Raw genomic sequence first — 127,409 nt, forward strand, 5'->3', positions numbered from 1 at the left:
CCAGGTCAAAGGAATTGAAGAAAAGTCCCTAGTACTGAAAATTTCCAACAAACAAGAGAAAGCACATCACTGAATTCAATCCATAAACATGTATTGAGTTCCTACACAATGCTAAGTGCTGTTTTAGGGGCTGGGGGTACACCAATACAAAAGACAGACATAAATCATTGAACTCATAGAACTGTCATGCTAGTGAGGGGTGGGGACACAGATAATAAACATAAAAATAAAAGTCAGAACAAGGGGATCAGGAACACCAGGGTAGATGAGGTAGGCATCACTGAGAAGGTAACAATCTGAGCAAAGATGTGAAGGAGGTAATGAAGTAAGTCACAGACATATGAGCAGAGACAGGACATTCCAAGTAGAGACAATAGTGCAAAGACCCCAGAGGTGGAAATGTTCCTAGCATGTTTAAGGAATTAAAAAAAGGTCAATGTGGCTATTGCCAAGTTAGTAAAGAAAATTAATCAGAAATGAAATCAAAGAGGTAATGGGAGACCAGATTATGTTGGGCCTTATAGGCCAGTGTAACAGCCTTAGCTTTCACTGCAAGTAAAACAGAGAGCCATTGCAGAGTTTAACTAGGATCACCTGACTGGCTGCTCAAGAAAACTAACAAGGCAAAGCCAGAGGCAAGGACACCAGCAGGGGGCAAAAATCCAGGGGAGAAAAGATGTTGGCTTGGACTCTGTAGCAATAGATTCTAATGGAGTAATTCTGACTGTACATTGAAAGTAGCACCAATGGGATTTTCTGACACATCAGGATTATGAAAAGAAGAAAGAATCAAAAATGACAGCACAGATTTTGTCTTTCACAATTGGAAGTATGATTTCCTGAGATGGGGTAAGCTGCAAATGGAAAACGGTTTGGGGGGGAGAAAAATGTAATTCAGATTGGACATCTTAAATTTAAGATGAGTATTAGAAATCCAAATGGACATGCTGAACAAGCAGTTTGGAAACGTAACTCTTGAGATTAAGGGAGAAATCCAAGCCAGTCATACAAATTTAGGATTCGTTATTGTAAATGTGATTTCACACAAGGTACCAACTTGCTTATGCCCTTAACACCACTTCCTACCCCTTCCATTGTTGTGTAAAAGATCAAAAAAGTGAGTGGAATAAAGGAGCAAAACCTGACCGCACCTCCATTCCTGAAGTCTACTAGGCTTTAGGGGCATGGGCAGGTGAGGGTGGAGTCTTACCTTTGAATGAAGATTGAAATTCTTCATTAATATCTTAGACTGGACCATCTAATCTCTAAATTAAAGCTACATTTACAACTTCAAGGAGTCATAAATCTATTCATTATGAATGTAAGGAGTAAAGACATAGGAAATGTGCAAGTTTCAATCCAAGGTCATAGAAATATTTCCCCTAGTGAATATAGCTGGGAAGGACATTCAGAGACAAAAACAAAGTTACTAAACACCCTTAGAGCACAGTAATCACATTAACAAATAATTTATGCGTTATAATATTTTTCATGTATCCATTTAAGGTAATCCTTCTTTCCACAACCACATGAAGAGAGAACCTATTGGTGTTTTGGGGAAAAAGGCTTCCACTTATGAAGGAGCTTGCTAAAGGACAGAGCTTTTATGACTGTGTGAACAAATGAAGCTTAAGATTTCTGCAAGGTTTCCTGCTCAACACTGAGCAAATTCTAATAACCAATTGCTCTCCATTGATATTTCCATTTTTACTGCAAGCACAGGAATAAATGTGCTTGATTAGGTGCTTGGACAAGTAGACTGTGATAAGGCAAGCAGCTTAGAAAGGTATTTGACTAGCCTGAACCCTTACTTTCATGCAGACACAGCTCATCAGCTCAATTGATAAGCTTTAGCACCGAGTTATGGGTTGAAATGTCATGATGGTATACAACATCGTCCCTGATGGCTCGAAAAGCTCCCTGACTTAATTTACTTCAATTTTCCCTTTTTATCATAGCGTTCTCTTCTGAAAAGACGCATCAGACTTTTATATAACTGTATCAGAGGTGGAAATTATAAACGCTGCTTTTACAAAGCACTCAGAAAAAGCATCAGGTGTCGAGATCTAAAAAGGGCTGTCAGGATGATCTTGCATTAACTGGTGTTCTGGCTGCTTTGAAGGAGCCTAAAAATATTCACCAGCACGCAAGCCCTACTGCCCAGACAAACGTAAGAGGAAGAAGCAGACCCAGTGGCCAGCTATTTGTTATTTAAATAGAACATTAATGTAATAGAGGGTATTTGCTTGTTTCAGCAAGACTACTATCATAAACTTTGCGGAGTAATACCTTGCCTCTAATAGCACAGCTCGGGAATCATTACAGACAGCAGCTATGATATGTCTAGTATAGTAATGGATGGCAGTTCAAGCTAGAATTTCCCACCCCACATCAGGAGATATTTTGCAAAGGTAACTTGGAATAGCAAAAGCCTCAAATACCTACCGTGGCACTTTGAGTTCAGACACAGGTTGAGAGCAGCACAAGTAATGCACTCACTCAGGATATTGTCAGATTGCTAAACCAGCCAAAGTTCCTGGTGCCTGGCCAGGACCTGGCTGTTTGGTCCCACCTCTCCTTGGTCTCTGATTACAGAAGATGAGGCAAAGCCATTCCTTTAAGGAGACTCTAAGTTTCTCCTTATCCTCAAAGGTAACTGTGTGCAAAGTGTAGAAGACTTAGACAAGAAATCAATCTAGATAAAACTATATTCCAAAGGGTACACTGAATACCTGTTATGCCCATGTGGACTATGAGAGTTGCTCCTGCTCCCTCTCTCTCTTTTCCAAAGAATGTTTCCTTTTTAATATTTTAAGTTAGCACTTTTTTTTTTTATAGAAAACATAAGCATTTACAAAGGAAAAACAGAAGTTTCCCAGAATGCCTCCAACCCAAGAAAACTGCTTTTACTATTTTGGCATATTTTCCAGTATTTAATATTTAATATACAGACAGAGCCAAAAGCTGAAAATTTGGATACCCCTAAGATAGCACCTGTAGATATTTCCAGAGTTGGTTATTCAAATATGAATATGGAAAGAGAAATAGGGAGGAAGCAAAAGATTTTTAAAAGAAAAAAAAATGAAGCACTAAATCTATTTGGTTTTTCATACAGTAAAACCTGAGTTAAAGGAAGAAAAATGAAAGAAAAGTGAAATATTTCAAACACCTACTAAGTGCTAAGCGCTGTATATTACCTACCTGACAATAAGCTAGTGAGGAAAATAAGGATAGCTTCAAACTTTTAAGCCAGGCCCTGTGCTGAGTACATTGCAAATGCTTGCACGTAATCTATATAGCAACCCTAGTTATATTCCTATTACATATTAGGGTGCCCATTTACAAATGAGTTAACTTAGATTTATAAGTTCCCAGGATCAGATTGCTAAATGGTTGACCTAAGATTATATACACAGATCTGTCTGAGTCTAAGATACATGCTCTTAGTTACTTCACTTTACTAACTCCTTGTGAGGTATGTTTAATCCTCAGTTTTAGAGTTCAGAAATTGAGGGTCAGATCTGTCAAGTAACACAGCCAAGGACATTCATACCCAGATCTGTTTTGCTCCAAAGCTCTAAATTACCCAGTCTCAAGGGAAACAAACATTCAATTGTTAAAAAACAAATTTTTGGGGTCTGAAAATATGGTTTTAAAAAAGCTATCAAGCAATGTTAATTAAATGAATAGAAAAGAAGCCTCTGATTACTCTTCCAGGGAAGAAAAGCAAAAGTCCTCACTAATTTTCGATTATAAATAATATAAATAATATATTTTTTTCCATTCTGAAAAGACCAGTCTTGAAAAATCACCTAATCTACTCCTTAAGTCAGGATGTTAAATGTAATTGATTATCTCTGCTTCACTGTGAATAATTAGGACACACACTCATCAACAGGGAGCGTCACTTGAAACAAATTGTTTTGAAATTTCAGTGAAACAATGAGGAAATTCTGCTTTGAGCAAACTCCCCTGAAACGTCAGTGCAATGTCATGCAGCTGCTGAATTTAAACAACGCTAGAACTTTACTACCTTTAGGCCAGGATTAGTCAATCTCATCACTGTGGATATTTTGAGCTGGATCATTTTTTGTTGTGGGGGACTCATCTGTGCATTGTAGGATTATAGGATGGCTAGCAACATCCCTGGCCTCTACTCACTAGATGAAATGAGCATATTTCCCCCAATGGTAAAAAGCGAAAATGTCTCCAGACATTTGCTAAATGTTCACTGGTATCAACACTGTTATCTAAACTGCCCCTTGTTGTGAACCACTGCTCTAGGTTTATGGAGATAATAGATTTTCTTTATTGTTTTAGGCATTTTCATTGGATATGCAGCCAGAAGCATCCTAATCCAGAACCTCATGGCATCCATCATACCTTTCATCCACTTTAACCTCTCTATTTTTGTTTTGGTACTTTCGTTTACAAAAGTTTTTAAAAAATTATCTCATTTTCCTCTTTTCTTTTCTTCTTTCTTGCTTTAGTCTGTCCTCTTTGCCCTTTCTTCTTTTCCTTTTTCTCTTCTCCTTCTCATTTCTCTTCATTTCTTTTCTCTCTCTCTCTGTCTCCCTCCCTCCCTTCCTTTCTTTCAAATCAGAAAAATCATGAGTCTGAATAAACAACCGTAAGAGTTAGCTTTGGTAAAGCTGACACCATTATGATGTGTGCATTAAATCAAAGAAGTTGGAGTGACAAGGTCACTTATCAACTGACTGTTGAATAGAATGGCAACAAATGAATTACGGTGCCTGCTCATCTTTCTCAGAGGTGATGAATCATGTATGCTGATTCTGAACCTCCTGGTGAAGTATAACAAAATATTCTGCTCAAAAACTGGCTTGGGTCACTCCAGGCAAAGCCAGAGCAGACTGAGTACATCAGAGGAAGAAACCACACACAATGACATTGCTCAGGGGTCATTTGTGAAAGATTTACTCTTCCCTACTCCCTCTGACATCATAATGTCATAATCCCCTCATGACGACAATCTGACACCCATCACTTATACTTTCTATGTGTTTCTGAAAAAGAATTCCTTTTACGAAATTGTGATGAAATTTAGCATTACCTTGAAATGAGCTCAAAGTGAGTTTAAGACATGCACTAAATGGCTGTGTTACAAATTACAGAATACTCACTTTCCTAGAAGTCTTTTACGGCAGATATAATGTAGATGTAATTACAGATTGTCAGGATCAAGTTTTGCTTCAATTTAACATAATTAAAAGTAGTTCTACCAAATTCAGTGTTCTTTTTTGTAGCAAGGATAACTTAATGTCATTTTCCTGTAGTTACAGAACTATAAGCCTAATGGAGCATTTCTGCTTCAGAATTAAAGTGCCATGTTTGTCAAAGATGCATCTAAATCCAGTGCCAAGGCTTTCATTAACTATGTTATGACAATTAAATAACAGCTTTGCAATTTAGGAGGCAAGTAAATACCACATTTTGAATGGAATTTCTAAATAATTGAAATCTTGAAAGACATATATAGCTTTTCAAACACTGTGTATGATTTTACCACTTGGCAGATTTTATCACCCAAAGAAATTTCAGTTCAGCTCTACAACAGCTCCAGTAAATGGTTATTGAACCAGGATTGCAAAACTCTGTTGCAAAGTACTTCAATTCCATTTTGGGATAACTATGATGTAACTTCTTCCTTTCTGCCTCCTTCTCTTCTTTTTCTTTCCTTCTTCTTTCCACAATATTTATCAAGTTCTAATATATGACCAGTTCTGTGTTAGGTCTATGGATACAATAATGAAACAAGATAAAGACCTTAATTTCAAGTAGCTTACAGTATATATTGAGGCACAGTAAAGTTAAAAGGCAAGATACGACGAAAGCACCAAGACAGAGCTAAGCTCAGGTATACAGAAGCAAAAATCAGCAAATGTTATTGGATACCTATTGTTTCCTAAGCATTGTGCTTAGAGCCAGGGAGCTCACAAGACAGTTCTTACTTACAGTAAGGCAAGATCTGCCTCTTTAATTCACTAGGACTAGGTCTGCCTTCTAAAAACTTGCAGAATAGTTCTAATTCTTTTGCCATGTTTAACAGTCTTGTCAAAGCATATTGTTTCCTTCTTTTATTTTCCTTGGCAGGCACTAAAGAGCAAACTCAGTCTATGATTATTCCCTAAATGTTTCTTTAATAAAATTTTCCTACAATGGGAATATATGGAGAAAAGTTTGTTTGGAATTTCCCACCTTTGTTAATTTCAGTTGTGAAGACAAAACATTAAAGGCTTTTGTGATCCTTCACAATTTCACTTTCCCAGAACACGTTCTACAGACAATGATACTGGTGAGTCACCCTCATCATCAACACAAAAGTCTGTGCTCAGATTAGTATTCCAGGCTACACCTGCATTTCAGGTGGTAAAAAATGCCAGGTCCTTAGAGGACTTGGGTCACCAAAGCTGAATTTTCTAGATAGTGTACAACAGAGGCTTTAACTTCCCATCCTTTCCTTTCCTTTGGCAAAAAAAAATTTTTTAAAGCACGACAGGGAATTTAGGATTTGGCTTATACATTATTAAGAAATGTGAGTTAACTGAAGAGGCCATGGCTTGTGACTCAGGAGCCTTGGATTCTATTCCCAGTTCTGCCACTAATTAGCTCTGTGATCTTCAGAAAGTCACTTAGTTATTCCAAGTCTGACACCATCAACTGACTATTAATAAGATGAGCCAAATATCCCCTAACATCACTTTCTATGATTTTGAAAGGACTTTAACAAAGAAGCAGTTAAGAAGTATTTAAGTTGTATGAAAATGTATCTATAACTCTTCCCACTCTTTACTGGTTGCCTTCCACTCAGGAAATCTAAAGTATTCTGTTTTTCCTCCATATAATAATATGCTAATTAAATGTGTAGGCCAAAGGATGAGGGTGGCTCAGTCAGAGCTGAAAGTAACTGTCTTCTAAATACAAAGCAACATGCTAGGTTCTTGACATACATTTTCTCATTTAATCTTACAATAACTCATTTTGTATTCCTTTGTCACATCTTTTCCACACCATTATCATTGGTTATTTTTTAAATTTTGACATAGTCTCAGATTAATGTGATACAATAATAACAAACAGTTGTGGAGTTCTTACTATGTGCCAGGACACATTCAAAATGTTTCATATGCATTAGCACAATACTTGGCACATTGCAAAGGTTTCGTAAATGTGTATCAAATAAGTAAATTCATGAGTAAATTTAAAATAAATTCTCAATAATTGTTCCACCCTATGACAAGTCTATGACCTCCTGTCTTTGTGATCTGCTAATTTTTTTCCTTGAATCAGTCTACTTTTTATTCTCTCTCTCATTTCCTTATCTAGAAAAAGGGGGAAATACCTCATGAAGTATTTGTTAGGATCAAATGAGATTAAAAAATACAAGGTTTGTTTTGATAAATATATGTAAAGTTAGTATGGATTTAAATGGCTATTGCCTATTCTCATACTTGAGACATCTGAAAATATGGATCAGCATTATAAATCCCAGACATGGTAGCAGGAGAGAAGGAAGGATCTAAAGATGGAGGTTGAGACATTCCTCTTACAAAGCATTCATATTTTATCATCAGCAGCCAAAAGTCCTAAAGCAGGGGTCATAAAATCAAATGCTCATATGGTCTAAACAAGTATGAAAAGTGTGGCAGATGGAAGATAAGATAAAGTTCAGAGCACATTAACTCTTTTTAAGTGGGTTGTCATTACTCAGCAATAATACTGGCCCTGTAGAAATTCAGGACCAGCATTTTCAGACCTTCCAAATCTTGCAAAGTAGCTGGAAATTCATTGTTTACCCAAAATCTCCCATTTTTAATAGTGACATGCAAACTGAACATAATAGACTGCAAATCACTTCTGTTTAGACATGCATTTTCTGACATCAGGCATTTTGACTTTTTTTTTAATCCCTTCTACTGAATAGGTAATCATGTCGTCTATGTTAAATTTATCCTTTTCTTTCCATGTCAGCACCCTGACTGTCCAGGCCCTTGTCATTTCATGCCTACATTACTGCTGTGATCTTCTAATTTGTTCCATTATTTTATTTTATTTTTTTGCCAGAATAGTCTTTCTGAAACAGCATTTTAAGCAATATAATCCCATATTTAATAATCTATAATGGCTCCCTACTATCCATCACATTCATTTCACATTCTGCCTATGTTGAAGATTCCCTTTAGTTAGATCCCATCTTATCTATCTAATCTTTCTTCTTTTTTTCTTTAAAGACAAAAATGGCATTTCAGGAGGCTAGTCTCCTCCTGTCCTTGTAACCACCAAGTTTGTTTTCCCTATGCCTTTGCTCATGCTAGTCCCCCAACCTGGGCTACACTCTGACCTCTCCATACGTATCAGATATCTATTCTCTCCAAGAAGGCTTCCTTGACACCCTTGCCTATACTAAAGAGACACTACTTTCTCTGAATTTCTCTTACATACATTCAGCAACAGATAGCTTAACAATATCCACTTATCCTCTAATTGTATTATATGTTAGTCTTATATGCCCAATTGGGTTACAATCCATTAAAGAACAACGGTTATATCTTTTTCTTCTTTAGGACTTCCACTGTATCTAGGATTGTGCTAAATACCTTAGGAGGTCTTCCAAATGTTAAAAAAAAAAAAAAGAAGCGCAATATGGTCAAAAGAATATGGAAGCCTGAATAGGAAAAGATGAGTTTGGATAGGAGCTTTATTGTTACACAGACCTGGATCCAAGTCCAGGATCTACCATGTAAGTGTTGTAGATCCCTGGCTCTGAGAATCAATCTTCTTATCTAAAATAGTAATAATAGCTAACATTTATTGAACACTTACTATTCCAGGCCCTCTTCTAACTACTTCACATCTGTTAACTCACTAGTCATCACAACAACCCCCAAGATGGATAATTTTCTCATCCCCATTTAATGACATGAGAAAAGCTGAGAAAACTGAAGCATAGAGAGTAAGATTAAGTAACTCCCAAGATCACAGCTAATATGGGTTAGAGTCAGAATTTGAAACCCAGCGATCTTTGTCCCAAGTCTACACTTGTAACCTCGTTGCTATGGGAATAACATAGTACCTTCCAGAGAGGGCTGGTACCAAGTTGTAGTGGTAGTAGTCAGAGAAGCAGTATCTGCTTCACCTTTGGAAAATGACTTCAGTTTTCTTGGTGTTCAGTGTTCATTCTACTGTACCCACTTAATTGGAGCTGTTGGAATGCACAAATGAGATAATTCATAAAACTTTAAGTGCACCATATAAATCCTTGTTGTTTTATTAACATTATTGTACTGTGAAGAACTTTTCAGCCTTTCCATCTCTAGTAAATCCTTGAATTTTTTATTTCTTTAATCAACTGTTGTAATCAATGCCAACAAGAGCCAATCAGGGCTTTCAAACTGCCATAGATAACAGATACCCTAAATAACTCAGCATGCAGACTCCCAGGACAAAACAAAAAGAAACTTAAGTTTTTTGTTTTTAACCTGTGTGTGTATCAGTATGGAAAAACATTTTTTATTAGCAATTTTTAACTAGGTTTTAAAAAAAATATTTGGAGGAAAGTAGGTAATACCCACATTGTTGACATATGGATCTCATGGGTTGAGGTATTACATGGGTTGGTAGAGAGGCTGAGCAGAGACTCCCTTATCTCTCATCTTTCCTCCCCACAGACTCAAAAATGGCCTTCAACTCACCCAGGAAAGGTTTCATTTACTGCTTTCTGATTTATTTACAATCAATACTTACATTTGTTTTTTCAATCAGTTCTATGATGACTGCTTTCTCCTCTGACTCAGTAGTTAAAAAATCTTGCTGTGAATCTGTTCTGACTGATGACCCAAGAGAAATGAGTGATAATTCTTCAAGTGAGGAGTTTGAGGACAGCAGGCACAAATAGTCCAAGGGAGAGTAAATGAGATAGAGCCTGCTTCCTGAATGAAAATACACTGACACCATAGAGGGAGTGATTTAGGGGCCACTGCGAGAGATTTGGTTGAGTAAAATTTGAAACAGAGTGCAGAAAACTGTTCAGGAGTTTCTTTGTACAACAGTGAGGACCTATTACCCTGGACCCTGTGAGCTCTGGATTCCTGGAGGTATTCTAAAGACTGGCACCCACCATTTGCTTGGGAAAATATTGGAAATTACATTCATTTTACCGCATTCCCCACCCTTATGGGGTTGGCAGTAACTTCTTGGGTCCAACCTAACTCAGACTGTAAGCATTCTTAAAGATCTTATAATTTTTAAAGTTGAAACAATGTTGAAGTCCCTTCTAGCTAATATAACCCCTTCTCAACACCACAGCATATTCACAGATGTATTTGGGGAGAGGAGTGAAAGAGCTAAGGCATAATGAAGGAAAACCAGTTATGATAACGTTATCCTTGTCCTAAGAGGCTTTATCTCATCCTTTTGAGTTCAAACTAAGCTGTAACCAGAATTCTTGGCAACTTGTGCGAAATACTAAAAATCCAAAATTCTACATTTTTGTTTCCCAAATTGAAGAAAACAGAGGTCCTTCACCTTTCTACTTCTAATTTTATTTATAGAAGGTTGTGGCTAGGACCAAAGCACGAAAGCATATTTGCTTAATAGGTGTAATCTAACTTGATTAGTTACGAAGGAGAGGAACAAAGGACAGCCACTGTGCAACAATGTGCCATTTAGTGCTGTTTCTCATAAAGATGAAAATGTTCATTCTCCTCTCAGCTCACTAATAATTCTATCCTTAGACTTCAATATGTTTGATTATAATTCAATATTATCCTATTCCAAAATAGTAGTAGCGACTAAAAAAAAAAAACTAGTATGAATATGAAGGCTGATGGCATAAAGAGGGTATTCATTAGGCTTTCATTTAGAAATACTAGTAATGTCAACAGTTGCCTTTTTCTCTTTTTTCCGTTTGCTGATCTCTCTCTTCCTCCACAACAATAGTGCAACCAAAAGTGAGTGAGCCCAACAAGGATAAAACAGCTCTTGCAGCAGGATGAACACATACTAGGGAAGGGACTTCACCTTTTCCAGAGATAAGATACATCATTCTTAGAACTTTGGAAAAGAGGAAAACATTTCTGGAAAACCAAATCTTTAATTTTATCCTCTGTTCTCTAAGTGGGGGAAAAAAAGTGACAAATGATTTAATTTAATTTTGACAAATGCTAATGGGAAATAACTAAATCAACATTAGGAAAAAGTGAAAAGGAAAAGGAAACCATACCCAAAGTTGGCTCTATTTTTATCTCCTTTCTCTTTGCCCCTCTATAGCAGAGGCCCACAAACCAGTGTTTCATAGCACTCTGCCCTGTTCTGTAGCAGTGCCACCAGTGGACTGACAGTCTGCCCAGATACTCATCCCCACAGGCTTCTTCATGGCCAGATGTGGCCTGGGGAAGCAGAGCTGTTCATCTTTTATACAACTATACCTGTTAAGTCTCCCCAATGTGCCTACGAATGTTATCATGTTTTACATATGCCATTACAAAATAAAAGTTAAAAAATACTTGCTTACAATAATCCTACATAAGCCTTCTCTGCAGGACAAACCATACTTACCTAGCCATTTCTTGCTCTGTGTGTGTGTGTGTGTGTGAGCTTTTGGAATTAGCCTAAACATTCCTAACATTCTTGTAGGGCAGTGAATCAATAGTATAAAATTTGCAACACCATGCTGCATAATACGTTGCTCTACAGATAGCAAGATTTTGATAATAAAACACTGGTTGATATCATTTTGTGTCAGAATGAATATGGCAGGACACATCACCCACCCACTCAACTGAGGCGGCACTCAGACAAATCCAGATGATGGAATGACTCTTACTTTCACCGTTCGAGCCACGTCTCCTGTGCTGACTGAAGTTCCAGAAAAGACTTTGCATTCAATGTTTCCAATTACATAAACGATGATTGGCATAGCAATATTTCATTAGACACATGAACACAAGGGTTAGGTATGTAAGATACAACTCAAATTGGTGACCAGACAGCTGGAAGCTGGTTGCTGGTCCTCAAAATTGCTTTGAAAGTTGTTCTACGTATAAATTAAAAAAAAAAAAAAACTATTACTTTAGTTTTAAGTCACACAGTCTGTGGGTTCCCCCTGCTGGCTCTTTTAACTGTTAGAATCAGAAGCTAAAAACACTTACGATACCTGTACACTGAAAACCAACACCAGAAAGGCATCTAAAAGGTGCCTGCTACTGGAAGGTTCTAGTTCCGAAGGGCAGCGAAATGTGGCAATAGGAGTGAGTCTACTGAAGTCAAGAACCAGTGACAGTCAGCCCATTCTGTTGGACATGTTCATCCATTTGTTTTTATGAAATGGTGGCCAATATTTAAAATCTAGATATATAGTTTCCCTTGAAAGGCCACCACCATTGAGTCAGTATTCTCCCATGGCTACAGGAAACAGTATTTGACCTTAGCTAGAGCATGCCCGCTATAGTTTGCCAGGATTCCCTGTGATCTTATCCTCACTGACCTAATGTCAGTTGCTTATTACCATCAGGAATGAGCATTTAGTTTTTGGACAGTTGGCCAGTTTCACTCATTATCACCTTTTTGCTCAAATTCTACCAGGTATTTGAGTCTTCGAATTCTACTTTGACACAATTCAAGAACCACTTTCTCTAAAAACTACCATTTATTGTTCGACATCCTCACACCTCACCCACTTTCAAGCTAAGTGTTTTTGTTGTTTTGACATAAAAAGAGCTAACAGGCCTGGGGGAAAGTATGCTAGGAAAACTGTAATTCAGGACTTAACTGCTTATAAGGAGACAGCTCCTATCACTTGGAGTCTCAAACATGAGAACGGCACATAATGAAGAAAAACTATCAAAAGAACACAGTTTACTGTCTCATTTCTGAGTCATTTCTACAGCTGCAGCAGGGGGAAGGGAGAGAACAGTATGCAGAAAACTTTATCAATCAGATAGCAGAGGAAAAAATATACTGTGCCTGGAAAGGCATGAAAGGAATAATTGAGGTCTTTCAGGAAAAGACCACATAATCTTATCAAGACCTGCCCAAGAAGGCTGGAATTTAGGAAACCCAAGCCTCCTTTAAACTGCATTTGGATGAGAAAACAAAACAAAACAAAACAAAAAAAAACAAAAAAAGCAAAAGCAAAGCCTTATTTGGTCTGTTATTATGTGCTCCCAAGAAACCTGAACCTGCTTTCTGGGCTCACAGCTCTTTCCCACCAGAGACTTGAAGGCGTTGACCAAAGGTTCACCAAAGCAGTTGTTAAGTTTCCTCTACTTCTATGTTTGGCATAAAAGGAGACTTTGGCTTGTTTCTTTTGTTTTTTTGTTTTTTTGTTTTTTTTAAAGCACTGGAACCAGTTCACTAATGGTTTTCTGAGAACTATCTGTTATAGGACCTTCCCGTTCAAGCTCAATTTCTTTCCTTCACGCACCTCTCACTGCACATTGCAATGACTTCATTTCCCATATCACAGTATTCTTTTATCAAGAGATAACAAGCAGCATTTTGTGGTCCAAATCACATGTTTGCCACTGAACACCTTCTGGGCTGATTTATTCCATTGGCCAAATACAGAGTTTGAAACACAGGAAAATGCCTTTTTGTTTTCCTTTGGTGCCTACAACATAATTAGACATCTAAGCACATGTGTTTACCTAGTTTAATATTTTCAGTTGAAAACAGAGGTTAGTCAGATGGTCCACAATGGGTGTATAACCCAAACACAAGTAAAGTGCATTTCGAGTCCATATCAAAGTCTATTTCCCTTCTGGCAGGAATCTTTCATAAGGATCTCTGTTGTCCTGAGATGAAATGTTAGTAAAATAAAACATGAATAGCTCGAACTGCATAATGAGTTACTATCAGCATCAAAAAGAATGACTTACTGATTCATGTCAGATAGCCTGATACCTAGGCAGTTAGTCTCAAAGAGAAACAGACGGTAAGGTCCCAATGGCTCAAAAGATCATGAGTGGTAATCATGTTTAAAACAAAAACCCTAGAAGTCCCCAGGGTCAAGTGGGCCATATCTCGCTCATGGAGTGAATAGTGGGTGTGTGGTGTTAGGTGACTATCAGGATCTCTTTCCATTCTAATAGTTTCCCTCCAAGTCCCTTCTTGCTAAAGCAGGATTTTTCAAAAGGCATTTCACGGGATTTCAACTGGTGTTCTAAGAAAAACAAAAGTCAGGGGCGTGGTTGGGAAGGTGGGAAGTGGAGGGGGAAAGTGGGGAAGTTCTATATTTATTTCAGATATACTGAATTGAATTAAAATATGTTTAAAAGGAATGCTTCTCAGAGTCTAATATACCAATATGCAGTATGCTCTGTGAATTTGCATAAGGTGATAGTTACATTTGTTCTCCATGAGATTTGGTACCATCCATCAAGGGTCATTTAGAAAGGTATTAGGGCAATTTTGGTTATCATAATGGCTGAGGACCTCCACTTGATTTAAAGGCCAGATAGCATGAATGTTGAATGTCCTGCAACACTTGAGACAATCCCATACAACAAAGGAGTGTCTGGACCTAAATCTTAGTAGCCGCTCATTGGCACTGGCAGAGAATGCAACGTTCCCCAAAGGAACTTAACCACAGAGCCTTTAATTTAGAAGCTTGTGAGACTCGTATCCCCTGGGATCCATGTCGGAAAAGTTAACCTAAGGTTTATACTTAAAGGCTTAGATTGTAGCGCTAATCAGCACTCCCACCTTACACCCTGGCCCTGACCTATGAATTTCTCTCTCTTTTTTTAAATTGAGGTATAACTGACATTTAACATTATACTAGTTTCAGGTGTACAACATAATGATTTGATATTTATATATATTGCAAAATGATCACCACAATATCTAGTTAACATCCATCACCATATGTAATTACAATTTTTTATCTTGCAATGAGAGTTTTAAGATTTACTCTCTTACCAACTTTCAAATATGTAATACTGAATTTCTCTTTTTAACTAGGACTTGGTGAAGACAAACATTATTTCAATCCCTTTAGTCAAGGTGAAGTAGAGGCAGTGGAAGGGAGATGGGTATTTCTGAGTAAAAATTTCCCTTGAATCCAGACTCAGAAAGCCAACTTTGTCTCTTTAGAACATTTACAACTCACTCCTCTTTCCTCAAGCGTTAGGATGACTTTATAATCAAAGCCCTTCCACACTGTAGGACAAATTGCTGAAGTGGAAGAGAACCATTGTCTATTTACTGGGACTGGTATCAGGACATTGACCAAGGACGAGAAAATGCAGAATTAGAAATGTAATTAGAAATGTACCGGAAAAAAAAAATCTGAGTCTTTTATGTGCCTACACAGGCAGCCATGGCACTTCCCCACCCCTACATCAAGAAGTCTGTTCCTTTCTGCTTTCACAGAAACCTTCTCAAACCCTTACACTTTTTAGGCTTTTCCCACCTTAAGCTCTGCTTGCATACAGTTCATCTCGGATTTCATTTCCAAATGAAGTGAAAAAAGGAGACTGGGGATGGGGGAAAAACTAGGGATATGATGGTCATTTCCTTTACGCTTCCTCCCAAAGGGATAATCGTTAACATCTTTACCTATTATAAAAACACTTACCTGGATCATCTTGGGTAAATCATTAATGCTTTTGGAGTCTCAGCTTCCCTGTCTCTAAAATAGAGTGACTAAAAATACCTGCTTCACAGGGTTGCTGTACAAATGAAATGAGATCATGTTGGCCATGTCCTTGGCCCTGGTACATAGTTAAGTGCTGAATACATGGTAAAACTGTTATTTTTATTATTAATAACAGTGAAGCAAGTCTTCTGAATTTTAGTCCACAGGTATTTGGCTACCTGCCATGCTCAAAAGGACCACCCCACACCCCCCGCCCGCATGTAGCTAAGAAGGTAGCTCAGACAGTACTGGTGCCAGCAGACAGCAGCTGCAGCCCACCAGCCTGGCTCCTCCTCCACCTCCCCAGGCTTGCTTCTCCACCACTTAAAACCTCAGTCAAGAGGGTGCAGCAGCAGAGGCCACCAAATTAACAACTCCAACGTTCGGTTCTGTGGGATTAACTACTCCTTTTTCAATCTGAACTGATCCCCAGGGTAACTGCTAAACACCATTATATTTTTTTAGTCTTTATTAGTCAGCCCACAGCTTGTGGGTGATATATGCATAACCGACTCTGTATGGGAGAATAAAGGGATCCACAATCATCAGAGCTGACTGGAGCTGTATCCAGCAATCAGCCCACCCTCCACATTTTCACAAAGGGGAAATCTGAGGCCTCGAGGGGACAGTCACTTGTCTAAGCCTCACAGAACTGGAACTGGAATCAATTCTCTTGGTTCCTTCAGAACACAGAGAATACTATTTCAGTTCAGTGCTTCCTGCACAGAAACCAAAAAAAAAAAAAAAAAAAAAAAAAAGGCAGGAAAATGCAGCTTAAAAATGTTAACAAACTAGGAATGTATTTAGCTTAAATTCAGCATGTTGATATGTTATGTCAGGGATCCTTAAGAGTATTGGACTAAATAATACTACCTAAACAAAACAAAACATAACATGGACACACCAATATGGGTCATCAGAAGAAACATCCAGAAGGGGGTGTTGCCCAAGAGGTCCTGAGGCTGACCTTCCCCTTGGGGTGGGATGGAACAGCGAGCTCTCTCTCTCGCTCTCCTTTTTTCTTAATTGGAGTATAGTTGATTTACAACGTTGTGTTAGTTTCTGGCGCACATCATAGTGATTCATATACATACATGCATATTCTTTTTCACATAGGTTATTAGCAGATATCGAATGCAGTAGGCCCTTGAGATTGTCTCCTACTCTGATTCTCACAGGCATCCTGTATGACGCTCTGCCTCTTAACATCACCTCCTGTTGAACACTTTGGCCTAAAAATGGCAAAAGCTATCCATTGCTAGACTTGACACAATGGAGACACAGGGATAACTGTTTACAGTCTTTGCCTACTTAGTTAGGAGAAGCAAAAGAACAGTGAATCTCCCCTCCCTACGCCCACCACGCAGCCCTTCTCAGAGCCTTGCAGCCTCTCCAGGGTGCTGCTGGGAGTCAGGGAGTGGAAGCCGCCGCCCCAGGACCCACTCACCTCCCTCCCTCTCCCTGAGCCTTGAACCGAGGGAGGCCTCTCTCCACCTTCCGACACTCCCATCCTCTCAGCCTCCTGTCAAACCCTAGGCTTCCTTTTCATTTTTCTCAATTGACTTTAGCGGCTCATTAAACTCAGATCCTAAATTATTCCCCTTTCTTTGAGAGAAGAGAGGACGTCATCCGCAAATACCCACAGGGTGAGTAGAAACACATTCAGTCCTCGAAGGTTAGCAAAGAAAGGCCAGAAAAGCAAACCAATTCAGTTGCCATCTTAACATCATCTGAATAGTTATACTTTATCCCACTGGAAACGTGAGGAAGGTGGAGGGAGGCACAGAACTCTAATCCAAATTCCTCACTCTCCTTCCCTCAACTAACGAGCTCTCTGCTCTCAGCTTCTCGTCTCCTCAGGAGGGTTTCTGCCTGCTAGAACCTCTCACCTTGTTTAATCTTAGCCTCTTCCTTCTTAGACTCCTGCTTACAGTTATCAAGTCCAACTCTTGGGAGCTTACAGTAAAACGGTCTGTGAGCACAGCCTAGGACAAGACAATAACCAGAGCGACCGTCCCCGGCAAAGTTCATGAACAATTCCCAGGACATACAACTGGAATCTGAGTAATAAGGGTCTAACCTTATTTTTCCTTTGGGCTTCGACACTTGCTCACAAGGGTCTGCGTGCAGAGGCCTCATACATGCCCCTTCAGGGCGGAGTTTCTAGTGTGAAATGGCTGCGACACACTTCAGCTCGGAGACCGAGGCAGCAGCTCCAGGCACAGCACCGCAATCCAAGATGGCGGGGGCAGGCTGCGTGCGGAGACGCTGCGTCAGCCCAGTGCCACGCTGCGTGCGACAGGGCGGGAAAGCGTAGCGCCTGTCTCGCGAGAGCTCCGCCCCTCCCCTCCCCCACAGAACCCTATAAAACAGCCCTGCTGGCGGCCTTGAGAGAATGTGGACTCCAAGCATAAGCTTCTTCCTCTTTGTTCTTTGATCAAAAATAGAGCTTTCCTTTGCTTCTGAACCAAACTCAATTTCTTTCTATCGGCTCGAAGGACACCAAGCAGGAGGACACTTGTTGGGGCCCAATTCAAGAGTCAGTAACACAACCTTTTCTGTAAAATGATGATAATGACAGGGTCTAATGTTTATTGTCATTATTAAGATTAAAAGGTGACGCTTCATATGAAGTGTTTAGCCTGACCCTTGGCACGTAAATCTGTCCAAGAACTGTTTACTATTATATCTGTGTAAGTTTTCCTCGGAGGGTAGCCACGAGGCTTCCCCCTCCCAATGAAGACTCTAACCTCCCTGGTACACCCGTCTCCTGGTGACGCTGTGCACTCGGCATCCTTAGAAGGAAAACACAGCAGTTAATTCTTCCGCTTTGGTTCTATCAGCTGTGAATTTAAAACGCAATTTAAAGAGAGAATCTTTTGCATTCACTTAATAGGGGCCTGTTGTTAACCAAGCATTTTCTAGGCCCTGGGGCAGAAAAAAGGAAAAGCTAAGCAAAATTTTTGAGGTCAAAATTTCACAACGTCACTAGAACACTAATATTGCGTAAGTTCTCTTGGGGGTGAACTGAAGTCCACTTTTCCCTCTCCTTACAGGTCATACTTGTACTCAGCAAAACTCTTGCAAAAGTGTTCTTTATAAGACTTGCTTTCCTAGTGCCTCTTGCCAAGAATGTGTAACTTCCTGACCTGTGGCTGACTGACTAAATAATCACCAAGTACTGATTTATACGCTTCCTGTTTCTTAAGTGATCTGATCCGAATAGAATTACTTTGAACTATGAGGTTCCTGCCCCATCGGACATTTCCAAAAAACACATTTTTACTAAAAACTGGAATCAGACAACTGCCCCCAAAATATATTAGTATACAGAGAAGGCCATTCAAACAAAACTTCTTGAATTTCATAGAGCATAACCTTCAGGAAATTTATATGTGTAAGTAATATATGAAGTGCCATGCAAAACATGATGTAAAATTTATTTTATAAATGATCGTTGCTGATATAACTAAGAATAGTGATGAACTATATCTCCAAACACTCAGCTACAGTCACGGTGCCATAGCAGGAAGCTGCAAAAGAAGAAATAAACAAATTTCAAAGGGTCATTTCTAGAAATAAAATCCTTACCATATAATTAAATATGGTGAGGAAGAAACAAGGGAGGTGTCCAGAGAACCCAACTGGGGTCTTCACAGAGCATTCGGATGAGTTCTGATGTGGAAAACAAGTACAGGCGAGAGAGGTGTTCAAGGGAAATCACAAAGATGATTTTATTCCAGTACCACTACCAGCAATAAAACAGAAGGTGATTTACCAGGCCCTCATACTTACTTACAGGGATAGGCAGTACTTCATATTTCGAAACTACTTTCCTAACTATTCATTCATTTCCTCCTCACAAAAATCCTATAAAGAATCATTATCCCAATTTTATGAAGGAGATCAGTTTACGGTTTTGCTTTGGTGGTTTCTGTAATTACAACTTCAACTCCGTGTCTTTACGATACATAGTGTATATCTGCATTATTAAAAGGCCTTCTGAAGGCACAGCTGTCTGTCAAAGGGAAAATTCAATGCTCAAGTTCCCCTCGTGTGAAATTAAGAGGCTGTATGAGAATATAAGATATTTTCCAGTTCTATAATTCTACATAATGTTTTGCAGAACTACTTTTTGTTGAATTTCATAGTTTTTATTTTAGAAACTGGTCTTTTTTTGGGGGGGGTTGTTTTTCTCTTCTCTTCCTACTGTAAAAATGCTTACTAATATTTGTGTACACTTTCCCATACATTCACAAGAAAAATCTCTTTGCATCCCCTAAGCTTACACGCACAAATAACTTCAGGGGCTCAGAAGCAGCCAATCTAAGCTCACCAGTGAGCAGTGAATTGGAGAGCTGCCTTTATTGGACTGACTGATTTAAATGTGGCTGATTCAAGAATATTAAAGTGTTCCTTTCCCAACCTCAAGTGACATTTCATTCATCTCGCTGAAAATTTATTTTCTAACCAAGGACTCAAACAAAACCACATTTAAGTGGTTATGCTCTCTGAGCCCATACCTGTACCACATGTACTGTGAACAACTTGGCAACGTTTGCAGACCCTTCTGCACTGAGAAGGCGATTGATGGTGGTGGCATCATAAAACCAGTGTGATTGCTCAGAACCCACACCCTTCCCTTATTTAAATGATGTAGCTACCCACTTCCAAATATAAAAATAACACTTATACTACACAGCTAAAGGAGCGAGCCAAAAAAGGAGAGAAAAAACTATGACTCAGCTGAATTTGTATCCTCCTGATCAGGATCCTTGGGTGTGAGACCCCGGAACAGAGGAGAACGCCAAGTTTCACTCCCTCCTTCCATGACAAGGGGAGAATCACATCTGCTCTCTGGGCCCTCAGTTTTTCATCTGTAAAATGAGGAGGTTGGGTTAGCTCAGTTGTTCCAGAACCCAGTGGAACGCGGGAATGGGGAGGAGGGAGACTGAGACCTATACGCACGCCCGCGAGTTCCCATAACTTACCTTGGATCACTGGACACTGGGCCAGCTGCAGGCCAAGGGGTTAGGCAGAAAGCTTTATTTATAACCAGCTGTGGAAGAAGCACTGATGCTTTACAAAGGCCTCCTCCCTCCTATAGTCCTACCCCCAACCCCATGCTGTCCACTGCCCTCCAGCTTCTGCCCAGCTGTCAAGAAACAGCACTTCCTCAACTTACACTTTACTCACCCTTCTCCTTAAAATTTAGCAGATGGTGTCACCTTTAGGAAAAAGTACAAGAATTATGTATATGTACAGGCACGCGCGCACACACACACACACACACACACACACACACACACACACAATGCTTGCTTCACTTGCCACCAAACTTGCCATATATACCAAACTAAGCTAACAGTGCCTCTCCTTGAAGTAGACATGCGCCCCTTTGCCTATCTGAGGGCAGTGCCTCCCTCTATGCTTTGCATCTCATCATCTTCACCTTGTCTGGGAAATAGCATTATTATCCCCTGATTCCTTTTCTTTCTCATATACTGCAACATCTCTCTGGATTCTTGCACTGGTGTTTAAACATCCTCAAGTCTCTCCCATTTAAAAATAGAACTCTTTGCCTCAGTGCTACATCCTGCACCAGTTAGCAGCCTCTCTCTCTTCTCACCTTTAAGGCCAAACGTCTATAAAGAAATGTTTTAACTCACCTCCAACTCACTCCTCTAAGTAGTATGGAGTTTTTCCTCTATCATCCTGCTAAAACAGGTCTCATGATGCACATTCAAGACCTTCTGTTGCTAAATCCAGTGGGCATTTATGGGCCTTGTCTTACTTCTTAGCATTTTTGGATTCTGCTGTCTCCTTCTTTCCTCCTGAAATACTTTCTTCCCCAGCAACCCAGGACATAATATTTTCTTGATTTGGTCATAGCTGCTGCTGCTCACGTTAAACTCCTTTGCCTTCTTTACTTAGCCATATAATGTTGACACTCCTAGAAGCTCTATCAGAGGGCCTAGCAACCATCATTTGTGCTCATGTCTCCATTGCTCCCTAAACACAAATGACTCCCAAATCTTATCTCCAGCACAGATAGGTTCTTTGTATTTCAAGTATGAATTTCCAATACTCAACTTTAAGACTTGTCTCAAAAGCTCTTCAAACACAACATTCCAAACCATGGTCACAACTCCCCTTCCTCCACCAAAAGTTTTACCCTTGTGGTGGTCCATGTCTCATCCACTCAATTGAATAAGACAGAAATCTAGGGGTTATCCTTGATACCCTCCTCTCCCATACACTCTATACCCAATCTATCACCAAGCTGAGCCAATTTTTTGCCTTAAGAATTTATTAAATATATCGACTTCTTCTATCTCCACAGACACATTCCATCCAGGCCAAGGCACCATAACAACACATTCACCATGCTATAGCCAGAGTGATCTAACGATACTAACTCTGCTTAAAACACTATAGTAGCTTTCCATTTCTCTTAAGAGGTAGGTCAAAATCCTTGAAGAGTTTACGAGGCACTGTTTGTCTGATTCCTACTCATCTCATTCCTCTCCTGCCCCTCGCTTTCTTTGTTTTAGCCAGGTTGGCCATCTTCAGCTAACTGAAGTGCCACACTCCTTTCCCTGTGTTCTGCATGAAACACTCCTACTTCTTTGCTTTACCCAGATAACTCCTAACTTACCTTTAGATCCCACTTCACTCATCTCCCCTAGAAAGCCTTCCTGATACTCCTGTCTAGATCAAATCTCCCCTATCGTGTGTTCTCATGGTAACATTTACCTCTCCTTCATTAAATGTATCACCTTGATAATGTTGTTTATGTATGTTATCATTTCATTAATCTTTATCTCTCCTATAGGACTATATGCTTATGAGGAGAGGGAACATATCAATTTATTCTACCCCCAGAACCTACCATAATGTCTAGTTATCATTAAGTATTTGTTAAGTACATAGATAAATGAAAGAAATATGACTAGTTTCTGAAATACAAAATCAATTATGGAGAGCAGATTTTCTGTATCTGAGGGTAAGACTTAACCATGTATGGGGAGGAGGCAGTGTGTAAATTTCCCTTTTGTTGCCCTCCTTGGTCAAAATCTGTTCCTCAAGAACTCAGGAAGCCTCAGAGGTGACCCAGAGGTCAACTGAAGGGTAAAGGAGAGGGAAAGTTAAATAGCAGGAAACCAAACACTTCCCAAGCGCCCCGCTCCACTTGAGCCAGATGAGCTTTGCTTTGCCTCGTGTTTTACATTAGATTTCCATGGAATATTCTGTTTGAAAAAGTGCCTGCTCTTCCTCTTCCTCCTCAAAACGTTTTGAAAATTACTGAACTAGGTAAATTTTATGTACAGATAAGAAACCCAAAGCCCACATTAAACAAATAAAAATAACCCAGGGCTGCAGAGGTGGTGAGTGTAAAATCTTCATATTAAATGGAAAAATGAAGAATCCTCAAGAGGAGGAGAATTCCCTGAAAGAATATGGTAGTTCTCTAACATAGAAAGACGCATTGCTCTTTTCCCTCTCCTTCCTTCCCCTTGGCTGTACCGTTTCCCTCCTGCTGCTTTTATTCTCACAATATTTCCTGCATGATCAAGAAGTGGATTTCACAGGCTGAATGTGAGTATTTTGTTTTCTGATTTTCAACCACTCTGGTTAACTAAGTTTCCTAGGCAAAATCCCAGATTTTTTAAAATGCTAGACTCTCCCAAAAACTAATTGACTGCCGCTCATTTTTATTTCTGAAGTAAATTTGAAAATATTCAAGCATTAGCTCAATCTGTAGTGATACAATTTATTCATGCCAAGGAGTCCCAATAAGCAGAGAACAAATTGGAAGTAAGATATATTGCGGTCCCTTCTTTGCAAACACCAGAGGGCACTAAATACTGAAAAAGAAGTCAGAAATCTTACAAAGTGTACATGAACAGATTTTCTCACTAGAGGGAGCAAGAAAATGTTAAATTAAAACAATATACTATAAACACTCTTGAAAGAGTCTCTCTCTATAGAACACATATACTACTTAAAGATAAGGGGACAAATGTTTATCTTGATCTAGAGAAACGTATTACTATCAGAAGAATTGTAGTAAAAATCAACCAGGAAAGGTGATTGCTTCCTTAGGAATTTTGAAGTGATGGAAAATCTGTATCTATAGATCATGTATTTCATTGCTATCCTCTCTCTGTGTGTCTCTCTCCTTCCCTTCCTCCTTCCCTCCCTCTATACTTATGCCTCTATTTCTGTCTCCATCCCCAGCTATAGGTCTAGCTTTATACCTTCAGATACAGAATATCAATATCTCTCTATACATAGATAGACAGACAGACAGATATCGTGTAAAGCAAATAATGAAAAACTCTAACATATCAATAAAAAAGGGAGGAAAGCATAAAAACAGAATTCACAGAAGCAGCATGGCCAAAAATTATAAAGAAAAAGAGTTTATCTATAATAGTAAAAAAGCAATTTAATATAAAACAAAAACAAAATTAAAATGTTAAATGCTAGTAAGTGTATAGCAAAACAGACACCCTCATTCACCATTGGCAGAAGTATTAAATTGGTAAAACAAACAAACAGAAAACAAAAACAAACTCCAATGTGAAGATGCATGTGTTCAGATAGATAAATAGATTTTTTTTTTAACCTGAAAATTCACTTCTTTAAATCTACCTTAAGGAAATGAGATATAGGTAAAGCATGAATATACAGACATTTTCTAGAGCAATATAATAGTAACAAAGTAGAAATAAACTTGATACCCTACAGTAAAGAAAATGGTATAATAAATTGCTATTATAGCCATAGACAGAATATTATACTTCCTTTAAAATTTAGGTATTCAAAATTATTGAATATTTGATAACATTATGATATAATGTTAAATTTTAAAAAATGATAAATAAATTTATAAACACACTACATTCCCAATATATTTTTAAGTGTTCTTTTATTAATGGTGGTTAGATTTATGTAGTAGGGTTACAGATACCTTTTATTTTCTTTAAAAATTTTTCATACTTTCTAAATTTTCTGTAATGGGCCACATACCAATCTTACAATTGGAGAAAAGAAATATTTGTAAGTTGTATTTTGAAAAAAAAAGTCTCCCCCAAATTGCAAGAATAGTAAAAACAGCTCTTATTAGGATATGTTTAAAGAATTGAAAATAATTCAGGTTGAAAGATAAACTGCTATCTATTTACCTACCTATGTATCCATTCCTCCATCTATCCAACCATCCAGCAAGACACACACTTGTGAGTGATATATCAGAGTACCTGTTTTGCTATGTACTTACCAGCATTAAATAATATAATTTGTTTTCATTTTATAGGCATTGCTTAGTTACTATTGAAGCTGAATATATATCGTCTTATGATTTTTTTGGCCACTAGCAATTCTACTGCTGCATTGAATTTTCTGCTATTATATAATATACAGTTTATATTCCAACTTCACCTATACATCAGAAATTTCCATTTTAGAATTTTTTTCTTCAAACAAGAAACTAATCAGGGTTACATAGTACATTTAGTTGCAATATTTCCTTGGTCTCCTTCAATCTGGATCAGTTCTTTAGGATTTCTTTGTTTCTGGCAACACTGATCTTTTTGAAGACTACAAGCCAGTTATTAAATATAGTGGTTTGCAACAATTTGTGTTTTTTTCCCCTTTTAATTCAATTCAGGGATTTTTGTTTTTGTTTTTGTTTTTTTTTGGTCTGAGATGCTAGTGAAGTAAGTAAGCATTTTCTCCTCAGTGAATCACATCAGCTGTCCCATTTTTGGTGATTAATAAGTCATTTATGGGAAAGTACTTTGCAATAATGTACGTATCCTATTTCTCAAAATTTCCATTATACTTTTCTCATCCTTTGATGATTCATGACTGAATCAATTATTGCTATGATAATCACAAGACAGCCACTTTCCATCATTCCCTCTACTTTCAGTAGCTGGCATTCTTCTACCGTAAAAAGCTTTCCATTCTCCCCCATTTACTTACTAGCAGGATAGGCACATGGCTTCTTCTTTTAATCAATGGTTTATAATCCATTACTACAATTTTTTATTTTGATATACTAATTGTGCTGGATTTAGCTACTGGAAGCCTATTCAGGCTAGCACTTTGTCCTTCACATGCCCCCTCTTTTTTTTTTTTTTTTTTTTTTTGCCTTGAGTACTTCCTTACTTTCTGGCACCACAAAATGTTCCAAGTTCATGTAGTACTTTTCCTGTTTCAACCATGGAAAACTCTAATCTAACATTATGGAGTTCTTTCTAGCCTTTCTCTATTCCATATTTGTATCTCTCTTTTCTAAGAGTGACAGCCCTGGCTCTAAACATTATCAATGTCTTTACTCATTAGCTCAGTCCTGTAATACACAGAAAGTGGTTTCCAAATTGCTGAACTAATACTACTGTAAAATATAAACCTATCAAGTAGAGTTCAAGATTAGTTTATAGTTCTTTTTGTCTTCAGAATAATGGTGTAGCTCAAAAGTTATCTGGTTCATGCAAATCAAAACTACAATGAGATATCAACTTACACCAGCTGGAATGGCTATCATTCAATAGCCCTCAAATGATAAATGCTGGAAAGGATGTGGAGAAACGGGAACCCTCCTACACTGTTGATGGGAATGTCATTTGGTGCAGCCATTATGGAAAACAGTATGGAGATTCCTTAAAAAAATTGAAAATAGACTTACCCTATGATCCAGCAATCCCACTCCTGGGCATATAGCTGGAGGAAACTCTAATTCAAAAAGATACAAGTACCCCAATATTCATAGCAGCACTATAGATAATAGCCAAGACATGGAAGCAAACTAAATGTCCATTGACAGCCATAAAAAACAATAAAATAATTCCATTTGCAGTGACATGGATGGAACTGGAGATTGTCATACTAAGTGAAGTAAGCCAGAAAGAGAAAGAAAAATATCGTATATCACTTACATGTGGAATCTTAAAAAAAAAAAAAAGGACACAAGTTAATGTATATAAAACAGAGACAGACTTACACACATAGAAAACAAACTTATGGTTACCAGGGAGAAAAGAGGGTAGGGAGAGATAAATTGGGAATTGGGGATTTGTAGATATTAACTTCTATATATAAAATAGATAAACAACAAGGTCCTACTGTATAGCACAAAGAACTATATTCAATACCTTGTAATGACCTATAATAAAAAGAATATGAAAAGGAATATATATATACATATGTATAAATGAGTCACTATGCTGTACACCAGAAATTAATACTACATTGTAAATAGACTATACTTCAATTTAAAAAAAAAAAACCCTCAAAAGTTATTTGGTCTTAAAATATTTTTAAAAGCTATTTGGTTAATAATTTTATCTGCTTTAGTTATGTTATTTGAAAGAATTATTTTTTACAAAGCTAAGTATATTTGGTTAAGTTTAGTGTATGTAAAAAGTCAATATGAAGGTTCTTCTGGACTTATTAATACATTTAAATTTGATGTCAAGTTGGAAATACCTTTATTTACTTTGTTTTTTACAATATTATACAGTGTAAAATAATTATAAATGAGTTGATACTCATATAAGTAAATGACTAAGTAAATAAATGGGGGGCAGAGCCAAAGCTCCTATGCAGAAGAATTCCAAATAATTTATGCAATTATTTTGTCCTCAAGGAGGTAGAGCATAACTTATTACTCCTTAAGGGTGGGCTGTACATTGTGACTTCCTGCCAAAAAGGACAGTATGAAAATTAGGTAAAAAGTAACTTCAAAGTAAAGAAAGCTACCAAACACTATCTAATCCAGGTAATCAAGGTTAACATCAACAGTGATAAGTCACTTTGGTAGTACTTACCCTCGATATAATGGGATGAAAACGGCACTTTAACTCTGTGGTCTTCCTCCCATGCTGCTTGATCCGAATCGGGTCATGAGAAAAACATCAAACAAATCCCAACTGAGTGACAGTCTAGAATGCACTTTGATCAGTTCTCCTCAACACTGTCCAGGTCATCAGAAATAAGAAAGGAATGAAAAAATATCTCAGTTAAAAGGATCTTATGGAGACATGACCTACTAAATGTAATGCAGTATTCTGAGTGGGATCTGGGAACAGAAACAGGACATTAGGTTAAAAAGTAGGGAAATGTGAACAAATACAAAATTTACTTCATGATACTATGTCAACTTTGGCTCATTAAAGTCACAAGTGTACTACACGAATGTGAGACATTGATAATAAGTGAACCTGGTTGTGGGGTATGTAGGAAATCTCCCTACTATCTTTGCAATCTTTCTACAAGTCTGAAGCTATTATAAAATCAAAAATTTATTTCAAAAATTAGTGTAAAATATTTGGAAACTACACAGTGTATGAAGAAGAAAAGTTAAGTCATCTTTCCCACCACTGCTACATAAATACCTTTAATATTTTTGGCATATTTCTCTCTCTGTCCCCTTTCCTCCTTCCCTTCTTTCCTCCCTCCCTATTTATCCTTCTCTCTCTATCTCCATCTCTTTCAATATTTTTCATATTTCATATTTCTCTTTTGCTCTCTCACATTCATTGACTCTCTTTGGGTAAGTATATATACATATGGCCTGACCAGGATCCCAAAATAAAATAAATGAAAAATTTTAACTGACTCTTGAACGCCACAACCAAATCATGAATGTAGAAGGATTGGAGAGTAGACAGAAGAATCAGTGAAAAGATTTCCTTGGAGAAAACTGTTTCTACACTGTGAGTAGAAACTCACAGTAGAGTACACTCCACCTCACCTGAGGCCTTGGACAGGCTTGAAGCTTATCAAGGCAGCAGAGTACTCATAGGACCACTCGTGAGACTTAAAATTTGTTTATGGAATTGAGAAGACTTGACAAACAGTGAGTGATTTGTGTCTGAGAATGCCAACACAGTCGATGGCAGCAGAGTAGAGAGAGTTACAGTGGGGATAGGCCTGAACTCTCAGACTTTACTGAAGTAAGGGAGATGAGACAGTTTTCCCGTTAACCATGCAAACCATGTGGGAGCAAGGGGCATACTGGGTTATCCTAGGTCCTGACCAACAAAGCTGTCTAGACGGGCAGAGGAGCCCTAGCTGCAAGAAGCTGGATATAGCCAATAGAATCTTGGGGGCTAAGGAAACATGCTACAAGCAAGCATTTGGAATAAGGGAGCCACCACCTAGGACAAGGGAACTGCTGGAGAGAGGTGCTCAGCAATGGTAGTCACTAAGGATCCAGGGACATTTGCCAGCAACCAAGATCATAAAGCCATCCAGCCTACTGAGGAAGGCTTTCTGCCCACTGTGGGCTGAGTGTGTCCCCACAGATTCATCTGTTGAAGCCCTAACTCCCAATGTGACTGTACTTTGAGGTAGGGCTTTGGCAAGGTACTTAGACTTAGATTTGGTCATGAGGGTGGAACCCTCACGGTGGGATTAGTGCCCTTATAAGAAGAGGAGGAGCGATCTCTCTTCCTCTCTCCACCCATATACATTGAGGAAAGGCCATGCTAGGACAGTGAGATGGTGGCTGCCTACAAGCCAGGAAGAAACCCCTCATGAGGAATTGAACTGGCCAGCAGCTTAATTCCGGACTCCCCAGTCTCCAGAACTATCAGAAATAGACGTCTGTGATTTAAAACACCCAGTCTGGTATTTGCCACAGCAGCCCAAGCTAACTAAGGCAGTGCCTTTCCTCATTCCTCCTTCCTTTCTACTCAGCTTTACCTCTAGAAACCAGAAACATCAGCTAACAGGTGGTTCAGGAGGAGGGCAGCGAGATGAAGGGGCCAACCACACAACCTCTTACCTGAGGCAGGCAGCTGGCATCGACAGACTTTAGCATAGAGGGAGGTATGAAGGCTTATCTCTCAATAAAGAGTCAATCTCTCAACTAATACCTGAAAATGCAGACATCCTAATTACTGAAGTGAAATAATATTTTGTAAATGTAAGTGATATTTTAACACTTTGAAAGCTGAAAAGTACAGATCTCTTTCCAAAAATTATCCAGAGTCAGGAAACATTTACCTCCATCAAACAAATATTTAAGGGACAGTAGAAGACTAACATGAATTAGTGTTTCAATCGTGGAAAAAATCATGTTTGTTCATTACCATGAATATATATTGTTACGGGCAACAATATATACTGTTCAGTTATGAACAGAAACTGCTAACACCTTGATCTTAGGTTTCTAGCCTCCAGAACTGTAAGAAAATAAGTTTCTGTTAAGCCACCCAGTCAGTGGCAGCCCTAGCAAACTAATACAACATCACTGTGCATATATGACGTATCACATTTATGTCCCTGACACTGCCAGTTCTCTGTTTCTAACCCTGAACTCATCCGTCAAACTAATTCACTCTCCCTTCCTTCTGTTATTGTCCTTGGCTTCCATCCTAAGCTGCAATTAGAATCCCTTCTCTTGCATTAGGTCTTCTTTTAGCCCCGCCGGGTACAAAACGAACAGATCTAAATGGATGCTGGCTCTCTTCCTGAGGCCTCTCTTACAGGGTTAATGCAACCGCCAGATGCTATTCTTTCCATTACCCATCCAAGTCCTGTGGCTAAATTGAGCCAAAGTCTGCCAACTATACCTTATAAACATCTCATCCACTAATATCCCACCAAGACTTGGAGAAGCGAACTTCCCCTAGGCATTGAAAATATGTAGCAAGTCACACAAAAGCTGATGAAATTACAAGTTCAGAACCTTTGATGATTCATCAGCACAAGAGGATCAGCCTCAGGAGAGGAGGTGTGATCTCTGACAGCCCCAGATTTGCTCTATATCAATACTGTTCTTCCTAGCCTTCTTTTCCTTTATGGGATGACCATGTTACCTGGAGCGGAGTTATGTATGGTTAGGTGATAATCCTCTCCCTTGCCAAAAGTTTCCTTTGGCTGGAAGAACAAAGATTTCGTTTTCTTTTCCTTTTTTTTTTTTTTCAAGAAGGAGATGTCACGGCAACAGAAGAGATGGAAAGAGTAGAGGCAATGGGATCATGTTTGCTGCCCATCACACCTTTTGGGTTGTATGAGAGCTCCTGGGCAAGAGAAGAGTTAGGACCAGAGTACAGTGGAGCCCCTGTCTTGGGAGACCTAGTGAGAGCCTAGGAACTGGCACTGCTGCTATGGCCCTCAGTTGCTAGAAGGTTGAGCAGAGGATCATTTCCCGCCCTTCCTTAAAATGCTCTGTTTTGACCTCCAGGGACGTCCTCAGCTTTAGCTTAACTACATGCATGTATTATCACAGGCACCCTGGGGATCCCTCAAGCAGCTCTGAAATGCTGGATTTCGACAATGGATTGCTGAGTGAGAAGTAGCAGGTGCTATACGTTGGTTGTGGCTGAACAGGGAGACTGGATTCTGAGACCGTTTGACAGGTGCTCTCTGAGGATCCCTGGCAATGGTAAAGGAAGACACTTTGCTGAGAGAGGAGGGATGGGGGTGTATTGGAAGTACTAACTGGGGATAGTATTAACGTGGGAATACTTTCTTTCTGCTTCATATTTCCATGTAGTGACCTCTAAATCCACGATGATCTCATCCCAAGATACTCAATTTTGTTACATCTACAAAGATCCTATTTCCAAATAAGGTCACATTCACAAGTACCAGGAGTTAGGACTTTCACTGGAGACACTATGCAACCCACTACACTGCCCTACAGAAGTGTTCCTTCAGTTGAGAATCACTATATTTTCTCTTCATCTCAACTAAGCAAGACAATTTCTGCAGCTTGTACTATCAAAATTTTAGTTTTTTTATTTTCCAGAAAAATTATATTTACCCTTATATTTTTCAATAAAGATTCTGTCTTTACCCACTTTCTATCCCTTTTGGGGTAGGAAACCTTCAATGCCTGCCAGTTACACTGATGCTCCACGGATCTCTACCAAGAAAGGCAGCCTCGGCAATTCACTACACAGACCATGATTGATTGAACTATTTCCCTTTATTCCTAGGCACCATGCAGACTGCATTCCCCATTCTCCTTTGCAGTTTGGTGTGGTCATATAGTAACAGAATTCTGCCCAAAGGGATGTGTGCTTTATGGACCCTTCCAGCTGGTCCATAAATCCTTGCCATAAGGGCACCCATTATTCACTTCTCTCCCCAATCTCCTTTACCCATCCACAGTCTGCATACCTACACTCAGGGCAAACTTGAAAAACATGGGTTGATGATGGTGAATCTTCCATCAGTCTGAGTCTCTGAAGGATTAAGTAAAATTGAGCTCCTCAACACTGATCAGAAACACTGTTTTTGAATTTCATGGAGTAAGAAACATTCTTCTCTTCCACTCAGTATGAAGTCACTGAGGTTTTGACGATTATCTGTCAAAGGAGTAAACATTCTCTTAATTAATACAAGCCACTAAGGTGATGAGTAACCTAGTGAATTAGATCCTTCCTAGTAGGAAGGTTGCAATACAAAGACACAGAGTGGAAGGGATACTCCATGAAAAATGAACACAAAATTCACATACTTTGAAGTGACCCATTTGAGCTTAATAAAATAACCCCTATTTTGGCCTCCTACTTCTTCTTCTATCGTTCACACTGGTCTCCTTCCTGGACCTGAACACACCACATGGCCTTTGCATATGCTACATTCTCTACCTGGTTTACTCTTCCTTCTATTCTATGCAATTAGTTTCTTCTCATCATTCAAGCCTCAGCTTAAACAGCATCTCTCCAAAGAAGCCTTCCTAGATGTCCCTATATAAACTATATGTAAAGTAACCTCTCTCATGCCTCCAGCACAATAGTTCTCATTACTCTGTTGTTCCTATAACCTTCTGCAAAATGATCATTTTAATTTTTTTACCTCTTTATGTCTCTCTCCCCAGACACAAGAAGTTTCACTGGAATGGGGACTTTATTTGTCTTGGCCACTGTTGTGTCCCAGAGCCTTAAACAGTACCAATCTACACCAGAGGTGCTCAGTGATATCTGTTGAATGAAAGAATGAGAGAAACGGGGAAAGGAAAGAAGGAGAGAAAGAGGGAAATGGTAGAACACTCGAGATCACCTACAATATACTTACAGTAAACTTTCGTTAGTTAAGTCCTGAGTATATCGCTTCCTTGTTCTATGAAAGGACCTAATATGCGCTACACTATACTGAACTACACTACACTATACTATACTTTATATACTCAGAGAATAATATTCTTCCAAATTACCTACATTTTTCAATGTACCTCTTATAGTAATTGGCACATCTCACAAAGAAGAGAATTTTTAATTCAGATCAAAGATACAAGAAAATGCTTGAGAAGAAATTTCGGACCCTGAGGATAGAGAAGGGACTATTAGCCCTTTTTACTTGCAGCAAAAGAAGGGGCCTTTAATGAAAGACTATCAGGGTTCAGAGATTCAACATTTCACAGGAGGGCCAGGCTTCGGAAAGAGGCAGGACACAAAGCAGTTTCAAAGGGCCCAGGAACAGGAAGGACAGTAACCATCTTACGGCGGGAACGGTCTAGCCAGGACACCTGCTGTCTTAGGTATCACGGTGGCCATCATGACATACCTGAGCATGGCCTCTCTGTTAGACAACATGTACCATCAGGGTGAAGGGATTCAGATCTTTTTGTGTGTGTGTGCCATCTGTTCAGATTTCAAAGAGCTAAATGGGAGTATCTCATCAGCAAAGTCTAGATCATGTGACTGGCCTTTAGCTGCTATTCCGTCAGCTTCTACATTAGGAATTAGGAGGGAGGCAAGTGCACTCACAGGAGGAACACATTCCAGAAAACTGTACTTACCAAGCCAGGAGCCTGCATGGTGAGTAGATGGATGTTCTCAAATGAGGCCACAGTGAGGAGAAGGCGAGAGCTTTGAGGACAGTAAGCAAGGCTGTGGTCCACTCTGGAAGAGCCTGAGTGCTAGGATCAGACATTTGGGTTTTATCCAAGACAATCTGTGCATATTACTTCTCCAACCAGATCAAAAGTTCCTTGATTTAGAGAAGAAAAAAAAAAATTATCTCTCCACCCACCCCTCACCCCCACTGTGAACTGCAGACATACATAGCAGCAAACATAGTACCTTGTACAACACAGCCAATCAATAAAGTCCTTTCGAGTAAAGCAGCATATAGGGGATGACAAGTGGATGTGAATTCGTAACAAAATAATAGAAAATAAAAAGTCAGAGAGCAAGCCAACCTTAGAAAATTAGAAAGAGGTTTATTTTTTCCAAACTCTTCTATTTTCCCTTTCACATCCCTCGATATACCTCTTCCCTTTTTTCTCCTCTTCCGTAGAAGGTAGCCAGGATAATGGAGGAAGCAGCACTTGAACAGAGGGTTAGTTAGACACAATTTCCAATCCATGCTGTGCTGCTTACCAGCTATGTGACCATGATCAAGTCCTTAACCTCTCTGATGTTCAGTCTCCTTGTTCACAAACAGGGACTCACGGTAATGAACTCACTGTGGTGACAACTTAACCCAATAGGGAAGTTCCTTTCTGTCCCCTCTGCCTTCCTCTTACTGAGGCCCCGAATCCAGCCCTGACCTCTCAGCAGTTCGCCAGTCCAGGATTCATTTCTTTCCTTCCTTCCCTGTGTCCATACTTTACACATCTTACAGGAGGTAACTTGTGATGCAAATAAATGAAACTTTAATGGTGCAATTGCAGTCAGTTAGAGAGTTACCTTTGTCAGGGCATCCCCACAGTCATCTACATAACATTAATTGGTGATCACGTGTGCTATAACACAAATGCTAGGCAGCAAGAGTTTTCAGTTGCAATGTATAAAATTAATAAACCATTAGAGGCAAAACAGGGCAGTGAGAAAGAGCATTGTCTCCCGAGTTTATCTACCTCTGTGGAAATCCTGGCTCCACCACTTACAGGTTGTGTGACCAGGAGCAAGTTACTGAACCCCTTTGCACCTCAGTTTCCTTGTCAGAAAAACAGGGAGGCTAGAACATACTATATGAGGTTGTTGGAAAGATGAAATGAGCTCACATATATACAGTCTTTAGAACAGTGCCAGAGTCGGAATTAAAATAAGTTGAATAAAATGACTGAGAGAAATATTCCTAAATATAAAGAAAATGATACATAATCATGTGTACTATTAACCCTCTTTTATTCAAAACAGCTAAACCTATAGTGTGAGCAGACTTCAAACTCTGACTCAGGAAAAAACACCTTACGCTCCTACCAAATGAAGGTTAGGCATGCAACAATTTATGAAGTGTGACACATGTTGGTCACTCATTCACGCACTGAGAAGAAAGATGACCTAAGCCAGACACATGCATCTTTAGTCTCTCTCTCTCTCTCACACACACACACACACACACACACAAACAGACACACAGATACACACACATCCTTTTTTCTATGTCCTACACTAGTTCCCTATATTGTTGTATGAAGGACTATTATTTTCACATAAGTTGAATTTAAAGCCATTATAAAAGCAAATTAAGAACTATTTTAAACTACAGTATAGTATAGTAGTTATGAGCATGAACTCTGAGTCATATTTAGCTTATGTTTTACAGACAAGCAGATTGAGAGGAGATGTTAAAATACTTGTACAAGATGATTACAGAACAGAGTCACTTCTATTGAGTGTCTGTAGTGAGTTAGAGGCTTAAATTCTCCACTCACCTAATCTCAACAACTCTCCAAAAAAAAAAAAAAAAAAACCCCAAAAAGACATATGCCCATTTCACAACTGAGGAAACTGAGATCCAACAAGAATTGGAAGCTTGTGCAAGATTATAGAACTAGTAAGTAGCAGAGCTGTAATTTAGATTTCAGTTTGCCCACCCAAATGCCATGGTTTTTTCCCTTGGTTTCTCAACCTTTATTACTTTCCAGTAGTTAGATGAAGCCATATGAAATTAATATGGAATTTACAGGTCAAAAATGATCAAACTTGGGACTTCCCTATAATTCAGTGTATACTTAGAGATGTGCTGTGCATAAATCATCACAACTCTTTACTACCATTTTTGCTTCCTTACCTATTCCTTCACTTTCTCATATCCACAGCTTAACATGCCATAGGTATTGACACTGATTTGAATGGAACATCTTTGGAAAGGATTTTGGAGGAATAATAGATATGGTCTCTGCTCTCAGATGCCTATAATCTAGTGGGGAAGATAAGACAATCACAAAAGGAACTATCAGAGAGCAAAACAGTGACCGAGATACTCAGTTAACTTCTGAAGCAGCCTGTTTTCTTTTTCAGACTCCCGTTTCTTTGCCTTTGAAGATGACTTTTCTGGAAATTCTGGGATAGAGCCAGCCCCTTAATGTAAAGCAAGTATGTGATTAAGCACTGTGGGCTCATTTTCTCTGTGAGTGGCTGCTTGCAGCTACAAATAAGTATCCAGCTTGGGGGAACTAAATAAAGAACGTGATCAAAAACTTTCTCCTTAAAACATGAAATTACAAAGCACAGCAGGCTCAGTGACAAGTATGCTCGTGACCTGGGGAGAGTTGAGTATATTCTTGAGGTTTCCTGTGCTACTAGTTAAAACCATGTAGCCAATGAGTGGAGCACTAGAAAGAAGATTTAATTAGGTAGATAAAGGGCCAGATGTAACCACTGAGGCAGTGAAACTCTTTAAGCGCATTTTCTTTGTACTTATGGTTGAAATTAAAAAGTAACCAAATTGGGCACTTTGAAAATAGACTGTTTTCATAAACATTATTTTATAAAAGACCTGACCCATTTTAGTGTACAAAAGTGGATGCTTTCACTCATTTGAAACTCCTATATTTCAGTCAAGCTTGGTTTTCTATTTAACCCAAGTTTTAAGGCCATCTTTAAAATTTCAGTAGTGGGTATAATATATTTTAAAGAACATGAATTGGATGACAGCATATTTAAATCCAAGCATTAAATCATCTTTTAATGGGAAACTACTGTTTCTCAGAAGCTTTTATTCCATTGCCGCAGCACTAAGGATCATCTGAATGCTACATAATGAGGTACTTGAATCAATATGCGAGTCCACTGGGCCTTAAGAGCTCTTTGCACTGCTTCAAACAATATTTGTATTGACATTTTTATGCATTATGTGCTTGATTTCAAAATCCAGAAATCTTTCGTTTGCTTCATAGGCTACAAAATGTATTACAGACCAATAAAAATAAATTCTTTCATAGAAATTAAAGGCATAAATACATATTTAACAATAAAGGCTCCAGCTTCTTAAAACCTTTATCACTTAAAATCAGCTCAACAGCAATAATAACAGATGCAATAAAGCGAAAATGGGAGCCCATGGTTTCATAGTTAAACAAGTGAAAACATATGACTTATTACATTTATTGCACCAAGCAACCCTGTGAGTTAGGAACTATTTTTCCGTATTACAAATAAGGTAACTGAGGCTGAGAGAGGTTCAGAGCTTCACCAAATATCACATGGTTAAGAACTGAGAGAGCTAAGGTTTGAGATCAGTTTCATTAAACCCCAAAGGCAACACACTTATCCATAAAGAATGTTGCCCAATGGGAAGGAAGAAAATCAACTCTTAGGCTGTCACAGGAATAAAAGAGGGAGGCTATAAAGTGGCAGCAGTAGGAAGTTACCCATCGTGGCTTCCAGCTGGATGAAATCATTTTCAATAACTGAAGAGTGAGACATTTCAAAAGAAGAAATGACAGAAAACTGGTAATTTAGATGTACATTGCAAAAATATTGCACAAAATCACAGCTGATTTTAGTTTCCATTTTGATAAGCTACATGGCGATTAAGAACACAAACTATGGAGTCAGGCTATCCTAGGTCCAAGGTCTTGCTCTTTTAATAGGGATGTGATTGTGGGCAGTTAACCTTTTTAAGCCTCAGTTTACTAAATAATTTTTAAAATAGGGATAAAAATAATAATTCTGTCTTAGCCTGGATTTCCCCTAATCGCAGAGCCAGAGGTAAACAACACCCCACAACTAGTATCCCTACCTACTGGTAAATCTATAACTTAACCTCTGCCAGCCAATAAAACTTTCTCATGTTTGTTACATTTTTATTGTTTCCAAAGTCCTTTCATGCATATAATTTGATTGACTTTCAGAACAACTTTGGGAGATGAGTGGAACAGGTTAAGAGCCTTAATATTCACAGAGGAGGGACCTGGGGCTCAAAGGAGCAAAGTCATCTTTGTTCAAGGTCATTGTGCTGTTCAGTATACTAAGGCACAAAGACAAGGATAGAATGCAAGTCTTTTCCCTCCATACTCTAGAACATTCTGTTTTATGCGGATTGTAATGATGTTGAAAATTAATGGAATAAATGAAATTTTTTAGGGGTTAAAAAATTAATGAACACCTAGTAGCCCCATAGGAGGAAACTTACTGTAGAAGTCAAGGCCTTGACATGTACAGAAATCGAGAAAGCAGACTGGTCCAGACCACAGACTGGAGGTGTCCTATCCTTGCTTTAACTACCAGCAAGGAGAAGGATTCATTGGATGACTTTTCAACACCTTTCCTGGCCTCCAGAGTATAGCTCTTGAACTTGTCCTCTTCAGAGTTAAATCCATCTATTCAATCAGGCTGCTGGAATAAAAAATATTCATATGCAGGTGTTGCTCAATTTTACAGATTTAACTTCCACACAGATCAGGCTTTCATATGTTATATACTGACACCATAAAAGCACCTTTCCCATAGAGAATTCATACTTCTACTTATCAGTTGGCAAACAAGTATTTCAAGCAATCAGTTGACAGTTTAGTTTCCAAAGTGTCACCATTTATAATAGTTACAGTTGTATCTCTATTGTCATTTAAACGCTTTTGCATATCACCCTTAGTATAGGACACAAAAGGCAAATTAAAAAAAAAAAAAGATACTACCAGATGATGCAGTAACACTGAAACAAAGGCTGAATAATCTGGAAACAAAAGCTGATATTACTTGGAGGGCTGAAAAAGACAACTTGGTCTCAATACAGTATTCAACTGAATGTTCTATTACACTAAAAGAACAGGGATTCATTATTTATAGCATAATTCTGGAAATGTATGGTTGAACACTATGTCCAAAGAAGGTGTAGCAATGGAGGAAATGGACAGATTCAAAAGTTATGAATGGATAAGCAAGATAAAATATTTCAGTGATAAGAATACACAGAAAATTTCTCAAGATCTAAAGATAAAATCTATGGATAAGATACATACCTTTATCAAAAGAACACAAGGAGCATCCAACCTTACGTTAACAAAACTTACAGAAGTTGATAAAATGTCAGCAGATTCAGCATCAAAATATCTCATTTAATTTTGCACAAAATCATCATTAAACGTCTTTTCATATATGTCACTTCAAATATGTGCAGAATAAAGTAATATAAAACAGATAATTATATGAAGTTACAGAAAAATACTTTTCTTGTGTTTATTTTTGTTTAATCTACATAAAGCAAAGGTTGTACTCATCAGTTAAATCACAACGTCCATAGCACCCAGAAGAGTACCTGGTATATATGAATAACATGAAACAAATCACATTATAAACACTTTTTTGGACTTAATGATTAATCAAGAGGTAAAAACCAACACTTGTAACATAACTGGCAATTTATTATAATTACATGTAAGTCTATTGCTGGACTTACATATACTCACATTTCAAACACAATTCCAAAATGCATCAGGTAAGGAATTGCCTATAGTCTCAAAGCCCTTGACCAGAACTGATGTATTCCTAGAGGTGTACATAGGAAACAGGTAGCAAGGTATGGGGGGGGGTGATTTCCAGTTCCACAGTTAACCATGACCTTCACCAAAACACTTCTCTCAAGGCCTGTTTTCTCATCTGCGAAAGGTAATCCCCGGTGCTAAAATGTCGTTAGAAAGAAAGAAAGAAAAAAAGAGTAACATGAAAATTAAGAAAGGTCAAGTGTTCTTGATCATCTCCGTATTCTTAAGTCATCCCATGCCTGCCCCAAAGTCAGTCACGACCTCCTCAGCACTCTCAAGGGCCTCAGCCCAGACCTCTATGTCACTCTTAGTTCATCACTCTATTACTTTCCCCTCTATTAGGCAGTAATTCTTATCTCCCACTTCCTGGGGAGCTGGTAGTTATGGTCTCAAAAACATACAACCAGTTCAGCCTGTGAAGAGTGGGGCCAATGGAAAATGGGCAAGTCTTGGGAGCAGTCCAATTTTTAACACATAATGCCCGCATTCTACGATGTGCTCCTTATAAGACCCCTAGGTGGGTACTACTAAAGGTTCTCATTTTAAAGAAGAGGAAATTGAAGTTTACAGAATCTCTTCCAATGGCATCCAACATTTAAGGGGCAGAGGCTGAGTTTGAATTCAGACCAAACCTGTTTGACTTTCCATCAACTCTGGTAGACAGGGTTCTGGTTGGCTTCCAGGAAGCAGGCCCCCTCAGCTGCGAAGTGAACACCCAAGCGCAGGGTCCGGAGGGCGGGGGGCTGCTGGAACCTTGGACACCTAGCCACGCGCCGGCCTTAAGGTGGGGGTCCCCTTAAGGAAGGGGGCAGATTTTTCTCACCCGACAAAAAATAACTCCTCAACTGGGAAGGGGTTTTCTCTGAGGGTCGCCCGTTCTAGGCGGAAGGCTGGGCAGATGCACAAGGACCAGGCCAGCTGGCGGAGGGAGAAGCTGGCCCGTCGGCGGGCTTCCGAGGGGGGCTCAGAGGGGAGGCGGCAGTCCGGGGGAGCCAGGAGCCCTGGACACGGGCCAGCCAGGTGGGCTGCGAGCAGCACGGCCTGGTGAGAAGGGAGCTGACCGGCCCCGCGGGGCGCCGGCAGGGGGCGGGGCCGGGGCGGAGCGAGCCAGACCACCGGAGCGGAGAGGAGCGGGGTGGCCCGGGGGGCGGGGAGATGGCGGCCCATGAGGAGGAGCTCGCGGGGAGGAGAGAGAGGCGGAGAGAGGGCGACGAGCCGGACGCGATAGCAGAACTGCCGGACAGCCAGAGTGGACGGGACGCCGGGAAGCCCGGCACGTTCCGGGAAAGGTACTGGGAGAGGTCCCAGGAGCGCTACCGGGAGAGGTCCGTGAAGCCGAGGGCCGAGGACCAGGTCGGGTGGAAGTACCGGCTGGAGAAGAAGCCCAGCTGGGCCAAGTCCTCGAAGCTGCCGGAACCTGAGCAGAGCGAGGTTTACCAAGAGGATAGCTTGATCCCCGCGCAAGTGCGGCGGCCCACGATCAGGTTCAGTTACCAGCCCAGACATCCCCGCCGCCAGTCGCAAAGGTCCGCCAGCAGCCACGCCTCGAGCAGTGTCGTTAACGAGCTGGCGAAGATGGGCGACCCGAACGTCCTGGAGATGGTGCAGGAAGAAGGTAGGGGGCGGCGGAGGGGCGCGGGGAGGAGGGCCGGGCTGCCCGCGTAGACCGCGCCACCCCAGGCCCAGGGACCCCGGGGGACGTTGGCGGCCTTGCGGCCCGGCTCCCGGGAACGTTCGCGGAATAGTGTGTGCCCCGCGCGAGGCTGGGACTGCCAGGCGAACAGTCCCCTGCCCGGGTGGGTGCGTGGGTGTCGGCGCCGGGGCATTTCCTCGGCTTCTGCCGCCAGGCCAGCACCTGTGTGGTGCAACCCTCCCTGCTGCCCTGCACGCCGCCGCGGAGCGGTCTAATAACGCAGGGAGGCGAGGCGAGCACGCTGGGCTAGCGAACTGAGGTGCCCCGGCCCCAGAACCCAGGCAGAGGGAAGCCTCCCACGAGAGAGCCTTAGCTCAGGGCGCACGACAGCAGTCCCCTGTGTAGGGAGCTGGCCCTAGAGTCCCGTTGCCTCCTTCTATTTGCCAATTACTGCTCAAGCTTTGAGATCCTTGTTAATTGAGGGAGGAGCAGACCAGACCCTAAGGTCCGTCAGCTTGAGATTCTTAAGCACTTGGGAAGGCTGCTGTTTTACAAGCTTTCCTTGAATCTTTAGTTCCGTTGAGAAATGTTTGCTCATTGTTTGCTAAGGCCTTTGCATAGACGTATATTCCCTGGACCTATTTTAGTACACATGTTTTCCTAAAAATGCATATATTTTTCTGGGTCTATCTCCAGGGCTCTCAATGACACTCTATTTTCATATCTTGTTTAGTGTTAGTTGTAAACGTGGAAACTGTTTTTTAAAATGATAAATGATCTAAGAAGTCATACCTTTTTAGTCTTCAAAGGCACCAAGAATTACAATGAATTATTGCACCTCCTCCTCCTCTTTCTTAACAGCTTTATTGAGATATAATTTACCATAACAGTCACCCATTTAAAATATACAGTTCATGTTTTGGTATATTTACAGAGTTTTGCAATTATCACCATAATCTAATTTTAGAACATTTTCATCCCCCCATTCCTTAGCCCAGCTCTAGGCAGCCACTAATCTATTTATTGTCTCTGTAGCTTTACCTATTCTGGGCACTTCATGGAAGCAGACTCATACAGTATTCAGTCTTTTGTAACTGGCTTTTCCTCTTAGCATAATGTTTTTGAAGTTCATCCATGTTGTATGAGTGCATTATTCATTTTTATTGCCAAATATTTTATTGTACAGATATACCACACTTTATTCATCAACTAGTGGATATTTGGGTTGTTTCCACTTTCTTGGCTACTATCAATAATGCTGCTGTGAACATTTATCGCAAGATTTTGTATGAACATGTTTTTATTTTTCTTGGGTATACACCTAGGAGTGGGATTGCTGGTCATACGGTAACTCTATATTGAGTATTTTGAGAAACTGCCAAATTGTTTTCCAGATGTCTGTACCATTTTTTATATTTTCACCAGTAACATAAGGATTCCAGTTTCTCCACATCATCACTGACATTTGTTGTCGTCTTTTTTTTTTTTTAATTTATAGCCATCCTAGTTGTTGTGAAGTGGTAACTCAGTGTGATTTTTATTTGCATTTTCCCAGTGACTAACGTGTTAAATATATTTTTTTAATGCTTTTCAACCATTAATATATTTTCATTGGAGAAATGTCTATTCAAATCCTTTGCCCATTTAAAAAATTAAGTTATTTGCCTTTTAATTATTGCATTGTAAGAGTCCTTTATATATTTAACGTATACGATTTGCAAATATTTTCTCCTATTCAGTGAGTTGTCTTTCCATGTTTTTGATGATGTCACTTATGTTACTTAAAGCAACTCCCTCTTTTTTATAAACAAAAAATAATTTAAAGATAGAAGGAAATACAACTATTGAAAACTTTAAACTTTGACTAATGGCTCTGCTGAATGATGCAATAAATTTGTTAGGGAAAATGATCGATAGTAATACAAAAGTCAAATATCTTTTAAATGTATAAATTTAGAAGTCCCTTTCTGTACTCAGTGGTTTCCTCCTTTACTGAGAATTACTTTCTATTGTAATTTTACTAATCTGAAGCTTTTAATAGGTTTTTTTTGGTCATTTCCTCTTGTTGTGATAAAAGATTTGCCTCTTATTTGGGTGGAGATAGGAGAAAAGGATATTGATGTGGACTCCCATGTATTTGATGGTTGGGTCTGATGAATGACATTGCAAGGAAGTTCTGATTTGAAATATTCATTCTTGGGCTGATTTATGATACATTCAGCATTGGAAAAGACAGTTTAAAGGTTTAACATTGGAAAAGGCGGTTTTAAAAATTGAATGTGAAGTTGCTTGCATCTTTACAACTACATCAAGCATTGTATTTAACCAAACCACTTATCCTTTAGTAATATTTATATTTGATTGCATGCATATTATTTTATGCTGCTGGAAGGAGTGTAAACTGAGAAGATCGTTTGGTAAATGCAAAGGCTATTTTTGGGTTCTGAGTTTGGTAGAGTGTGTATTCTTAGTAATGTGCTTTCAGTGAAAACTCAAAGCTGTCTTTGGGCTGGCTTAAATTTTAGTACATATTTTGTGATTCTCCATCATGATTGGTATTAAACCATTCATAATTTTGGTTTCTAGCCTACTGGAAGAGTACAGTCATTTCCACTGATTTTAGAGGAAGTTGCAGGAATAACAAGAAGCTGATCTAAAGTTGTTGGTTTCAGATCCTGCCTCTTCAGATAGGCCTCTGTTTTGACAGGGGTTTGGAGATTATGCATCATTATACAACTTTATACTCTAAAGAAGTGTGAAAGTGTTTCTGGGTCTATGGCATGTAAACATCCAATTGTGTGTGTATGAGAGAGAGAGAGAGAGAGCACCGATGTGTGCGAGGGAGCGTGGTGTCTGAGGAAATATATCTATCCTCTTTCATCTTTCAGCTTTTCAGAAAGTGATAGAGTTTACTAAGTATGCTCAATGTGGCTCTCAGGGAGCTTGCAGTCTTGTGGAGGGAGGTATAATTGGACCATGTACCCAGAAAGGGCTAGTAAATTCAGTGTGGTGTGGGAGCAGGTAGGAGGCTAATCCAGGGGGCAGATGGGGAGGTTTCAGGCAAGGCCTGAAAGGAGGACATCAAAACTGATAGCGAAAAAAGGAACAGTTGTTAGTTCCAGGGCAAGGAAGCAGCAAGTTCAAAGATGGAAGCCTAAGAGAGAATTAGTTTGGAGGAAGATAATCTGGAGGAACTGTTGTCCCCTTTCCACATTCTCAAATAAATGCACTGCATCAAGTTCCGATAGCAGTTTGAAAGTATTTTTTAACTAGTTGCTTTATGTTAAATGCAGCAAAAATATCAGAAGATGAAAGGGTTGATACTTCCAGTTTTTCAGCTTTCTTTTCTAAACAGAATTATAAAATACCCTCTAACCCTAGCTTAAGGTGTGCATTTGTTTGCTCTGTGCTTGGAACTATATTTAGTTCTTATACATAATAGTGACCATTTATGTCCTCAAGAAAATAAAAGCCTCCCTATATCAGTGCTCAAGTACCATACATTGAGAGACAAAGCATGCATTTCTTAGAATCTTATTCTTTATTTATTTTAAGAGTTTCCTAGATTGGTTTACTTTTCATTGAAAAATCAATGAGCAATGGTCAAGTCATTGGGGAATTTTTCATATACAGTATTCATGGGTAAAATCCTTTAATGATAGTACTGTATGACATTTTATATTTTTCCAATAATTTTTACTTACTTTTTTTAAAAGGCAGAATGTTATTATTCAGAGCCCATTCTGAGATTTTTGATTTGGGGTGGGGGGATTAGGTTTATTTATTTTTAGATGAGGTACTGGGGATTGAACCCAGGACTTCGTGCATGTTAAGCATGCGCTCTACCACTTGAAATTCTTTTACCTTTAATCTGACATTCTAAAACTTATCCAAAAGAACTTAAAACAGCTTTGGAAGTTAATAAAATAGAATATACCCTAATAATAATACCAATAAGAATAACTAATATTCATTGACCTTCTCTGTGTCAGTGAGTGCTTGAAGCAATTTACATGCATTATTTCACTTGAAGCTTGCCTATATCTTAGGAGGTAGACATTAATGTCCTTTATATGTTATTTGATAGCTTTGAATTTATGTCATATTCTTAAATTGCAAGGAAGGCTAGGAAATGTGTTTTTTCATTTTTTATTTTTTGTTCTTGTTTTCTAGAGGTCATTGCTGCACCACATGTTCAGGGTTTTATTAATAAAGTACAAGGAGGAGAAAGGATATTTGTGGGGATACAGCATCTGCTGTATTAATTGCCCACCATTAATAATCTTCCCCATTTCATTAAATGAAGTCTCGAATTGCTCAAGCCTAGGAGTCTTCACTCCTCATTGTCACTCAACTCATTGTCACTCAAATCTGAAATTTATTTATTTTATGTTTTATTTTAATTAATTAATAGGGTAAACAAAGTTTATTCTAGGAAGAGCAACTCATTGCAAGATAAAACCATATTAAAATTTATATACACATACTGTTCGTTTCTTCTAAGAACAGTTTAAAGCTTCAAATTTTTAAACTTACATAGTTATTAAAGGAATAAAGCCAACCACAAAATAAAAATCAACAGAATGGAGAAATCCAATCATAAAGGACAGTCATATGTGCTTATGCATAGTCAAGAAATCATCTAAGTTATAAATAATAAGTAGTTCATTTGGGTCCTTTTTTTTAGATTCCACATGTAACTGAAACCATATGACATTTTTCTTTCTCTTTCTGGCTTACTTCACTTTGAATAATGATCTCCAGGTCCATCCATGTTGCTGCAAATGGCACTCTTTTATTCTTTTTTATAGCTGAGTAGTATTTCATTGTCTATATACACCACATCTTCTTTATCCAGTCATCTGTTGATGGATATTTGGGTTATTTCCATGTCTTGGCTATTATAAATAGTGCCACTATGAACATTGGGGTGCATGTGTCTTTTTGAATTATATTTTTTTCTGGGTATGTGCCCAGGAGTGGGATTGCTGGATCATATGATAAGTCTATTTTTAGTTTTTTAAGGAACCTCCATACTATCCTTCATAGTGGCTGCACCAATTTACATTTCCACCAACAGTGTAGGAAGGTTCCCTTTTCTCCACACCCTCTCCAGCATTTATCATTGGTAGAATTTTAATGATGGCCATCTGTCTGTCTTCTTTGGAGAGGAACACTCTTGGACATAAATCATAGCAATGTATTTTTTGAACCACCTCCTGGAGTAATGGAAATAAAAGCAAAAATAAACAAATAGGATCTAATTAAACTTAAAAGCTTTTGCACAGCTAAGGATACCATCAACAAAGTGAAAAGATAAACTACAGAATGGGAGAAAATATTTGTAAATGATGCGATCAACAATGGGCTAATTTCCAAAATATACAATCAGCTCATAGACCTTAATAAGAACAAAAGAAAAAGAAAAATACAGATGATATCACTTATATGTGGAATCTTAAAAAAAAAAAAGACAATCTTATTTACAAAATAGAAACAGACTCACAGACATAGAAAACAAACTTATGGTTACCGGTGGGGGAGAAGGGGTGGGAAGGGATAAATTGGGAATTTGAGATTTGCAGATACGAACTAATATATATAAAATAGATAAACAACAAGTTTATACTGTATAGCACGGGGAGCCATATTCAATATCTTGTAGTAACTTATGATGAAAAAGAATATGAAAATGAATATATGTTTGTTCCTATATGGCTGAAGTATTGTGCTATACACCAGAAATTGACTTAACATTGTAAACTGATTATACTTTGATAAAAAATACATAAAAATGGATAAAGGACTCGAATAGGCATTTCTGTAAAGAGGATATAAAAATGGCAAGAAGAATATGAAAAGATACTCAGCATCATAATCATTAGGGGGATGCAAAACTACAAGAGGTACCACCCCAAACCCATTAGGATGGCTACTATCAAAAAACAAAATAAAATAACAAGAGTTGGCAAGGTTGTGGAGTAATTGGAACCCTTGTGCACCATTGGTGGAAATGTAAAATGGTTCAGCTACTATGGAAAACAGTTTGGTGGTTTGTCAAAAAATTAAAGAATTACCATATGATCCAGTAATTCCACTTCTGGGTATATACCCGAAAGAACTGAAAGCAGGATCTTGGAGATTTTTATACACCCATGTTGATAGCAGCATTATTCAAAGCTAAAATGTGGGGGCAACACAAGTGTCCATCTGTGGTTGAATGGATAAGCAAAAGTGGTATACACATACAGGGGAATATTATTCAGCCTTTAAAATTCTCACATATGCTTCAACATTGATGAAACTTGAGGACATTATGCTATGTCAAATCAACCACTCACACAGTGATGATTACTATATGTTTTCATTTATTGAAGGCACTTAGAGAAGTCAAAATTATAGAAACAAAGTAGAAAGGTGGTTGCCTGGGGCTGGGAAAGGGGAAGAGTTATTAGTGGATATAGTGTTCCAGTTTTACAAGATGAAAAGAGTTCTGGAGATGGATGATGGTAATGATTGCTCAATATTATGAATGAATTTAATACCATTGAACTGTACACTTGATAATGGTTAATATGATAAATTTTATGTTACATGTATTTTACCACGATAAGCGAAATTGGGAAAGAAAAAAAAGCTATACTAATGGTAGGTTTCTATTTTTTGTATTTTCAGAATATATATTAACACTTCCTAAAATTACAGTTGCTGTGGATGGCTCTTAAATGGTAGCAATATTCTATTTCATTCCCATTGTGATTTTCTCCCCCATTTTTTTCTATTTGGAAAGTTTTTAACTTACGAAATATTTCTGTGTTTTTGCAAATTGGAGTCCCTAGAGAATGAGAATCAGAACTCTATATTTAACATTTTTTAGTGTCAGAAACTTATTTGAACATATATTTCAGTCCAAATGACTCATGAAGTAACTATCATGAAGATTATCTGTGAGTTAAGAAGCAGTTTGGCCTATTTGAACTGGTAGTGCTCTGACAGAACTTTACTTGCAACCAGTGCAGTTCATTTCCAGGAAAACATACTGACAGAATAATAAATCTCACACGGTAAGAACTAAGAGATAGTGATGGACATTCCTATTGGATGTTTTCCTCTAAGCAGCTTTGTGGCTGTGGATTGATAACTGCATTCCTCTAAGCAGCTTTGTGGCTGTGGATTGATAACTGCATTTATCAAAGTTAAGTTTATTTCTTAATGGATGAGATTATGTCCCACACATCAGTATTTGATGCTTTTCCTCTAGATTATAGACAATTTTGGTGCTCAATTCTTTTGAGTTTGTTTTGAACAGTTTAGCTTCAGGAAGATCTTGGGTGTTTTCTTTTAGTATTATTTTCTTTGAACTTTTTTTGTTTGAATTTTGAATTCCTATTTCCTCCTAATGCAGACTTTTAACATATTGTGATTAGTTGGCCATTTTTACATGATTGTTTTTTCTTTTTTGTTTAATTTAGAGAGAAGAGTCAGCGGAGAAGTAGACTGTATTTATGAAACAAATGAGGTAAGTTATATATGTATTAGCTTCCTATAAGTCAAACAAAAAAATTGAGACGGGGTTAAAAATGTACTTCATATGAATACTTAGGTCTTTGTGCTTCAGTTATTCACTCATACTACTTTCTTTTTATTTTGTCCTCCAAACTATTCATTTTTTAGTAAGTAAAGCAAACTTCATGTTTCATGCAGATTTAATATTGAATCTTTCTGAATGTTATATAAGGGAGCAAACATAAGTTTGGGTTTGTTTTGAGGTTCTCTGTGAAATACACTCAGATATGCTTAGACTTGATATGCAAGATAATAGTATTTGGCTTAACCCTTGGCTTGAGTATAATGCAGGTGTAATACTTGACAGCTTTTTGGTTACACATGTTAGTAGATTAGTGCTTTTTTATTGCAGTTTAATTGACATGATATTATTATTAATTTCAGATGTATGATTCAATATTTCTATACACTGCAAAATGTCACCATAATGTCTAGTTACCATGTATTACCATACAAAATCACATTTTTTTCCTCTTATGATGAAAGCTTTTAAGGTTTATTCTCTTGGTGACTTTAAAACATGCAATCCAATATTATTGATTGTAGTCACGATGCTGTACATACATCCCCATGACTCACTTGTAAGTGAAAGTTTGTACCTCTTAACGCCCTTCACCCATTTTGCCTACCTCCCAACTACCTCTCCTCTGGCAACCATCAGTCTGTTCTCTGTATCTATGAGCTTTATTTTGTTTTGTTTGTTCATTTGTTTTGTTTTATAGACTCCACATATAAGTGAAATCATGTAGTATTTGTCTTTCTGTGATTTTTTTCACTTAGCATAATATCCTCAAGTTCCATTGATGTTGCAATTAGCAAGATTTTATTCTTTTTTATGGCCAAGAAGTATTCCATTGTGTATATGTACACACACATTTATTCATCCATCCATGGATACTTTGGTCATTTCCATATTTTGGCTATTGTAAACGATGCTGCAGTGAACATAGGAGTGCATGTATCTTTTCAAATTAGTGTTTTTGTATCTTTTGTATAAATAATCAGAAGTAGAATTACTGGATCCTATGGTACTTCTATTTTCGATTTTTTGAAGAATCTCCATACTGTTTCCCATGGTAACTGGCAAGTAAGTCTTTTTCACATATAGTTTAGGTGCTTTTCAAACTGCTACTTTTGTGCTGGGTCCCAGGGTGACCGAGTCCGCATATGAGCCCTGTTAGGAGTAGACTCTTCATTCCCTATAACCTTTGGGTCTCCTGGAATAAGCCCTGTTGGTTTTCAAACCATTCGTTTTGGCGGCATGTCTTTCCAGGGCAGATCCCAGGGCATGGGGTGCTTGATGTGGGGCACAAACCCCTCACTTGTCAGGGAGAAGCCCCGTACTGGTGAGATGTGGGGAAAAGGGAACCCTGTGCACTGCTGCGGGGAATGTCGATGGGTATAGTTACCACACCCAAGGGTAGCTTTTGGTGGGACTGTATCTCTACTTCTCCTACCCACATCAGTGTGGCCCTTTTATCCTTTGTTATGGAGGTGCTAGTCAGCTGGTTTTCAGCCTTGTCACAGGGAATTGTTCCATTTGTAGCTATAGATGTGGTGTGTCTGTAGGCGCAGGCGAGTTCAGGGTCTCCCTTCACTGCCATCTTGAACCTGACAAGTACTTATTGATGACTGTGCCAGAGTTTAAGTGACTCAATCTGAATTAAGGGAATGTATTAAGTAAAATAATAAGTAATAAAATTAAAATACAGTTTGTAAAAATACAGGGTTCTCTTAAGCAAAGGCCTTAAATTATGTTTTACATAAACTTGCAAATGGATACCAACAACTTAGATTTTTTTTGTATACAAAGTGGAAGCATTCTGAAGATATTTCAGATAAAATAATCATTCTGGTAGATCCTAGTTGACCCAGAGCAGTACTCATGGAGGTGGATGTCCTTGAATTGGTTTAGGGATGTCAGCCAAATAGAAAAACTCTCTCTAAAAACAGCTTCTTAGGAGCGATTGAAATTCCCACCTTGGGAAACACAATCTATCAGAATAGGTTGACTCTATGCTAATTAGCTGGATAAACTGGCTGAATGAGCTCCTTGACTTAAGATTTCTAGAAGTTCTGGAATTCTTTAGAAGCTCAGTGACCAAACTGCTAAGTGAAATAGAATATGAGAACTGAATAAACTATGAACATTATTTGGTCCAGTAATTTTTACAGTGTAATTTGTACACCACCTGAATAAGGATTATATAAAGAATTTCTTAAAAATGCAGACTCCTGGGACCTACCTCAGACTACTAATCAGTGTCATTGGGGATGAGGTTAGGTAGTCATGATTTAAAAAGACGCATCACAGGTTACTCATATTGCCGTTAAAGTTTGAAAACCACTGTCCTGAAGCAGAGGCCCCACAACTAAAGTGATGTGCCGTGGCACAGAGAATGTATTTACTGAGTGAGTGAGTGAACCAAGACAATTATCTAGAAAATAAAGAACATCAAAAATTAAAGGTTTCATGTCTTTGGAGCAGACTGAGAAAAGATTTATCTTATGAGATTGACTAATGCAATTCAAATGATAAGTATACTGTCATTTTTATTCTGTTCATATTGACATAACAATAATATATTCCTCACAGATCTTTATATGTGTTGCTCAAGTTAACTTCAATTACGGTTCATATTCTTTGCTTCTTTGTGTATCTTTCATATTTACTTATATATTCCAGACTTAAACTTCTTTAGAATAAAATAATTTCGTCAAGTCATATTTATGCTGTTCCTTATCTCTTTGCACATTCAACAGCAATAGATGTTGCATATTTGACTCATCTGAAACAGTTTTGCTCAGATTTTTAAGACTTTATATTTGCCTTGCAAACTGAGAAATTTATTTTCTTAAATTTAAACCATAGTATTTTGGAAATATCATACATCATGATATTTAGTAATTTTCTAGTAAGTTGGAAACAAAAGTATTAGGGAAAAACATTGAAACAAAAAGCCAGCTCTTTGAAAAGGTAATAAAATTGATAAGCCTCTAGCTAGACTGATAAAAAGAAGAGAGGGAGAAACGGAGGAAAGGAGGGAGGGAGGGAGAGAGAAGAGATGCATATGACCAATATAGGAGTAAAAAAGGTATATCACTTACAGGCTCTGTGGATAGCAACATGATAATAAAGGAATATTAAAAATAATTCTACACTTATAAATGTGACAACTTAGGTAGAATGAATAAATTTCTCAAAAAGCACAAACTACCTCAACCCACTCCGTGTGAAATTAATAATTTGACTAGTCCTATGATTATTAAGGAAATCAAATGGGTAATTAAAACACTTCCCCCAAAGAAATCTCTAGGCCCAAATGGTTTCATTGGAAAATTCTACCAAATATTTGAAGAATAATTAAGACCAATCTTATACAGTATCTTCCTGAAAATAGAAGGGGAATGAGCACTTCCCAGTTCATTTGAGAGGCTCACATTACCCTGATATTAAACCAAACAAAGACAGAACGAAAAAAAAAAAACCTACAGACTAATATCGCTCATGATCATAGACACAAAAATCCTTAGTAAAATATAGCAAATAGAATATGAGAAGTATTTAATACCATAACCAATGGTATTATTCCATTGATGGAAGGCTCATTCACTTTTCAAAAATCAATTTGCGTACTTCATGTTAAAAGACTAAAGAATGAAAATCACATAATTTTATCTATTTTTTTCAGAAAAAAAATTTACCTAAATTCAATATCTATGTATACAGATTCTCAGAAAAATAAGAATAGAGTGGAACTTCCTTGCCTGATAAAGAACATCTATAAAACACTTACAGTAACATCACATTTAATAGTAAAAGACTGAATGCTTTCCTCCTACGGTCAGGAAGATGGTAAGGATGTTTTCACTTACCATTGCTATTAAACATAGTACTGAAAGTTCTTGCGATAAGGAAAGAAAATAAAAGGCATATGAATCAGACAGAAATAAATCAAATTCTCCCTATTTGCAGATGACATGATGGTCTAAAATCCCAAGAAATTTACAAAACAAACAAACAAAAAATCCTAGAAGAAATGAATTTCATATAGGAATCAATTGTATTTCTATACACAAGCAGTGAACACATGGAAACCCAAATTGGTATATAAGTTAATACAATTGCTATCAAAATCTCAACAAGATTATTTCTAGATATGGACAAGATAGTTCTAAAAAATTCATATGGAAATGCAAAGGAAGTAGAAGAGATTGAACACTTTTGGAAAAAGAAGAACAGGTAGAAGGAATCAGTCTACCCAATTTAAAGACTTCTTTTTTAGCTGCAGTCTAATCAAGACTTTGTGGTATTTGCAGAAAGAGGTTTGTAGATTAATGAAACAGAATGGAAACTGTGGAAATAGCCCAACACAAGTACAGCCAAATGATTTTGGACAAATGCGCACAAGTAATTCACTAGAAGAAAGATACTTTTTTCAACAAATGTCCTGGAGCATTTGGATATCCATAGGTTAAATTATGAGCTTTGACCTAAACCTCACAATGTATACAAATATAACTCAACATTATCATAGATTTAAGGGTAAACCCTAAAACTGTAAAGCTTTTGGAATGAAAAAATGGAGAAAATCTTTGGAAACTAGGACTTTATGAAGAGTTCTTAGACAAAAGCATGATCCATAAAAGAAAAAAATTGATAAATTGGACTTTATCAAATTTAGGAACTTTTGTTCTGTGAATGATCCTGTTAAGAGGAACAGGCAAGCTACAGACTGGGAGAGAATATTTGCACATCACATATCTGACCAAGGACTCATGCCTATGGTATATAAAGAAACAGCAAAGCAAAATGTTAAAAAGCAGTCAACCCAAATGGGCAAACACATGATGAGATGTTTCCCTAAAGAGGATACATGGATAGCAGATAAACACATGAAAAGATACTGAATATCATTAGCCATTAGGGAATTACAAAATAAAACCAAGGTGAGATATCACTGCACTATTAGAACAGCTAAAATGGAAAATAGTGACAATACCAAATACTGGTGAGGCCGAAGAGAAACTGGATCTCATGCACTGCTGGTGGGGATGCAAAATGGTCCAGTCAATCTGGAAAACTGTTGGGCAGTTTCATAAAAACATAAACATACACTTACCATGTGACTCTAATCACACTCTTGGGCATTTATTCTACAGAAATGAAAACTTAAGATTCACATAGAAACCTTCTAATTAGAAAGTCACAACAATCTCGTTTTTCCTAAAGTGAGGTATTGTGAAGTAAGCATTCTGCCTGTTTTTGAAACGTTTAGTATATGGTTTTCTTGTACTCTCTTGTAAGTAAAACAACTGACTATTCTCTAACATAATTGAAAAAAATTACATTGTAAGTTACGTATAAAGCAAAGCTATAATAAATTCGTATATTGTTTTAAAGGCAGAAATATAGATGCACAATTTATATCAGAGGCTGCTGTTTCAGAATTGAGTGATCAAGATACTCATTAGCTTTATTTGATATTTGATGTATTTAGATGAGTTAATGGGATTCATTTCAAGGTGCACACACAGAATCATGTATCAGTGAAATGGGATTTCGACATATATTTACTCACAGACTCTCGGCCTTCCCACAAGTCTTCCACTGTTTCAGCATAACTTTAACACCATAGATGACATTCATCTTTTTATGTAGTTTACATTCAATACTGTAGAATGAAAATTGACACACGTTCAAAATTATCTCTTCTCGTCCTCCTTAAGAACACAGATACATTACCACTTTTTTTGGTGATACATTCTGCAACTTAACTTTTGTAGTAGTGGTGAATTTCCAAATTGTTCTTTTTTTTTGTTTTTAAGTATGCCCCTAGCACTTTTAATTTTCTATTTTTGAAAACTGATCTGCCCATTATTACCTAGGTGTAATGAGATGCTGTTTGTGATTTTCGAAGAACCAGGTAAGTGAATTCCCAGTCTGGACATATGTTTCAGGGCATTTCTGCTGGTGACTGCTTCTCCTGGGCACCCTTCTATAACTGTCACTAGACACTGCTTAGAGGTGATCTCAGGAGTGTGTGCTGTTGTGTGCGGTCCATCGTGGAGCATGAAGATTTGAAATCCGCGGTACACCAAGGGTGGCATCATTATTGCTTTAACTACAATAGTGTTATTACGTCTATAGTGTGTATCTATATCCACGTATAGCTTTTCTCTTGAGTTGTAAGTACAAATCCTTATGCATTCTGGTGGGACATTTTCCATGGTATTCACTTTAATAATTTCAAACAAATGTTGAAAGGCCTAAAATAGCCAATTAAGTCTGCCCTTCCTTTCAGTCCTGTTCAGAATTCAGCATCATTAAAGGAATGGGGCTCCTTGTTATTTCTCTGCAGTGTAGGACCTAACAGTTTCTTGTGTCTCAGATTTTTTTTTTATGATTTGTTAAAACTACCTCCAAAATTTTCGTTCTTTTCCAAGCTCTCTCTTCCACAGCCCCCCATACACATACTCATACACACACACATTACACACCCACACATGCATAAGCACACATATACACGCAGTTTTGCATCCGATTTCAGGTGTTTCACAGCTCCTCTGAATTGCAGGATTTCTGCATAGAGAACCTAGAGTTTTTGTTGTTGAAAGTCATGTGCTCCCCACTTGCACTGTTATTAACAGTGTTGTATCTTCTCCATGGTTCTATTACCAGGACCAGAGCAGCAGAGAGTCCAGCTATCTCATCAGTGAAGAACCAAGGGTAAGCGGCCGTCACTACTATACTTTCTTGCATGGACACAACAGGCTGTCCTTCTGCAGTCAGCGATGGCAGCACTCTCTCCCTCAGTTCACAGTAATTTTTCAGGTTCTCATACATGACATTTTAGAGTTTATTACTTTGGCCAAAAGGAGTTTCTTATGGGAAAGAAAGTGTCATAAGCCACAGTAATGAGAATGACACAAAAAGCCTAGCACTTTGCTTGCATTTTACTTTCTCAGTTTTACAGATGAAAAAATGAAGAATCTGAGAGGCTTAATGACGTGACCAACATTATCCACATGTGTAAAGGGCAGACCCTGAACTAGAGCAGAACTCAAGTTTTCTGAGGCCTAGTTTAGTATTTTCTCTGCATACATCTTTCTTCTTACCTGTAAGTACATACCTAAGAGTAATCCTGAAGAAGTGCAGTTTATCTGAAAATCAGATTTAAATATCAATTAAGAAGTTAATAAAGGGATTCAAAAATTTCCATTAGTTGCTTATTAAATAAAAGATGCTATTTGGGAAGGTGGAGAAACAGAGTGTTATTTTCATCCTGACAGTTTTGATACAGATGCTTTGCTTTTCACTAGCGTACTGATCATTATGTTCCAGAGTGAAGGTTGTGGGGTTGATCAAATTATAATACCTGAAATTTTATTGGTTTGTTTTCTTTTTAATTTATTTTCGTTTTTTGATCATGTAAAACATTTACAAGATTCCAGAGGTGAAAACCACAGATCAATAAGGTTCAGTGGAGCCTAAAGCTTATGCTATTTTGGTGTCACTTTTTAAGAATAATGGGACACTAATTTACTTTAAAAATTTTACCAAAATATCTGACTGTGAGAACACATTGCTAGAGTCCTTCCTAAATCCTTGAAGAAACTGGTGCAAGTAAGAGGCACTGAAGCTTAGACTTTATTACCATGAAGGTAAATCTGTCGCATTTGAAATTATGAAACAAAGCATCTTGGAGAAAACTTTCTTCCTTCTTTTTCTTCTTAATCCTCCTGTAGTAACCATTTTTATTTCTTCTGTCTTTCCAATGTGTCCTTTACTTTTCTGTGTGTATGTGTGTGTGTGTGTGTTTGTGTACGCACATACTTATGTGTATGTATCTTCCTCCTACTTCTTACACTAAAGGCAGCGTACTCTATATACTGATCTGTTCATTGGTTTTCACTTAAAAACATATCCTAGAGTTCACTTTATGTTGTGTATAGATTTCATCCTCATTCATTTACATGCTGCATGGTTTTCTGATTGGGAGTTTAGGATGGTGTATTCATCCAGTCCATTTACTGATGGACCTTTGAGTCGTCTTTAATCTTGGGAATCTTTTCTGTTTTTAGTCTTTAACCCTTGAGGATAAGTCATATATTTTGGCTATGTGTATCTTTCTAAAAGCATTTATATATCAAAGAATAAAGGCATATGTAATCTTACCATATATTGCTAAAGTCCTCTCCAGTTTGCATTTCTAACAAATATATGTGTTCTTTTTCTCTACCATCTCATTAACAGTGTTTTCATGAGTTTCGGTTTTTGCCTGTCTGTCAGAAAGAGAGTTAGTGGAGCTTCTTCAGTTAGCTCTGTATCCTACCATAGTTGAAGTCTGCATTTTTCTTAATATGAATGACACATTTGTCTTTTTTCTGCACTGATGGTCATTTTAATTTATTTTACTGGATCATTCTGTTTATATATTCTGTCTATTTTATTGTTAAGCTGTTCAGTTTTTCTTTTTTTCTCTTGATTTTTTGGGAACTTTTTACATATTTATTATTATCCCCTTGCCCATGATAGAAGTTGCAATAATTTCCCCAATTGTGTCATATACTAATAATTGAAGTTTTAAATTCCAATTGGTTTTAAAGTGGTCTATGGTATTTCATCCTTTATGATGACATTTTCTTTTGTTAAACAGCAAGTTAAAATGAAACAGTAAGTTTTTTAATCAACTTTTTATTTTAGTATAGTTTTAGGTTTGCAGATTTATTATGAATATAGTACATCAAGTTCCCTGCACCTCACATCCATTTTCCCCTGTCATTAGTATCTTGTATAGGAATGGCACATTTGTTACAAATTATGAACCAATATTGGTACCTTATTATTAACTAAAGTCCATATTTTATTCACATTTCCTTAGTTTTTCCCTAAAGTTCTTTTTCTGTTCCAGGATCCCATCCAGGACACCACATTGCATTTCATTGCCATATCTCCTCAGGCTATTCTTGACTGTGATGGTTTCTCAGACTTTTCTTGTTTTTAAAGACCTTCGCAGTTTTGAGGCAGACTAGTCAAGTACTTTGTAGACTGTCCTTCAGTGATAACTTTCCTGATGATTTCCTCATAATTCGACTGGGGTCACGTGTATTTTGGGGGAGGAAGACAATAGAAAATGCTATTTTCATTCCACTGTATGAAGGGTGCTTTCTATCAACATGATTTATCATTCTTGATGTTAGCCTCTATTGCCTGACTTGAAGTCCTATTTGTCAGACTGCTCTACTGTGAAATTTTTCTTTCTAATCTCCCATTTTATACTGTACTAATCTTTGCAAGAAAGTCACTATGTGCAGCCCATACTTAAGGATTGGGGGTTTATGCTCTACCTCCTTAAGGGTAAATGAGTTATTTGGAATTCTTCTGTATGGGAAGTTTATCTCTTATTTATTCATAAATTTATTTATGTATTATTTGTGTATTTATTTATATCAGAATGGATGCATGGATATTTATTTTGTATTTTGTGTTATAAACCCAATACTCTTTCATTTACTTTGTTGCTCAAATTGTTCTTGCTTTGATTAAGAGCTTTTTTGATTGACCCCTGCATCTCTTTGATATAAGCCTTTAATTTTGTTTTGTTTAATTTTTAGCATTTTCTTACTTTCTGGCACTACAAGATGCTCTAAGCTCGTCTCATCTTGTACTTTTCCTGGGTCAGTCCTAGAATCAGCCATTTCTCCAGGGAAGGTTTCTTTTAATGTCACAAAAATACCACAAAAGAAAAATCTATATTGATCAGGGTCCTATTAGGCATACTCAAAATAGAATAAATTGAGGAGAGCTTAATTAAAGGAAAAAACTTTTACAAAAATGAGGTTCAGGAGAAGCCCAGTGTGTATCAATCTAGTAACCATGAATCTATTACCATCCATAGAACTGCAGGAAATAGGGAGGGAACAGTTATCAGAACCCAGGAGAGAGTCATGTACTTAAACATTCCTGAGAGGGTCAGTGCCCTTCAGTGGAGGGGTTCAGTCTTCCTGAATCCAGCCTCAGAAAGAAGACATCGTTTGTGGGAAGACAGAGGTCAAAGGAGCTCTCTGATATCTAACTGGCCTCCCTCCCAGGAGAAGAAGCAGGGTAGAAAGGGGTAGAGAGGGAACCTGCTGAGACAATCCAAAGATACCCAGCAGGATATCATTGGACGTATTTTCTTTTTGGATTAAAAACTATAATACTACCGTGATTATGATAGAGCTTCACTACATGCCTTTATAAATACAGAAGAATTAACATAATTTAACATTTTATTTTAAGTAAAGTTGTCCATGGTGGATGTGATTGAGTACCTGAAAGGCCAGCTAAATTGTCAGTACAGAAGGGTGCTAAGGTCGTTAAATGAAATACAGAAAAATGGAGAAAATTATACCTAAAAGAACCTGTCTCAGAGTAAGTGCCATTTGTGTTTGGGAGGAATAATTTGTCAAGTACTTAGTGTTTAAAGGAGGAGTGGGAATTGGAAGAGCACACTAGAGGCATGCCTTAATAACAACCAACAGCCTTCACAGGTTTTGAAGGGGTGTCCTCAGGGATGGTACTCCAAATATTTAAGGACATACGTGGCATAGGCACACACCAACCAGAAGGTGCCTTTGAATAAATGGACCAGAAGCAATTAGTATGAATACAGCTTAGTATTTATAATTGATCTATGTATATATTTAGATATGACTGTTCCAGGGCTCAGACATTTAATTCATTCTCCTGGGATCTTGTTCAGTCTCTTGGTTTAAATAGCATTGATATGTGGTAACACTCAAATTTAAGTTTCTAGAATAGACATCTCTCCTGACCTTCAGACTTAAACATTCAAGTGCTTTCCCCATCATATGCATTTGGATATCTAACGACATCTCAACATTGACATGTTTAAAATGGAATTTCTTTCTTCCCGACAAAAACTGCTCCACTGAAGGCTTTCGTATCTCAGGTCTGTGTACGCAGTTTATCCCTCTAGTTGTTCAAGCCAGAACCTTCTTAAAAATTATCAACTTATTGTTTATACTTTACATACAATAAAATGCACCCATTTTAAGTGCACAGTTTGACGAATTTTAAAAATCACAGCAGTCAAGTTATAGATTTCCATTACTTCAAAAATCTTTCTTTTGCTATTTCATCTCTGCCCTAGGCAACTGCTGATTTTTTTTAAAAAAGTAGTATGTGAATGGAATCATATAGTGTATACTATTTTGTGTCTGACTTTGGACAATTTTTGTTCAGCACAATATTGCTGAAGCATCCAGAACTTCAATTGATACTGGTGAATTGAATCTTGTTGAAAACAACGTTAGTTTTTTGATTTCTTTTGTTTCATTTTGTTGCTAAATAGTAGTCCATCGTATGGATGTACCAAAATTTGTTTATCCATTCACCTGTTGATAGATATTTAAATTGTTTTCAGTTTTAGGACCATTATAAATAAAGCTGTTAGGAACATGCAGGTAAGAAATGTTTGTGAAGACAAATGTTTATTTCTTTTCATTAATTTCTCGTTAAAATTTCTGGGTCATATGGAAAGTGTGTAACTTCATATGAAACTGCTGAACTGTATTTAAAAGTGGTTGTACATTTTTTATTTCTGCCAGTAATGTATGTAGAGTTCTAGTTAGTCTATATTCTCACCAGCACGTAGTATCGTCAACTTCTTAATTTTAGCAACTGGATGATGGTGGTATCTCACGGCTTCAGTTCTCGTTTCTCCGATGAATGATGACATTGCACAACTTTTCTTGGGCTTATTAGCCATTTATATGTCTTCTTCTGTTAGCTATATGTTCAAATCTTATGTGTATTTTTAAAAATTGGATTATCTTCTTACTGATTTGTTAAAATTGTTTAGGTATTCTGAATGCAAGAGCTTTGTCAGTCGTATTTATTGTAAATATTTTCTCCCAATCTGTGACTTTCCTTTTCATTTACTTAAGAATATTTTTTGAAAAACAAATTTTAAAATTTTCAAGGTTCAATTTCTTATCCTTTTTCTTTTATGATCCATGCTTTCTGTGTTCTAGCTAAGGAATATTTATCTGCACCAAAGTAGAAGAAATTTTCTCAGATTTTCTTTAGCTTTATAGTTTTAAATTTTACTATTGGTCTACAATTCATTTTGAGTTAACTTTTGTAGGTGATTTGTAATGAGGATCAAAGTTTATTTACTTTTTGTTGATACACATATTTAGTACCACCTGTTGAAATAACTATCCTTTCCTCATAAATTACCTTAGGACCTTTGTGGAAATTGACCATGTATGTGTGAGTTTACTTCTAAACTCTCTATTCTGCCCCGTCATGTGTCTGTTCTTATGCCAATACTACACTGTCTTGATTACTTTCACTTTGTAGTAAGTATTAAAATCAGGTAGAGTAAGTATTTCTAATTTGTTCTTCTTTAGCGACATTGTTTGGTTACTCTGGATCCTTTCCATTTCCGTTTCCATTTTAGAATCAGCTTGCCAATTTCTTTAAAAAAAAATCTTATTGGTATTTTGATTGGTATTGCATAGAATTATAGATCAATTTGAGTAGAATTTACATTGTAACAATATTAATCTTTCAATATGTGAAGATAAAATATATCTCTATTTTGATATTTTTAGTCTATCTCAGGAATATTTTCATTTTTCACATACAAGTCTTGCACATATATGTTAAATCTGTCCATAAATATTTCAATGATACTTTCATAAATGTTTTTTCAAATTCCAATTGGACATTGCCATATATATATATATGTATATATATATATAAAACTTTTATATATATATATAAAACTTTATATAGATATAATTATTATCTTGGGTTTGAAAGATATATAGACTTAAAACAGATAGCAGAATAATTCAAAATGTAGGACTTAAAGTGTTCAAATTATATATAATGAGAGAAAGTTGCTGTTGACAACTTCTTTGTAGCACCAGTAATACAGGTTTTCAACTCTATTCCTAGAGAAGGGACTGTAAAGTGTCTTATTACAAACAAATCACGTTAAATTTAATGAATTGAAAATATATAGACAAATTATGTTTATGGCAAGTTTATAGTATATGAAAATTTATTTTAATAGTATAGTAATATTGTGAAAAAGGTAAGAAAATGTGTATATTAAATATAATCATTTACTATGTTAAAAAATTCGGTGCTTAGACAAACCAGAAATAAATACACCAAAGAGTTACTGATGTAAAAAGGAAAGAGGAATGATTTTAAAAATACCTTTTAATTAGTTTTAGTGTTATCCATTTTTGATAAAAAGTGAACTTATTTACTGCATGATGGAAATATAGTTATTAATTCTAAACTTTTAGTCTATAGAATGTTAATTTTATCTTTTTGTAATCACGTCCTTTAGTGATTTTCATTTGATATATTTAAAATTACATTTAAAAATATTAACTATTGAGTCAGTACTTTTTCAGGACCAACTGCTGGTATTGAACCCATTGCTTTTTGAATCATGAGGATGTCATATATTGGAAAAGTTGCATAGTAACTTGACGTTAGGTGTATTTATCACAGAAGGCTTTTTACCACTAGTCTAGGGAACTTTTTATACCCTGCACTCCCATCACTCTTAAAGTGGTGGTACTCAGTTAATCTGTGACCTCAGAGCCAACTCATCCTTTAGGTGTGGTAGGCACAGTGCTTGCCCATGTTACATTTTGGAACCTGTGGAAATGTTTTAATTTCTTTAAAAATAAAAGTAATAAACAAAAAAGCAAATATAGTAGCATATATTAGTTTGTTTATTTATCTTCAATTAATTTTTTTTTTAATAGAGGAAGGGGCCCATGAAAGTCATATAACGTCCTGTAGTGTATAACTCTTTCATTTCCCTTAACAATTCTGTCATGACCTCAGGTAAAACATTTGGGAAAAATAGTAACTTGTGAATCTCATGAAGGATCCTAAGAAAATCCAGGTGCTGAGGTGGAATATTTCAGCACAACAGAAGAAGATAATTTAAAATGTTCGTTATTCAGTGACCAACATCCATCTTGTATCCGTTGCTGTAAATAACGGCAGTTCTAACTCAACTGTACGTGTTAGGGCTCATCAGTTTACAGGGTGGGGGTTTTCACTGCTTAGTCACCAATTGCTTAAGTCTCTTGAGCCTATTCCAGGAAAGCAACAATTTAAGCCAAATTCTGCATGACAAGAACTGAAACTCTTTATTGATAATTTTATTAGATTCTTTATTATTTCATTATACTATAAAATACACACAATACTTGCCTTTTTGTATCATAGGTTGTTTTTCTTTCAAATATTATCCCAGATGTTTTTAGTTAATTGCTTTGGTATTTTAAAAACAATGGTCATGGTCACAAGATGGAAGACAACTCAGTATTTAAATTATCAAATGACCTTGTCTTTTTTTTTTTTTTTTTAGTATTTTGGTAATGAAATATTTTAATGGTAATAAAAGATTGTTTATCTTTTTTGGATCTGATTAAAGCTTTGGAAACTCCTCCTAAAAAAATGTAATTACACACACACACATACACACACATACATGGTGATGGTAATTTCAGTTTTTTTTTTCAGTAATGAAATATTTTACACTATTGGGTGAACTTTCCATACTATACATAGTCCCAGTATAACTGTGGTGATTTTCCTTTTTTCGACTGATGTACACAGACATACTTAACAGAATACCTATCATACATATTTTACTTTACATTTCCATTATTCTCATGTTTCCTTCATTTTTTTTTTTCTCTCTGCTTGCTTCCTTAATACAGTCACAAATGTGTATTATTCAAAGTTACTGTAAAAGGATTTAGGGAAATTTACTTTGGAGTCTCCTTTTTTTTTCCTTTCATTTATTCTTTATTGTTTTCTTCCAACTTTAAGTATCACACACATACATACTTTCACGTGAGTGATCACACTGAGAGTTTGTTTGTATGCATGTCTGTTTTTTGGAAATCATTTCTTTATTCCTGGACAGGATTTGCTAACTCTCTCTTGATTGCTTCACAGTCTTTAAAGAGATACAATTTGTTCCTGAAGCGACGTATTATGGTAACCAGTGCTGGATGCTGCTGCTTACGCTTTGGATGGCTGCCTGCTAGCCTGAGTCGTTTTTGTTGCAGTTAATACTGTTGATTTGGGGGACTTTGTCACTGGTTCCTATTCCCCAGGCAACTGAGGTTCTAGAATGGTGATTTTTTGGATCTAATTAAAGCTTTAGAACCTCTACCTAAAAAATATAATTACATACACACACACTCACTCACACACACACACACACACATATGCAATTTACAATTTACATTCAGTTTCAGAGGTTAATGAACCTCAGAATAACTGCCTCATTCAAAAGCCACCCAGATGTTTACCTCATTATAAATAGGCATTTCCAAGAATAAATCAAACATAAATACAAACACATACTGCAAAAATGATCTTAATGTCATGTCTTGAGCAAAATAAAATAATGATGTATTTTAATAGTATTCAGTTATGTGTATCAAATTACCAGGTTTTTCTGCCCCAGTCACCTTCCACTCGTTTTTGTTAACAGTCCTAAGTCATGTACCTCATGATGATATATAAGGCTACTAGAGATTTCTCCAAATTTTAAAAAATTTACAGATTATAGTTAGGACACAACATAATGGTAGAAGTTCAGGTTTTCCTAGGCAGCCTTTGGCTTTCAGGAGAAGGGAATTATGTACAAGCATTTAGACTGAACACCTAGGAAACAACTGGATTCACTATTTTAGTTACTTTTTAAATTGCCTAATAGTCAAATACTGTGATTTTGTTGATTTCTATGTGCACGTTTCTGTCACCAGAACTTCTCTTTGTGGACCTAGATTTAGCTCTTTCAAACAATAACACTTAAAAATATATGTTGTTAAAAAAAACTGTACTATGCAAAATATGACTGTCAGAGATTTAGAGTCAAAGGATTATTAGAATTTTTTCCCTCTAATTCTTTGTTTTTATAATATTTAGTCTAATTAATATTTTTTCCTCACCCAGTTGGCTCCACAAATTTTGGTGAGTTTCATAAGATATGCTAATATTATGATGATTTACAAGAACCCAAATAATTTTTTTGTTTTGTTTACTTTTTTGGTGATTTATAATCAAGGTACAACATGATAACAGTTTGAATTTTCTCAGGTTTTCTTTTACTTTCTTTTAGGAAAAGAAAGATGATTATGTTTACTTTGACTGGGGTGCAGAGAACGCAGACATAATACTTGAATTACTCTATTTTGATATTTAATTTCTGAATGTTTTCTTATTTCATTGTTCATTTTTCCACTCATTTGCTCCTGTGCATTGGGAGCTAGTTTTTTTTGAGACCCATTGGTTATATGCTCATATAGATAAAATACAGTTATTCTGTTCATAGACCACAGGTCAAACATGAAATTTTTTTCTTATTCTTACTTGAGTGATCCACATTCAGTTCTTTTTGTGGGAGGTCTGCCTGGCCTGACTTGGGTGAAAAACAACAGACAGTACTATAAAAGAAAGTCATAAACTAATACAAATTCCAGTTATGAAAATGAAAAACATCCAGTTCCTCATTCACATGTTAGCTAAAGCAGTTGGAAAGTTGTCTACATTATAACTTTGCATCACAGAATTAGAGAGATCACTGACATCCACTGCATCATCTATGTGCATCATTCTTGGTGTTGTATGTGGGCTATTCCAAATATTAACTGTTATATATTGCATATAAACTATGTAAAATCAAGTCAGACAAACATGAAATTTCTTCTTTCTGAAACTCTAGTGTTTTTACAGTTTTGAAAAGGGAGAGATTTGGCTGGCTTAGGAAATTGATGTTGAAAGGAGATTTACTTGTAGTGAAGCTAGCTGGCAAGCTAACCTGCTTTCTAATTTTTAGCTGCACCTTGATTTTTATTTTAACCTTTCAAAAGTTGAATTAGGAAGTAATTTACAACATAGTATAGGCATTAATATATGTCTGTGTTCTTACAGTAAGACTCATTGATTGGTCTGTAATAAATTTACCCCCAAAGTATTGTGTGACCGTGAATTATTTGTTGGACTAGTAGGTATGTTGTTTAATGAAAATAACAAGTCTGTCTCTGAATATGCATCTTGGGATCAAGGAGTATATATATATATACATATACATATACATATATATGTATATATATATATTCATTTTGTATTTTGGTATAATTGCAGTATTTTTGTTGTGTGTGCATGTAGTCAATATACTTAGCTTCATCTTGAGTCATTATTGTTGAAATCTAATTCCCTTATGGAATTTCACTTTCTAAAATAAGTATAATCTTCTTAAAATATAACTCCTTTATGGAATTTTCCTTTCTAAAATAAGCATAATCTTCTGTTGATGAAAATTGGTTGTCTTCATTTGTCATTTTAAGAAAGAAAAAAATTAAATGGTGACCAAATTTTAGCTAACCCATTTCATGTTTTTGCCACTTGAAAACAAAACTGTAATTTAAAATTGTGTCATTCATGTTTCCTGCAGTTTAAAAAAGATGAACAAAGCAAAGATTCTATCTTCTTCCGAGATGGGATTAGGAAGATCGATTTTGTGCTTTCCTATGTTGATGACATGAAGAAAGAAGCAGAACTGAAGGCGGTAAGTACTTATGGGACAGAAATGAGAACAGTGAAAAGAGACACATTCTGTAGCTTGACAGGGATGTTTCCACTAAATTATTTTGTAAAAGTTAGAAGCCCCAGAGTGTTACTGAAAGGTGAAACTGAGTGAGACAACTACAAAATATGCAGCCCAAAAATGAATGTGTAACATCAGTTTTACTTTTTAGACATTTTGGACACTGACTTCTTTTTCTTTTCCCAAGTGACTGGTATATTTTTTAATATAGCTCTCCTTAGATATTAAATGTGACCTCCACAATTTGAGGTCTGTGTCTGAATATAATATTCAAGAGTTCTGCTTCTTAAACCCACTCCTATCAGGCCATGACCTCAGCCACTCTTTTCATCTTCATATAAATAAATCCAGTGATCAAGCCGCAGCCCTCTTCTTGCTTGACCTGTTAGCAGCACTTGCCGCCGTTTAATCATTCCCTTCTCTGTGGTGTATGCTCTTCACTGGGCTTCCAGGTCTCACATTCTCTTAGTTGTCCTCTTATTTCACAAGCTTTTCCTGCTCAATCTTTTCTTCTCCCTGACCCCTTGTTATTATAGTGCCTCAGGTCCATTTTTTCACACTTAAATCATAGTTAAAGCCCAGAGATTTTTTCAACCAATAATCATTGTTTTAAAGGCTGTAAGTAATGATTTTGCATTTATTTGAATTAAATTTAATGAAGTGAAGCTGTTCTTCACTATTAAAAAGTCATGATGATGTTTTGGCTTAAAATGAATTAAATATATCATTTATTTAAAAAGTACTGAATCTTTGTAATACCAAGTCTTCTCAGCTAGGAGTATGATATGTCTCTCTGTTTATCGAAGTATTTTTTAATGTTACTTAGTACAGTGTTCTGTGTTTTTTCCATGTGGAGGTCCTTCACATGCCCTGGAGACCATTCCTAGTAGAGGCGAAAAGCAGTCTGTGGCCCTCGGATGGGGTTGATACTTAGAGTGCTTTTGTGTACAACCAGGGGACCATCTGCAGGCACAGTCATTGTGTAACAAGTCTGTTTGTCTGGGCAAATACAAGTGTTCTGCATAATTGTACTCATCTGTTTTTCCATAGGAAAGAAGAAAAGAATTTGAACAAAATCTCAGAAAAACAGGTCTTGAGTTGGAAACTGAAGATAAAAGGGTAAATGTAGTTGTTCATCTATACCAGAGCCTTGGTGTTTTAAATGTTGTTTCCTCCTGCTCTGGCCTTTGACTGGCTAGACTTTGTGCTTGGGAGCAAAACAATAGCTTTTCTGGCTACAGACACGTGCACTGGGGATGGTAGGGCCTGTGATCTTCTAGGTGAGTAAGCAGGTCAGCGCTCTGAATTTGAGATGGTGAGTGGAAGACTTTAAAAATGAGCATACATAATTCTGTTCAGGATCCAGAGAAAGTAAAGACATGGTTTTTGTTTCATATCTGTCTCATTTTGAAGGCTGCCTGTAATCTGGCACCCTAACTGGTTAACATAGCTATCTTGCAACACAACCTTCTGTTTAAGCCAAGACACTTTTTCTACTCATGAATATGCCAAGTTCTTTTTTTTTTCTCCACACCTCCTACCATTTACTGGTTTTCTAGAATTTCCTTCAAAATTGCTTTTAAAGACCTATATCAGATCCTACCCTGTCCATGAATTTCTAATACTCTCTAGTTCTAAATTAATACTCTCTACTTCTTATTTTTCCTTGTTTTTTTTCTTACTGAACTAATAAACTTGTATTATACCATATATTCTGTCTATAACTTACTGTTCTGTGTAATGAATGCTTATTGCCTAAAGTTTTTCCTCTACGTGTAAGCTATACAAGCAGCTGGGTTAGAGGAAAGAGTACATATTATACTTTGTGTCTATTTCTCATATACCCTAAGCACAGTTCTGAGCTTAGAGCTAGCAAGTAAAACTTTAAGACATTGTCCAGAACCACGTATGTTTCCATAGGTTTCAGACTAATATACGTTGACCCTGAAATATATTTTAAAAAATATTTTCTCTGTCTCTGTCTGTCTCTCTCACACACAAATATACACACACATAACATACAAACATATACATACACGTATATCTAAGTATAGTATGTATAGCTATTTTGAGCACTTAACGCTTCTGAAAATTTTGCTGAAATTTTTCAATAAATTGAAAATGCTGTGACAGTCTTAAGTTTGAGATTTTATAAAATTTCTTTTCCTTAATAAACTCAGTAAGCTTTGTTATTTTGCCTCCTTTTCATACAGAACTCTGAAGATGGAAAAACTTATTTTGTCAAGATCCATGCCCCTTGGGAGGTATTAATTACTTATGCTGAAGTGCTGGGAATCAAAATGCCTATAAAGGAGAGTGACATTCCTCGAGCTGACAAGATCCCTTTTAGCTATATGCTTGGGCCTCTGAAGCTCCCCAGGAATGTGAAGCATCCTCATCCTGAATATTTCACTGCACAATTCACCAGACATCGGCAGGAGCTCTTCCTCATTGAAGACGAGTCAAGCTTCTTTCCATCCTCAGCAAGAAACAGAATTGTAGGTAGAGAAGACCTTTGGGCGCATCCCTTCAAGTAAGGGATGTGTGCCTCTGTGTGCTTTTGTACAGGTGCACGTGTGATACTCTGCAAGGTGTTTCTGTGTAAATTTTGATGGGTTTGGTGGTATTGGGCAGGTTTTAAAGTCCACTTGGACAACTTAAACCTGTTAGCCTCCCTACTTCTCAAACTGTTGTTTACAAGTGAATGGTTGAGGTGTCACTTCAGGAGCATATATACTAAAATTGGAATGATCCAGAGAAGACTAGCACGGCCCCTGCTCGAGGATGACATGCAAGTGTATGAAGCGTGCCATATTTTGTTTAAATGAATGTTTGACAATGTGGACACAGCAAGAAAAGAGGCCGCATGCAATATTGGGGAAAGCACTTAACTGAGAGTCAGGGGACTTCAATTTTATAAGGTCTTTGTAAAATGGTTTTATAATCTTAGAGTTTGGTTTTCTAAGTTCAGTGCCTAGAAGGAGGAATATTGATCATTCCAAATGGAAATGGAATATTTTAATTGCCTTATATATGGTGTCGACTGAAAACCTAAAACTTGAGAATTATGTTTTATTCAAGGAAATTACTGAGGGCTGTAGCCCAGAAACAGCCTCTCAGATAGCTCTGAGGAACTGTTCTCATGAGGAAAGGGAGGAGCCAGGATATATGGGAGTTTTTGCTGGGAAAAACACATGTAGTGGAACACCAAAATATTACTGCTAATCACAAAAACCAGATATCCCAAGATAATGATTTTAGTGCTTGTCTGTGTATGGGAAGGTGCAAGAGTCTGGGCTCATGGAAGTGATTCCGTTGCTGTGCATCTTAACTGTCTAGGGCCTGTTTTTATCCTGTCCTGTTTTTGTCCATCCTGGATTCCTCATCAGAGGGTGGCTGCAGTGGCTGATGGCTTGGTGGCGGGGAACATTCCTTGTTTATTGAGATGGCAGTAAACTGGAATAGATGGCATTTGAGAAACAGCAGAACTTTTTCCTTTCACTTAAAACCATTTTCAGCCTTTTTAATAATAATATTTCCTCTTCATTTGTAGTTCTAGGGGTCTTTAATTTTCCCATTAAAAGCATCTCCCCTAATTACAGTTTCTGTGCCATGTTTCTTCCTGTTAAAATAGGGATAATATCCACCTCATAGGTTATGTTGAGAATTAAATGAGTTAAGGTGTAAATGACTGAATAGTTTCTGGAACATAATAAGTTTTCACTAAGTGTTATATGTTGTTATTATTGATCTGACTTCAGAAGAAAAAGATTCGGGTTCTCTGCTGCTCTTCCCCTTTCTGCTGGTACCTGTTAGTGCAATCACCAGGTTTCTAACAATCGCAAGGCAACTTCTCCTTGAGATTACTTACTCAGTTTTCCTGAGGAATGAGAGACTTCATTCTCGTTAGGTTCAACACTCTTAAAAGTGTGTAAGAAGGATTTTGAAATAATCTTTTTTCTAGTCCCTAAATCTATTTTTTTTAATTCACTGACAGAAATATTAAGTTAAAATGTAATGCCTAGGATTCACATATGAAAACGCAAATCCACGAACTAAAAATTTTCTCCCTTTTCCTACCTGGTCTAAGCAGCAGCAGCAACAACAGTGTGTGCGTTTTTCAGCACATATGTAAATTCTTCCGCAAAGTAGACGCCACATAGAAAACGTCTGCATCTGAGGGCACGCATGTTTAAAATGTCACTTGTTACACTATCACATTTTACAAAAAGATGTGTTAATTTAGAGTCCCATTAAAAACAGGCGAGACTGCTGTTTTTCTTTCTCAGCACTAAAATTGCCAGTCGTTCTTTTTCTTTCTTTTTAAATTGCAGTGTAACATAAATCAAGGTAGCTCACAAGTCATAAGTGAATACAGCTCCTTGAATTCAGTCACAAAATGAACACAGCCATATGACCACCACCCAGATCAAAAGAGAGCACCTTCCTAGCCGTCCGGAAGCCCTGGTGCCTCCTCCTGATCATTACTGCTGTCTTTCTCAGTGGAGGTCAGCTCTCACTTTTAACAGCAGAGACGAGTGTAGCCTGTTTTAAAACTTTGTAAAAGAGAAGTCATAAAGTGTGTATCCTTTTGAGTCTGGATTCTTTGGCTGAACATGAATTTGGTTGATTAAGTTAGCTATGGTTGATTAATTGTATGAGATTTTGTTTATTCATTTTTATTACTTTCTATGGAAATTTATCTGTGTATGTGTTATTATGGTTTTAATTTGCATTTCTCTGATAGAAATGAGATTGATCCCCTTGTATATGTTTATTGGGCATTTAGATGTCCACTTTGGTGAAGTCCCTGCTAAGGTCTCTTGCGTTTGTTTTTCAGTTAGGCCTTCCCTTGTTGATTTGTAGCAACTGTTTAGATATTTTTTATTTGAGCCCTTTAGTCAATATATACTTTACTGATCTTTTCTTACTTTGTGCTTCCCTTTTCTTCCTTTTTATAGTTTTTTTTTTTTTTTGGATAAACAGATGCTTTTCATTTTAATGTACAGTTTCAAACCAGGTTTGAAATAGGAGGGTCCACTTATAAGCAGGTTTTGTTCAGTAGTAAACATTACAGAACCACATGGTCCACAGTTGGTTGGATACTTAGATGTGGAATCACAGATGTGGAGGGACTGCATATACAGAGGTTCAACTCTGAATTGTACTTGGATTTTTGGCTGCCCAGAAGGTCGATGCCCCTACCCCTACGTCGTTTGAGGGTCAGATGTAGTCTGCTTCCTTAAGCCTTTACTTTATGAATAAAGCTCTTAATCTTTAACTACTCCAAGATCATGGAGTTAATTTCCTGTATGTCTTCCAGAAGTTTTATTATTTTACTTATCACACTGAGAACTACTCTCCACTTGGAATTAATTTTTGTGCATGATGCAAGATGGAGGCCTTTTTTCCCCCAAATGTATAGTCATTTGACTTACACCAATTATTGAAAATATTCAACTTTTCGTATTGTTTTTACAGTTCCACCTTTGTCATAACTCAAGTATCTGGATATTTATAGATCTACTTCTGGGCTTGATTCTGCTGCTTTGATCTGTGTCTAATTTTGCACCAATACTGACACTGTTGAGTTTTGCCTGAGTTATGTAGTCCTGAAAAATGGAGGCAATTTAAAGAAACCTCCCACTCTTCTCGTTCTGTGAAACTGCTTACTTTAAAAAACCACCCTTCCCCATATAACGTAAAGAATATTCACAGATAACCCCCCTGTTCAACTTAACAACACTATTTGCCACGTAGTTTATCCTAAATTCAACTGCTAATTGAAGTGTCCATCTGTATTAATTGTCTTTATCCAAAATAGTAATAGTAAAACATCTCATAACCCTATGCAGGTGATTACAACTTGGAGCGAGGTGCCTGGACTGCACTCCCACAGAGATAAGGTGACAGGGACACAGTCTTTCTTGATGTTTACAATGAAAAGAGATGGTTTCTGGAAAACTAAATAACACTCTTAAGTTGTATAACTGGCAAGAGGTCTCATTTAGCTTTGAAAAAGACTTACATACATCTCAAAGGGATAGAGGAATAATTTATAATTACAAGTTTGCTAAAAGAAATACTCCAAGATTTAATAGATTCTGATATCAGGAAAAGGCCCTGTACAAAACCTCAGAGTAATTAATTGAAAGGTATTCAAGACAGTTTGGCCAAGTATTAATTCTACTCCATATTCTCTTACCTGAACCGTTAGTTGCACAAGACTCCAACTTGAAACCCTGATTATAGCATGGATTCTGGCACAAGGGACTCCCAGAGGAGCTTGGAACAGGAAAAGCACAATAACTTATGACTCGTTCCCCCGCCCCCAAGGGAATAAGGAATACCCAGAAGCTGAGATACCTGCCACTCCACGCGACCCCACCCTCTACTTCTTCCCCAAACAACAAGGGGAAGGTTCCTTCTGTAATCAGAGCCTGTATCGTCACTGAGACAAAGTAGACATTGTAAAATGGTGACTGAAAAAAATACGGATAGCATAAATTTCTGAAATGTGTGTCTCTTTATGCTTACCTTATAGGTTTATTATATTCTCTCACGGTGTCCTTTTGGCGTTGAAGATGGAAAGAAAAGGTTTGGAATTGAAAGACTGCTAAATTCCAATACCTATTCATCTGCCTTTCCACTCCATGATGTAAGTATACGCTTGGTTTTGAAATACTGAGCCCATTTTCCCTTTCCCATGTTCAGAGGTTGCCTTGTTGGGAGGAGAATCTTCCATTTGCTTCCTCTTCTATGACAGATTGCTTTATCTCACGCGTGCTGGGAAAGTCCCTGCCTCCTCAGGTCCCAGCTGAGAACTATGCTGACACATATAGTTAATACCTCTTCACTTTGGGGTTTAAATGGAAATTCATTTAAAAATTATTACATTTGCACATGAATTTTCTTTAGAACCCATTATTGAAAATAGCAGTTATATTAAAAGAACATTTTAGACCATAATATTTGGAAATTTTACCCAAATCCATCAGATCTTTCTTTATAAACTTCAGAAGTTCCAAAGGACTTAAAGTGAATGCATTCATGTGTTCGTTCATTAAATGTATAATTGGTTTTAATTATATGTAAAGCATTCTGTTAGGCATTATTGGAACACAACCATGAATCCAAGCTCACAGGCTAGGAATTTCTGGGAAATAAAGCATATATACAGCTGTAGAACAAGTTTGGACTTTGGTCCAAACAAAAGATTCAGACAGATTCTGGAGGACGTTTCTTTGGGACAAAAATACTGAGTTCAAGAAAAGTGGTGTTTTATATGATGCACCCATTCAACCAAACCTGCAAACTTGACATGACAAAAAGACAGCCTAGTTTCTGGAAGTTTCTGAGGGAAACTTTTCCTTTGGACATTCAGCGTTTAAATTTCATCTCCTGTTGTCAGTAGGTATTATTTGGCTAAATGCATATAAATTACTCTGAGATCATCTCCTGGAACTTTGGTTTCCTTTGTTCCTGTTTTACTCTTCCATACTTTTATAAAAGACTTTCTGATGGTGCTCTCTTTTCAAGAAACACATTCCTTTGGCATATAGAAGAACCAAGTATTTCCATTTAAACAAGTGGCATCTAAATCATAGCCCATGTTACTGAAAATGATGTTGCTGTCACAGTTTCCAAAAGCCCAAAGCCAATCTCTCTGTTTTCCAGCTTTCCTCTGTCAGTATTTATTCAACAGTGTGATAATTGACTCTAGGTCAGTTCATCGTTGGTTAGTTATTATCCTTCATATGTTTCCTATAAGGGTACAGCAGAATTTTCCAAAATGAGTGGCAGTTTTCAATGGGGGTTCAGGTGAATTTAACTTGTGTTAGAAAAACTTCCCCCACCTCCTCCAACACAGACACACACATTATTCCCTGGAGCAAAAGAACTTCCAGGGAATTATAGATTCATGGCATTTGATCACGTAGAGAGATCTATAGCAAGTTAATAAACACTTTGCAACACATTCTTTACTAATCTTTCTCCAAAAAAGGGCACATTCTTTTATTTTTTTGTTGTTGAAGATTTTGAGGATTTTTGGGTTTGTCTGTTGTTGCATTGAGTCTTTTCTTACTATTACCAGGTCATGAAGGCAAACCATCCTCAGTCACCAGCAATTTTAACCCATACATCTAGCTTTTCATTAAAGTCTTTTATGCTCACTGGAAAATCAGTGTTACTTAGCTGTTGCTAGAGAGAGCTATCATTTACTGTTAATTTTACTTTTTTTTTCTTTCTTTCTTCTCTCCTGAATGCAGATTTAGGTAGTGGATTCTCCCTTGTGTGCTTTAAAGAATCTTTTTTTTTTTTTTTCAAATACCCAAATAGGCTGCTTTTTCTTTTTTTCTTTCTCATTTCTTAAGATTAAGTAGGACTAATTACAGAAGACAAAAGCTGGAATCTGGATGATATAAAATCTTATACCTTATAGAGATTTTTGTATGTGCTTAATTTTATTTATTTATTTATTTATTTTTATCAAAGTATGGTCTATTTACAATGTTGTATTAATTTCTGGTATACAGTATAGTGATTCATTTATACATATGTATTTTTTTCATATTCTTTTTCATTATAGATCATTACAAAGTATTGAATATAGTTCCCTGTGTTATACAGTAGGACCTTGTTGTTTATCTATTTTATATGTAATAGTTAGTATCTACAAATCCCAAACTCCTAATTTATCCCTCCCCACTCTCTTCCTCTTTGGTAACCATAAGTTTGTTTTCTGTGTCTTTGAGTCTGTCTCTGTTTTGTGTCATTTTTTTTTAGATTCCATATATAAGTGATATCATATGATACTTTTCTTTCTCTTTCTGGATTACTTCACTTATTATGCCAATTTCCAGGTCCATCCATGTTGCTGCAAATGGCATTATTTTATTATTTTTTATGGCTGAGTAGTATTCCATTTTTTACTTTTTATATATATATATATCTCACAACTTCTTTATCCTTCATCTGTCAACAGACATTTAGGTTGCTTCTGTGTCTAGGCTATTGTAAATAGTGCTGCTATGAACATTGGGGTGCATGTATCTTTTCAAATTAGAATTTCCTCCAGCTATATGCCCAGGAGTGGGACTGCTGTATCATAGGGTAAGTCTATTTTCATTTTTTTAAGGAATCTCTATACTGTTTTCCATAATGGCTGTACCAAACTACATTCCCACCAACAGTATAGGAGGGTTCCCTTTTCTCCACCCCCTCTCCAGAATTTATTGTTAATGGACTTTTTAATGATGGCCATTCTGACTGGTGTGATACCTCATTGTAGTTTTGATTTGCATTTCTCTGATAATTAACAATATTGAGCATTTTTTCATGTGCTGATTGGCCATTTGTATGTCTTCATTGGAGAAATGTTTGTTTGAGTCTCCTACCGTTTTTTGATTGTTTTTTTGTTTTTGAGTTATATGAGCTGTTTGTATATTCTGGAAGTTAAGCCCTTGTCAGTCACATTATTTGCAAATATTTTCTCCAGTTCTGTAGGTGTCTTTTCATTTTATTTATGGTTTCCTTTGCTGTGCAAAAGCTTATATGTTTAATTAGGTTCCATTTGTTTAGTTTTTATTTTATTTCTATTGCCTTGGTAGACTGCCCTAGGAGTACATTGCGACAATTTATATCGGAATGTTTTGCTTATGTTCTTGGTGCTTAATTTTAAATTGGGTATTTATTTATTGTTGTCTTCAGCAATTTACTTGTCTAAGCCAACAGTTAAAAAGAAAATACTGTAGACAGTACTCTGCTAGGCCCCGAAGGGATATTAATAAAGCTACTCAGTACCTAACAATTAGGAAAGAACTTATGCGTGAAACAATCCTGAATCTCTAAAGTGCTAATATTATTGTATGTATTTTAAGTTCTTTGGGAAACTGGTATCAGTGAGGGCCAAGTCAGGACAAGACAGGTTCCCTAGAGGAGATTCCAATCATAGCAGTGTGACTTTGAAAATCATTTACTCAACTTTGCATGGAGTTTAGTTTTTTCCATCTATAAAATAAAAGCGTCAGCCTATTTCCAATGTCCCAGCCAGTAATGTGGTTGTGTGAATTCCTGAGCTGTGACTTTTGGAATCTGAGTAGAGATGAAAGCGGTGAAGTGAGTAAAGCCAAAGTCTCAGGCTTTAACTTGTGTTCTTAGGTAGCTGGGTGTGAGGATTTAATAAATAAATCACTATTATTTGTATTTGTTGTAGAGTGTCGTAAATAATTTACATGAATGAAATACGAAAATCCACATCAAGAAGTGAAAGACAGCCTCTACCTTATTCACTAGCCTTCTTATACAAGCAGCGTTCCTTCAGTCACCTTTGTCTTTTGCTTTGTCATTCAGTACTTCTTGCATTTCTTCTGTAGGGTCAATATTGGAAGCCATCAGAACCTTCTAATCCTGCAAATGAAAGGTACATACTTCACCAGAACTGGGCTCGGCTTTCCTATTTTTACAAGGAGCAACCTTTTCATTTGATTAAGTAAGTTTCTTACACAGGATCAAACCAATTAAAACTTGATTATGTGATTTTTATTCACAATGGCATCATATTCTATTCTTTTTACTGTCATTTTCACCCATTATAGTTCCCATCTTTCCAGTTTTGTATCTATGCTATCATTTAGTCATTTATTTGTGGGCAAATTTTGTTAATAGAATGCTCTTAACCACTGTGCAGAGATAGCTGGATGTTAGAGATTGGGTTCAAATCCAGGTTAGAAGCCTATAAATATGGTCAAGTTACTTAACCTTTATGAAGCTCACCTGTAAAATGAAAATGACAGTAGTACTTTCCTTATGGGGTTATTTGATAATAAAATGATATATGCATATTTTTATCATGGGGCTAGCACTTAGTGTTTAACACACATTAGTTATTCCATGTTTTTCTTTGAGTCCAGGAATTTAGAAGATAATAGAAAGGTTGTGGATGGATGTTTGTGTGTATATGTTGATCTCAGAAAGCTGTGAAGACAATTGTTCTATGATCTCAGTTCTTTAGACAACTTCATTAGCTGTGCAAGAACATTATGGTTTCACATTCTTGCTTTGAACCGTGACAATACTACAGGATGTTAGGAGATTCCTGCAATGGTTTCAACAAAGAAACAATCAGATTACAGAGCCGCAGTTGCTGTGGGCAGTATTTTCACTCAGTGCTTTATGCTTTAATGCTGTGCTTGCACAGCATCACAGTATCCTTTTTGGAGACTAATGTGGCTGCATACATCCAAATCAACTGAAGTGTTATCTCAATAGTTTTCTTTAAGGCATCTAAGGGGAAATTTTTGAGAAAAAATAAAAAGCACTTAGCATATAAACCGGTGCTTTTTATAAATCATTATATGAACTCTTCATTGGATAGATGCTTTAATTGTCCTGAATAATGGTCATTTAGTTTGTTAAGTTATAAAAGTAGCCTAAAAAAATTCTAAGCAATAAAGAGATGTGCAAAGTTTTAAGTGAAATTCCACCACCATTGAACTCCACAGAGGTAACTATTCTTGATTTGGTAATGGCCATTGAGTCTTATTTTTATGTGCATGCATAATAAAATACATACACAGCTTTTTTTCTGGAGCAATGGCATTTTTACTTACTTTTTTGCTGCGATTTCCCTTTTTCACTAAATAATGTATTGTTGGTACACTTCCCTGTGAGTACACACAGATCTATCTTGTACTTTTTAATAGAACACAGAGTGCCATACTGTAAATTTTGCATAATTCATTTGTCCATTTTTCTATTGAAAAAGATTGGGCTGTTCCAAAGTTTTCATTATTGCAGTCAGTGCTGTTAAGAACATTCGCAGATACTTGTGCCCTTGGAGAATATGTCACAGTATATTTTCAAAGAAGTAAAGTTGTCAGAATGAAAGTTTACGTGTTTTACATTGATCAAAATATGTTAAGAGTATTTTAACTATCTACATGTGTTTCTGCTATAAATATTCCCAAAAGATGTGTATTTGTAATCCTCGATATACATCTTTGGATAGGACCTTCTTAGCACTTGCTGATTTTCTTTTATAGCAAAGTGGAAGCTCAGATATTTCATCAGATAACAGTGTCTAGCTTAAATTTAGTAAGTTTTTTAAAAATTTGCATCATATAATTACAGCTTTCCATTTATAGCAAATTACACTGCTCTTCCATTTCAGTAGTGATAGAGTTTAAAAACTTAAATTTTAACAATTTTTAATGTAAACAATTGATAACTAGGTGTAAAGTTGGGTAACGAAAAAGGCAAAATGGAAAATTCTATGTTATCACAGAGGGAGCAATTGCAGAAAACAACCATTATCCCTAAGGTTTCTTTTCAGTGATTATGTTAGGTAATACCCTTATTCTTAGATACAGACATTGGAGTATTTAAGAGTAAAGGATCATGGCATACATACTCAACCAACTTCCTTGCAGATGGTTCAGAAAAAGATACCAATGTGTCTGTGTGTATGTATACATATAAAGAGAAATACAGGTAGAGAGAGAATTGCAAATGGAACAATATTTTTACAATAAAATAAAGTGTATGTGGATATTATTTGAATTATTATTGCAACTTTACTGTATATTTGAAATTACTTTCAAAGAAAAAGATTTAATAAAAGGAGAGTCCAGAAATAGATCCACACATACATGGACAATTGATTTTCAACAGATGTACCTGGTCATTAATTGGGAAAAGGATGGTCCTTTCAACAAATGATGCTAGAACAAATGGATATCCACATGAAAAACATGAATCTTGATCCTTTCCTGTTCTAAAATTTAAATTAACTTGAAATGGATGAGAGAACTAATTATAAGAGCTACAGGTACAAAACTTCTAGCAGAGTGTTAACAGGAGAAAAATGCATGTGATCTGGAATTAGGCGTGGACTTTTCAGATAAGATGCAAAAAGCACAATTTAAAAAATGTATAAATTTGACTTCATTAAAATTAAAAATGTATACTTTTTCAAAAGGCACTGTTACAAAAAATAAAAAACAGGTTGGAGAAACTACTTGCAACACACGTATCAGTAAAGGACTCTTACCTAGAAAACTTAAAGAACTCTTACAACTCAATAACAAGACAAAATTAAAAATGGACGTAAGAATATAAAAGATGGGTGGCCAATACTTAATCAAAGATGCCCAGCATTTTTATTCCATAGGGGAATAAAAATTAAAAGGTAATTGAAATACCACTACACACCCACTAGAATAGCTACAGTCTAAATAACTGGCAACAATAGATGCTGTCAGGGATGTGGAGCAACTTGAAATCTCAAACATTGCTGGTGGGAATGCAAAATGGTATAGCAACTTTACAAAAAACAGTTTTGACAGTTTCTTATAAAGGTAAATATGCACTTTCTATATGACCCAGCAATTCCACTTCTAAGCCTTTACTTAGGAAAAATGAAGCTTCTGTCCACTGAAATGCCATTATTTGAATGTTCATAGCAGCTTAACTCATAATAAAAAGCTGGAAACAATTAAATATCTATCAACTAGTGAGTGAATAAACAAATTATTATGCATTCATACAATGGATTTTTTCCTAGAAATAAATTAGTAATGCATACAACATCAAGGGATGAATCTTAAAAGCATTATGCTAAAGAAAAGAGGCAGGCCACAAAAAGCTATATACTCTAATGTTTCCATTTATAAAACATTATTTTGGAAAAGCAAAACTTATAAGGACCAAAATCAAAGTAGTGGTTCCAGATCTGGATGTTGAGGAAGGGGTTAATAACAGAGGAATACAAGGAAATTTTTTGAGATGATGGAAATTCTCAGTATGTTGATCCTGGAGGTGGTTACGAGTGTGTATATTTAAATTTATCGAACTGTACACTTAAGTCAGGTGTATTTTATTTGTATGTGAATTATACCCTAGTCAATTTGACTGAAAAAAAAAAAAACATTCCTCTAAGAGGATTTACCTTCTGGGATGCGGGATGGGATGGGGTTCAGTGACTGACGAAACCCAGAGCGGGAAAGGGGAACTCCTCAGAAAGATGAGCATCATTGGCTTGGAAGAGCTGAGATCCTTACGCAGTGGCCTGGAGACAGTGTTAAAGGCTGTGCCCCAAAGATACTCCTAGCATAGACAGACACATCTGAGGACCCCCGAAGGTACCCGGAAGGAAATGAAGCAAGAGATGGGGCTAAGGGCTGCAGTAGTGCAGGTAGGACATGGCTGAGTAGTGAAATACTGGATTAACACAGTGTGATCTCACTTGTACCATGTGCCAGTTACTGAACTATTGTTCCTCAGCAGAAGTCCATGTGCAGATTGTTTGATTTCGATTTGTTAACAGCTAGAAGTTACACTGCAGACTGTTCCACACTTTATTAAAGTCTCCTTAAAATTTAAAAGCTTTTCAAATCACCCTATTTCAAAAATAAAACTTAACTTCCACTCAGTTGGCTTCCTATTTATATTGTTGTCTTTTGTAATCCTGACACCAGTTCTGTGGCTGAGCACCATCCTGCATTTTATGATGTGGAAACTAAAGTTTAGAAAGCTTAGTAACTTCAGCAAAATTACAAGGCTAGCAAGCAGGGGAGCCAAAATTAGACTACATGCTTGTCTGAATACAAAATCAAGACTCTGGACTGTATCGTTCTTGCAGAGATTCTGATTCTGTTTTTACTGATTCTGTTTTTACCCTCTTTCACAGGGATTATTATGGAGAAAAAATTGGCATCTATTTTGTCTTTCTCGGATTTTACACAGAAATGCTGTTTTTTGCAGCTGTAGTTGGCTTAGCTTGTTTTATTTACGGGTTATTATCGATGCGTGATAGCTCAAGCAGGTAAGTGCAACTGAGTTGCCCAAACAGAGAAATATGGTAACTGAATCTGCTGTTATTATTTTTCTGGAATTTGTGTCAGAATGTTTCCTGTGGCAGCAGACAATTGATATTTCTGAGCAAGACCCAAACATAGCAGCTGCCCCTCACTTGGTGCTTTACGGAAAATCTGTTTTTAAAAATAGGCTTTAAAGATTCTGCTCCTTGAAGCATGACTTGACCTGTAAAAAAGCTGCTTCATTGCCCCCTCTGCCGTATAAAGTTGTTCTGATAAGAACATCTTTGGATTTTCACCAAACACATCACTTTAAAAATAACTTTGTTCTTCCCTCTGCAGCACTGAGATCTGTGACCCTAATATTGGAGGTCAGATTATCATGTGCCCCCTCTGTGATCATGTGTGTGACTTTTGGAGACTAAACTCTACGTGTTTGGCTTCGAAGGTATGTATGTATCGTGGTATGTTGAAATGACTTTCCATTTCCCACTTTTTGTATTGCACTTGAAACTCAACACTCTTTGTGATGTTGTTGTTTTACAGGTCTCTCATTTATTTGACAATGAGTCAACGGTGTTCTTTGCAATATTCATGGGAATTTGGGGTGAGTAAATAGTCAGATAAAAACAGCTTTCTCCGTGTTATGTGTCATATGGCCATCTGTATAACATATACAGATGGCATACCTTATACATCAAAGGTCATTTTACATCTTTGTGTTTTTTCTAGCATCAGTATATGGATGGAGTCCACATCAGTGGTCTTTAGTCCTTGGTTCTTGGTCCAGAAAGGTCTCCGTTAATCATCTGCTCATTTCTCTGGAAAACACTGTAATTTTTGAAACTTCATGTGTATTCAGCTCACACTGTCTCTTCGCCCTATGGGAAAAATAGGCTCAATAACTGCTTAATTCAGGAGGAAATAAACAGATACTTGGGGGCTGGAGGTTACTGAGTCATGGATACAAACTGGAACAAGACTCAAAAACTGTTGAGAGCTAACAAATTAATGTTTGAGTTTAAATTCCCTGTGTCAAATTCTAGTTCCAGCTTCCAGTTCAGTTCCATTCGGTAAAAGTCTTCCACATAAAGTGGAATTCCCCTTAACTTTGGAAAAGTCCCAGTAATTCGTGTCCTCTGTATCACATGGGAAGTAGAGGTATCATGAGGTTGTTCTTGCCGTCAGTGAGGAAAAGGTTTTCTGTAAGAGTAACCCAGCAAGAGGAGGCCTGAAGACTTCTAAAGCATGTCTCAAAATTTGAGGGGCTCTGGGAAAAGATAGCCTTTTTTTCATTCCAATTAACAAAAAGTCTTTAACAAACACAAATATGTGCATTTAAAAACTGGGCAAGGGAACAAGAGTCGGTTGACCCAGGCAAAAGGACAGCAGAATTTGTCAGGGTGTGTGCATGAAGCAGAGGGATTTACTGGGTTTCTGTTTCTTCTGCTTGGCTGCTGTGGTCAGAGGAGAATGGCCCCCAATTCAAAGAGAGAGCAGGGGACAAAGAAGTTCTTACCAACAATTCTCCAGCAACCTCCTCTGGTTAAGTTAGTGTATGGACATCTCCATCATGTGGCTGCCAAATCCTGCCTCTGTCATTTCCTGGAATCAGAAGTGGGTGATAGGTTCACAAATTACAACAAATGTAATAGTTTTCAGTTGTTTCCATTGAGAGATTGTACACCGGCACCATCCTTACGTTGGATAGAGTATAGAGGAGCAGCCACTCTGGAACACCCGCAGCACTGCTTCTTGAAGAGGTGCTGCCATCGTTTCTTTTTTTTTTTTCTTTCTTTTTCTTCTCTTTTTTTATTGAAGTACAGACAATTAGAATGTGTCAGTCTATGGTGTACAACACAATATCCCATTCATGCATATACATACATATATTCGTTTTCATATTTTTCCATTAAAGTTTATTACAAGATATTGAACGTAGTTCCCTGTGCTATACAAAATAAACTTTTTAAAAAATCTATTGTTATATGTAGTGGCTAACATTTATAAATCTCAAACTCCTAAATGTATCCCTTCCCACCCCCTTTCCCTGGAAACAGACACACAGACTTAGTAAACAATCTTAGAGTTAGTTCTCTTAGAAAAGTTTATTGTAGCAGTGAATTACTGGTTTAGCTTTAGTTTTTGAAGATCTTAGTGAAATTCTATGGAAACAGAACTGCAAAGGCATTTGTTTTAGTACAACTATTAATAAACAAGTAAGCTGAATCAAAGGCAGAGTAGATGTGGAGAAAAAATACTGTAGATTAAGGGAATGTCCAAAGGGTTGAGACCTGAACATAATGCATACTTTGGTTTGTACTGAGGGTAGGAAATGCTGCTTCTTTTTAACTTTTTGGTTTATTTATAATGAAAATACATACCCATCATAGGAAATTCAAGCAATGTGTAGAAGTGTGAAGAAAAGAATGTTAAAATTACCAAAAATAAAATCATCATTTTGACCATGATTTTTCAGAATCTTTTTCTATATATGTAGGCATATGTGCCCAAATTTTTTTTATGTAAATGATGTGATATTATATACATAGTTTATCCCAATGAGTGATGGGACTTCTTCCATAGCAATGAATATATGGATGGTTGTATGGGTGTGTATGTGCCTATTTATGACTGAATAGGATTCCCTTTTATGAATTTATCACACTTTATCCAACCAGTTCTCAGTTGTTAGACATTTAGGTCATTTCCAGTCCTGCCAGTTTTATTGAGATATATTTGATATAAAACATTTTATTAGTTTAGGATGTACAACATAGTGATTTGATGTATGTATATATTTCAAAACGATTACTATAATAAGTTTGGTTAACATCCATTATGTCACATAGTTACAATTTTTCCTTGTCCTAAGATCATTTAAGAGCCATTGCAATTTTCAGATGTATAACACAGTATTTTTAACAGCATGTACACCATGCTGTACATTATATCCACCAAATTTATTAATCTTGTAATTAGAAGTTTGTACCTTTTTAACCATTTTCACCCATTTCCCCCCTCCCACACAATCCTGCCTCTGGCAACCACCGATCTGTATAGTTTCTACAATTTTGATTTTTTCTTTTTTTTAGATTCCACATATAAATGAGATCATACAATATTTGTCTTACTCTGTGTGACTTATCTCATTCTGCACAATACCCTCAAGGTCTATTCATGCTGTCACAAAAGGCAGGATTTTCATCATTTTTTGGCTGAATAATATTCTGTTGTAAGAATATTTACGTGTGCCTCATTTTCTTTTTTTGGTGAAATTTTATCATGTAACTATAAATTATAATTAATTTTACCTTCATGTTTTTAATTGCTATAAATTTCCTTTTTTAAAATTGAGTTATAGTTGATGTACAATATTATATGTTACAGGTATACAATATAGTGATTCACATTTTTTAAAGGTTATAGACTCCATTTATAGTTATTATAGACTATTGGCTATATTCCCTGTGTTGTACAATATATCCTAGTAGCTTATTCTATACATAGTGGTTTGTGCTTCTTAATCCCCCTACCCTTATACTGCCCCTCCCCCTTCTCTCTCCCCACTGGTAACCACTAGTTTGTTCTCTATATCTGTGAGTCTGTTTCTTTTTGTTACATTCACTAGTATGTTGTGTTTTTTAGAGTCCACATATAAGTAATATAATACTTTGTCTGAGTTATTTCATTTAGCATAATACCCTCCAAGTCCATCTATGTTGCTGCAAATGGTAAAATTTCATTGTTTTTTATGGCTGAATAGTATTCTACTGTGTATATACACTACATCTTCTTTACCCATTTATCTGTTGATGGACACTTAGGGTGCTTCCATATCTTGGCAATTGTAAATAACACTGCTATGAACATTAGGTACATGGATCTTTTTGAGTTAGTATTTTTGGTTTTTTTCAGATATATACTCGGGGTGGAATTGATGGATCATATGGTAGTTCTATTTTTAGTCTTTTGGGAATCCTCCATGCTGTTTTCCATAGTGGCTGCACCAATTTACATTCCCACTGACAGTATATGAGAGTTCCCTTTCCTCCACATCCTCACCAACACATTGTTATTTGTGGTCTTTTTGATGATAGTCATTCTGACATGTGTGAGATGATATCTCATTGTGGTCTTAATTTCTATTTCTCTGATGAGTAGTGATGTTGAACATCTTTTAATGTGCCTCCTCTATGCCACATTTTCTTTATCCATACACCCACTGAAGAGAACTTAGGTTGTTTACATGGTTTGGCTATTATAAATAACGCCACAGTGAACATGGGAGTGAAGATATCACTTCAAGATAGTGATTTTGTTTCCTTTGTATGTATACCTAAAAATGGAATTGCTGGATCATATTGTAGTTCTACTTTTAATTTTTTGAAGAGTCTTCATACTGTTCTCCATAGTGGCTATACCAATTTACATTCCCAACAATAGTACACAGCGGTTCCCTTTTTTCAGTTTTGCTCTTTGTAAACCAATATCCAGTTTTCCCAAAACCATCTATAGAAGAAACTATTCTTTCCCCACTGATTATTCTTGAATCCTTTGTCAAATATTAGTTGACTGTAATACGTAGGGTTATTTCTGGGCTTTTGAGTGTGTTCCCTAGGTCTATATGTTTATTTTTATGCCAGTACCATACTATTTTGATTACTATAAATTTGTAGTACAGTTTTAAATCAGGAGTATGATGCTTACTGCTTTGTTCTTTCTCAAGATTGTTTTGGCTATTTGGAGTCTTTCATGGCCCCATACGAATTTTAGGATTGTTTCCTTTATTTCTGTAAAAATTACCATTGGAATTTGGATAGGGATTGCAGTGAATCTGGAGATTGCTGGCGTAGCATGGATGTTTTTATAATATCAATTCCTCCAGTTCATGAGCATGGACTACCTTTCCACTTACTTGTGTCTTCTTCAATTTCTTTCTCAATGTCTTGTAGTATACAGTATATAGTTTACATATCTTTTACCACCTTGGTTAAATTTACTTCCAGATATTTTATTCTTTTTGATGCTATTGTAAATGGGATTTTTTATTAATTTCTCTTTTTGATAGTAAGTGGTTAGCATATAGAAACACAACTGATTTTTGTATATTTATTTTTATCCTGGAACTTTACTGAATTTGTTTGTTAGTTCTTACAGTTTTTTGGTGGAATCATTAGGATTTTCTTTGTAATTTAAGGTTATCTGTAAATAGAGACAGTTGTACTTCTTTTCAATTTATATGTCTTTTATTTCTTTTTCTTGACTAATTGCTGTGGCTAGGACTTCCAGTACTCTATTGAACAGAAGTGGCAAGAATGGGCATTCTTGTCTTTTCCCTAATCAAAAAGGAAAAGCTTTCAGCTTTTCACCATTGAGTATGATGGTAGCTATGAGCTTGTCATATATGGCCATTATTATGTTGAGATACATTTCCTCTATACCCATATTGATGAGAGTTTTTATCATGATGGATGCTGAATTCTGTCAAATGCTTTTTCTGCAACTGTTGAGATGACTATATATTTTTAATCATTTATTTTGTTGATGTGGTAGGCATTTATCACTATGAACTTCTTCCTAGAACTGCTTCTGCTCCATCTCACAATTTTATATTGTATTTACAGTTTTCATTTGTCTGAAGATATTTTTTGATTTCTCATTTGACTTTTCTTAGACTCATTGTTTGTTCAGTAATATATCCTTTAATCTCTGCATATTTGTGAATTTTCTGGTTTTCATTTTTCTTGTAATTGATTTCTACTTTCATACCATTGTGGTCAGAAAAGATGCCTGATATAATTTCAGACTTTTTAAATTTATTAAGACTTGTTTTGTAGTGCCAATATATGATCTTTTCCTGGAGAACATTCCATGTGCATTTAAAAGAAAATATGTTCTGCTGCTGTTGGATGGAATGTACTGTCAATGCCTGTTAGGTCCCTCTGGTCTAACATGTAGTTTAATTCAAATGATTCCTTATTGATTTTCTGTCAGGGTGATCTATCTATTGTTGAAAATGGGGTATTGAAGTTCCTGACTATTATTATACTGCTGACTGTTTCTGTATTTCAGATCTATTAATATTTATTCTATGTATTTAGGTGCTTCTCTGTTGGGTGTATACATGGTTATAAGTGTTATATCTTCTTATTTGATGGATCTCTTTATCATTATACAAAGACCTTCTTTGCTCCGTATTGTGATCTTCGTCTTAGTCTATTTTGGCTGATATAAGTATAGCTAATCTTGCTTTCTTTTAGTTTTCATTTGCATAGAGTATCTTTTTTGCATCTCTTTACTCTCATTACATGTGTGTCCTTACAGCTGAAGTGAGTTTCTTGTGGACAGTGTATAGTTTGGTCTTGTTTTTCAATCCATTCAGCCACTCTATGACTTTTAATTGGAGAATTTAGTTAATTACATTGAAGTAATTATTAATAGGTACGGACTTACCAATGCCATGTTTTAAATAGTTTTGTGATTCTTTTGTTCCTTTTTTCCTCTCTTGCTCTCTTCCTTTGGGATATGATGATTTTCTGTAATGATATGTTTTATCTTTATCTTTTCATGTCTTTTACAGGCTTTTGTTCTGTGATTACAGTAAGGCTTATGTGAAACATCTTATAGTCATAATAGTCTATTGCAAACTAAGACAGATTAACTTCAAATGCATACTAAAGCTCTATATTTTCACCCCCTCCCATGTTTTATGTTTTTGGGGTCATAGTTTACATCTTTTTAGTTTGTGTATCCTTTAACCAGTTATTATAGTTATACAATTTTATTGTAGTTAGGGTTTTTTTTTTTTTACTACTTTTGTCTTTTAACCCTCATATTAGATTTACAAGTAATTTACCCACCACCGTTATAACGTTAGAGAATTCTGAATTTAAGTATACATTTACCTTTACCAGTGAGATTTATACTTTTATATGTTTTCATCTCAGTTTAAAGAGGTCCCTTTAACATTTTTAAAAAGCCATTCTAGTTATGATAAACTCAGCTTTTGCTAGTCTGGAAAACTTTCCAGGTAGAGTATTCTTGGTCCTCAATTTTTTTTGTTTCCAATTTTGCCTATGTGCTACTTCTTTCCAGTCTGCAGAGTTTATGCTAAAAAAAAATCTGCTCATAGTCATAAGGATCCCTTGTACATAACAAGTTGTTTTTCTCTTGCTGCTTTCAAGATTTTGTCTTTGTGCTTACTTTCTGACCTTTTAATTATAAAGTATCTCAGTGTGTTTCTCATCATTTTCATCTTTTTTGGAACTCAGATGTTTTCCTAGATTTGATATTTCTTTCTTTTTTCCACGTTAGAGAATTTTTTAGCCACTATATCTTTGAATATGTTGTCTGTCTTGCTTCTCCTTCTGAGATCTGTATTATGCAAATGTTGGTCCGCTTCATAAGATCCCATAACTCCCTTAAGCTAGCTTCACTATTTTTCCTCTCATTTTTCATTTTCATTTTATTAATTTTGCTGCCTGGATGATTTCTACCTCTCTTACTTGGAGTTTGCAGATTCTTTCTTCACTTTATCTGGTATGCTGTCAAACCCTTCTATTGAATTTACAATATAATAATTCTATTCAGCTCTATGGTTTCTATTTACTACTTTCTTATATTATCTGTCTCTTTGTTCAAATTCTCACTTTGTTCATGCATTGTTCTCCTGACCTTGGTAAGCATCTTAGTGACCATTAATTGAACTCTTTCTCAGCTAAATCACTTACCTCCATTTCATTAAGGTCTTTTTCTGAGGTTTATATTTTATTTGGAACATATTCCTCTGTTTCTTCATTTACCTTGCCTCTCTGTGTTGATTTCAGTGCATTAGATAAAACAGCTACCTCTTCCAGACTTGAAAGTGTGGCCTGTGATTGTACAAGCTTCCTTCTTTGTTCTTAGTGGCTCCTAGTATTTGGATTGTGCCAACACCTGTTTGTGTCCCAAAAGGGAAGATCTCAGTCAGCACCTAGATGCAGGCTGTTTGGAAGCTGGACCCTCAGGCAGCAGCTTTTAAAGTAAGCAAATAGATTTCTTTCAAGGAGAGATTGGAAGATGGGCATTTGTGTCTGTTGCCTTTACATTTAGTCCTGGGGAGAAAGCCAGTTAGGAACTGTTTCTTTGTTTGCTGCGGTAATCAAAACAGTACAGTACTGGCATAAAGATAGGCATACACACCAATGAAACAGAATGAAGTCCAGAAATAAATCCACACATTTATGGTTAACTAATCTGCAACGGAATTTCCAAGAAAACACAATGGGGAGAGAACAGTCTCTTCAACAAAGGGTGCTGGGAAAACTGAATATTGACTTGCAAAAGAGTGAAATTGGATCCTTATCGTACATCATCACAAAAATAAACTCAAAATGGATTAAAGAGAAATATGAGACCTGAATCTATAAAACTCCTACAGGAAAATAGAAAGAAATTCTTTATGACATTGGCCTTGGCAATGATTTCATGCATATGACACCAAAGCCGAGGCAACAACAGCAACAAAGAAGCCAGACTATATCAAACTAAAATGCTTCTTCACAGCAGAGACAACAGTCAGAGTGAAAAGCCAACCCATGGAATGGCAGAAAATATTTGCAAACCATGTATCTCGTAAGGGGTTAATCTCCAAAATATATCAGGAACTCCTGTAGCTCTATAGTAAAAGAAAAAACTGATAACCTGATTGAAAACTGGGCACAGGACTTGAATAGACATTCCTCCAAAGAAGTTATGCAAATGGCTAACAGGTATATGAAAAAATGCTTGATGTCATTAGTTATCAGGGAAATGCAAATCAAACCACAATGAGATGTCATCTCACATCTGTCAGGATGGCTATTACTAAAATAACAGAAGACAGGTGTTGGTGAGAATGTGGAGAGTTATAATGAACTTTTGCATACTATTGGTGGGATTGCTAAATGGTGCAGCTTGAAAACGGTGTGGAAGTTCCTCAAAAATTAAAATAGAACTGCCATGTGATCCAGCAATCTCATGTCTGGGTGTTTACCCAAAATAATTGAAATCAGGATCTCAAAGTGAACTTTTTTTAAAAATCGTATATGTTATATATTATACTATATATAATATTATATATTGTACATATAGAGAGAGAGAGACAGAGAGGGAGAGAGACAGGAAGAGAAACAGAGAAAGAGACATGCTGTGCTGTGAAATGGCTCTTATGTTTTCCTTTAATTTTCCTAAGCCTGAGAAAGTGGTACATTTGCTTGTATGATTTCAGTAAAAGACAGGCAGACAAAATCTAGGTATTAGTAAAGGGTCAAGTTTAAATATTTCTTCAGATTATCTGAATGAAGAAAGAGAGCAATGTTCCTGAAAAAAAATTATTGCATGGACTGTTGTCTAAGAAACTCATTTGTACTTATATATATATATATATATATATATATATGTGAGTTATGTCAACACTATTACATAGTATTTTGCTAAAATTAATAATTTTATAATTTTATCATCAAACATAATAGTGACAGAAGAACCATTGTGCAGCCAATATGATTTTTTAAAGCAAAGAAAAATCCAGTTATTTTTCTTCTTCATTTGTTTCTCCATCTCTTTATTGTGTTTGTTTTTATACATTTCTTTGCCCGCAGTCACATTGTTTTTGGAGTTTTGGAAACAGCGACAAGCCAGACTGGAATATGAATGGGACCTGGTGGACTTTGAAGAGGAACAGCAGCAGCTTCAGCTGAGACCTGAGTTTGAAGCCATGTGCACGCACAGGAAGATGAACACAGTGACTAAGGTAGATCGGGAAACTGAAATGGGCAGCAGATGTTCCAGTGAACACACTGCTGCAAGTGGCTTCTCAAATAATGATGTGTATTTTAATTTGCCTTTAAAATGTTCTCCAACATATAAATCATAAAGGCTTTTTTTACTTGCTTCTAATATACATTTCAAACACATGCAAAAGTAGATAGAAATGTCAAATAGGCCCCAGGGTGGAGCCATCACCCAGCTTCAATTAATATTAACTCATGGACAGTCTTTCTTCATTTATACACCTACCCCTCCCTGCCACTATATTATTTTGAAGCAAATTCAAGTCATCGTATCATGAAATACATAGTCTTACTACTAAGTGAAATCAAATGAAGTGAAAAACAGTGTGTGTGCTGTGGGCTTTGCATATAAATATATATGCATGGAAATACATATACTAATTTAATACATAAAAATAGTATTGTATTAAGGTAGTGGGCTTATGAGTGATCACTTTATTAGACAAATGTTTATTCACCTAGTCCATTCTAATTGTTTGTAATGGAAACATCATCACACTGGTGTCTGAGAAGGAAAGTCTAGATTTGGGGATAACTGGCAAACTAGCTGTATATTGTGAGTTATTTGATTTCTTGGCACCTCGTTTTTTGTTTTTTGTTTTTTGTTTTTCATGTGAAAATAGAAGGTACTTTGCAGACTCTTGGCCACATATTCTTGGAGTTTCTACCTTCCTGTTAACTATAATCGCCATGTTACCTGACACTATTAGAGGGAGAATAGAATATGTCTCTAACATGAGAATATGTCTCATTTAGAATATGTCTAAAAGTCTCTTCAGTAGAATTTCCTACTCTGTTCAGGATACTATTCTTGTCTATAATACTTAGAATTCTTTTCACAGTTTAGACATCCACTAAACATTTATTAAATTGCATTGATACATTTTTAAAAAAATTCAGTAAATGAATAAAGAGAAAAATCACTTCAGAAAATACATTAACAACTTGGGTGGCAATTTGAAAGTAATTAAAATATATTAAAAGAGATATTATCATAATAATGACTTCTATCTATTCATACTTAATGGGATAAAAAAGAAAATAAAAGCAGGCCTATTGGCTTTGCCAAAAATTACTGACCTAAAGACAATCTGTACTGAATGTTTACATTTGTTTATTTTTGTTTGTTTTTGTTTTTTTGTGGGGGGAGGTAATTAGGTTATTTTATTTTATTTAATTACTTTAGAGGAGGTACCAGGGATTGAACCTAGGACTTCATGCTTGCTAAGCATCCACTCTACCGCTTGAGCTAAACCCTCCCCCCCTTACATTTGAAACCAGTTGAAGGACAGTATGTATTAATTCACTGTGAATCATCTACTTCACTTAGCTCTAATGGTTTTGAAAATGAGAGTGTTTTTTGTTTGTTGTTTTGTTTTGTTTTTTACTTTGTTGCAGTGTTCCTTCAGTGGTTAAGCACAACCAGAACTTTACATTTGAGTCTACTGGGAACACACACACGCATGCATGGACACACACACCTGCACATACAAATATGCGCAGGCACACGAACACACATACACTGGATACACACATGCACACACATGTGCATAATCACATGTATGCACACATATCTGGGGGTTCTGTTAGCATTCAGTTCTTTCTGAAAATCTTTAAGATTGTGAAAATATAAAATCTTATGTGTTAGATAGAATTACATGATTTCTGCTGACAGCTTTTTTTACTATATGGCAGTATTTGCAGAGAGGGATAGCTCTGCCTCTTGAGATAGCTAAAAATATCAGCTGATATGGTTAGTATCTTTCATTAATGATTTAAAAAACATAATGATGGAAAAGTCTGAGCCCCTGAACTGTGGAAGAAGACAATTAATACTGTAACTATAAATAAGGCACCCTATTTAGTATCATGCAGAGCAATTACAGCATCCCTCAGGTTTTGAGTTTGCTTTCCTGTCTATCTCACCCTGAATACCACTCTAATTCAACACTCAGGAAATAGTGTGTATCTTGTATATCTCATATAATTTGTAAAATATCTCATCTAAGAGCCCTACAGATTTCTACTTAGAAGTAAGGAGCCATTACTTTCCATGAGCAGTAGTGACCCCACTCGGGAGGTTTCTACTTTAACGGGACTTTGTGATTTTGACTATTGCTTGGAGTCCTAACTTTAAGGGTAGATTTTGAATTTTGCTGTGATTTCTTCAAAATTACAGGAGATGGAACCTCACATGCCTCTATGTAATCGTATTCCATGGTACTTTTTATCGGGAGCCACAGTGACGTTATGGGTGAGTGTTCTTTAAAAACTGTTACCATCTATTTGATGTAAGGTCGTATTGGGATTATGTCAGCAGTTTCATCTACAATGGCTCTGGAGTCCCTCTCTTCCGTCCCCTTCCACAGTATTTTTTTTTCAGTAGCGCTCTTATATAAGATAAACTGTAATTTACATGGATGTGCCATCATTGAATCTTGGAAAAGGAGTTGGGGGAGAGAGAGGTGCTTCATCTTAAAGCCTGGCCTTTCCCCCTTCCAGCTGTTCAATAATTTGGTGATAACTTGAAATCAGAACAGAATAACAATTTGATTGCAAACTATTTGGTTAGTTTTTAAAAAATTATTAATTCATCTTTATCTCCATTTATAATATCTCTACAAAATGAAAAATAACTTCATACTATTAAGGTTTACTCTCTTGCTGAGACAAATGGAAGAAAATGTTAATTCTACTTGAAAAATTTAATCAGTATATCCCATTGTGAGGGAGTCAGGTTTTCTCCATGCCTTTAACTGATAGATTCCTCCATCATCGTCATAATCTGCCTTCCCCTTTACGGATTTATGTCCTCTTACAGTTGACCTTTAATTTTAGGAAAAGAGGCAATGATACCCTCTGAGAGGTTAGCGTGTTGAAGTATAAATAATTAGCAGTTGTAGACTATAGTTTAATCTCACCAGTCAATACTGTCTCATAATGTTTTATCTTGGACATTTCTTGTTAAAAGATACTGGTTTTTCTATGTTAAATTTGTGTTTTCCTAGATGATGTAACAGTCATTTTAGGAGAGATGATAAAATAAAAAGGGGTAATAATCAGTTTGGGACACTCTTTGAAAAATATTCTGGAGTGTGGTTCTAGAAAATCACTCTGTCTTTTATTTCTGGTACTCATTCAGTTTGATTCAGTTCCTCAACTTTCAGAATAAAATTCTCTAATCATTGATATAAATATTTTTGTGTTTTTTGCAATATGGGAAGGTATAAAATTCATACCAGATCTATACAAATATCTAAACTACCAGGCATATCAAATGACTAATGGCAATATTCTGAAGGAAAATGAAATCAAATCTTTAAACATATTTTTCTTGGGAAAATAAGTAATCTGTACACTACGTGTTTAACTACAGCCTAGAGCAGAAGTTGCCAAACATTTGCTGTAAAAGATATATTTTTGGCTTTGTGGACTACAAATTGTCTCTGGCACTTAATTGTCTTTATTTTTCTTTACAACTTTTAAAAATGCAAAAAAAAAAAAAAAAGCCCACATTCTTACCTCAAGGGTTACACAAGAACAAGTAAGACCATAGGCAGACTCTGGCCTGCTGGCTAGTTTTCCAACTTTTTCTAGGGGATGGACCTAGAGGATGGGCAATGAATATTTTTTTATTTTTGACTTACTGAGCTGCTACCATATGCCTGTCTCTAACCTTTTTACTTTCCTAGTTTTCATTTCCTGCTGTATATGGTGAGAGAGACTGATTTGGTTTGCTTTCCAAAATAGAGTCGCTAAACTTAATACATGAGGTGAGAAGAGTGTTTCAGATAGGCACACATCATAGGGTTACAGAGATGAGAGTGAGCAGTTGTTTGCTTCCCTTCCCCAGATGTCTCTGGTCATCGCGTGCATGGTAGCAGTGATTGTGTACCGCCTGTCCGTCTTTGCCACCTTCGCTAGCTTTGTGGAAAGTGAAGCATCCCTGAAGCATGTCAAAAGTTTCCTCACTCCACAGATAACCACCTCACTCACTGGGTCCTGCCTGAACTTCATTGTCATCTTGATCTTGAATTTCTTTTATGAAAAGATATCTGCCTGGATTACAAAAATGGGTAAGCTGGCCAGATGGTTAGTATTACTCTGAAAAAGGGTTCCTGCCAATGCTGTACGTCCATTTTGGATCACCCCCAGCAAGTGCAATATTTTAAGGCACTTTTGCTCTGCAAGTTGACCCACAGCCTGGTGCTTCAGAATCCCCGAGCAGCTACATTCAGGTGTATTATAATGGAAGCAAGAAGAAGAACTAAAAAAAATAAAAAATAAAAACAAAACAAAACAAAACAAGAAAAACATTCTTGCCTTAATTCTCCCTTCATGGGGCTGGTTGAAGCCTAAGTAAAAATCTTCACTTTTCTCAAGACACAGATAATTTTTATTTCATATATATGGTTTTTAGATTTTGAAAACCATTGTGAGAAAAAAGGACATTCAGGTCCTCCTGAATGTCTTAGAACCTGAATTATTTTCTTTCAAAAATTTAAAAATTTCTCCTAAAGCCAAGAGGGAAGTTGCAGGAGTACTGGGTGGAGTGGGAGATTGAGTCAGGGCGAGCGGCTTGGCACAGTTGCTCCTGGTCTGGCCCCCTGCAGGTTGGACATACTATCAGAGACGACTCCAGCCTCAGCTTCTCTGGCAGTGCTCTCTGCAGAGGCTCTCGCCTCTCTAAATCTATACACTGACGTGCCAACGGGAACCAAAAAGGTAGCACTGTATACTCAGCACCAGAGCAACTACTGGGAAGCAACTGTAATTAGATACCATTTTCAAATCTGAAGATCTTCTACCTCAGTTTTACTTCTTTTTTCTGCTAGCAACAGCAAAAAAAGAAATAAAAAATTCATGGTAAATAGAACCCAAAAACAAAGCACCTAAAAAAAAACCTTCAGCTTTCTCCAACGAGGAAAATCACTTGTACTCACATTAGAGATTTTGTAGGAGTGCAACTAAATTTCAGTAAGACGGAGGAGTTATCTGTGTTTTTAGAATATGTGTTACTACTTCGGTATCGCTAAAAATGTCATGGATTTGGCTGGATCAGCTCATGCTTTTGGGAGATCGTCAGCTCAGGAAAACATGCTCCCTTACTCTTCTGTGCCTTATGTTCTACTGTGGTGCGAAGAGAAGCTAACAGTTTCTTATCTGTGGAATTCATTAAATGATAGATCATGAGCATGCATTTTAAATAAAAGAGAGGGGAAAATGTGTACTATTACTGCCATTATTTGCATGACATCATTTTCACAATTGATAAAGCCATTTAATTCATGAGAGGAATGCACAATTCAGTTTGGAAATCATCCTCTGCCCTTTATATAATTTACTCTGCTTAAACGTGATTGAAAACAGATCAGAGAGAGAGATCTGATATGCTTACAGGATACTGGAGAGTGTATGGGGATGAGCATAGGCTCTTCAGCCCGATAAGGCTGTGAATTCCGTATTCTGACTGTGTGACCCCAGGCATGTATTTCATCCCTCTAAATGTAATAAGGACAGCTTCGTAAGCTTCTCCAGTGATTAGATTAATACAAAATCTCTAACAGAAAGCCTAGAACATATCCATAGTTACTTAATATTGATCAATTATGACCAGAGTGGGGAGCACTTCAATAGACTCTCAGAATAACATGACTAGATGTCCACTTGTCCTGAGGAGTACAACATTTAAGGAAGGAGCATTATTAAACCTTGGTGTTTTTTATTTACCAGAACTTCCTCGAACTTACCAGGAGTATGAGAGCAGTCTTACCTTGAAAATGTTCCTGTTCCAGTTTGTGAATTATTACTCGTCCTGCTTCTACTGTAGCTTTCTTTAAAGGGAAGATCGTGGGCTATCCCGGAAGATACACATATTTGTTTCACGTGTGGAGAAGTGAAGAGGTAAAAATTCTCTTGAGAAGTGAGGTTTGTGGCTTCAGTAACTCAGTGTTAACTAAATACCTTCCGGTGTGCCCAGTGCTAAGTCAGGTGTTACCAAGTTGCAGAAGTCTAGGACCCTGACTCTGTCTACAGAGGGTATTGGTCTTGGAATCCTGGTATCTGATAGACTTTCCAGTTACTTTTGGGCAAGAAGTTATATTTTACCTATTATTAGGTATAAAATTCGAGCTATGAACTGGAATGAGTAAGTTCTATATTCCTGAAGGCTTCTGGCAAAGGACGGATGATAACTTTCTGGAGGTACAGCAAAAAGGGCTCCACCATGTGTAGAGTTAGACCAGTTCAGTGGCTTCCAAACCTGGCTGTGCATCTAGATCATGTGGAGAAAATAACAACTTCCAGCGCTAACCCAGATATAAAGTTTCAGAATCTTCTAAGGATGAGACCCAGAAATCTGCTTTTAACATATTTCACAGTTGAGTCTAATGCAGCTAGACTGGTACTGCGCTGTGATCGTGCTTGGAACGATTGAGCTAAATATCCCTTTATATCCCTTTAATATCCATTCCAACCCAAATCTTCAGATTCTAACTGTCTGGCTTGGGATTTCTTTTGTTGCAGAAGTCCATCTTTCATCATTCACTTTATTTTTCTCCTTTTCCTTCTTATTAGTGCGATCCTGGAGGCTGTCTAATAGAATTGACAACCCAGTTGACCATCATAATGACTGGGAAACAGGTCTTTGGAAACGTTAAAGAAGCCATATATCCGTATGTATGACTTAGAGTTTTTGCTTGATTTAAGTAACCACGAGAGATTTCCTCTGGAAAATTTGATTATCATGGTACCTTTGATTAGCAAAGGTTTACATCAACAACAACAAAAAAAAGACTTCACTTTTAATCAACAATCAAGACCATATTAAGGGAATACAGACTTTTTAAAATATGCATCTCTATTGCTTGAGTAAAGTTGAGGGAAAGGTAATTATCTCTCTCTCCTGTGAAGATTCCACTGGGAAATCTAAGTGTTACATGCTCTGTAGATTTTTCTACATGCTTTATATTATTTTTCAAAACTACTAAAAGTTGAACCCTTTAAAAATGTCTGTGTTCATGGACACCTCTGTTACCAAACCAAACTCAGATCTGCTCACCTGTGTGCAGTAAATCCAATCTGCTGACACCAGTTGTGGTGAAGGGAAGTGTGGCGTTTACTATAAGGCACCAAGCAAGGAGTCCTGGACACCTAGTGCTGTAAAAGCCGGAACTCTCTTGATACATTTCAGGAAAACGTTTTTAAAGACTAGGTGAGGGAGAGGGTCTCAGGGCATGTGATCACCTCGTGCACTGTCCTCTGATTGGTTGGTGGTGAGATAAAAGGCTCATGTCACAGGGGTCCCATTATCAGTCCTTAGGTTCCAGTCCATATGCTCATGGTCCTCAAGTAGTCAACATCTTCTATTCTGTGGAGGTTTTCACATCTGTAGAACATCTCAGGACATGTGCATCAGATACTGGTATCTAGGTTACTTTAGAGAGGAGCTAAAGCAAAGGACATGGCCGGGAAGGCCCCATAGGGTCCTGCTTGGTTGTACATCTAGGCCATGAATGAAATGCTAACACATGAAAGCATCACTCTCTGTCCCAAAAGCATAGCAATAATGAGTACCTTATAAAAAAAGAAAACCAAAGTGACAGCTGATCTCAAATATAAGGTGAAAATTTCCATGGGAAAAAGATTAAGAATTATAAGCCTGTTATCTTGTACGGCTCCAGCTTTGGAAATGATAGTGTCAGAGTTTAGCACCTGCAGCGTGAAGTGGACCAAAAGTGCACCATTTAAGACAGGGGACTAGCCAGTTTCACTGTACTGAAACCAGGAACTAGGTTTATTCCTATTTATTCATGAAAGACAGTAGAAAGCACCCTCCTCCTCTGCTCTCGCCCAACCCACCGTCTCCTCGTGCTCCTGGGGTGCTACTTCGTGTGCTGACAAAGGCAGGCTTACCCTTTCAAACAGTATTTGATACACCACGTCCCTAGTATTGCCACATGTTTTTTAAACCCTAGGTCTAGATTGAGAAGCTGGAGAGCAGAATGGAGGTAACTCCTAACCCAAACACAAGAGGGAGAATAAAATATGCACAGAGAGGAAAAGAGACAGTCAGAGGAGTAAAGGAAAAAAGAAACAAGTACAATTAAGCCTACAAACCAACATTCAAAAACTTGCAAAGCCCCTCTTCCCCACTCTCCGCGACCTGCAGGACCATGCATGCCGCACAGCAAGAGCGAGCCTCGTGCTAGGTCTTCATGCTGTTCCAGGATTTGTCTGTTCCTGCATCAGTACTCCCCTCCCCTAGTTAACTCTTCAGTTCTGGTGGGACAGGTTTTACCAACTTACTCTTCATCTATAGAAATGTCTTGGCTATCCTTGTTCTTTCATGTTTCCATGTGAATTTTAGAATCATCTTGTCAGATTTCACATGGAAAAGTATTTTGGGTTTTTGACTGAAATTACATTTTGATTGTTTCAGTGAAAACAACTGACATTTTATTATGCTGGGTCTTTTTATTCATGAACATTTAGTTTGGACTTTAATGACTTCAAATAAATATTTAAACTTTGGCATATAGGTCATATATCTTTTGTCAAACCCATTTCTAGATACTTCTAATTTTAATTGCTATTGTAAATGATATCTTTTTAAAAATAATGTTTTCTACCAGTGTTTTGTGAGTATATGGGAATGAAATATGTAGATAAACTCTATTATTATTCTTAATAATTTTGTCTAATTTCATTTGGGTTTTCTATGCAGACAGCCCATTAACATGACTGTTAATAATCATAGATTTCTCCTCTATTTCTGATTCTTCTGCCTTTTTCTTTTTTCATCTTATTGTTCTGAGTAAGAGCTCCAATAAAGTCTTGACTGTGATCACACACTCTTATTTTGTTCTTGATTCCAAAAAGAATGCTTCTGACTTTTCCCTAGTAAGATTGATGTTCACCCCAGGATTTTGGTAGGTGCTTTTGATCAGTTTGAGGTAATTACCTTCTTATCCTACTTTAGAGTAATAAATAGTTTTTAATAAGTGATTGAAATACATCAGATGTATTTTTCTTTTTTAAATTTCTTTTTTCTGGGGGAGGGAGGCAATTAGTTTTATTTTTGTTTATTTATTTATTTAACGAAAGTACTGGGGATCAAACCCAGGACCTCGTGCATGTTAAGCACGCACTCTACAACTGCACTATACCCTCCCCCTATCAGATGCATTTTTCTGCATCAATCAACATGGTTTCATATTTGCCTCCTTAAATCTATTAAAATGGTCTCTTACATTGATTGAGTTTCTAATAAAAACCCTTTTAGTTCCTTTAAGTAATCTAACATCATGATATATTATTTTTATGTAGTGTAGAAGTTAATTAGGTAATACTCTGATTAGGATTTTTACATTGATTTTCATGTGTTAGATAAGCCTCTACATTCCCTTGTCATGCATTTTCTATTGTAACCAATTTCTCATTTCCCCAAGTGGCCATCTGAGTATCATAACATAAAGGTTAGTAAATTAAATAGAAAAAACAGTGCTGTGGTGACCCTTTCCTCCACATGCTCTTTAACAGAACTGTCTGAGTACATACATTTCCATGCAGAGAGTCAGGGCTGTATTACTTTCTTAATCACCCTCATAGAGACCTTTTGCCCTCAGCAGTTACTGTGAACAGAACACTAGATTTGGACTTGGACCTGAGCTGTAGTGCTGCCTCTACTTGTTCTGTGATCTTAGGTTACTTAACCTCTCTTACTGCCCATTTCAAGATCTGATTCTCTGATCCCTTTCTTTTAAACCTTATTCATGCATTTACTTTTGTCACTTCCAACAGCTTGGTTCTGAATTGGTGGAGACGCCGAAAAGCTCGAACCAACTCTGAAAAGCTATACAGTCGATGGGAGCAGGACCATGACCTTGAAACTTTTGGTTCCCTTGGGCTATTCTATGAGTACTTGGAAACAGGTAATTTTCAACCACTGTCTTGAAACATGGAATAGGCTGAGTAAAATGTGTTTTTCAGCTCTTAATATTTCTTCCTGCCTTGCACGTAGTAGGTATTCAATAAATCATTGGATAGTGGGATTGAAAAAAAAGATGGATGGATATGAGAAGATTGGTTCAGTTTTTCTATTTCCCACCAAACAGAATGCAGAATGAAATTTAGTTTCAAAACACAAGTCTCAGAGAGATTTTTTTCCTGTCAATGGAATGTAAATATTGTTGAGCCAAATAAAGTAAGGGTCTCAAATTAAATTTAAATAGCTTTCTCCTTTTGTTTGTCTCAGTGACTGCTCATAGAGAGAACACATTGAAAAGCATTTCCAGAGTCTGACATACATTTAGTGTACGTCCTTCATTTTAGGCTGAAAAGAAGAAGGCTAAAAGCAGTTATGCAAGGGAATCCCAAATTGGACACAAGAAATGCATAAAATATTCTAAGGATTGAACAGAGAAGAGATCTTGCGGTGAAATTTTAGGAGAGACAATGATGGGGACTGCTCATGGGGTTTACTCAGAGTGTTTCCTCTCAAGGGACCTTCTCTGCTTCTTTGGAATTAAGAGGGACAGTTTTCCCAACTTATTCTCAAGGCCCATAAAAGTCATGGTAGAATAAATGAGATGACCTGAATTTGTTACTGATTCTCCAGTATAATACATACATATAATACCTGGATTAAAATAGGTAAATTTAGGACAAATAGGAAGAAGTCTCCAGTCATAAAATTAGGTAGTCCTTGTTTTATGGAGTGATAAGACTAATTTTTAGTTAATCGTGTATGTTTCAAGTGGATTTGTGCATAAATGCATCAGAAATTATGACTGAAGTTAAAAGATGAAGTCAAGGGTTCATAACAAGATTAACTACCATTGACTGAGACGCAGCTAAGAGTTAACTAATTCTGATGTTTTACATACATCATCTCTAATATAGAAACATGCTACAGAATAGTCATTGTCCACTGCATTTTATTTTAGAGGATACTGAAACTTGGATAGTTTTAAGTAATTTGCCACGGGCCACAAAGGTTATAAGTATAGATCTGGATTTGAACCTAGAAATTCAAGCTGTTCCTGAATAATACTTCATCTTAATTTTCTATCGCTTGGTTCAATAGAGAAGATGGGAAGGAAGCAGTTTCTCTACCTGGTTTAATAGATGACAAGACTGATTCTAATGAAGAAGTCTTATGAGAAAAGCTGAAATCCAGAAGCATTCGAGATCTGTCTAAAAATAGAGGAGTAGTGGAAGATCCTTTCTTCCTTCAATAGAAAGACATTTTAGTATCTCTGATTCCTTTTTTCTTCACTTACGTGGGAAGCCCCGGTCTGCCAGCTGCATGGATTCTTTTATCCCGAGCACTGATGGAACCAAAGGAGAAGAATGGGCAGAGAAGCCAGCTTACACAGATGTTAAGTCTTAGTGAGGAAAGAGAGTAAAACTTATTTATAAAAATGTCAAGATAGTACAGAGGATCAGGACCTTAACAAGTACCTCAATTCCAGAATATGTATATTTCCTTTGCTACATAAAATTTATATATGTTTCCAATGCTTTATGATTCATTTTCTGATTTATTCTCAAATACTTTGTACTACCTTTTCCTCTGTTAGCCTCTTCAAATCTTAAATAATACATTCATTTATAAGGCTTGTAGTTGAATACTTTTGTATACCCAGAGCATACAAATGAGTTGGTCGTTGTCTCGGACTTTAAAAAGTACATAGATTAGCAAGGTAGAAATTTGATTACCCCATAGACCAGCATAGAACTAACTATAGACCATAATAAAAGACTATGTTTTAAGAAGAATAAGAATATCTTACCTAACAAGAATAGATACTGTTTTCAACAAGCAGATCCCTAAAGAAACAGCAAGAGAACTAAGCTGTGCATGCCCGTTTTCTCCTTCCTGTTGTAACAAGCAAATAAGTCACTATGTTTCCTACCAGGAGGAGGAAGTGGGCAGCTGGAAAGAGGCCTGGCATGTTTTGCTGGTGTAGATCCCTCCAAAATGAAGGAAAGAGGCAGGAGTTGGGTGGAGTGTTCCCCCATTTTCCCTCCACAATAATGAGTTTGTGAATTTTTATTTCTTTAATAAAAATTTTTTTTATTGAAGTGTAGTTGATTTACAATGTTGAGTTAATTTCTGTGTACAGCATAGTGATTCAGTTGTACGTATGTGTATATATATATATATTTTTTATGTTCTTTTTTACTATAGGTTAAAATGTTTTTCTTTTTTCGTTACAGTTATCCAGTTTGGATTTGTTACTTTATTTGTGGCGTCTTTTCCTTTGGCTCCTCTTCTTGCTCTCTTGAATAATATTATAGAGATTCGAGTGGATGCCTGGAAGCTTACTACTCAGTACAGGAGACCTGTAGCTGCTAAGGCTCATAGCATAGGTGTTTGGCAAGACATTCTCTATGGAATGGCTGTCCTTTCTGTTGCAACTAATGTAAGTAGACCTATTTCAGTAAGATAATTCTGTACTTTATTTTGTTTTCTGAGAGATGGGGGGAGGTGAGTGATATTTAACTAAGCATTTATTCACATTAATTTCATCATGGTGACAGTTTAGAAAGATAAAACTTCCCTAAACTTTTATACACTAAACAACATAGACAAATCTGTGACATGCAAACTCTTAGAAATACAAGGAAAACTATAAAACACATGCTGATTATAATACTATGATACAGTTTTATAGCATGTGGCAGAGTAAGACAGAAAATAAGTAATGGTATAAAGGATTTAAGTAATACAATTAAAGCTTGATTATACATAAAGTTGTATACTGCAAATAAGACATAAGATTTACCTTTTATATTTATGGATCACTTATTAAAAATGATAATAAAACTAAATTCCCCAAAGTAGAAATTATACACTGCATATTCTCCAACAATAATGGTATAAAAATTGAAATTAATAATAAGACAGCCAAAAAAGAAAATTTAACCACTTAACATTCATGCTTATAAGGAAGCTTTATTATACAATGAGGAAATAATACTGAAATTGTAAGGGTAGCCTAATTAAAATGAAAACCTAAATGTAACCTACAGTTACAAAAAAATGTATAGCAACACATGCTTATATTATTAAAAAGAAGACAGAAAAGCATGAGTTGAGCATGTAACTTAAGAAACTTAAGAAAAAATGTAAAGCGAATCATTAGAAAGTAGTAAGAAAGAATTAATAAATATATAATCAGAAATAACCAAATTAGAAAACAAAAAGCAATGTAATTGCTAAGTCAATCAAGAGTTGGTTCACTGAAAAGACAAAATAACAAAACTCTGAAAATCTCAAGAAAAAAAAGTTACGAGGTACAAGTGAGAAAATTATGAGACTGCTATGTATGAGTTTATTCTAATACTTTTTAAAATCTATTTGAAATTATCACATTTTTTAGAAAATAAAACTGCCAAAATGCATTCAGTAAGTGACAGAAACCCTGAAATGAACCAGTAGCTTTAGAAGCAAAATTAAATATTTTTTAAAAATCTACCACTAAAGATGTAGATGGCAGAGCCAGATGGTTTTAAATTGATTTGTCTTACCTGAAGGAAATGTGCTGTGCACACTACTCCAGAGCTTAGGAAAGGAAGGGAAGATACCATTCCTGTGGAATCAAATACTGAAATTAATTGCACTGAACTGTGGGAAATGTCTCAGGTCCTCTCTCTGTTCTCCATTCCCTACACACACACATATACATGCACACGTACACACACTCACAGTCTGTTCCAGTTTATGGAGTTGGTCTAGGCAAGTAAATTTGGTTAAGGACAGTAGAACTGTGTTATGAAGCAAAAAGAAATGTAAGAAATAGCAAGGCATGATGGAAAGAGACAGATACAGGCATGGTGTTTTTGGAGACAGATACATTTAGGTTAAATTTTCAACATAGCCACTTTTTAGCTATGAAATCTTGGAATATTAATCATATACTATAAATGAACTACTTCATGTTCTAGACTCATAGCTCATGTTTCAAAGACTCATATTAGCGTGATTAGTAATAGCATTCTAAACATTTTGCATCTATATGTCACATGGAACTGAAAGACATACAAATCATTTGTAAAACTAGATTGTTAGCTCATGATCTCTCTCTTGCTTTGTCCTTTAGGCTTTTATTGTTGCATTTACATCAGACATGATTCCTCGTTTAGTTTACTACTATGCCTACTCAACAAATAGCATTGAGCCTTTAAAAGGGTATGTCAACGACAGCCTGTCAACATTCCTGATAGCGGATTTTCCAAACAACACTGTGCCTTCGGAAAAACGGGACTTCACCACTTGCAGGTTTTCTCTTAATTTCTTAGGTTTTAATTTTGCTTTTTAAATGTATTTCTTAAGTTCTCCATTTCTTTCATGTCTTAAAAAAATGTTTTACTTGGGGCAGTAAAAATTTCTGATGAATAAAGTACATACACATTTCTAGAATGCATACATTGTATGATTCTGGTTTAGGAAAGTAGAATGTCCAGAAGGAAGAGATATTATGGAGAAAGATAATGACAATTTTGAAATATTTCTTATTTTCAAATTTATTGGAAAAGTTTTCTCCAACAAATGCCCCCTTGGTCCCAAGTTGTAATATCTTTAGATCCTACAGCATGGTCATAATATATGTGCATTTAAGCTACTTGAATTTAACTATATGTCCTCAAAACAAGATAGAGTGAGGTAGATGTGATTAGTTCACTGGCCACCCCATTTAAAGGTTTCTTCCATGTAGGAAGGAGTGTGAAATTGAATTTGTGAACCTGCTGTTTTCACCCTCAGTGCCTCATTTACTGTGGGGATCTTTTTACTCTAGGATTTAACGATTATATATATAAAAATTAGTTGTATAGTGTGTTTGTGTGTGTGTGTGTGTGTGTTACATCAAGGCTTTTAAACTTAAACCTTAAACCAACTGCTTTATCTGGGATTCTGACAAAAACCCAGCAAAATGGTACAACACATGTAGACAAAACATTGTTATGGTCCATATTTTTATATAGAGGAATGATGACATGGACAAGTGTCAGATTTCTTGATGCCATCACTTCCTAGCTGAACTAAATTTTTGAAGAATATCAAGATCTAGAAACTTTGTAGAAAAAAAAAATGAACTTAGAAATTGATCACCAAGAAAACTCCAGAAGGATAATAAGGCAAACAAAAACAATGAAGTGTCAGATAAGCCGAGAGAAAACAGAGCTTCAAGAAAATGGAACCGATCGACAGTGTCAAGTCCTGTCCTTCACAGATCAAATATGACAGGGATTAAAATGTTCCTTCAGCTTAATGACAGGAGACCATTGGTTTCAGTGGAGTGATGATGGAACTAGGCGTGTCAAGGAATAGGAAGAGAGGGAATGGAAAGAGCAAATGTTGCTAACTCTTTGGAGAAATTTGTCTTTGAAGGCAAGGAGAAGTTTCACTTGTGTCTCCCGCTGTATCTTTATTATGCATAAGTAGCATAGGACTGTGATTTTTATCTCTGTAAGAAAGACAAATGTTTCATAATAGCAGTATTTTCCTTTGACTTGACTTTTGTGGTCACCTAAAAGGTCTCTTAAAAGGAATAATGTGAATTTATGCTAGGTCTCTTGTTTGAAGTTATAGCTAATTTTTGGCATACACTTCCATTTTTTTTCAGGTACAGAGATTACAGAAATCCTCCTGATCACGATGAGAAATATTTTCATAATATGAAGTACTGGCATGTCCTTGCTGCCAAGATGACCTTCATCATAGTTATGGAGGTAAACCTTTCTCAGCCTTCATTCCAGTTAGTCTCTTTTTTCCCTTTAGGCATATGTTTCTAAAGGTATCTGCTCCACAGAAAATTAGCATTATCTCGATAGATTGTTTTGAAGGAAGTATTGGTTGTCACAAAAAGTAACTTAGGAATATTTTCAGTACAATAGATTGCCTGTTATTCAGTTGCTGTTGAAGATAACATAGGGACAGAAAAGGTCCCTTGAGGCCAGTGTGAGGGCAGAGGATCTGCTGATTTTGCTGAATACCCACTCTACACTGGTTCCAGAGGCTATAATAATAACTGTGTAAGTTTGACTTCATTATTCACCCTTGACAAACGAGTCCAAGAGTCAGCAAAATTAGGTAGTTGGTTTAAAGATAATCAGCTAATATTAGAGCTGGGTTTCAGTGCCAGATGTCTCACTGCCAAGCCTCTGCTCTGCCCACTGTCTCACGTTTCCTCCCTGGTGGAATATCCAGTGTAATTATGGACACAAGTCCTGCAGTAAAAGAGAACGAATCCAGAGGGGTATTAGATAGACTAAGTTAACAAACTGACTGCTGCAAATTATAAGACATGAAGACCAATAAGGGAGAGAGAAATGTAAGGCACTTCTTCACTTGCCAGTAAAGGCCAATAATAGACTAGGCAAGTCTAATGCAAGCACCACAGATTCCAATCAGTTTTTGTGTAATTTATTTTATTTTTATCAAGGTTATGCATGTAAGTAATTTAAAGCCCCACCCCTCTCAGTTCTTTATGAATTTATCACTTTCACTCCCACATTTTCCATCAGAGGTTTAGATCACCTTGCAGTCTGGTAAATTACAATAGGAATTCTTTTGAATTTTTGTTTTTGTTTATTATTTTCATTAATTTTTTAATCATCCCAGGCTCTGACTCACCGTTATTCTGGGACTTCTGTTCAACTTCTCTTTTATTGAATACTATATTCTCTCCCATTCTTGGATTACTAGCTTATTTTGATAAAGCACATCTTTCATTAATTTTCTGAGAAAAATAATGGGCTGTCAGTTTTTGAGAACGTGAATATTAAAATTGTTTCTTTTTTCTTGTAAGTGATTAATTGGTATAGAATTCAAGACTAAAAGTCATTTCCCTTGAAAATTTTTCAACCAACTTTATTTGGGTATTCCTGAAATTTTCAAAGACATTGCTCTATTTTCTGTCAGCTTCTACTGTTGTTATAAAATACAATACTGTTTTAATTCCCCAGTCTTTGTTTATGATCTCTTTTATATCGATAAGCTTTGAGGAGTCTCTCACTAGTCCTTCTTTTATGAAACTTCACAAGATAGTCAGTTGATACTGAACAATATTCATTGTTCTGCACACTCACTGAAGCCCCTTGAATCTGAAAATGTAATTACCCTTCAGGTGCATTGTATTATTTCTCTGATGATTTCCTTATTTTCTCTGTTTTGTCTTTCTGGAACTTCTGTTGTTCAGGTATTACAACTCCCCATTTTGAAATTCTAATTAATTTTCTCTCCTATAAATAGGCAGATTCATATCTTTGTCTTTTTATTGTATTTTGCTTCCATCATTATTTCTGTTTCCTCTTCATTCTATTTGTGTGTTTTAGTCTTATCCTCTCAGGTTAGAGACTGTCTTACATATTCGGTTGTTACTGGCAGTCTCCTTGTATTTAAGCGCAAAGCAGTGGAAGCTGACAATAAGCCCTGTGTGCATACAGGAGGAATGCCACTTGCGTGGGTTTCACTGCAGCGTGATAAGCTAGTGAGGAAGCCTTTTCATTTGAGGTCAACAGAATTTTGATATCTGTAATTCTAATTTCACAGATTAGCTATTTTTCAACGTGCTAAATTCCATTTAGTTGCCCTGTTTTCAATATGGTGCCACACCTCCAACTTCTGCTCTCTCCACTGCCCCTGAGTTCACAGCTTTCTGTCTTAATTTCTGCAGAGAATATGGTGCTCCGTTGCTGTTAGGGTGGGGCTGGAAAGGAGAACCTGGATATGGATGAAAGAGAGGTTCTGAAAATTCATCTGCTCCTTACACAAATTTTTAACTAATGCTCTTATTTTCAACTCCACCTGCACATGCCTTCAAAATCTTTAGGCCCTTCATTCATGAACTTTCCTGACGACTTAAAACAAAATTGGCTTTTATCTTGGTCCCTATCATCACCATATCACTAACTGCAAATTTCAGTGCCAGCTTTCTTCATTCTTTTGAGTCCGTAATCACTGTTTCCTCCCTTTTCTTTTTGTCTTTGTTAATGATACCATATTTTAAAAATTTCTTTACAAATATTTTGTTAGGATTTCAGGAGGGAGCATAGATTAAGTATATATTTAATAACTTTTCAACTAGAATCTTTGTAATTATGTGCTTTAGTATATATTTATTTGTTTAATGTCAGTCTTTGTAGGAAAGTTCCAGAACAGGGACCATATCTTCTTGCTTTCCTTTCTACCTACAGTGTTGAGCATACATTGAATGAATGAAATGATTTGCAAGAATTTCCTGCTGAACGTCTGATAATTCTAACAGTGTCTCTGATTTTCTTTTATGCTTCCTGTAGCACATTGTGTTTTTAATCAAGTTTTTGTTGGCCTGGATGATCCCTGATGTTCCAAAAGATGTTGTGGAAAGAATCAAGAGAGAAAAGTTAATGACTGTCAAGATTCTCCATGACTTTGAGCTTAACAAACTAAAAGAGAACTTGAAAATGAATTCTGATGATTTTGCCAAGCATGTTCTTATTCAGGAAAACAAAGCCCAGCTGGCTCAATCAACAGTCTGAGCGACACAACCAGCCAGCAGCCAGCAGCCTGTCTGACTTTACAATAATATTCCCTGGGTTTGGGGCCAGAAGGCAGAAGCCATGTGTTAATTTTAACCTCCCCCCCCCTTTTTTTCTTCAACTCAAAATTTTTTGTACCCTTTTATAGAGGCCAGCTTGGTAGAGGTTGGAAGGAGCTTGTCTGCTTCATTGGCTGGGCCCGCCCCAGACACCATTCTCCGGGGTTCTGTAGATGATTGTTTAAAATGTGTATGAAATCAGAATATTTTAAAATCGTGGGATGTTGCAGTTTAGAATTAAACACTGGTTGTGCGCTATCCCATCACCTTCCAGTGCAGCTGCTCATTTTCATGGTCTTCTTTCTGTTGGGTTATTTTATATCTCCTTCCCATCAAGAGAAATCCTGGGGAAAAAAGAAGAGAAGTGAAGAGGCCTACTGAGCCATATATATATCTGTGTGTGTGTGTGTGTGTGTGTGTGTGTATACCTTGCCATTTTAGACTATGCAGAAAAACCAAAATCAGATAACATAAGAAAACTCACATACTAAAATTACTAGGTAAATATCGTGGCAGGAGTTTGTTCCCGAAATCCTCCTGAATAAGGTAAACTTCCATCAGAATTCCAGATAGCCCTTCCAGGTAAATACAGAATTGATTTTTCAAGAGACGGAATGTTTGAGTCTCAGCAAAGGACTAACAACTCAGTTCTTTAAAGATAACGTTTTGGTAACAGTAGCTTTAAGACTGGATTGTCTTATCTGGAAAGTAGCATAAAGAAAAGTATTAGATTGTTTCAGGTCTTCAAGTAAATGAAAGATATAGAGAAGTAAGTGTGTCTTCCCAGTAGTTAATGAATGCAAGACAATGTGTGTTGATTAATTTATTGATCTCAACCTAAAAAAGCACTGAATTATTTTTAAAAATCATTTTTCTTCTACAATGCCTTTTTTGCGTCATGTAGCCTGTTTGAGCATTAGCTATTTGTGTAAGTTAGGTACAAGTTGTTTGTGAAATGTTATCTCGTTGTTTAAAGCAATCTCAAATCTTTTCATGAGTTTACAATTTTTTCTGTTGATGCATCGCTGTACAACACCCAGTGCCTTGTTCTTACGCCTTTGACCCACAAGATGTGGTTGTGTTATTGATCTGATGTGATGTAACATCTCAAATGTGAACCTGTTTTAGAGAAATTGCCAGTTTAAGATCAATAACAGAGTTTAACACCAAATGTGGATCAACCAAGTAAGAATGAAGTGATGGATTTGATAGCTAAGTAAAAAAAAAAAAAAAAAAAAATTGTTGAATTATTTCTCTCATACTTATGCCTGTGGCACATGTATCCCACTTCTTGTTCTTCTTTCCCTTAAAAAAATACTTAATAAATGTTTTTAACACTATAGAGAGATACAGTTTAGTTATATAATATTTGAATCTCTAGTTTCAAATTGCAGTTCAGTTTCAAAAAAATTGTGTTTTTTAATTGCACTCAAAACTTTATTATAAGATTTTTTAAAAATGTGGTATTCCATTATGTGATCCTAAAACATTTTCATAGAATGTTCAGTATTGAGTATATGTCATATAGTAGTAACTAATGATCGGTATTAAGCATTTAGAACTGAGGGTTGTGAATTTTATAAAGCCACGAGACAGTTACTCCAATACTGGCAGTGATGATTTGTCATCCACTAGGTAGATCTTATGAACATTTTTGCATAATTTAAAATGATCTTGTTATTGAAGAATGATTTCACAAGTGAAGGAGAGAGATTTTCTTGCTTGAGAGAACCAGTCAGTGTTACTGTGCAACTAGCCGCAACTGCAGTATCTGTGGCTTGTCAAATCAGCCCCTGAGTTACAGTGATGTGGGGTGTGTTGCACAGCTCATGTTGCTTCCTTCCTGGGTGCTGATAACAATAAGGAAGAGCATGGAAGTTGATTTCTCGGATATAGCTTTCTTTTTTTATGGCTTAACAGTGTTTATAGAGTTAGACTGTAAGATAAATAAAGCTCGATTTCATTCACAAGGTTATCAGTACACTGCAGTCTTAAACCAACTCAAGTGTTGGGTTTCTAAGATGTATGGAGAAGCTAGCAAGGGAGGAAATCGTTTTTAAGATAAGTAAATAGTTCCTATGATTGGTAGATATTTTCCTTTTAAAATGTCATTGACAAATACTTTGTATTCACATTTCAGTTTTCAACCAAGAAGTTTTGAGACAGGAGGGAAGAGGGCAGGGTACAACCACTGAAGGAATGACACAGCCATTGAGGCCAGGGCAAACTGGGTACAACCAATATGGCAGAAGACGACTTCCGGTAGACCTTGAGCCTCGAGGCACACCCACAGGCGGCAGTTCCTAGGCTGACCATGAAAGGTCCAAAAGTGGGCGGGGCCCAATTCGTGGAAATCCCTGCCCCTTAACCAAAACAGTTGGAAGAATCCTCCCACTAACTAGTATATGAAATTACCAAGCCCATAAAAACAAACAACCCTGCACCTGGTCGTCACTTTCTCTGTTGCCTTCTAAGACAGCCCGCACTCTGTCTATGGCGAATGTATCTCTCTAAATAAGCTTGCTTCCACTTTACTGTGCCTCACTCTTGAATTCTTTCATACGCGAGGCAAGAACCTATTCTCTGGCAACAGATTCTACTTTTTCACTGATTTTTAAATGAAATACAAGTACCCCTCACTTTCCTTAAAGCTTGAAAAATAAAATCCGAAGCCAAGTCGATTCAGATAGATTTGTCTTATGTAATTAAACCCATTAGACATTGTGGGAAGGTTGAATTGAGCACCTGACTCCCAAATGTGAGTTGATATTTATCAGTATGGCAGATGTTTTTTTTATCATTCAATCAAACCCATATTTATTTTTGTCAGAAATCTTTCAAGACTCGTTTGAGATTTTATTTGAAATAAGAAGAATGCAAAAGCCAAAAAAAAAAAAAAAACCCTCCAAATATCACCTCAAATCCTTCATCAGCTTTTCTTTGGATAAAAGAAGCAGAATCCACTTCAAAACATTTCTTTTAGAGGAACCCATCAGGAGAGGGGGGTGTCTTAATTAAATGGAATGCTATCTTATTTTTGCTGTGTCTCATGACTCCTCTTGACTTTAACATTCTTCTTTTAACTAAACCATTAAGCAAGTTATCAAGGAAAATAAAAAGGAAAGAAGATAATAAATGGAGGGACAGGGGAAGGAGATAAGAGTGTTCTGGTGTGCTTCTGTAGGGAGAGAGATGTTAGGAGGTGCATGGTGCAGCTGTGGGTGGTAGAGGAATGTCTCTTTCCTAAGCCATTTATGGAGGGTGTCGACTGAGATAAATGCACAGCCTAGAAGTTGAGAGTTATGTTTTATTTGGAGGACATTTCTGAGGACTCTAACCCCTTCGATCCCGGGATGACAGCCTCTCAGATGGCTCTGAGGTACTGCTCCGAAGAGGTAGGGGATATGTAGGAGCTTTACAACAAAGACCAGGTAGTTGGAACAATAAAAGATTACTTGTTATCTAAAGAAAACCAGGCATCTCAAGTTAAAGAATTTAGTGCTTTTCTGTTTACTGAGGGGAGCAAACATTTGGGCTCATTGAATTCACTCCTTTGACAAGCACCTACCTATCTGGGCCAGCATCCTGTCCTTTCTTATTCTGAGTCCCCTCAGGGTGCACCATTGTGAGCGGCTACAGAGGCCGGGCTGCAGGCTTGTCTTCACTGGGGGGCGTCAGCAGCCGCTGATGACTTTGATGGTTTCAGCATTCTTTGTTTATTGATACGGTTTGCAGTATTTTTCGTTCACAAGGGTGAGAGAAAAGCCAAGGAAATTTAATTGAAAACTATTATGTGTCAATTGTAAAATTTTGATTCCAAAGTGACGTGTAGTGTCGGGTGCTGTATGTTGATTTACTTAGTTGAGGGTGAAGAAATTGTATTATTGATTCAAAAGGTGACTATTGTTTTGAAAGAACCTCTCTAATAGTTGTTTTTAATCAGTAATAGTTATGTCATCAAAGGATGTTATTAAGGAAAATAACAATGCAAGTAATAGCACTCTAGAAATCAATGTCACAGAGATCCTCACAAATTTGTGAACTGCAGACAGAAAAATGTGTGTAGAAAGTCAATAGCTCAGTTATATTCTATTCATTGCAGCATCGTCTATATTGGCCAGATACTGGAAATAACCAAAAAGTAATTCGTAGTAAAATGATCAATTAAGTTAACATTATTGGATATAACGCAATGCATTCACTAAAATTAATATGGAGATTTTACAAAATAGCGATCTCACTTATGTACAGTTGAGTTCACAATTTAACTTAACAGTAGAAACTGGGATAAGCAACAACAACAAAAATTTTTCTGTTATTACTCTTATCTTGATCGCCACCTGCTAGTAGACAGGGAGAAATATGTAAGTTTTAACTGTTAACCAGATTTCCAACTTCGTTGGATGTAAAGACATAAACAGTACTTGTAGGTGGATCTCAGTAATTCCTGGATAAAAATGCTCCGTCTCTCAGAGAGCCTGTCTCCTGTCTTGCTTCTATTGCAAAGATGCTGCTCCAGTTCATTCGTGGCAAGAAATGTGGTATGGGGGAAGAAGGGTCTCTGGCCTCATGCTGATTTTGGTGTGTGCACTGCTCCCTCCTGTTCTTGGCAAAATAACCCTTGTAGGGCTAGTCACCGGGAGCCCTGCTGGCATCCTACAGCAGGTGAACCTGCAGTGGCTTCTGGTGACATCCCATGGCAGGTAAATGCATATTGGCTCGGATAATAATACTTGAGAGGGGCAGCTGTCTTCCACTTGCCAGCTCTGCTCTCCCTCAGGGTTTGCCAGCTAAAAGCCCTTAGGTTTATGGCACATCCCCATTAGACCCCCGCCCGGTGGCATGCTGCTTTCAGCCTCTGCTGGGCAGCCCCTCAGTCTTCCAAGTCCACTAACTGGCAGTTTCACGGTTCTCAGCTTAGGATCCACCATATACAAAAATTGAGGAAGACAACTAGATGTCCTGTCTGATCACACCCAACTACTCCTTGTTATTGTGCTTGGCTGATCCAGATTAACGTGAAGTCCTCTGTGTAACTTCCCACTTCCCTCCTGGAGACCCCAACTGGAATGGGGGCAATTACCCCTGCGTTCAGTGCCCACCCGCCCTGTTTATTGCAGGGACTGCAAGAAGGATTTAGGTGAAGTTCTGTATTTAGGAGATGATCCCAAGGGGTGAGAAAGTGAGACAGGAAATAAAGCATGTGATTTTCAGTGGATTATCATTACGGGAAAGCTAGAGTTCAGTCTCATTGAGAGTCCTCAGAGATTGTAAAACAAAGCTCAGAATGTCAACACTGAGGGAGGAACAAGGTGGGGCTTTGTCCACCAATTCCCATCACACATTGATGGAGGGTTGCTTCTAGGAAGAACTCACTCAGTCCTCCCTGCCCCACCAGGTCAAGCACATGCCTGCAGCCAGAAAAAAAAAATCATTCAGGTGAAGAGACATGGGTTAGAATACCAATAATCTTTATGGAAGTTGTCCAGCTGCAGCTTCACTAGCGGAGGCAATGGTGCGGTGTCGGTGGCATCTGCTTACGTCCCCTCACCTTCATAGGGCATGCGTTCCTCTCTGGACTGACACCCAGGAAAATGAAATTGAGACCCCATCTAATTAATGCTTTCCTCTTTCTGACTTTATCTTTCTCATCACCACCCTCCAAACCCTCAAGCAGTGGGATTTCCCACTTGTCATATCTTGTTTCTTCCCAGTTCTAAATCCAGACTTGCTGAAGTGTGAAGGGGCAGTGGCCATCAGTTTGCCCCTGGTGCCTTTCTGTTTTGTCAGGAAATGGATTACATTTCTCAGCCCTCATTGGCCAAAACAGGGTCACAGGGCCAACTGTAGCTGCAGGGGAGACTGGCCCTCCACTAGAAGATCACAACAGAGAAATGAGTTGGAAACAGCATGGGAGGAGTCAACTAGCCCCATCCTTGTGGTCAAGGATACAGGTGTCCATGGATCCCTTTTTCTATATCGACACCGGGTGTTGTCTGAAGCAGTCATTTTCTTGCTGCTGTTTGTTTGTTTTTTCTTCAAGATCTGGTCTGCAGATCAGCAGGATCAGAATTGCCTCCGATTTTTAAAAATCTCCTGGTATTTTAAAGTTAGAATCCTGGACCCACCCTGGATGCACTAAGTCACAATTCCTGGGAGCTGAGGCCTGAGGGAATCTGAGCATTATCAATATGCTGATGCATTTCCTAAAATATAAAGACAAGTTATATCTGGCTGGTAGGATTTTAGATGAATTTAACATTTTTTGTTCTTGTTTTACTGGTCGAAATTTTAGAATGAGCAAGAATAATTTTTTAAAGCTATTTTAAATTTTAAAAGGAAGAATCAAACAAAACCCCTCATAATTGGCTCAAAGTGAAAGAAAGTGAAGTAACGAACAAATACATGAACAAGACACATGGAAGCAGAATAAGAAGACCCTGTAGGAATAAAGCCAGTCTCCATGTACGGATGACACCCAGTGGAGGAGTGCTGGTGTAGACCCAGAAGCAGGCTGAGTGTGGAGGGCTATAACCATGTTGTGTGTACAGGCTGTGGGCTTTAAATGGTTTGGCCTGCAGAACAGAAGGTTAAACAGTAAGGAAATGGTTTGATCACAGCCATTAATGTTAACAAACACGCTACTTTACATTTTTATCAGACATTACATTTTGCAAAGTCATCCCTCACTTCTTGTCCTATTTGGAACACACAAGCAGGGTCATTATAAGGATGAGAAAGTTATCGTTAACTCCATGACGTATGACGTATATGAAAAAAAAAAAAGCATATCAGAAATTTCAGCCGTTTTTCACACACTGCATTAGCAACAAAAGTTGCCCTAGAGCGTTAGTGACTGGTCGCCCTCCTCCCTTCTTCTATGACTGTAATCACATGGCTGCCTTGCTCCAGGCAGTGGCACCAAGAGGGGACAGGGAATTCTACACGGTGATGGAAGCAGACTAAGTGCCATCTCCTCTTGAAACTTATGTCACCATCTGGATGGAGCAGATCTTTCTCTCCCAGGTCCCGAATGGCCTCTCCTGCAGTCTTATAACACCTCCCTGCAGGAGTTTATTTTCATGTCTGTCTCCTCTGCCTTGATGGAAAAGGCAGTTGCATTCCCTATGTTTCTGGTAGTTAGCATAGTACACTGTGATTGTTTCATAATGTTGGTGAATAAAAGGATGCAAAACATAGGTGTGTGTATGTGTACCTTGGTTCAGATGAATCTGAATTTAGATTCTACCTTAAGCACTCAAGAACTGTAGGACCTTGGGTATTTTTGACTTTTCTGTCTGCAGTGTGTTGCATTATTATGCTATGAAATATCATATCACACCATATTACATATGTACTTCATTGGGTTGTAATAAGGATTAAATGAAATACAATTTATAAAGCATTTCAAACAGTGCCTAGAGCTTGATAAATGGTCAGCTATATGTAATGCTTCTAGAAAGTGGGATGGCATATTGATGTGTTTTTGTCTTTACAACTAGAATAAAAGCTCCATTTGGATGGAAAATTATTTGTCTTGTTCACTATTTTCAGTGTCTGAAGTAGTCTGGCACATAGCATATTCTTAATAAAAATGTTTTGAGTAGATGAGTGAATTGAATTTATTGGAAATACATTGGAGAATCTGCCCTAAAAATCATGCTTCTTTTCCTCTATGAGTTCACTAAGGGGACGTTGTATATATAAGGATTCCAAAGGTGAACCAAAGGACTCCTTTATGATTGGTTCTGTTGCAGGCGTTTTATTATAAGTGTTTATAAGTTTTATGATACGTGCACCCCAATACGTACCCTCAAGACGGAACGTGCAGCTGGAGTGTGTGAACCAAGTGAGCAATGATCCCTTCATCTCCGTCTAGTTAGTGAAATTGTACCAAGTCTTGTACAAACACATGAAGGGACAAAGTCAAAATAGAGGAGACAAGAGTCAAACCTGCTTAACCTCCTCCCCCAGGTGCATTAATGGAAGAGGTACAAAAGGGATGACACAGGGAGGCGTGGAAGCTGTAATCTAGTAACCTGGTTGCATGCACCCTAACTGATGTTTTAAATTTCATCTGCGGAATCCAGTCTTTTTTGAGGCAGGAGCAAATAGAGAGGAGGAGCAAAAGAAGCCAGCAGCCCTCTTTAAAAATTAAAAATAAATTAAATGTATATATATAGTGTATGTTTATAAATAAAACCATTTTTATTTATAGTCACATATCTTTCTCAGTTATTAAGCACAGTTTGTTACTAAGGGAGAGGCAGAGTACGATACAAATGGAATCCAAAGTTGCACTCTTACCCATCGGGGATAATAGAACTGGAAACTTGAAACTCAGTAAGCTGATGAAATAAACCTTCAAAGCACTTCTAGTCCAAGAGTTGCATGATGCTGCCTCTTAGCCTTAAGTGGGACAGCTTCCCCTAGTAGGTGAGTCAAGCAGGAGAGGCACAGAAAGGTCTGATATCTGTGGACTAGATCTAGTTTTGAATTCTGAATTCAGAATGCTAAATTGCAGTGTGACCCTAAGGTAAGTTATCTAACCTCTCTGCTCCTCGGTTTTATTGTTTGCAAATTAAGGGATTTAGACTAAATACTCTTTACATTTGGAAATTGTGTCTCAGAAAAAAAAAAAAAGTCATTGTTTCAGCTTCTTCTATTTAAGGAAATATAAATGACTTCAGCGATCCAACTGTCAAAAGTAGATTTAAAACCTGTGTGATTCATGACTTACTTTAAAAAGAAAGTGACATTTCCACCAGAGTTTTAAACAAGGTCAGTCTGATGGCAAAGCTTACCACTTAAGCTGTCTCTACTGCGGAACAGGCAAAGTAGAAATAAATACTGCTTGCTTCTCAATGGGTATGTTTATGCCAGACCAATGTATTCTTAGGATAGTGAATAATTTTACTTTACATATGAAGCTGCTTTTTTTATGCTCATGCAGCATTGATTTTTTTCCCCTAGACTATAGAGAAGCACATTGAAAGCTGTAAAGTCCAAATGACTTTCTATTCCTCCTCACACTAAAGCAGTGCTGCTTCCAGACACACTTCACCTGTTAGGGACCCAGACTTGCCTTAGCTGATCTTTTTCACCGCCCTCCCAGAAGTCTTTCTCCAAAAGACCACCCTGGGGCTAGAAACAAATTGGATTCTATGAACCTTTTTTTTTTTTTTTTTTTTTAAATTCTGGTTTTAATGGGATTGTAAAGGTTATAAAGGAGGAAATTATTTGGGCAGTGGTGTTGAGAATCTTTTCCCTTGAGCTTTCTAGAGTCTTCGGTTATAGAAAATCTCTAATGAGGACAAGATCACTGGAACCTATTAAATTGCCACACTCTTCTGTGGCACAGATTGTATTCCTAGATTTGGACAATAACCTGGCTCATTCATTCAGCATTACTTCATTCACTTAATCGACTGCGTGCCAGAACCTGAAGAAAAAAAAAAGAACACTAAGTAGCAATTTTTCAACACTTGGATGTGCCAAACACTATGAGCTATGTGTTTTACATAAAAGATCTCATTTGATCCGCACAACAATCGCTTTAGGTAAGTAAAGTTATCACAGCCATTTCATATGAGAAAACTGGGACTTGAGCAGATTAAAGAACTCACCCAAGAAGGAAGGGTGAAGGAGCAGCCAGGGTTCTATCCCAGGCAACCTCAGTCCATATCAAACTAAAGAGACGTCTTGTTCCCAAGGAGCATTTTCATCCACGGGGAGCCAGATCCTAAAGGTTAATTACCTAATGTGTGTTCAACTATTATTTGAGCATAATAACTAATCAGCTGTTATTCAATTGTGATAAAGAATGAGAAAAGGGATTGAGAACTACTAGATTCTGTTGAGATGTCAGAGAATGCCTCCCTGAGAAAGTGACACTTAAGATGTAGACACCAATGTTTAGGAGTTAGTGATGGAAGCAGTGGGAGAGGCAGTGGGCTTTCCTGGTGGAGGGACCTGGCTATAAAAACAAACAAACAAACAAACAAATAAGTAAAAGAAGCAGCCAATATTTTTTGACTGATTAATGACAACCAGAGTATATGAAGCCCTTTATAAGGCTTATCTCTTTTAATCCACACAGAAACTCTTCAAAGTGGATAATCTTATTTATCATCTCACTCATTCAGAAACTGAAATGGGGTATAGGTAAGTAATGGAACCAAAGCCACGATGCATTAAGGGCGGGACAGAGCCTGGGCTTGTGCAGGCTGGATAGAACTCATATTCTTAGTTACAATTTGTTATAAGTGGGAAGGAACTTGTACATAACAGTCATGGTTTGAATAGTGTTTCCACAAAATTCTACCCAAACTTCGGAATGTAACCGTGTTTGGTTCTTGAGATGAAATCAAAACCCAGAGAAGAAAGCAGTGAGAAGACAGAGGCAGAGACTTGAGGGGCACATCTACAGCCTAACGCACTGTAAAAGTTACCACCAAACACTAGAAGGTAGGAGAGAGCTATGTGACAATGCCCCCCTCACAGGAGGAGCCAGCCCTGCCGACACCTTGCGTTTGGACAACGAGCCTCCTGCACTGCAAGACAATGAGATTCTGTTATGTTATTTTAAGCCACCTGTCTGTGGTGATCTGCTATGGCAGCCCTGGGGAAATAATATGTACCCTTTGCCGCAGGGGAGTCTAGGAATAAAGTTTAGGAGAATTTATTTATTTATTCAACCTAAATTCACTGTTTATACTGTTGGTCAGATATTTTGGTAAGAGTTATGAAAAATACACATGATGTTAATATGGGATCCACTTTCAAAGACTGCAAAGTAGAAAGTGACAAGCATCATGTAAAAGTGTAGGCTAATAATAATAAGAACCAGTCTAATGTATTCAGTGCTTGCATGGCAGGCACTGTGAGAGATAGCTTAGGTGCATTATTTGATTTAACGTGGAAAAGGTAGATATCACTCATTACATTTAACAGATAAAGAAACTGAAGCATGATGAAGTCCAATTACCTTCTTCAAGGTTGTACTTTTCTGCCAATGACAGGGCTAGATCTCAGTTTCCAGTGAGAGGATAAAGGAAAGACCTTTGCTGAAGGAAGGCTTTTGATCTGGGTCTGGTGAGGCTGCTATTGGACACGATCTGCACATTCTGACCCATTTCGACCCTGAAGACCTTCCCTAGAAGAAATGTTACAAATGGCCAAAGAATGGGGGTTCATTTGCTTCCATGTCATCTCAGCTTAGAAGGAATCAGTCACATCAGGTCCATTGTTAGCTGCATCTGTCCTGGCGGGGTGTTTTTAGATGGTGAACATCTTCCACCTTCCCAAGGGTAGGAAGAGTAAGGGTTGTTGACTGATGCCATTTGCTATTATTTTCTGCTTGTCTAGTCACTAAATAAATGTGCTTTTTTTTCTTTTACTGTCTGGGGTCATGCCAGTGATGAAACAAGAGAGTGGGTGAGGGCTAAATAAGCAGTGCTTATTAGAAATTAAGTTATCCTACAGAAGCAATCTCCCAGTGTCATTTGAGTCAATAATTTTCAAACTGATCTAAGCAATTGTTCTATTTATGGCTCTTGTGTACCGTCTGTGTGTCTGTGGATACTTTTGCCCCATCCTTGAATGGGTTGAAAGCCTGATGATCAAAGGGGAAAGAAGACTAATTTTAAAAAATATTTAATCGGCTGACACACAGACTACTGCTAATAGTTATTTTCTGAATTGAAGCTCCTCTGCCTTCCCTTTCTCTCCACACAATTTATTGTACTCTTGCCTGATAAAGTTCTAAGAATGTTACTGTGTTGATAAAATCACTTCTTTGCTCATGATTAAAATCCTTTCCTAGTTATCCACTAGAAAATATCTAAATTTCTTAATTAAAATCTGAGGTCTCTGGGAACAGGGTATGTGTCTTATTTATCTCTGTTTCCTTAGTATCCAGTAAAAGATGTGGCACATAATTATGACTCAGAAATGTTGAATAAAAATTTAACTGCATTGACATGAAATTCAAGGCTTTCTTTTGCTTTGCTATGTTCTGCCTTTCTACTATTTTGTTCTATAATTCTTACACAACTCTTCCCTCTTTCCAATGTTTTTGACTTATATTCTAAACCTTGGATCTGTCTATCCATCCTTTCCCCATTTATCCATTTAGCCATTCATAAAATACCTTTAGGGTGATATATCAAAATACTCTCAGTTGCAAGTAGTGGAAACTTCAAACCCAACTGGCTTAAGTATTAATTAAATGGGATTCATTGGCTCAAAAATTTGGAAAATTAGTCTAGTTAGAGGGCAGGTTTCAGGTGTGGTTTGATCAGATCCCTGACTCTGCTTCTCCACAAGGGAAGGCTGAAGGTACTGGCACTCAGTATTCAAAGCGTCTCAGTGAATGGCCATGGCTTTTCCATTTTACACAATAAAACCTATCCACTATGGTTCTCACTGCATATAATGGTGTATTTACTGTTATTATGATCCCACCAGCAGTATAGAAAGTTGTGTCAGTTGCACAGTCATTCCACACTTTTAGTCTTTGTACTAGGAGAAAGCCACACATATAATATGAATATCACTTGAAACATGTTTACCTGCTGACTTCCAAGTAATTAAACCTACTTTTGGTTAGCCAAAGCTCAAAAAAAATTTTCTATTTGACCACTAGAGGACAGCAGTTAGAAAACATTCGTAGCTGCCACTGTATTTCATTACATTTTTGTTGTTCCTTCTCCAAAATTATGATTAGAGCATGCTTACAGCAGTTACATATTCTGTATTTTAAATATCCTATCCTATTACCAAACTATATATTTAGATCTTTACTTTGGAAAATGTCACTTTAAATATTCTAAAACTGAAATCTTTTCACCTTTTGCTGCTCATCACTTAAGTAACTTAGAAAAAGGAGCGTGAAGAAGTTAAACAGAAAATCTCTAGGTGTTTGCAGCTAAGTGGGAGATCTCAATACTGTTATGTGCTTTCTTTCTTTCAAGGAAGATTACATTCCACAATCTGCAATGATAACCATAATGGTACCCAAAGGAAGGGAATTAGTAACCCAGGTTGATGAAAGCAACATAGCACCTCTATAGGACCCAGAGAGAGACAGAGAGACATTTCAGTTAGATGAGATTTCATCAGAGCCAAAGAGTATTATATATAACTTGTCATTTAATGTATTAATCTGTAAATACCTTAAGTCAGGGTGATCTCTGTTTTAAGCTCCTGCATGCTGAAATCGGTATTTCCTTTATTCTCTTTGCAAGTTGTACCTCTTTCCTATTAATTTGTTCCCAATATTCTCTTATACAATCACAATTTTAAGAAAAAAGTTGACAGTTTAAAGAGGCTAATACTTTCAAAGTCCTTTTCTAATGTATCACATTGTTCTAAGTATATAGTGTGGGATTTAAAAGTAAAAATACTTCCCTGGTGTTAGGAGAGCAATATTTGGTCTTCATTCACTTTAAAACTTGAATTGTTCCAGGATACAATGGTGTGTAGCGAATAAGGAATTTCCCCTTGGTTACAGAAAGAAAGAAATAGAATAAAATGCATAAATCTTTCTAACAATAAATTATACAGAATAAGATGCACACCAAAAAAAGGCACAATGAATATATGATTATATACATGGATTTTGGTATTAAATACATGCATATTTAAGATTACAATGTACGTTTTTTTAAAACTTCCTGCTTCCAATTTTTTAAATCAGACAGATTACAGAGAAATCAAAAGATTTTTTATTAGGCCACTAAATATAACAGTGCAGAGCACTGAGTTGTGTACACAAATGTGGGTAAGACAAACTAAATTATTTCTTCTATCTTTGGTTCTCAAGAAATTGGATAATCATTATTTCTTGGAAATGTCTCCAAGGCTAACACTGCAAATTCAGGTCAAATAAAGCTGAACTGAAAATGGTCCACTTAAAGACCCTTGGTAAGAAAGAATTCACAGATGGATCCCAGAGCTTATTTGTATAGCCTCAACCTGAAAGAAATGTGTAATTAGAACGAGCATTGCTTTAAGAATTCAAAGTCAAATAAAGCCATACAATAAAAAAGCTTTCCAAAGCAGCTTCCTCTTTAGGAACGTACACTCTGTACATCTGTTATAGACAGCTATAAAACTGTGTTAACTGGTTTACTATACCTCAGAAAGGCACCTAGCCTACAGTGGGCGCAAATACCTGTTAAGTGAGTATTTGTTGACAATCAATAGAAAATGTTGCACTCAAAACAGCCTTAGAATTAGACATCTTGAAATATTGTTTTGAAATAAATTTTCCTTAAAACACCTTAGCAATGACTTATAAATAGCATTAATTAAGATGCGTTTAAATAAATATATGAATACATATATAAATATACATATATATTTGGTGGTGAGAAAGGAAACGTATCAAACTTACATTATTATTTCAAAATATTAATAAAATTATCACAATGTATTCTATTGGGTTTAGAAACTTTAAGCCATTTTTCTCCTGGTGATTACAATGTCATTTCTTAATCTTAACAGAGTGAAGTTTCTTTATAATGACTCAGTCATTAACTGAGGGATTCCCAGACAACAGAATTATTTCTAAGGATATTTAGTACTTGGTCAGGCAACTACAAACATATTGGCCACAAAGGATACTTCTGATTTATAAGTATAAATTTTAATTCAATAAGTACCAAAAAAGAAGGAGGAGAAGTGGGAGGAGGAAGAAAGAAGGAAGGAAAGAAAGAAAGAAAGAAAGAAAGAAAGAAAGAAAGAAGAAAGAAAGAAAGAAAGAAAGAAAGAAAGGGAGAGAGAGAGAAAGAGAGAAAGAAACGAAGGAAGAGTTTTTAATCACAGGATTAAGGACTACAATTACTGCTAAAATGATAACATATCCTTCCACCAGAGGGCAACATTTGCAAGACATTTAAATGACCTCTCAAAAAGTATTTCCTGACACAAAAACATAAACAAAAGCAAACTTATAACATTGCTATTGGGTAATATCTTATGTAAATTTCAACGAATGCTATGATAACAATTATTTAAACAATTGTATATAAAACTTAATATCTACTCAGTAAAACACAAGCAATAAATTGACTCTTTAAATATATAAGATAGGACTTTCAAAAAGAAATATATTTCTCTACATTATTGGCATTTTTTTCAGTTCATTATTAGCTTTTTAGCTCAAATACAATAGGAATATCTTACAGTGGAAGAAATGAAGAAAAACGGTTTTATAACAATGAATAAATTAATGAAAAAGTCATAGAATTTTACAAGGGGACAGGATGCGTGGGATCACTTACTATAAGCTTTCATTTGTACAATAAGGAAACTGAAGTTTATTAAGGTTAAATAATTGATTCAAAGTTGCAGGGAGGATAATCAGCAGAATCAGAACCCAAATGCAGGTCAGCTGATTTCATGTTTCATACTCTACACCATTGATATTCAAATTGTGACCCAGGGCACAGCCTGGAAACTTAGAATTGCCAAATCTTGGGCTCCACTATAGAGCTGTTGAATCAAAATCTGTATTTTAACAAGAACTTACATTGTGTGAAACCACTCTAACCCATGTTGATTCTTCATCACTGGTTGCATGACTTCAGACAATTCATTAAATCTCATTTCCCTCCTCAATAAACTAGGAATAATAATTAAAAAAAAAACTGGGAATGAAATTTTCTTAGTCTGAAGAATTAGTAAGGAATAAATGAGATCATGTAAATGAAAGTCATCCATAAATTACAACACACTACACACATTAGTTATAGTCAATGAAACCTTCTCCTTTCATTGCTAAGAGTACTTGGGAAAAGGGGACAATTCTCATAGAGGAAGAATTGTCCAATAATGCAATTTTAGGCTAAAACTGGATGAAAGATATTGAGGGTAAGGGAAGGTGTTCAGAGGATGGAAGATTTTTTCAATATCTTTAAATTAGTACCATATACATAACTACTAATACTTCTTTGCATAAAGATAAATCTGGTGAACTTAAAGTCACAAAAGTGTATGTTAAGTGTTTGGACTGGGGACCACACATGAAGGAAATCTGTTAGATTAGTAAATAATATCTGAATATATGTCTCTTTTATTGGGAGTAGCTACTAACTTAAAAATAGCCTAAATTGTAGCCTCATAACAATTCTTGTAATTTTCCATGTACACCATTTTCCTTTTATGACTTTGCTCAAGATGCCTCCTCTGTCTGGGATGCTCTCCAAGTACCACCACCCTTCCCCACCCAGTTCCACTGGGCTGTCATCATTTTATTGGACTAAGTTTCTCTCCAAGTATTAAGACAGACAAGGAAACATCACCTCCTGACATCTTTTCTGTACACTTTCAATCCCAGGCTGGGTTACTTACCTTGTCCAATTTCACCCATAAGTATTTGTCATTGTATTTATGTCTTTCTTTCCCATGCATCTTGTGAGACCTTTCAGGGAACAGTCCCATAATCTAGTGAAATTTTTAACAATAAATAAATATTTTCAGAATAAGTAAATCAATATTTAGTCAGTGATAGCAGTAATTCTGATTCAGACACTCTGTTACCAAGAGAATGGAGGAGAGAGCCAAATGGCATTGATTTCAATAATGTGAATGTAATTATTTTAGTCTACAAATAATGCTTTTGTGTTGGATTTGCATGCTTGGTGCCCCCTTTATATGTGTGTGTGTGTGTGTGTGTGTGTGTGTGTGTGTGTGTGTGTATACACACAACTTATTATATTACATATATTATTATATATATGTAATACTTAGCAATCAGTTTTGCTCATGGTTTAGATCTCTAGTCATTTGGGGAGAAACTCAGTCAGGAATGCTAAGAAAAATCAGTTTTATGTCACCATCCTAGCTTCACAGATATTTATTTGACTTCTATTTTTTATATAACTTTCCAGATTTTCAAAATCATGGATATCCCTAGATGAATTAAATTTAATGAATTTGGTCACTAAAGATTTGAAAAACACAGATATTTTGAAGAGCACTAGGCGGCTCCAACTCCTAACTAGCTTGACTCTTTTGTTTGGAAGGAGGTAGTTTAATGAGTTTTCCTTTTCTGATCACCTTTGGAGATAGATATTATTTTGAGACATTCCAGAGCTTTAGAAAAATATTGTTCAGTATTATAATAGAAGACATATATTTTAATACACATCAAAATAAGAGAAATATGCCTCCAGTGTCATTTTCTTTATTATCATTTATAACAAAATATAATTCAGATATAATGGCGGATAGTTCTAGCTACTTTTGATAAGTTTTTCAGCTATCCATTCAGCACATACATATCCATTGTATTATTTGGTCTATTCAGGGTATATTCTTACATAATTCTGTATTTAGATCCACACTTCTGAGATTTGGTCCCAGGATCCCAAAGAAAAATCCACTCCCCCTGTCGGCTTAAAGGAATTTCAAGGATTTTGACTTTGAGAATGTGGTTCAAGGACAATCTGTTTTGTAACTATTTGCCTGAATTGCATCTAAGAGGTTTGTGATTCATGTCGAGTACATTAATAATTAATATTAAGCTTGCATAGTTTTCTCGCTTTGTTTAATGAAATAGATTCATTGATACTATACCTATATATGTGAAAACAAATGTCTTACATGAATGTTTACCTAAAATTCAGCTTTAGGAGAAGATGGTACAAAATAAAAATTACACTTTAAAGGATTATAAGTAATTTAAAATAAATCTTGAAAATATAATCAATGATATTTTGTTAACAGTCACAAGATATAGCCACAAATTTCATATATTGACATTTCAGCAGTGTGCTGAAAAGTAGTTAAGTGAAGGAACCTAAAATTCCAAGGAATTTATATTAAACTGATTGTCTTTTATTTAACCAAGAGCACTGAGGAGCAATTATTCTTTTTGATTTCTCTATTCTGTCTCTCTCTCTGCCTCCCTCCTTCCCTCTCTCCCTCTTTCTTGCTTCTTCCCTCTCTTCCTTCCTTCTCTTT

The 127,409-nt window shown here is 36.8% G+C and overlaps 1 protein-coding gene, 2 long non-coding RNA genes and 1 other non-coding gene across 4 annotated transcripts; 2 read left to right on the top strand and 2 right to left on the bottom strand.

Moving 5' to 3' along the window:
- Positions 1–19,159: 19,159 nt before the first annotated feature.
- On the bottom strand, positions 19,160–29,541 carry LOC116666327. The gene is made up of 3 exons (XR_004323113.1): positions 29,460–29,541; positions 27,499–27,644; positions 19,160–20,535 (listed from the first exon to the last, which is right to left on the bottom strand). It is a non-coding gene; the product is annotated as an uncharacterized LOC116666327 (long non-coding RNA).
- Positions 29,542–31,626: 2,085 nt separating this feature from the next.
- LOC116666326 lies at positions 31,627–33,806 on the bottom strand. The gene is made up of 3 exons (XR_004323112.1): positions 33,429–33,806; positions 32,486–32,610; positions 31,627–31,992 (listed from the first exon to the last, which is right to left on the bottom strand). It is a non-coding gene; the product is annotated as an uncharacterized LOC116666326 (long non-coding RNA).
- A 6,464-nt stretch (positions 33,807–40,270) lies between these two features.
- ANO5 (anoctamin 5) lies at positions 40,271–110,779 on the top strand. The gene is given in 23 exon segments (XM_032488369.1): positions 40,271–40,959; positions 48,450–48,496; positions 55,226–55,273; positions 63,560–63,601; positions 66,069–66,182; positions 67,272–67,340; positions 68,435–68,719; positions 72,766–72,879; positions 76,598–76,713; positions 80,911–81,045; positions 81,380–81,485; positions 81,584–81,644; positions 90,661–90,812; positions 93,032–93,106; positions 94,706–94,928; positions 96,586–96,677; positions 96,679–96,756; positions 97,429–97,526; positions 100,654–100,784; positions 103,075–103,280; positions 104,961–105,139; positions 106,485–106,590; positions 109,159–110,779. Coding segments are annotated over 23 exon segments (3,159 nt in total). The 5' UTR covers positions 40,271–40,499; the 3' UTR covers positions 109,381–110,779.
- On the top strand, positions 68,935–69,040 carry LOC116666747. Its single transcript, XR_004323643.1, has one exon. It is a non-coding gene; the product is annotated as a U6 spliceosomal RNA (small nuclear RNA).
- Positions 110,780–127,409: the final 16,630 nt, after the last annotated feature.

The sequence above is a fragment of the Camelus ferus genome, chromosome 10 (assembly GCF_009834535.1).
Source record: "Camelus ferus isolate YT-003-E chromosome 10, BCGSAC_Cfer_1.0, whole genome shotgun sequence".
Taxonomy (NCBI): Eukaryota; Metazoa; Chordata; class Mammalia; order Artiodactyla; family Camelidae; genus Camelus; species Camelus ferus.